Raw genomic sequence first — 111995 nt, forward strand, 5'->3', positions numbered from 1 at the left:
TGAATATGAAAATTGGTTTAAGCATAAAACAATATTTATACTAGGAAAATAGTCTTCTGTGGGTTTTTAGCAACACAAAGTTTTTAAAAACTGGTATGGGATGAGGAAGAGTTGTATTACACTCAATAGTGAGAAAATCAACTTGGATAATATGTGAGGGAGACATATTTTTAGAAAACGAAGGAATAGTACACTTCAACTGCAGATCTATCCTGGGGTTCTGAGAGTTTTGCTCTCACGTATATGCTGAGACCAGGGCTTGGCTCCTTGAGATCCATTCCTAATACAGATTTTATCTGTTCATAGCAAGGGCAATTCAGAAATATATCATCAGGTCATTTATTCAAATGACCTGGTGAAACATTAACATTTAAAACATTATTTATGAATCTCAGAACCAGAAAAAATGAGTCGTTTTTTTGCACTTCAAAATTTCTAGACCAGTTCCCTTGCTGGAGTGCAGTGCTTCTCCCTGGGATTAATCTTCCCAAAGGAAAGCTAATATTATGGGAAACACTGATTCCAGATGTACTTAATGTAGGTGATTACAAATTCATATTTATATCTTTTCTCTTCTTGGACCAAAAAAAAAATATTTTACAAATGTATCCAAGGTCATAATACTTTGCCTGGTTAAATATGCCAAAGGATTTTTGGCTTAAAAGATATTTTGGATCTAGGATTTAGATTTAGATTTTAGATTTTAGGATGATGATAAGTAATAATTGTAATGTAAATCTAACTTATAATTGTAGCACTGGTAATGAAGTTTCTCAAACCTAAGAAACTATCATGGTACCAATTGAATCAAATTGTGATAGTTCTGTAAACCTAGGAGTGGGGTAAAATTTTGAGCTGGAAGATTAAAACAATGTGTTATCTATTGGGCACAGCTAAAATAATACTACTTCTCTGTGTTCCGATGGTGCTATTATACTGTCCATAGTGCTATTAAAAATAACAGTAATTTGTTCCTCACAACGTACTCATGAAGAACAATGGTTTGTTATTATCAGTGTCCTGCTTTTTCTAGATTGGATAATCTGAGACACGGAAAGGATATGTTATATAAAAAGACTGAATAACACACTGGGCCTCCAACCCTGACCTCTGTCTCCCACTAAGTTTCTTCCATGAGCTATATAACCAGTTATGGAATTTGTCTTAGAATTCAAAAATTTGTATGTGATGACATCATTAGATGGTAACGTGAATATGTATACAGGATGACGTAATGAATTATCCTGAATGCTCATGGGTTATATGCCATTTATGCTTTCTTTTCTAGAATAAAGATGGCAGAGCTTACTGAGACAGAAGGACCAGTAGATTGGAAAGAACGATGTGTGGCTCTGGAGTCCCAGCTCATGAAATTTAGAGTTCAAGCAAGCAAGATAAGAGAGCTTTTAGCTGAGAAGGTATGGTTTTCTCTCTAACCTTTGTTACTAAACATCACCTGTTTGGGGCATATTTCATTTACATTAAATAATTGCAGTACTTTTGGGGGGTAAACATTTTTAAAATAAAGAACATATTTAATTTTTTGTCAGGGCTTTAAAGCTATTTTTGAAATATTCTTTTGCCAATTTTTAGAGGGAATGGAACATTAAGCCAAAAAACATTTCTTTGCAGAACTAGTGGAATATGTAAGAGTTGTGTTTATTTGATGAATGTGGAGTTCATTCAGTCCATATAGAAAAGCTATAATTTATTTGATTTTACTAGAGGAGTGTGACAGCATTTTAATTTACTAAATGTTTAAGAAAATCATGTTTAAAGTGGTTATAGAAGAATGTTCCCTATGAATAGTAACACATGTTTATAGTGTATTTGAAAGTATGCACCCATTTAAGAATTTGTATTGACTTAACCCTATATTGCTAAACTATTGCCTGGGCTGGAATTGAGTTTAATATAATTACATGCTTCTCTTAATAGTTCTAGTCATGTAATTAAAATTTCATCTATGTCACAGGAATTTTTTTTGCATATATGTATATAAAACCATGGATTAATTCATTCATTTGTTCGTTCATTCAACAAATATTCACTGAGGGCTCATTTTGTGCCAGGCAGTCTTCTGAATGCTAAAATTACATCTGTGAACAAGAAAACTCATATTCCTGTTTGCAGGGAATCTGGATTCTACACCTGTAGTGTCCAATATAGCAACCACTAGCCATAAATAACCACTGAGCACTTGAAATGAGGCTAGGACAAATTGAGGTGTGTTGGAAATGTAAAATACACCTGGATTTCAAAGATTTAGTATGAAAAAAAGAATGTGAAATGTCTTAGCAATAATTTTTATATTGGTTACATGCTGAAATAACATTTTGTATATTAGATTAAATAGAAAATATTAAAATTAATGACATCTATTTCTTTTTACTTTTATATTTATTTCTTTTTTTAAGAATTATTTACATTTTGGGGTGCCTGGGTGGCTCACTCGGTTAAGCATTCAGCTTTGGCTCAGGTCATGATCTCGTGGTTTGTGAGTTCGAGCGCCTCGTCAGGCTCTGTGCTGACGGCTCAGAGCCGGGACCTGCTTCGGATTCTGTGTCTCCCTCTCTCTCTGTCCCTCCCCTGCTCACACTCTGTCTCTCTCTGTCTCAAAAATAAATAAACACTAAAAAAATTTTTAAAAAGAATTGTTTATTTATTTGTAACATATACAAAAATTTAATTCCAGTGCAGTTGAATAATTTCTAGTGTACAATATAGTAATCCAACGGTTCCATACCTTACTCAGTGCCCACCGAGACAAGTACACTCCTAATCCTCTTCACCTATTTTATTCACTCCCCCACCCACTTCCTCTCTGTTTGTTCTCTATAGTTAGGAGTCTGTGTGTGTGTGTGTGTGTGTGTGTGTGTCTTTTTTTCTTTGTTCATTTGTTTTGCTTTTTAAATTCCATATATGAGTGAAATCATATGGTATTTGTTTTTCTCTGACTGGCTAATTTCACTTAGCATAATATTTTCCAGATCCATCCATGTTGTTGCAAATGGCAAGATTTCAATCCTTTTTATGGCTGAATAATATTTCATTGTATATGCATACGACGTCTTTTATATCCATTCATCTATTGATGGACACTTGGGCTGCTTCCATAGTTTGGCTTTTGTAAATAATGCTGCAATAAACATAGGGATGCATATATCATTTTGAATTCGTGTTTTCATATTCTGTAAGGTAAATACCCAGTAGTGAGATTATTGGGACATAGGATAGTCCTATTTTTAATTTTTTGAGGACTCTCCATACTGTTTTCCACAGTGGCTGCACCAGTTTGCATTTCCATCAACAGTGCACAAGGATTCCTTTTTCTCCACATCCTTGCCAATGCTTGTTGTTTCATATGGTTTTGGTTTTAGCCATTCTGATATGATGACTCACATTATATTTCTATTTGACAGTGCTGTCTAGATGGTTAGATAAATGATATCACTGGTCATCCATAACTAATCAGAAGAACTTACAGGTGGTTTCTTAAACACTTGTCTGCATTATCCTTCGAGACTGGTAAATGCATCACATCTTCAAAAAAGATCTTGAGGCACCTGGATAGATCAGTTGGTTAAGTGGTTAAGATCAGCCTTGATTTCGGCTCAGGTCATGATCTCACCTTTGTGAGATAGAGCCCCAAGTCAGGCTCCAGGCTGGGCATGGAGCCTGCTTAAGATTCTCTCGCTTGCTTGCCCTCTGCCCCTCCCCTACTCATGCATACTCTCACCCTCTCTCAAAGAAACACAAAAAAAACCAAAACCAAAACAAACAAACAAAAACCTTAAAAAAAGATGTTAAATCTTCCTTCCATCGCTGGCTGAGAATCTCTCTCTCTTTTTTTTTTAAAGATTTTATTTTTATAAGTAATCCCTGAGCCCAATGTGGAGCTTGAACTCACGACTCCGAGATCAAGAGTTGCATGCTCCACCATCTGAGCCAGCCAGGCGCCCACTGAGAATCTCTTAGCACAGAAGTTTTTTGGTATTTTGTTTTTGGCACAGAAGTATTCTAATAAAATTCAGGAAAACATCATTCAGTTTAAACTTTCATATATATATCATCTTAAATTTTTGTGCTTCAACATCTTTTAGGTGGAAAGATTAAAATTATTCTATTCACTTTGGGTCAAAGGACGACCCAGTAATGCTTTGTGGAGTAAATCTCCAGTATCAATTTGCTTTATTTACCACTATTAGAATAAAAATTATAATCTGATAAAAAATTCCAGTTTGAATATCTCCCAAGTTAGGGAAGCTTATTCTAACTCAAAGTTAGTGACTCATGCTTAGTCTTTTGTTCCTCTCTCTATGAAAATCATTTCCAAGACTGTGCTGATTTATTTTGTATTTTCAGCAATCCCAGCCACTCCATACGGTGATTTTGTTAAGATCACCAATTATATCCTTGCTGCTAAACCTCATGGACACTTTCCAGGTGTTGTCTTATTGGCCTGTTAGCAATTAGCACACTGTTGACCACAGCCTCCTTCAAGTTTTCTTGATTCCCTTGACTTCTGTATTCTCTGGGTTTCTTTGTAAACTAAACAGGAGTTATGTTTATTTGGGTTTTAATGAATTGACCTTTAAGTTCTAATTTTATGGCAACATTTGTCCTTTAGAAGGCATGTTGCAACAAATTTCTTTATGAGTGCCGTTTTTCAAATTTTAAAAGTGTCATGTTTTCTGTAAGTACATTTACATATAGACTTTTGGTTGTTAGTTTATGTTATTAGGGTTTATTTTTTCTTTGTCAGTGAATGAATATTGAGAGGAATATTATTTCAAAATTGCTCTTGTAGTCATGGTTTCTTTCTCTCCTCTTCTTCCTTCTTCGTCTCCTGTATTTTTTATCTGTGACTTAGATCCCATGACAGATCTAGGAGATGGAATTATTCAGATGTGTTTTATACAGTGGAAAGTGGACAAGTATGCCAAGTTACTCATGGTTTCCCAGTAAATATATTCAACACTAAAATGGGAATGTTTTTCACGATATTTTCGGTTCTATTCCATTACAAAATATTTTTCTCTGGATTAAAAATTATTTTTGGTACCCCACCTATGTTCTAATAAAAATACCAAATATTTATTGATGTATTATGTGCTAAGCACTTTATAAGTATAATTTATTTAATTCTTATAACAAGCTGTGAAGTAAGACATTTTATTGTTCCCATTTTACAGATTGGGAAACTGGTGCTTACCATGTCCTAGGCAATCTTTATACACACATTGTTAGTGCCATATATATATATATATATATATACACACATACATATATATATGTAGTTAATATATACATCTATTTATATGTTATAAATTATATATATAGATATATATTAGATATTTATGTAATATATAAGGTGCTTTATATATATTAACTTTTTTAATTCTTATAACAATCCTATGAGGTAAGTACTAATATTATCCTTTTTTTATCCAAGAGGAAACTTAGGTGCATAGAAGTTACTTAACTTGCCCGAGTTTGTGCTGAAAAGTGAGTGATGGAGACAACTGACACTGAGTATTCTGCAATTAGTGGCTGAATGTTTAGCCACTGCCCTATATGGCCTCTCTAATCTGGCTTTATCACCATTCTGATATACTTAGCCACTCATCTATTCTGTCTTCTCCTCAACCATGCAACATTTAAATCCACCTCTGCTTGAGAGCAGGTATCTGTGTGTGTTAGGATGTGTGTATGTGTGTAGTAATAACAATTTACATAGCACTACATATTTTTAAAGCAAACCCTATTGCATTGCTTCCACATGCCAACTTGAGTCAAATGTTGCATTCCAGAGGCCAGTCTGGTCCCATCCATAACCTTTGGTTTTGTGTTTGGACCAGTCTGCCCCAAGGCTTCTCCCGAATAGTTCTCCAGACCTTCCCCTCAAATGGATGCAGGCCCAAGACTGAAGATTCTTGAGAGAATACTAATTTGATTCTTCAGCTTTTTGCCAGGAATTCTGGCCAACTTTTCTTTCCTGCAATAGTTCTGGTTCTTAGCTATACGCAGCTTATGCTAGGTGCCAACTATGGTTCTTAAGGTTTCACCACAACCATTAGCTAGTTTAAACCCCACGGTAACTTTTGGCACCTGGGTGGCTCAGTTGGCTAAGTGTCCAACTCTCGATTTCAGCTCCAGTCATGATCTCACAGCTCGTGAGTTCGAGCCCCACATCAGGCTTTGCACTGACAATGTGTAGCCTGCTTGGGATTCTCTGTCTCCCTCTCTGTCTCTCTCCTGCTCCCTCCCTCTCTCAAAACTAAATAAGTAAACATTTAAAAAAACAAAACCCACACTAACCCTATAAGGTAACTATTATTATCCCCAATCTCAAGATGTTAACATTAAGAATTTTTGAGGTGTGCCTGGGTGGCTCAGTCAGTTAAGCATCCGACTCTTGATTTCAGCTCAGGTCATGATCTCATGGTTCGTGGGACTGAGCCCTGGGTTGGGCTCTGTGCTGACAGCGTGGAGCCTGCTTGAGATTCTCTCTCTCCTCCTGACTCTCCCCCACTCATGTGCACTCTCTTATTCTCTCTCTCAAAATAAATAAATAAAAATTTTAAAAAAAGATTGAGAATATTTGAGTAATATGCCCAATATTGTAGAGCTGACAAATAGCAGAGTGGGCATTAAACTTTAGATCTTACATACTTTTTGTGATGCAGCTTGTAGAGTGACTGGAACATAGAAGTAACTCATTATTTTCCTATATCTTTTTTTTTTAATGTTTATTTATTTTTGAGAGGGAGAGAGAGCACAAGTGGGAGAAGGGCAGAGAGAGAAGGATACACAGAATGTGAAACAGGCTCCAGGGTCTGAGCTGTCAGTACGGACCCTGACGTGGGGTTCGAACTCATGAACCGTGAGATCACTACCTGAGCCGAAGTCGGATGCCCAACTGACTGAACCACCCAGGTGCCCCATTTTCCTACAACTTTCTTTAATTTTTTTTTAATGTTTATTTATTTTTGAAGGAGAGAGAGACAGAGTGTGAGTGGGGGAGGGGCAGAGACAGAGGAAGTCACAGAATCCAAAGGAGGTTCCAGGCTCTGAGCTGTCAGCACAGAGCCCAACACGGGGCTTGAACTCATGGACTGTGAGATCATGACCTGAGCCGAATTTGGATGCTTAACCGACTGAGCCACCCAGGCGCCCCTCCTACATCTTTCTTAAGGGACACACTGGCTAAGTGTACAAGGAGGTGACTTAATAAATGTAATTACTGATTAATAGGAGACATCTCTGTCAATTTTTTTAAGGAAAATTTATGAGATGATCTCAAAGTGTTTTTATAGTTAAAGATGGATTTCAATTATATATACTTCATGTTTTTTGGAGATGGAGTAGAAGAATACATGAGATTTTTTTTTTAAAAGAACTATTTTTGCACCATTTTTTTTTTCCATCACAATTTCCAAGTAACTTTGAATATTGAAGCTTGTAAAGAAAAAGGCCTTATTGAAGTCTTGGGCAAATACTGCTATAAGTGGGAGAGGTCTTTAGAGGAATTTGAGGAATGGTGTTGGAAATATCTCTAGTATGCCAAATATAAACTCTTCAGGGAAGCTGAGATTTAAGTAGGTTTCCTACTTTACAAGTATTACTGGTTAGTGTTCTGAGTTACGGAGGGAAAAGAGAAAGTTTCTTTTTACGTTGAAGTGAATGCTGTTTCCAATGGGTTAGGTTTTCAGTAAAAAAAAAAAAAAAAAAAAAGGATGAAAATATGAAGAATTTTCCCTTTAGGCATCTTAGGCATCAGCATGGCCCACATAAACTAGTGCTGCTGTTACCTGATAGAGCATCACTGTCTGGGATTCCCTGCCATGACTGCCACTTGACCTTCCTTTTGTGTATATGATTCCTATGAGGTGGGCTATGATTCTCTCAAAGGACTGAGGAATCCCTGGACAGCATAGTATTTGCCTTCATATAATGGCCCAGTACAACATCATGACCATCCTATTTAAATTACACATCCCCTCAGTCACTCTGTTGCCTCACCTAATATTTCTCACTACCTGACAGGAATTATACATATACTAACAATGAGATTTGCAGGCTAATTTAAATGTCATTTTGGGGGGGGAGGGGGGGAAACTGACCAAAGATATTATTTATTATAAGAAAATAAAGAAAAATGGTGATAGAGTCTTTCTAACAGTGATGGGTTCTGTTGGGGAAAATCGGGAAGAGATACTTGGTCAGGAATTGCTGTCCACATCGGTGAATGTGAAGGTCCTAAAATATTCTGCCTAAAGTGACCAATCTATTAAACAAGTGTATTTGTATACGGTGCTTAGAACACTGAGTATTAAGTGTGGTGGTGTTAGGATCCAACATCAGTGACATACTGTCTTTTGCCACTTGCTGCTAGGTTTACTCTGGCTACAGAGGGCACTTCTCTGGTATTAAGTCCAAATACTAGGTTTAGAATTTGCTACTGCATTTATTATTAAATAAGTAGCCTGTTTGTAAAAACTCCTATTTTTGTCCAAAGCCTGATATAGGGCAGCAGATTATTTCGTTTCTTTTCACTAAAAGTGGTGTGGATTGGTTGTGGAATGGACCCAAGGCTTACCTTATACTCTACGTTGTGAAAGTAAAAACTTACTTGAATATTTCCCGCATTGCTTTTGTTTTTTGTATTTTGCTAAGTTATTTTCCAGCCTGAATGATTATAAAAACAGTCACCCCAAATCAAAGTATTGCCTTTCCTACTACCCTTATGTTTGAACTCATTTTAAAGTGTTGTAAACGTTGTTGGATGTACTTAATGTATATTTACTCTATGCAGTGTGAAGTGCTCAGTATTTATGATCTGTTATATAGACTGTGGAAACAGAGGGTTTTTTCCTTTTGTCAAAGCTTATCTTTGGTTGTAAATAATTTTTTTGGACAGAGTTGACACTTTCATCTGTTCATTCATTTGCTCAACATACATTTATTGAATTTCTGTTACATGGTATTCATTACTCCGGCCTTAATCATTGCTATGTAAGTAAAGAATACACACAAAATCGGGGGGGGGGGGAGACTTCTTGGCTTACTTACTATCTAGTGGTAGAATTATGTGAGAATCTCAAATTCCAAATTTAGCCTCTCTTGGCTATACCTCTGTCTCTGTGCTTCGTTCTGTGGTATATTCCTTGAGAACATGCAACTTAAAATTGTTTCTGCTATGAATGTTAGTGTGACTTTAAGTTACCAATAAAAGATGCCTAGGTTAAAAGAATAACATACAGAGGTGGGGGCTGCCTGGGAGGCTCAGTTGGTTGAGCGTTCAACTCTTGGTTTCCGCTCAGGTCATGATCCCAGGGTCATGGGATCGAGCTCCACATTGGGCTCTGTGCTGACCATGGAGCCTGCTTAGGATTCTGTCTTTCTTTCCCTTTGTCCCTTTCCCCCATTTGTGCTCTTGCTCTCTCTCTAAAAATAAATTAAAAAAAAAAAAGCATGGCATAAAGGGGATAGAAATAAAGACAAATGCTTTCCAACTAAGAATTCTGTGGTTTTATGTATTGGGGACTTATTTTCATATGGTTCTGTATAAGGATATGCTGTGTGGAATTTCTAAATACCAAAGAAGCTGTGGTTCAACTCAAAGAGCACTAGGGAATCAGAACATGAAGGAAGACTCAAATCCCAACCATGTCACTGGCTGGGAGCATAGGCTAATACAAGGCATAGTCATTCTGAACATCAACGTCCTAATCTTCAGGATGAGCATAGCAATTTCTGTCTTATGGTGTGGCTGTGAAATGATGTAGTGGGAAGTTTCTGGTTCCTAAGCACTAACTAAAAAATTTTTTAAAGTTCTCTTCTATTCCCCAAATTATTTCTCTTTCCTCTGAGATTATTTCCCACTTTTATGTTTGTTATTTTTTTTCAGGTTGTAAACTTTTCTCAAATTTCTGATGGTTTTTGGTGATCCATTCATATTTAAAAATGGGACATCTGAAAAGTTGACCAGGAATTGTGTGTAAATAGTCAGTGCTGGTCAACTGTCAACCTTTGTTTTAGAGTGAGGGGGTGGGAGACTGCCTATTACACCCTGAACCCATAAATGCCACAGTTGTTGGATTGGTGCCCTCCAAACAATTTTTTCAGTTTTGTAAGAGAAGAACAATTCCCATTTTCAATAGGAAGTAAATGCTTAGCTGCTGGACATTTGGCACATGGGGATAAGTGAGAAGATTCCAAGGAGTTAGTTGACTCTAAGGTTACATAGTTTCATTAATACCCCCTATTTTTACCCCATCCCCATCACTCCTGATCTAGGTCTTTGCTGGATTCTGTGGGGAAATTAGCTCCCCGGGGAAACCCAGGACCCTCCAGTCCTAATTCTAGACTATGGTTTCTGCTTCATCAAAAAACAAGGGGATTAAATGAACATATGCACATTTAATGGTGAGCTTGTCCTTGCACTCCCAACCTTCCTGTCTTCCGTAATTCCTAAAATGCCGGCACAAACATTTATCCTATGCGGGGAGATTAAAAGCCTCTGGAAATCTTATCAGCCCAGGAGGAAAGAGGAAATAATGCTGACAATCAGTGGTTCCCCAACAGAAAGCCCAGCCAGATCATCTAATGTTAAAGTTCATAGTCAATAAGCCCCATATATGTGCTAAAACATCAAGGCAGCTTTTTAGTCCCTTAACCTAAAATGTAAGCAGGCAGCTCATGAATGACCAGACATCTAAGGAAAGCCTCTAACATGAAAGAGAACAATCAGAAAACAGAACAAAACACATTGTTTATGCAGGGAAAAGGAAATAAAACAGAACAAACAAAATCCTATCACTTAATATTCCCAAAGAGAAAAGATACTGCACCCCTGAAACAAGGAATATTCAAGGAATAAATAAGAACTCTTGCAAATTAAAAACATGGTAGAAGAAACAGTAAACTTAATAGGTAGGTTGGAATATAAACTTAAGGTAAATACCTGGGAAGTAGAGCAAAAAATGTTAAAAAGATGGAAAACAAGAGAGAAAAGATTAGAAATTTAGAGAACTAGTGCAGCATGTCCAAGACCTGAATGATAGGAAGTCTCTGGAGTGGACAAAATCAATGAAATGAGGCATGAAAATTTTCCAGAATTGAAGGACACAAGATCTTAGATTGAAAGGTCTACCAAGTACCTAGCACAACAGATAAAAATAGTTTCTCCCAAAGACACATCATCATGAGAGTTTACTAGAGACCAAAGAAAAGATTCTGCAAGCTTCCAGGTGGGGGGAAAACAGGTTATATGTGAACAATCAGGAATTAGAATGGGATTTTTAAGACATGCAAGTTCTCACATAACCTTCTTGAAGAATCACCAGAAGGATGTGCTCCATTAAAAGGAGAAAGCAAACCAAGAGAAGAAGCCATAGAATTCAGGAAACAGGAGCCCCAGTGTGGGGAAAAGTGGAGGGACCTTCCAAAGAAGACAGCTGTGTCTTGGCAAGAGGGGTATCAGTCCAGATGAGTGCAGGTCAGAGACTCTGGAAGCAGCTTAAAGAAGATGAAATTGGTAGAAAATCAGGCATGAATGAACATCTTGAGAGATGATTTAATTTGGGATTTAGTTCAATAATTAAATTTAATAATTAAATTAAATGATTAAGTTCATAGAAAGCTAGATAAATAAAAGAACAAGACACTTAACTCTAGGGGGAAAAGTTATATAGCATAGGAAAAAGTAACTATGGTTTATTACGTGGTTCATCTCTGGGTATCATCCACAGTCACAGTAACACTAATACTGAATAGTGAATTAACCAAAGGTAAGATGTAAATGTATTGGAAGAATGGGAGTGTATCTGTGTTGATGGTGAGGAGATCAACGAGCCAAATCCTCATTCTCCTTAAGGGAGTAAGTAGAAAATCACTAAACTAAAAAAAGTCAGCAAAAAAGAAGCTTGTTGTTTAGATCATGAAAGTAAATATAAAGAGAATTGCCAAAAGAGTGTAATTATTTTTATTAGCAAATCTTATGGAACTAGTCGGTACTTTGTGTGTATTTATGGCTTTGATAAACATAGAAACAAAAGAAAAATTAAATCAAATTGTGAAGTAAATGGACTTGTACAGTCTTTTGAGGGGAAATCTTCGTAATAGAATGTTTCCATGAAATCACTATCTAAACAAAATAATTTATTTTGAGTTTTCAGGGTATATCAAAAAGAATCAAACTTTCTGGGTTATATATTTTGAGGTTAGATTCATTCAGGATCAGGATTATTACATGTCCTTGATGAATTATCCCATTTATAATTGTTGACATTTTATTGCTGATACAACTTTTGGCATTAAGATCTCTTGTCTGATTTTGATATTGCTTGTAGGTAATACTTGCTTGAAATATTTTTCTGTTCCTTTACTTTCAACCTTTTAATGTCATTTTTTCAGTATGCCCCTTTATATATTATATAGCTAGATTTATTTCTTTATCCAGATAGTGAGATAATCTCTTTAAATATATCTGAAATAATAATAAATGCATTCTGTTTCTACACATCATGATGCTGAAGTTTTCTTTATCTCCTCCCCTTCCATACCTTTTTTCCCCTTCTGATGCTTTGCACGCTATAGATTGAATTTCTGTAAGCGGTTATCCTTAACTCTTTAAAAAGAAAGGCCAGTACACATACTTTATATTGCAATAATAGAACTCGAAACTGAATGTGGTAAGGGAATAAGGAAACTTTAGGGAGTTGGTGGTAATTACAAAAAAATAATTTCTATATAGGGTAGCATTGTGGTGGGGGGTTTGTTGATTAATAAATTTGGGGAATAGAAGAGAACTTTAAAAAATTTTTTAGTTAGTGCTTAGGAACCAGAAACTTCCCACTACATCATTTCACAGCCACACCATAAGACAGAAATTGCTATGCTCATCCTGAAGATTAGGACGTTGATGTTCAGAATGACTATGCCTTGTATTAGCCTATGCTCCCAGCCAGTGACATGGGAAATGTTGTTGAGAAGGATGGGAAACCCGTAGCTGTGGGAGCGGAGCGTCAAAAATAGCAAGTACGCAACTGTTAGGATGGCCAGCACCGAGTCTTCTTTAGAGAATAGGCTTTAGAAACTGGGCATTTTCTAAAACAGAAACACCTCCTTCAATTTAAACTTTGAATTAAGCGCTTGAAATTTGGGTAATTATTCAGCTTTGACGGATCCTAGGAGTTGCTAAATGTTGTATAAAACCATTAGAAGCCATATAATGGAAAAATGTCAGGCAATCAGAAAGACTTCAATTGTCTCATCTTGTCTTAGAACTAGTAGTGTTTCCATCATTATCACAAAACCACCTCCTTGGAAAGCCTGAGGATGTGTGGGAATGGGCTGCAACAGGGTTTGCTGAATTCACATTTTGAGTAGGATGATTAATAAAACTGAAGGAGATCTTGCACTGTGGAGAATAATTCAGCTCCCAATGACTTAGTCTGCCATGGCTTTGCAACAGCAGCAGGCTTTTTAAAATTCATAATATAGGCATGTTTTCATAAAACAAAAAAATACAGTTTTCAAATCTAGACCCAAAATGGCACTGTGTCATTTCCACTGCATTCTGTGGGTCATGGCAAGTCACAAAGCATCCCAGAGTCCAAAGGAGGGACAATGGACCTCACTTCTCAATAGGGAAAGTGGCATGTGCATATAGGGAGGAAGGAACTGATGGTGGCCATCTTTGGTAGCTATCTAAGCCTGACTAGTTACTTTATTCATTCAGACTCTTGCATTCCTGCTTATGTCCTTGCTCCCTCCCCTACACTGCAGCTGACCTCACAAAGGTCATGAATGACCTAATTAGCATATGTTTGCTTATATTATTTATCTTACAACATATTACTTACATGTATCTTTCAATATGTTACTTATATTTAATTTTTTTTGAGAGAGAAAAAGAGGGAGGGGGGCAAAGGGAGAGGCAGAGAAAGAATGTCAAGCAGGCTCCATGCTCAGCGAGGAGCCCGACATGGGGCTCATCCCATGACCCTAGGATCATGACCTGAGCCAAAATCAAGAGTCAGATGCTCAACCAATCCGCTGAGCCACCCAGATGCCCCTAGTGTTTTTTACTAGAGAAGTTTTCAAACATACAAAATAAGCAGAATATTATAATGAAATCATTACCCAGCTTTAATGATTATTAACTCAATATCAGTCCTGTTTCATCATACCCGGACTCACTTCTCCTTTCTTATTTTATATTGAAGCAAATGCCAAATATATTATTTGGCAAATGCCAAATATAAAATAAAATATATTTTGAATATTTTATATTCAAAAATAGAATGTATGGTATCTATTTATATATACATGGAAATATCCATTTGTACATTTAGATAATTCTGTTTTTGGACATTTGTGGGTTTTATTTTTACCATTCAAATTATAACACTGCAATCACTACCATATGTTTTTAATTGATGAAATACTAACAGATTTTTGACATCACTTTAACCTGTTTTCTTATTTTTATCCTCACAACTTCCTGTAAGGTAAGTAGAGCAGGTTATATTATCCTTATTTTATCAACAAGAATTTTAGAGCACAATGTCAAACTGTTGAATAGTAGAGTGAGAATTAGAACCCAGGGGGTGCCTGGCTGGCTGAATCAATACTGCACATGACTCTGGATCTCAGGGTTGTAAGTTCGAGCCCCACGCTGAGTGTAAAGATTACTTAAAAATAAAATCTTAAAAGAATTAGAACCCAGATCTCTTGAATCTAGTTTGTTCACTTAACTTGCTAACTTATTCATAAAAGTAATACATGTGTATGATAGAAATATACTGCTATATAAATAACCCTTGAACACCCATTAAGTATTAGATACATGCTGGACACTTTCCTGTTAAGTATTGTGAGATAAAGGTTACCGCTTTTACAGATGAGGAATGGAGGCTCAGAGAAGTTGATGACTTACCCATCATTACATAGCTCATGCTTCTAATTTAGGTCTTCTTGCCTCCAACTTCAGTGTTCTTTCCACTTTTCCCTACATTAATATTTCAGGGGCTGCCCTTTTTTTTTCCAAGTTATTTTATTTATTTTTTGAGAGAGAGCAGGGGACGGGCAGAGAGAGAGAGGGAGAGAGAGAATCCCAAGCAGGTTCTGCACTCTCAGCACAGAGCCCAACGTGGAGCTCAAACCCATGAACCGTGAGATTATGACCTGAGCTGAAATCAAGAGTCTGGTGCTTAACTGAATTAAGCAACTTAAGTTGGTGGCTTAACCAAGCCACCCTGTTGCTCCAAGGGCTACCTTATTTATTTATTTATTTATTTATTTATTTATTTATTGAGAGAGAGAGAGAGAGAGAGAGAGAGAGAGAGAGAGAGAGCATGAATGGGAAGGGGCACAGAGAGACAGAGACACAGAATCTGAAGCAGGCTCCAGTCTCTGAGCTGTCAGCACAGAGCCCAACATGGGGCTTGAACCCACAAGCCTTGAGATCGTGACCTGAGCCAAAGTCAGTCGCTTAACCAACTGAGCTACCCAGGCACCCCAAGGGCTACCTTTTTTTTTTTTAATTAAAAAAACCCCAAAATGACTCTTTGAATAGGTGCTTTTAATTAACTTGTATTCAAAGTCATACACATATAATTTTCATTTCCAGCACATTTAGCCTCTTCATTTATAACCTTACATCCCAAGTCTTGTAAAATAGTGTGTGTGTTGTGTGATGCCTTTTATAGTGGAAAGTATAAAAATCTTTTTTTTTTGGTAAGGTTATTTATTGCTTGCTACTGAGCTTTTAGAGTTTTACTGTATGGCTGGTATGTGCAACATGTTATGGAGGATATAAAGGGTCCTCACACGTGAAGTCTGTCTTTAAGCAACTTTAGTTGGGAAAATAGTACAAGGTAGAGAGTCAATGCCATAGGAGCAGAAGAAAAGCTATTTGGCAGCAGTAACCACACTATCCTTCATATATGCATAGTGCTTTACAGATGTAATTTTATTTAATAATCTATAATATACTGAATACCTACTGTGTATAAAGACCTGTATTAGGGTATGTAACAGTGAGGCAAAGAGAGAAGGCTTCTGCCCTGTTAACACTAGAAACCCAACTTCAGAAAGAGAAATTTGACCAGATATCTCTATAGTCCTTGCCTTAATTTGCTTTGCTATAACAAAATACTACAGACTATATAGCTTATTAACAACAGACATTTATCCTAGTTCTGGAGGCTGGAGATCTGAGGTCAGGGGTATAGCTAGGTCAGGTGAGGGCTCTCTTCCCTCAGAGGTTGCAGACTTCTCATTGTATCCTCACATGGTGGAAATGGCTAGGGAGCATTCTGGGATCTCTCTGATAAGGATAAGGGCACTAATCCCATTCACGAGGGTCCCACCTTTGTGACTTCATCACCTCTCAAAGACCTCACCTCCTAACACCACCACAGTGGGTGTTAGGATTCCAACATGTGAATTCTGGGGGGAGACACAAACATTCAGATCATAGTATTCCATACTTGGCCCCTCAGATTCATGTCCTTCTCTCAAACAAAATACATTCATTCCCTCCCGACAGCCCTAAAAGTCTTAATAGCTCTTCCAGCATCCACTTACAAGTCTATAAAGTGCAAAGTCTCATGTAAATCATGTATGGGTAAGACTCAAGGTATGATTTATTCTGAGGAAATCCCTTCCAGCTGTGAACGTGTGAAACCAAACGAGTTATGTGTTTCTGAAATACAATGGTGGGACAGACATAAGATAGGTATTTTCATTCCAAGAAGAAGAAATAGGAGAGAAAGAAGGGACAGCAGGTTCCAAGCAAGTTTAAAACCCCACAAGGCAACTAACATTAAATCCTAAGGCTTGAGAATAATCTTTAGATGTTCAACCCTCTGGGATGGAGGTCCTAGCTTCTGGATCAGCTGGGGGTGAGGGGTCTCACCTTCTAGACCCTGAGGGGCATTTGCAGCCCAGTGGCTTTGCAGGGCAGCTCTCATGGGTTGCAGTTGCACACTGATGGTTCTACCAGTCTGGGGTCCAAGGGGTGGCCCCACCCCCATGGCCTTGATTGGGAATTGCCCTGGTTGGGGTTCTCTGGTGGCCTTGCCCTTGAAGTGGCCCTGTGCTTGGGTTGTATGCTTGCAGCTCTGGGCAGTTTCATCTTTCCAAATCTAGGTGGAGGTAGCCATGCTCCCAGTGGCTCTGCTCGGCAGGTGTCAGCCCCCCATGGCTTTGGGAAACATCACTTTGGTTTGGTTGGAAGTTGTGTGGCCTGCTGAAACCCAGGAAATGCCCCACTGCAAGTTTGTGAAATTGAAGGGGCGGCTCTGATGATTTCTGAATTGCATTTAGGGTCCTTCCCCCTTGCCTTGAAGAATTGCCCGATGTCATAGCCATAGCTCTAAGATCCCATCCTGTAAAATCCAAGTCCAACAGCGAGCCTCATTCCTTCCTCTTCAGTTCACATGGACTTTTCCTTCTTCAGTCGCTACCTAACTCTTTGGTTCAAACCCATACTGACCCCTTAATCAAAAGGTGGTTTGGTCACACCCTGTCCTCTCTTGAACAGACTTTCCCATTTCTTTCAATATGGAGATGCTGAAAAGTATCCAGATTTTTAGGTTCTATTTCCTCTTTGATCAACTATCTTTAAATCATTTCTCTTGTCGCATTTTACTATAAGCATTCAAGAAGAATTTGGCCACTCCTTCAACAGTTGGCTTAGAAATATTTCCTCAGTCAAATATCCAGTTTCATCACTCACAAGTTCTCTACCTTCCACAAAACCCCAAGACAAGAATCCAATTCAGCAAAGCCCTTTGATGCTTTATAGCAAGGATCACCTTTCCTCTTGTCTCCATTAACATGTTCTTTATTTCCATCTGAGACCTCATCAGAATGGCCTTTACCATCCATCATATTTCTACTAATACTCTGTTCACAACCACTCAGGGATTCTCTAAGAAGACTGAAGCTTTCTCTACAGCTTTCCTTTTTGCCTTCTGAGTTCTCACTGGAATTGCTTTAAATGCATTTTAAATGGTCTGTTCGTGGCAATGTAGGTTTTTGTACCGTGCACCTCAAAATTCTTTCAGCTTCTACCGATTACCCAATTCCAAACTCACTTCCACATTTTTAGTTATTTGTTAACAGCAGCACTCCACTCTCGGGACCAATTTCTGTCTTGGTCTGTTCATGCTGCTGTAACAAAATACGACAGACCGCATAGCTTATGAACAATAGAAATTTATTTCTCACAATTCTGGAGGCTGGAAGTCTGAGATCGGGGTGCCAGCAATGCCAGGTTAGGGCCCTCTTCTGGGTTTTAGACTTCTTGTATTTTCACCTGGCAGAAGAGGCTCGGGAGCTCTGTGGGATCTCCATTATAAAAGTACTAATCCCATTTGCTAGAGTCCCACCCTCACATTGGGCGTTAGGATTCCAAGGTGAATTTGGGGGGAACACAAACATTCAGACCATAGCAATCCTTTTAGGAAAGTATTCAGTCCTTTTTTTTTTTTTTTCTCTCAAGACTTCCATTTTTTTTTTTTTTAATTTTTAATGTTTATTTATTTTTGAGACAGAGAGAGACAGAGCATGAACAGGGGAGGGTCAGAGAGAGAGGGAGACACAGAATCGGAAGCAGGCTCCAGGCTCCGAGCTGTCAGCACAGAGCCCGACGCGGGGCTCGAACCCACGGACCGTGAAATCATGACCTGAGCTGAAGTCGGACGCCCAACTGACTGAGCCACCCAGGCACCCCAAGACTTCCATTTTTTAGAGCAGTTTAGGGTTCACAAAAAATTGGGTGGTGCAGAAATCTCCCATATATTCCCTGCCCCCACACCTGCATAACCTCTCTCATTATCAACATCCCCCACCAGACTGGTACCTTTGTTAAAATTGATGAATCTACATTTACACATTATAATAACCCAAAGTTCGTACATTCCATGGATTTGGACAAATGTCTAATGACATGTATCCATCACTAGGGTATCATACAGAGTATTTTCACTGCCCTGAAAAGCTCTTGTGCCCTGTTTATTCATCCTCCACCTCAGTTGCATCCTTGTCAGATTGGCTTCTTTCGTTGGATAATATGCATTTAAGTTTCCTCCATGTCTGCTCATGGCTTCATAGCTCATTTCCTTTTAGTGTTAAATAATGTCATTGTCTGGGTGTACTGTGGTTTATTTGTCCGTTCACCTACTGAAGGACATCTTGATTGCTTCCAAGTTTTAGCAGTTATGAGTAAAGCTGATGTGAACATCTGTATGCACGTTTTTGTGTTGACATAAGTTTTCAAGTCCTTTGGATAAATACCAAGAAGTGCGATTGCTAGATCATATGGTAAGAGTATGTTTAAGAGTATGGTAAGAGTTTTGTGAGAAACTGCCAAATTGTCTTCCAAAGTGGCTATACCATTTTGCATTCCCGTGAGCAATGAATGAGAGTCCCTGTTTCTCCACATCCTCAGCTCCACATCCACTAGCATTTGGTGTTGTGAGTGTTCTGGATTTTGGCCACTTGAACAGGTATGTCAGTAATCTTTTTTTTTTTTTTTTTCGCTAGCAAAATTTTACAGATCAGCAACTTGTTTGTGGGTTTTCCTGGCAACCTCAGCAATATTCAAAATTGAGCTTAAGTCTCCATGAGTGCAAAATTTTCCTTAAAAATATAACGTAGTTACACTGTAGAGGCGATGATTGTCAGCCCACTGCCAGTAGTGGAAGAATGTAGTGTTGGCGTGTACCTGCCAGTTGGTTTTTTTGTTTGTTTTGGTTTGTTTTGGTTTAAAGAATATCCTAGACTGGAGACAGTGCTTGTCCAGCTGCTTCTATGCAGTGCCATAGTCTATAACAGTAACTCAATAGAATGCTTTTAAAATTTTTTTTTTCAACGTTTTTTATTTATTTTTGGGACAGAGAGAGACAGAGCATGAACGGGGGAGGGGCAGAGAGAGAGGGAGACACAGAATCGGAAACAGGCTCCAGGCTCTGAGCCATCAGTCCAGAGCCTGACGCGGGGCTCGAACTCACGGACCGCGAGATCGTGACCTGAGCTGAAGTCGGACGCTTAACCGACTGCGCCACCCAGGCGCCCCAATAGAATGCTTTTAGACAACAGTACTTGCTTATTAAATGTTTGAAATATTTTCACAAAAATTAAAGATGATATGGGGTCCAGAGAATGCACTTAGGAAATATCTATTTATGTACCCAAATACTTGAAACCTTTTCTAGAAGTTAGATCCCTGCAATAAATGGTCTTTGGAATGCTGCTCTGGGGACAGGCAGTTAAATTAATACATATGGTGACAATGGAATGTTTCACACTTTTGTTATCCAATAGAAATATAATCTGAGACACATATGTAATTTAAAATTCTCTATTGAACAAATTAATAAAATGAAAAAGAATTTTATATTTTATTTAATGCAACATATTAAAATATTATTTCAATGTGAGTCAACATATAAAATTACTGGGATAGCTTATACTTTTTGTACTGGTTTTCAAATATGTGTATTATTGAATTACCATATAAAATTACTGGGATAGCTTATACTTTTTGTATTGTTTTTCAAATAATATGTGTATTATTGAATTAAGTGTGTATTTTACACTTACACATCTCAGTTCACACTTCAAGTGAATCCACATTTTAAGTGCTTTTGGACAGCACAATGCTGTTATTTCCCAGCCGTCAGTCACATTCTGAACCGTTTGGAGGCAAGAAGACCAGTGTGCTGTTGAAATAATGAATGCCCTGAGCCAGTGCATACCGTACATCATCACTATCAGCTTTTTGGGTGTCAGTCCCTTAAAAGTAATAGCCATATCTGAACAGCAGCCTTGTACCACTTCCTGAGGATTATTACACATGGTCTCTTGAATAAGATGTGCATTGGTTTTGTATTAAATACAACTCTTCCTTCAGAATCCTCTGCATTTTCTGCAAGAATTCCAGCTTATTTAAGGCCAGCTGCCAGCTGCATATCTTCAGATAACTCCCAAATGACACTTCAATCTGCACACTTCTCAGACTTACTGAAGAGGCTGTCTTTCAGATTCTATACTTGACAATTTCTCTTTCCACGGTCATGTATTGGAGCTTGCCAAGTTATAGTGTGGCCCAGATAGAAAGGTTGTGATAAAGCCCCGGTACACAGAAAACACGCTGACTTGTCGAAGACAGCAAATGTAGTGGGACGTGTAGGAAAGAACCAGTTGTAGTTGTCGGTGTGATTTTCAAAGACATATCTGTAAGTTGTCCTCATCTGTATCCACAGGTCACTTTTCAAAAGATTTATTTATTTATTTATTTATTTTGAGAAAAAGAGAGAGAGTGTGAGCAGGGGAGGGGCAGAGAGAGAGGGAAAGAGAGAATCTTAAGCACGCTCCGCACCGCCAGCATGAAGCCCAAGGAGGGGGAGAGGGGGACTTGATCCCACAAACCCAGATCACGACCTGGGCTGAAATCAAGAGTCCATCACTTAACCCACCGAGCCACCCAGGCGCCCCTCCACATGTCACTTTTAAAAATATTAAACAACCTAACAATCTATCATTTTTAGGACTGTAGGGCTCTGCTTTGTCAGTGTTTGGCCCAAGTCTCTTTCAATAATGCTCATCTTGGATTGTCCAAGGCTGATAGAGTCAACACGGATACTGTTCTTAATATCCACGCGTTGCACTTCTGAAATATTTAAGAAATCTTTTCTTTTTTGGGGGGCGAAGGTAATGGTGATCAGGGTCTTTACCTCGGTGTTGAATGTTACCTGGCCACATAGTTGTCAAACACAGTAAATGCTCCCAGCAGCATACTGGTTTAAAAACAAACAAAAAAAGACACACCCTTGTAAGGGTTAAATTGTAGTGTAGGGCTAACGCTTAGCTTGAAAAATAACAGCTTTGTGTTGACCCTGAAGGTTAAGAGATAACAGCCTTGCTTTGCTCTTGTAAACTACGCCTCATACTCTTGTAAATTAGGCTTCACTAATTAAGGAAACAAAAGTTCAAAGAAAAGAGCATCAGAGGCAGGGTCAAGGAGATCCACTGGTTGCAACTTTGAGGCAGAAAGTCTAAAATAAACACCTCATTAGGCAACTGTTTCTAACTCATCTGGAAACTGTTTCTTTGTTCTGTTCCCAGGTGATGATAAAACGATGTGATCGGTTATAAAAACTCTGTACCCCGGCTGTTCGAGGCCACACTCTTATCAAGAGTGTTGGTGCCGATCGGTCGGCCTTGCCTCTCATTGTAATAAACTTTGTTGTGACTGTCACTGGTGTCCATAGCATTCTGTTTCAGGAGTCGTATGGATGCAACACCCTGGACCGGGTCCCTGCAGCCCACCCAGTCTGAGGCTAGGGTCTCCCTCCCAGCTGGGACACTCTAGCCATGAGAAGCCGCTTCTCTGTGGTTCTGAGAAGTGGGTGGGGCTGGAGTTAGGCATCAGCTGTTGGGGCAGGACCGGGGTGCTGGGGTTTGAAGTGCGCTGGAAGTTCTGGAACACCAAGCCACAATGAAACTGAGAATGAGCAAATATCGAGGGACAGACAGCTATAATGTTGACCATATTTCAGCACTCAGAAAAAAAGAATTTAAAATTGAGTTTTATGTCACAGTTGTGTATTCACTACCTAGTACCCATTTTTTATGTTACTTTGCACTGGGTCCTTTTTAAGGCTTTTCTTTATTTTACTTATAGTAGTCATTTGAGTAATTTACTTTAAATCTCCAAGCTTCCCCCCCCCCTTTTTTTTTAATTGAAATTTTAGTTAACATACAGTGCATATTGGTTTTGGAGTAGAATTCAGTGATTCATCACTTACCTAGACACCCAGTGCTCATCCCAACAAGTGCCCTAACTATCCACCACCCATTTAGCCTATCTCCCACTCACCTCCCCTCCAGCAACCCTCAGTTTGTTCTCTGTCGTTAAGAGTCTCTTGAAATTTGTTAAATCTCTGAACTTTTTATTTTCTACAGAACTTTAAAAAAAATATGGAGATTTTTTTTTTGATTCTTTGTGCTCTACACTTTGGTGGATGTGCGTGTGTGTGCTAACATGAGTCTCTTCTGTACTCTACAATGTATGAGAGTTAAAACTAGCTAGAGTTTTTTGGGGGTGCCCTAGGTGGCTCAGTCAGTTAAGCATCTGACTCTTGGTTTCAGTTCGGGTCATGATCTCAGCTTCATGAGTTCAAGCTCTGCATCTGGCTTGTGCTGGCAGTGCAGAGCCTGCTTGGGATTATCTCTCTCTCCCTTTCTCTCTGCCTGTCCCCTGCTCGTGCTATCTCTGTCTCTCTCAAAATAAACAAATTAATTTAAAAAAACCCCAAAAAACAGAGTTTCTACTTAAACATGCCACCTACAGAGCTTGTGAGAATATACCACTTTCTGATATCATTGTGACTTTTCGATCAACAAATCAAATATGATATTTGAGGTCTCACTATTCTCTTAGATTTAAATTACTGTTCTTAATATGTGTTGACCAGTAATTCATAAGTCAATGAAGAAAATCCTATGGATGAGCACTCATGTAGTATAGATTGCATTGTACTAAAAGTATGAAACATTTGGTATGTTATTTGGTTAATTTTTAAATTTTTAAATATGCACTGAAAGAGGCCTCAATGTGATAAATTGTATGTCATTCATATCCATTAAACTACTTTAAATATTCTTAAAAGAATTTTATGACATTGCAAGATTTTTTAAGTCCCTTTCAAAAGAGAAATATGAATTTTTAGATTTTCTCTGTTTTTCCTCACTTTACAGATGCAACAGCTTGAGAGACAAGTTATTGATGCTGAGCGTCAGGCAGAAAAAGCTTTCCAACAGGTAGGGTATAATTCTAGTTAAATTTTTTTCTCTCTACCAATATAAACCTTGTTTTGCCCAAAACAGTCCTCAAAATAGTCTTTAACCCTTCTCTACATCTTATCTCTTTGACTGTTCTGTGAGCTGGATCCAGAGAGAAAATGGAGAGTCTAACGTTATTTTGCCCCTTAACAGAGTTCCAAAGGATAAAAATGCGTCCATTAGGAAGTCTTCTTTCCCGGAAAAACCAAATATGACTTTCAAGGCAGTCGTAACCATAATGAAGTTTTAAATATAAATATGTTCATAGCAGTTTCTTTGATAGAAATAAAGAGTTGGAAATAATATGAATGCCATATTACAAGAGAATGAATAAGTGAACTGTATTCATTCCATGAAATAGTAAACAACCATTACAAATAATTATTACAGGGGCACCTGTGTGTCTCAGCTGGTTAAGCATCTGACTCTTGATCTCAGCTCAGGTCATGATCTCACAGTTTGTGGGTTCAAGCCCCACATCAGGCTCTGCGCTGATGGCATGAAGCCTGCTTGGGATTCTCTCTCTTCTTCTCTCTGCCCCTCACCTATGTGTGTGTGTGCACACGTGCTCTCCCTCTCAAAATAAATAAATAAACACTAAAAAGTAATTATTACAAAAGACATACTAATATAGAAAAATGCTTAGAGTTATATTAGGAAAATATGAACACAAATTTTTACTTAGTATGTTAATAGGTATTTGGGAGAAAAGTCAAACCTTTGATAAGTCACTTAGTCCTGTCTGGGCCTTGCCAACATTAAAATGAGTGTTTTCAGTGAGCTCACCAAGTGAGCCTTAAAGTTTGTCTAATGAGTCTCAATCCATAGCTTCACATTTTATGAAAAGATCCTTGTCAAGTTCAGGCAAGTCAGGATTTTCAAAATTATTATTTTTTTCTAGGAAGTATATATTTAATTTCTTATACATGTTCTAAATTTGTCATGTTTCTTCCCAAACGTAAGTACTACCAAATCTTGTTTTCACCTAAAAGATTTAATCTTGTATAGTAGATTGATTTAGTGACCTGATAAATTTCTAAATAAACCCAGTCTAACCTAACCCTTGATTTTCTTTAATTAGTTATACTCAGGGGCGCCTGGGTGGTTCAGTCATTTGGCCATCTGACTCTTGATTTTGGCTCAGGTCATGATCTCACAGTTTGTGAGTTCAAGCTCCACATTGGGCTCCGCAGTGTGGAGCCTGCTTGGAATTCTCTCTCTCACTCTCTCCCTGGCCCTTTGTCTCTCTGTCTCTCAAAATAAATTTTTTTTTAACTTTTTTTTTTAACGTTTATTTATTTTTGAGACAGAGAGAGACAGAGCATGAACAGGGGAGCGGCAGAGAGAGAGGGAGACACAGAATCTGAAACAGGCTCCAGGCTCTGAGCTGTCAGCACAGAGCCCGACGCGGGGCTCGAACTCACGGACTGTGAGATCATGACCTGAGCCGAAGTCAGACACTAAACCGACCAAGCCACCCAGGCGCCCCTCTCAAAATAAATTTTTAAAAATACTTACACTGAAAAGAAATTCCTAAAATTTTACTATGACAAATTTCAACTAGTGCAAGAGTAGAGAAAATAGTATAATGAACCCCCATCACCAGCATTAACAATTAGTCAACTCAAGGCTAATCTATACCTCCATCCACTTTATTCTTCTCAACCCCCACACCAAGTTATTTTGAAACAAATTCTAGACATCATATTATTTCACCCATGAGTATATCAGCAACTAATCTAAAAATAAAGACTTAAAATCACAAGTATAGTACCATCATCACACCAGTAATTATTTAAAACCTCAAATTTAGGTATTGGTAGAAGTATGAGTAGTAATGGTAAGGATTGATGCTGTGCTTGGTTTTTTATATTGTTTAGCTGGTAAGACCGAATGGTAATATCTCCACTTATAACTATAAAAATCCAATAGTTACCAGTAAACTCATAAAAGGTCACTTACATTCTATGTTTATGTCACTGTCTGTCATTCTGTACTAAATGTCTTCGTCTTTTTCTATTGGAGGCTCTGTATGTATATGTACCTGTTTAGCCCGACACCCTACAGCACACATTTGGCAGTTTGTCTTCTTCTCTCTCTTGTCTTTCTCTTTACCTCCGTTTCTGACTTTGGCCTTTCTTGGTGACATCTCTCTTTACCTGTATATCCATGCTTGTCTTTCTGTCTGTTCTTCCCTATCTTTCCCTTCCCTTTCTTTCCTTTAACACCTCATAGTATAGGAAAAATAGAAGGAAACCGAGGACGGTTTTGTCTTGCCTTTTCTTAAATTAAAATTCTTAATTCATATGTGCAGCATAATTGTTTAGCTCTGAAAATTTAAGTATTTTTATTTGTGATTTTTGGGGTTTTCTTCTATGATTCACTAGATCTTAAGAGCAAAAAAAAAAAAAAAAAAAAAAAAAAAAGAATCCCCATTCCCAATTTAAGAGAAGCAAGCCATGGCTGTTTGTAACCATTAGGGCCCAATCACTGATCTTCATAAACTAACAGGAAGAATTTCTTATTTGAAGTTGTCCTTTGAGGATATCACGTATAAAGTTATTTAATTCTGTGTGCTATATTTTACAGCAAAAAGACACTGTGATTGGCTAAATGGCCTTAAATCAAACCTCTCCTCCCGTAAAGAGTGAGAATTGCAAATCTCCCAAAATTTCTATGTAATTTAGCAAAATCTGTAGGTATCTGTATACTTATATTACACTATATATTATTGTATATTATACATATTATACATTGTATGTTATACATTATATAAATTACATATTATACATTCTGTACATCACACATTATACATCATATTACATACATAATGATTCTAAAAGTTTATAGGAAATACAAACAGAGAGCAAATAAATCTCATGCACTGATTATATTACCTTTCTTTCTCAAGGCTAAGTAAATGTTATTAATGTAGAGTAACTGAATCCTTTGCTATCTTTAACAGTTTCCATAGGACTGTGCCCTATCTGCTGTTTACGTTGCTTAAATTCAGCTTGTCCTTTGTCATTTAGTGAGATCCTAAGACTTAAACTGTATTTATGTTAACCAAAAAGGAACATTTCACTGCTAAAAGCAGTAGTTGGCTAAACCAGCTCAACTCTGCACCTTAGTGGTGTTCATTTTCCCTCTTGTTTTTAATGACTGGCATTACTTTACCTGTGCAACCCTTAAATAAGTTGGCTATAGAAAAGAAATCATACATTTTTCCAAGAGAAATCTTGGCAATCTTTATTCTTAATACTGTAGCACCTTTTCATTGTAGTTGTTTAAAGTTTTGAAAGCAGAATGTGTAAATCTTATTGTACTTGTATTTCTGGGAGATGGATAAACAGCAAATTGCACATGTGGGAGACACTGATACAGAGGATTCATTCTCAAGTATATGATTAGGTGTATATTCCAATCTATTACACCAGTTTATGCTAACCAGTAAGGGGCACATAATTTCCCCCATAGAAATTTGTGTTGTCATTCTGTCCTTCTGGTCTCAGTTCCTTCCCTGTGTTTGATGCAGACCTGGTAGGACCTGGATTTTAAATTCCCTCTTGGGGCTCCTGGGTGGCTCATTCAGTTAAGCATCTGACTTTAACTCAGGTCACGATCTCATGGTTTGTGAGTTCGAGTTCTACATCAGGCTGTCAGCTCAGAGCACACTTTGGATCCTCTGGCACCTTCTCTCTCTGCCCTTCCCCTGCTCATACACGCTCTCTCTCTTTCTCTCAAAGATAAACATAAAAACATTTTTTAAAAATTCCCTCTGGCCATTCTAATATGCAGGCTAATATGCCTTTCTGTAAAGTTGGTTCTTAATAAATGATTACTACTCATTCACGCTAATCTATGGGACCTTATAATGATTTGCTTCATTACATGGAAACATACTTTATCCAGTGCTATTCCTTTTCACCTTCCATGAGAATGGTTCTGGCCTCACTGCATAAATTCTAGGGCACTATCTCCAAAATAATTGTGTTTAAAATGTGATTGGGGGGCACCTGGGTGACCCAATCGGCTGAATGTCCGACTTTGGTTCATAATCTCATGGTTCGCTGCTGTCAGGTTGTCCGCGCAGAGCCTGCTTCGGATCCTCTGTCCCCCTCTCTCTTCTTCTCTCCCACTTGTGCTCCCCCCTCCAAAAAGATATGATTAGAATAATTGTTTAATTTGCAGTAAATTTTGAATAACTGGTAAACAGTCTGAGATTCAAAATGCCCTTATAATTCCTTTCTTCATTCTATGTTGGAATGATCAGGTATTTTTGTCATGCCATTGCAACATATATATAGAAAGAGAAACTTTCAACCTCCACTCAAAAATACAGTCACATCTTAATTATCTGTAGTGGGGTAGGGAGGGATGAGGTTAGAACAGGGAAGAAGGAAAGAGTAGCGTAGGTAATTACAGCAGGAACAGTATTTGCAGCTCCTGCTTTCTTCAGGGTGGGCAGGAAAATGAAAAACAGCATTAGGAGTCGTGTCAGTGTACCCAATACTACCCTCAAGGTTTGACGATTCACCAGAAGGACTCACAGAACCCAGAAAAGTCGTTATACTCATGGTTATGATTTATTACAGTGAAAGGATATAGAGTAAAATCAGCAAAGGAAAAATACACATAGAGCAGAGTCCAGGAGAAACCAGGTATGAGTTTCCAGTTGTCCTCTCCCAGTGGAGTTACACAGGGGTGCACTTGATTCCCGTCAATGATATGTGACAACGGACAAAACATTGCCAACCAGGGAAGCTCACCTGAGCCTTGGTATCCAGAATTTTTATTGCCCTGGCAGTGGGGATGGGGTGGTAGTGGTGGTGTCAGTCTTGTAGACATGGAATGCATGCAAGACTGACCTTAGCTACTCAGAATCCATCGCTGCACAGGTCAAACTGATACAATGTAGCCCAGGACCCTGGGTGAGTGGGGGAAAAAAAAAAAAAAAAAAAAGGTATTCACCTTAAATCACATTGTTGACATAAAATATCTGGTGTGGTCCAATATCTCAAGTATGTAGAGTCTTATCAGGCAGGATATTACCAGGTCTCAGAGGTTATTTTTTCCAGGAGCTAATCAAGGACCAGTTCTTTTTTGGGAATGTGCAAGGTTTGAATACCCCAAGTCTGCTGAGTTAACCCTTTACTGCAAAATAGCTCAGGGACCTCAGAAGAAATAAAGGCTTTGGGATAATGGCTGAGGAATGTGCTGAGATGTGTGGATGCAACCAGAGGCTCTCCTGGAAGAAAAGGAGAAAGGTAGCCTAAAGTGCAAAGCATTCTTCACCAGAGGATATCCACATATAAGTAATTGCAAGAGTTTCTTTAGCGAACAATTTGAATTTGCAGATGTTTGTTATTGGCCAGTCTCTGAGTAGTTAAAATTCTTACACGGTTCAGGTTAAATGAATGGAAAAAGAACTGGGCTATTTTCTGTGTACTTGTAGTGAGTTATTTTTAAAGGCTGCGTGGGGGGCGCCTGGGTGGCTCAGTCGGTTAAGTGTCAACTTCGGCTCAGGTCGTGATCTCGAGGTCCGTGAGTTCAAGCCCCGAGTCAGGCTTTGTGCTGACTGCTCAGAGCCTGGAGCCTGTTTCGGATTCTGTGTCTCCCTCTCTCTCTGACCCTCCCCCATTCATGCTCTGTCTCAAAAATAAATAAACGTTAAAAAAAAAATTAAAAAAAAAATAAAGGCTGCTTGGTTTTTCTGTAGGCCTCTTATCTTTTCGGAAGACCTATTATTCATACTAATTACCAAGGAAGGTTAGTAAATCCTGAAGAACTTGATCCTAACAAGACCACTTGGCAAGTCGGTTGCCTGTAACTACTTTGTGATCCTTCTCCCTAAGAGGTTTTGCCATTTTTGTCAGTATTTTTCTTGCTTAGAGAAGTTTTGTTTATCTAAAAGTAATGGTTGAATTAAACAGTTGCACATGGCAAAGATTCATCTAAGGAGCTCTAACTGTAGCATTCATTCATAAAATGAGAACACTTTTCAAACTGGACATATTTTTCAGGGGATAAGAGCACTCCCAAATCAGTTTTCTAGGACTGTAGACCTTTCCTAAGCAATATTAGGACAATTCTATTTTTATTTATTAATTTTTTTTCAATGTTTGTTTATTTTTTTAAAGGAATTTTTTTTTTTTTAATTTATTTTTGGGACAGAGAGAGACAGAGCATGAACGGGGGAGGGGCAGAGAGAGAGGGAGACACAGAATCGGAAACAGGCTCCAGGCTCCGAGCCATCAGCCCAGAGCCCGACGCGGGGCTCGAACTCACGGACCGCGAGATCGTGACCTGGCTGAAGTCGGACGCTTAACCGACTGCGCCACCCAGGCGCCCCAATGTTTGTTTATTTTTAAGAGACAGAGAGAGACAGAGCATGAGTTGGAGAGGGGCAGAGAGAGAGGGAGACAGAATCCAGAATCCAAAGCAGGCTCCAGGCTCTGAACTGTCAGCACAGAGCCCGATGTGGGGCTTGAACTCAGGAACTGCAAGATCTTGACCTGAGCTGAAATCGGACACCTAACCAACTGAGCCACACAGGCACGTCTTATTTTTATTCTTTTAAGTTTATTTTTATTTATTTTGAGAGAGACTGAGACAGAGCGAGTGGGGGAGGGTCAGAGAGAGAAGAAACAGAGAATCCCAAGCACGTTCCCTGCTGCCAGCACAGAACCCAATGTGGGGCTTGAACTCACGAAACTTCAAGATCATGACCTGAACCAAAGCCAAGAGCCGGTTGCTCAACCGACTGAGCCACCCAGGCACCCCAATATTAGGGCAATTTTATGTGGCAGTCCAATGTTTGTAGGGTAGCTTGCTCCAACTTAATAAAAGGAGACTATAGGTATAGATCTGGTGATAGTTATTTATATTCTTGTTCAGAGTCTTCAGCTTTTCTTGAGGTTTGTAGGAGCAGAACAATTCCTTCCCTTCTAGTTTCTTTGCCTTGTCTAATAATTAAATTGACATAAGACAGATTAACAGGAGTAAAACAAGTTTAATTTCATACATATGGGAGCTCCCTAAAAATATGAGACTCCAAAGAAGTGACCAAAGCAGGCAACTTTTATACCTTTTAGACAGGAAGGCAATCCATTTATGAAGAATTGACAAGACAAGGGGGTTTGGGCTTAGAGTAGTAAATTAGTGAAGAAGTAACAAGGTCTGTTTATACAGCCTTCTCAGGCCTTAAATTCCCTATCTCTGGTGATAAGGATGCCTTCTTCCCTCCTGGTAGAGGAGGGGGACATTTCCTGCTTTCAGGGGGACAAAGGAGTGTCAGAGTGTTTTTACACCAGCTGTTTCTCGGGTAACTTTAATTCAAAATAATCCAGATGCCAAAGCAGCACATTTTGGCGAGCCAATTCTGCCCCCTGTCAGGTTTATCATCTATTCCTCTGTCCCTGAACTACCATTTGGACTTGGTCTCTGCTCTTCTCTGCTTCGACAGCTGTCGAGCTCCCTGTGTGGAACTGGCTGTGCCATCTTAAGAATGTTTCTTCGTATTTGCTATCCAGCCCATGTCCTCCTCTGGCTTTTTCATGATAACATCTCTGATGTAGACCTTTGTCCTTGACCTTTTGGTCTGCTCTTCCTGCAGAAAGCCTGCTATATTACGTTAAAAATATAAATCTTAAGGTAACTTAAAATTATCACTTGGATAGTGGAATACAGGTTTTGTCTCCTATTTTGTGTTTTTATTTTTTTAATGTTTATTTCTTTATTTTGAGGGTAAGAGGGAGCATGCAAGCAGGGGAAGGGCAGAGAGAAAGAATCCCAAGCCGACTCCACGCTGTCTGTGCAGAGCCCGACTTGGGGCTCGAACTCAATGACTGTGAGATCATGACCTGGGCCAAAATCAACAGTCGGATGCTTAACTGACTGAGCTACCCAGGTGCCCCTCTTTTATTTTTTAAATCTACTTTTATTTTTATAGTTTTCAGATATCTGGGTGGTATTTAAGTAGGACACATTTGGCATTACAGTTGAATTTACAATTCTGCAGTGAACCCACAGATGAAACCTTGTATTCATGGTTAAAAACAAAACTAATCTTAACACCCTCCTTCTAGAAGCCCTCATCAGTCAAGTATTTTTTTTTTTTTTAAAGTTTTTTTCAACGTTTTTTATTTATTTTTGGGACAGAGAGAGACAGAGCATGAACGGGGGAGGGGCAGAGAGAGAGGGAGATGCAGAATCGGAAACAGGCTCCAGGCTCCGAGCCATCAGCCCAGAGCCTGACGCAGGGCTCGAACTCACGGACCGCGAGATCGTGACCTGGCTGAAGTCGGACGCTTAACCGACTGCGCCACCCAGGCACCCCCAGTCAAGTATTTTTGAACGTTAAGTGGATTCATCATGATCTTTCAGATGTGTTTTTAATAGTTTAAGATTTTTTCATCTAAATTATCATTGTTAATTTCTCAAATGCTTTTGCATATTTTTCTTCTTTGCCTCCTGCAATCTAAACAAAAATTATAAAAATTACATTCTTACCTATTCTTAGCACATGGAATAAAAGTCTTAATCTACAGTGCTCGGTACTTTATTTTCTTTCTTACTATCATTAATGTCTCACACATTCCTTCTAAGATTTCATATGCCCAGATGTGTTTTGCAACAGATCCAAGCAGAAATCAGTGCATCTTAGATATTAAAATTAAGGCTTAACTCAACCCTGGGTCACACACCAGTCTCTTTGTCTTGCTGTATTTTTTCCCATTGCCTTTATCACCTTGTATAACGTACTGTATGATTTTTACATTTTATTATATTTGTGATCTGTCTTATTCACTAGAATGTAATTTCTATGCAGAGATTTTATTCACTGATATCTTCCCAGGGCCCGGCACTTGGCTGCTATCCACTGAATGTTTGTTAAGTGAATGAATCAATAAACCCTTACTGAATGCACTCTCCTACCTGTATCTTGATTCTCATAGTTTTTTAAATTTTTTGTGATTCCATCATTTGAAGCTTTCAAGTTCTTTTATTTTCCTTTTCCTTTCCATCATGTATGTGTTTCTTTTTCACCTAAGTTCAATTTGTTTCCCCCAAATGTGCTATTATACAAGGTCATCCAATCTGATCGTCTCTCACTACTCACCTTCTTTATATTCCTGCTTCACTTAAAATTTGAAAAATTGAAGGCTGCAAACTTTCTGATTCTATACTCACATGAAATGCCTTGAATATTATCATTGTCCTAGTAAACATGTACATTACTTTAGACGATAGCAATATTCTGAGACTCTCTTATGTGCCCTTGTGTACCTCAAAGGTAACACCACTTGGTAAAATGGTCTTCAGACTTTATAATTATTAAATACGTTAAATCGTGCTGTTCAATATTTTGTTTTATGATGATACCTTTTAGGAATCTATTTAATGTTAACATAAAAATTTCATGCATAATACCCTATGACCCAACAATTGCACTACTAGGCATTTATCCACGGGATACAGGTGTGCTGTTTCGAAGGGACACATGCACCCCCATATTTATAGCAGCACTATCAACAATAGCCAAAGTATGGAAAGAGCCCAAATGTCCATCGATGGATGAATGGATAAAGGAGATGTGGTATATATAGACAATGGAGTATTACTCAGCAATCAAAAAGAATAAAATCTTGCCATTTGCAACTACATGGATGGAACTAGAGGGTATTATGCTAAGTGAGATGAGTCAGTCAGAGAAAGACAAAAATCATATGACTTCACTCATATGAGGACTTTAAGACACAGAACAGATGAACATAAGGGAAGGGAAGCAAAAATAATATAAAAACAGGGAGGGGGACAAAACAGAAGAGACTCATAAATATGGAGAACAAACTCCATATGGAGTGGAGGGGCTGTGGGGGGGGGATGGGCTAAATGGGCAGTGGCACTAAGGAATCTACTCCTGAAATCATTGTTTCGCTATATGCTAATTTGGATGTAAATTTTAAAAAATAAAAAATAAAATTAAAAAATATATATCTAAAAAATTAAATGCATAACATTAATTTTCTATCCTCTAAATTTAGGTACAAGTTATGGAAGAGAAATTAAAAGCAGCTAATATTCAAACCAGTGAATCAGAGACAAGGTTGTATAAAAAGTGTCAAGATCTGGAGACCCTAATACAGGAAAAAGATGACATTATTCAAAACTTGGAATTGCAACTTGAGGAACAGGTTGGGAAGAATTTGATCATTACAGTCTAAATACATGCATTTTAAATGCATTCTTACAGAGGTTAAAGAGAGAGAGAGAGCCCATACTTCTGAATTTGGGTCAGAAATCTCATTTATTTGGTCAACTCATGGAGTCTAATCACATTTGTTGGTGAAAGGTACAAGTAAAATGGCATTCTCTTTAAGTCTGGGTGATTCTAAGGCCATATCTAACACTTTTTGGATGTGACTGTGCTCCTTAACATTCAAACTTTAGACTTTTAACTTGAAAACACTTGGTTAGCAGCAGGTATTTCTGTCTGTGAAATGTTTGAAATAGATGTTTGCCTTAACATTTTTAGGGTGTTGGAAATATTTATGGAACATTGTATTTTAAATGTATGTTTGATGCTAATCCTTCTGTTTAAAAATGTGCATACTGTTTTAAATTTTTTTTTTAACGTTTTATTTATTTTTGAGACAGAGAGAGACAGAGCATGAACGGGGGAGGGGCAGAGAGAGAGGGAGACACAGAATCGGAAGCAGGCTCCAGGCTCTGAGCCATCAGCCCAGAGCCCGACGCCTGGCTCAAACTCACAGACCACGAGATCGTGACCTGAGCTGAAGTCGGCCGCTTAACCGACTGAGCCACCCAGGCGCCCCATGTGCATACTGTTTTAAACCACTTTATTGAGATTAAGTATAGTTTCTAGTTTATTTTAAACTTTTATTAAGAAAAAAAATTGCATTGAGATAATTTGTTTAGGGGCACCTGGGTGGCTCAGTTGGTTAAGCGCCCGACTCTTGATTTTGGCTCAGGTCATGATCCCAGGGTCATGGGATCAAGCCCCATGACAGGCTCCTCAGTGAGCATGGAGCCTGCTTCAGATTCTCTCTCTCCCCCTGCTTCTCCCCACCCCCTCTAAAAGATAAAAAATAAAAGGTTATTTGCTTACATCATCATTTAGCATCATTTAAATATGACCACTATGAAATTATTAAGTACTTTAAATTGTTTTTTATCTTAACCATTTATTTTCATTTCTCTGGGGATCAGTACTTGTTTAGCTCAGTGGTTTTTAACTTTTCACCACGTCCCACCTCCCACCCACTGTGATTTATATGACAGTCATATTCTTGTAATTTTATGACCATAACCAGATTTTAAGGTTGGTAAATGTGAGCTAGAGTTTTTTTCTTTCATTTTTTTTCTGGGTCTTTTAAAACTGTATTAAAAAAAAAACAAAAAACAAATAAAAACTTGCATTTGAGGGGAAAAGAAACCATGCTCCAGGGGAGAGTCTAATTTTCCTCTCCCTAGCCTGGATGATTGCTATCCCACTGTTATAAACCCTAGACCATTTACAGAAATCGTTTACTTTATTGATAAATTCAGTGGATGGATTTCAATATATGATCTTTCAGAGAAAGCAGTTGTTAAAACTAATAATATTTGCATATGCCTTTGTGTTTGTTATTATATCTGCTGGACAATTGTTTTATTTTTTACTCTATTTGAAGTATTTTATTGTATATTGAAGGTCAGTGTGTTAACTTGGTAACAGGTTTTAAGTGAATTTGTCTATCATATTTATGATGTAAAATTTCCAGATCACTGAGCCTATGTTTGAACTAAACTGCTAATGTTATTTCAGAAACAAATAAGGATACAAGAAGCTAAAATAATAGAAGAGAAAGCAGCTAAGATCAAAGAATGGGTAACACTTAAATTAAATGAGGTATTTATTGCTATATCTTGCCTTTTCTTTACCTTTTACTTTTTTTGAATAGATAAGTCATCAGAATATCTGATCATTCTGAATGAAACAAAATTCTGATCAGTTGGTGGTGCTGCTGTCTTTTGGTAAACATGAGACAGGTAGCTTTTATTTTCATGTCCAATGTATTTCTAAAATTAAAAATATTGCTAGGCTCGTAGTAAACAGTTTAAGTAGCCCCATTCTAACTAGTTGATTTTAGTTCTAATTAGTTAATTTTAAATAGTTATAGAACATATGTGTGTATATCATAAAATTAATGTGTTCAGTATCATCTTGAGAAGAACGCATTAGTTTATATGGCACATTAAATGCTGAAATAATTTGATTTAAAATAATTTTACAGTGGGAAAGGCATGGGGGTGAAAATATTTGAAACTCTCAGCTTTAGGGGCACCTGGGTGGCTCAGTCAGTTGAGCATCTGTCTCTTGATTTTGGCTCAGGTCATGATCTCAGGGTCGTGGGATTGAGCCCCTTGTTGGACTGCTGATCACGGAGCCTGCTTGAGATTTTCTGCCCCTGTCTCCTGCTTGTGCTCTCTAAAAAAAAAAAAAAAAAGTCATAGTTCTGGAAAAAATAAATATTAAAGCCATGATTATCTAGGTTGATAACTATGCTGATAAACTCATCTGATATTTTCTCATCATTTCTTTCGTATTTTGCTTACATGTAATTAGGTAGTAACATTTAAAAAAATCATAATTTATTAGTACATTTTAGAAATGTTATTCCTGTATAAAAGAATACAATTATGTCCTTTCAGCTGGAAGTAGAGAATCAGAATCTTCGTTTGATCAACCAAAATCAAACTGAAGAGATAAGAATAATACAGTCAAAACTACAAGGTATGAGTATTTTGACTAAGATAGCTTAGTTTGGGTTTATTAGGCTATATGGAATTTTACTGTTGAGCACTTAAAATAGGACTAGCACAACCAAATAATTGAATTTTACGTTTTATTTAATTTGAGTGGATTTTAATTTAAATAGCCAACATGTCCATATCAGCACAGCTAGCCAATTGGAGATAACCCAACAGGGATAATATTAATTTGAATGTTTAATTTCAGGTGTGTTTGCTTAAAAAACATCAGGTATTTTATTTTCTGTTTTCACTTGCATTGCAGTGATATTCAATAGTGATTGAAATTCTTATAGCCTGAATATTTTGAGCAACATTTTATAATAAGAATAATAAACTCTTTGCATTTTTTAATGCTTTGGGTTACTTTCTTCCTTTTCGACTCAAAAGCCTAAAGATGGGTGGTAGAGTTACAGATAGAGATTTATTTAATATGCTATTTTGGTGATCACCACTCAAGTGCACATTGAGCTGAAGACAAGATGAATCCACAGGGTTATTAGACCCTGGGCTAGTCTAGTGGTTTTCAAACTTATTTAGTAACAGAACCCTTTTCAAAACAGTATTTTTTTTATCAAGATATAAAACAGTGAAAGCAGTGTTAGGTGATGGGTCCATTTGCAGACTCACTTTACTCATGCCTCACCTTTTTTTTTTTTTTAATTTTTGTTTAATTTATTTTTTTAATTTACATTCAAGTTAGTTAGCATATAGTGCAATAATGATTTCAGGAGTAGATTCTTTAATGCCCCTTACCCCTTCCCTTCCCCCTCCCACAACCCCTCCAGTAACCCTCTGTTTGTTCTCCATATTTAAGACTCTCTTATATATTTGTCCCCATGCTTGTTTTTATATTATTTTTGCTTCCCTTCCCTTATGTTCATCTGTTTTGTATCCTAAAGTCCTCATATGAGTGAAGTCATATAATATTTGTCTTTCTCTGACTAATTTCGCTTAGCATAACACCTTCTAGTTCCAGCACGTAGTTGCAAATGGCAAGATTTCAATCTTTTTGATTGCTGAGTAATACTCCATTGTGTATCTATACCACATCTTCTTTATCCATTCATCCATCGATGGACATTTGGGCTCTTTCCATACTTTGGCTATTGTTGACAGTGCTGCTATAAACATTGGGGTGCATGTGCCCCTTCAAAACAGCACACCTGTTTCCCTTGGATAAATACCTAGTAGTGCAATTGCTGGGTCATACGGTAGTTCTATTTTTAATTTTTTGAGGAAGCTCCATCCTGTTTTCCAGAGTGGCTGCACCAGTTTGTATTCCCACCAGCAGTGCAAAAGGGATCCTCTTTCTCCGCATCCTCGCCAACATCTGTTGTTGCCTGAGTTGTTAATGTTAGCCATTCTGACAGGTGTGAGGTGGCATCTCATTGTGGTTTTCATTTGTATTTCCCTGATGATGAGGGATGTTGAGCATTTTATCATGTGTTGATTGGCCATCTGGATGTCATCTTTGGAGAAGTGTCTATTCATGTCTTTTGCCCATTTCTTATTTGTTTTTTGGGTGTGGAGTTTGAGAAGTTCTTTATAGATTTGGGATACTAACCCTTTATCTGATATGTCATTTGCAAATATCTTCTTCCATTCTGTCAGTTGCCTTTTAGTTCTGCTGATTGTTTCCTTCACTGTGCAGAAGCTTTTATTTTGATGAAGTCTCAGTAGTTTATTTTTGCTTTTGTTTCCTTACCTCTGGAGACGGAGACGTGTAGAGTAAGAAGTTTCTGAGGCCAAGATCAAAGAGGTTTTTGCCTGCTTTCTCCTCGAGGATTTTGATGGCTTCTTGTCTTACATTTAGGTCTTTCATCCATTTTGAGTTTATTTTTGTGTATGGTTTAAGAAAGTGGTCTAGGTTCATTTTTCTGCATGTCGCTGTCCAGTTTTCCCAGCAGCACTTGCTGAGGAGACTGTCTTTTTTCCATTGGATACTCTTTCCTGCTTTGTCAAAGATTAGTTGGCCATACGTTTGTGGATCCATTTCTGGGTTCTCTATTCTGTTCCATTGATTTGAGTTTCTGTTTTTGTGCCAGTACCATACTGTCTTGATGATTACAGCTTTCTAATACAGCTTGAAGTCCGTACTCATGCCTCTTCTTTCACCCACTATGACATTTCCTCAAAGCCCTGGGGTTTCACAGAATTCATTGGAAAAATACTGGCATTGTAGAGGTGCATGGGCTTTGAAGTCAGCTTTAATGCCCTACAATTTCATAACTGTGTTACATTTCTGCATTTTTTTTTTTACATCAGTAAAATGGTAATGGTAATAGTGCCTTCCTGGTTCCACGAGAGGTTGTCGATTTTAAGACCTATGAAATTGTTTTGTCTAATGCATGTTAATACTTATGGCTCTCATTTTGTAAGGGAAAAAGCTCCTGTTTTCCTTTTCCCTCAATGCATCTGGCACCAGATGTGTGCAAGTTTTTCCCACACAAAGCAATTCTCCGGTTCCCAGAAGACACAAACTGGGTGTCCTACAAATTTAACTCAATTCTGATATTATCTACTTAAAATTAGCATCAGATCTTACAGCTTAAAAGCTTGTTCCCACAAAACTACCCCCCACCACATCAGATACCACTTCAAACACAGTTGTAAGTATCAGTTTTCAGCCCCACTTCTGCCAAACTGGGTCTAAATCAAAGGTTCCCACGACCCTCCTCAGGTTTGATAATTTTCTAGAGCAGCTCACAGAACTCAAACAAACACTTTACTCACCAGATTACTGGTTTATTACAAAAGATATAACTTAGGAACCGCCAGATGGAAGAGATGTAGAGGGCGAGGCTTGGAGAAGGGGCATAGAGCTTCCATGCTCTCTCTGTGCACACCACCCTCCCAGCACCTTCACTTGTTCATCATCCTAGAAGCCCATCCTTTTGGGTTTTTATGGCAGCTTCATTATGTCAGCTTGACTGACTGAATCATTGGCCATTGGTGATTAAGTCAGTTTTCAATCCTCCGCTCCCCTGAGGTCAGAGGTAGAGTGGGTGGAGGATGAGGCTCAATGTTCTAACCTTCTAATCCTGTGGTTGGTTCCCCAGGCAACCAGCCCCCATCCTGAGGCTATTTAGGGGCTTTCCAAAAATCACCTCATCAACACAAACTCTGATGTCATTGAAAGAGCTTGTTCTGAAAACAAGACACTTTTATTGCTCTTACCACTTAGAAAATCCCAAGGGTTTTAGGAGCTGAAAGCCGGGAGCCATGGATGTAGACCAAGATATGTATTTCTTCTATCACAATTTCTCCACCTGTATGATGAGAAGTCAGTGTCCACATAGTTGATTTGGAATTCCATATTTACATATGGAATCATTGACACAGATTGAATATAATAAGCCTACTCTGAAAAGGCTGATATTTTACCCGATATTCTTAGCTTGTAATTCTAGTCTTCAGTGGCAGTCTCTACAGTCTTGTAGACTAAAGGGTATTAATACTTGGGGCCTAGGCTTGGACTGGAGAAGAGTAGATACAATCATGTAGATATAGTATAGTACTTTAAAAATGTATATGCAAATATATGATTATTAAAATACTGTGGATTAGTTCTGTGAGAGATAATCAACATGAGAATAATAAAAGTACACCCAAAAGAATACTATAGATAAGATATTTTTCTTATGCTCCACTCAGTTATCAGCTGCTATTTAATTTAACCCTTTGGTGCTCTCCCAGAGGTAAGAATTTAATTTTTTTGGAAACTTTTCTTACTATCACTGGGATCTCCGTGCTTTTAATCTTGTAAACAGGGGTGTTAGAAGATGGATTAAATCTGTAATTAATCACTGCATGAGCTATCTAAATTCTGTGTCTAGAAACTGCCCCTTCTCCTTTTTTTTCCTCTAACACAGCGATGAAGGCTCGCCATATTGTGGTCATGTTACATCAAGCCCCTCTTTCTGCTCTCTTGGAAGAAGCAAACCGAAAACTAAGATAGCAAAAGTTATTACAGTGATCATGTGATATTTGCCCCAGTGATGATCTGAATTTCCTTTAGTTGTCTTGGCAACCGGATCACATTCCTTTTTTCCTCACCATTAGTAGCATTACTACCAAATCAAATTTTACCAGTTCTTGACTGCTATTTACCAGTACGTGACTTTGCAAGAAGCAACAACCTCTACTTGTTTACAATCTGTTTTTTATTTGTTTGTGTTTTTGTTTGAGAACTTTTTTTTTTTGAAGTTTTCTTATGTTTATTTTTGAGAGAGAGAGAGAGACAGAGCATGAGCTGGGAAGGGGCAGAGAGAGGGAGACACAGAATCTGAAGCAGGCTCCCGGCTCCGAGCTGTCAGCACAGAGCCCAGTGCGGGGCTCGAACGCACAAACTGTGAGTTCATGACCCGAGCCGAAGTCGGCTGCTCAACCGACTGAGCCACCCAGGCGCCCCTATTTGAGAACTACTTTTAAAGGGATTCAATATTTTTCTCTCTGTAGTTAAAAAATATTTAGAACATTCAAAGTATATAAACAGATTTAAACATTAGCATGTGATGCCAGACATTGACGTTTCCATGTTACTGTACATAAATTAAGATGAACTGCAGGCTTTTTTCTGGTATAAAGAGTAAGTTGTCCAGATCTTATATGCTTTGGTTCTGTGTTTAATAAACTATTGTAAAAAAATTCCAATCTTGATTTTGATTAATGATCTTGCAGAAGTTCAGGGGAAGAAGTCATCCGTTGTCTCTACACCAAAGCTCTCGGAAGGCCAGCGCCTAAGCAGTTTGACCTTTGGGTGCTTTTTATCCCGAGCAAGGAGTCCTCCTCAAGTAGTAAAATCTGTGGAAATGAGCAAGATATCATCTAAAGAACCTGACTTCACTGAGGGAAAAGACATAGAAGGTATTTATGGATTAGAAGAATCTACTTTGACATTTTTTAAAATTTGTTTTAATGTTTATTTATTTTTGAGAGAGAGACAGAGTGTGAGTGGGAAAGGGGCAAAGAGAGGGAGACACAGAATCCAAAGCAGGCTCCAGGCTCTGAGCTGTCAGCACAGAGCCCGACGCGGGGCCTGAACTCACGAACCGTGAGATCATGACCTGAGCCGAAGTTGGACGCTCAACAAACTGAGCCACCCAAGTGCCCCTACTTTGACATTTTTTAAAAAGAAAAAATAGTTTGTTAAGATTCATCCAAATATAGATTGATTTTCCTTGTTTTTTTTTTTCTTGACAAGTTGATGTTTTATGAAAATGTTTTTAAAGAGCAGTCCAGCCTTTAATCTGTATAGCTAGTTATCTTGTGTGTTGTTTTGAAAGTTTTTGCCAAGAATGCATAGGAGAGACTGATTTTCCTCTCTTGGTACATTTTCCTGAAGTAGGTAGCAGTGATATTTAATTTTTTTTAAGGTTTTATTTATTTATTTTTGAGAGACAGAGACAATGTGAGCAGGGGAGGGGAAGAGAGAGACAGAGAGAGAGAGAGAGAGAGAGAGAGAGAGAGAGAGAGCAGGAATCCCAAGTACGCTCCCCACTGCCAGCACAGAGCCTGATGCGGACCTTGAACCCACAAAACCATGAGATCATGACCTGAGCCGAAACCAAGAGTCGGACGCTTAACCTACTGAGCCACCCAGGTGCCCCAGTAGCAGTGATATTTAAAATTAAAAAGTTCACCTTCACACCTATAAGGTACTTGTTTTCGCTGAGTTTCACATTAGAACAATGAACTTACTATTATTTACTTAAAACATTTTAAAATTACTTGATGTTAAATATAAAGTCAAATATGGCATAGTAAACTTATAAAGAAAAAGAACACCAGGGGACAATTCAGTGAGTGCTTTGATTTTCCCTTTCCCGTTTTGCTTCAAAGAGGAGAATACTTGCTTTGATTTTCCCTTTTCCGTTTTGCTTCAAAGAGGAAAATATTTGCATAGATGTTTTAAGTCCTGGACCTGTGTGCAGATTTCTACCCTTCTTTTGTTTGTAAAGCCCCTTTAAATTTTGCTCTGTTGTCAGCTGCTGGCTTTGCCACCTGTAGTGTGACTTTGCCCAAATATTTTAAAGGCTTGAATTTGCATCTGCTCACTTTTCAGTTCCTGCTTCCTTCCTCCAAAGGAGAAAAACTACAGCCCCAAAAGCTGTCTCTGTGCTTGGTTTTAAAATCCTGAAAACTACATAATGTTTTTCCAGTCGGAGTTCTCCTTTGCTACTTGCTTTTCTGATGTTAGTTGCAATTTTCTTCTCTTTTTTGAGAAGTCATTTTAATTTCCCTTCTACTTTCTAATGGTCAGTTAAGCATAGCTCAGAACAGTGGGGGTTGCCTGTCCTGAAGCTCTTGTTCACATGCAAATTTAACAAATTGCCTGATGCCAAATCACAGAGTTTATTTGTTCAGCCTCTATTTCCTTGTTATTAAGGTCATATCTATGTTTAAAAGTTTCTCTTATACTCTTTTTTTTAATGTTTATTTATTTTTGAGAGAGCGCGAGAGAGGACGAGCACGCACAAGCAGGGGAAGGGCAAAAAGCGAGAGAGACAGGATCCGAATCGGGCTCTGTGCTGACAGCAGACAGCCCGATGTGGGGCTCCAACTCACGAACTGCAAGATCGTGACCTGTGCCAAAGTCAGTCGCTTAACCCACTGAACCGCTGAGGCACCTCCTCTTACACTCTTGAACCTAAATTTTTAGCTCGCTGTTTATGAAGCCCCTGGTTCATTTCATTAATTATATGATAAACAAAAATAAGCCGTGTGGAAAGACATTGTTAAAAAACATCGTTTTTGTTGTAAAAACACATTTGTATATATGAATAAACCAAAAGTAGAGTGAGGAGGGCTTTTCTGTGTTTTTTCTTCATGGCTTTGCATATTTCATGTATGGAAGCCTGGGAACAAAGTTTGTTTGTTTTTTAAACTATAGCTTTGTATTTATTATGTTTAAATTTACTTATGATTTTGAAAATTTAGTTGAAAGAAGGCTGTCATTTGCTTTAAAACAGAATCAGTGGTATTCTTTGGTGGCTGCTTTTTTTTGATAGTCAGAGTTGCCCTGTTTCACATTTTGCTTCTTTCATTTTAAACCATTGTCGGTTTCCTTTTACCCAACGTGTTTCTTTGTAAAAAGGGGTTTAATTTTCATACTATTCTATTGAAGTGTTAAGACTCGTATTCTATATAGAGCTTACAGTTTTCAAAGTTGGGCTTCAACAAGACATACAACTAAAGGATAATGTAAATTAACCTTATTCATACGAAAATTCCACTTTTTATAGTGTAGGTACAGAGAGTTGACATTATTAAAGGCAACATGCCAATATGATGTATGCTTTTCTAGAAATGGAAATTCCAGAAAAGTCAGGCGAGAACCAAATCCAGGAAAACAACCGGGGTCCGAGAACATTGCATCAAACCACTTGTGTCTCAGAACAGAATCGGAAAACAAGAACAAGCTTTGCAACAGATGGTGGCACGTCCCAGAATTCTGGGGCTCCAGGGAGTGACTGGAGTTCGGACGAGGAAGGTGGGAGCAAAGGAAGATCCAAGAGCAGGTACACGTCCACCCTTTCCAGTCACACGTCAGAGGAAGGCGTCCAGGGTAGCAGAATGGGCAGCGAGGCGTATCTGACAGCATCTGATGACAGCAGTTCCATATTTGAAGAAGAGACTTTTGGCATAAAGAGACTGGAGCATAAGAAGCTGTATTCTTGGCAACAGGAGGCACAGTGGAAAGCTCAGAATTGTCCCCTTGGAAAGGGAAATTCTGAATCAGATAAAAAGGAGCACGATAGTTCATCGGATGAACTGAATAAAAAATTTCAGTCTCAGAGACTGGATTATTCATCTTCGTCCAGCGAGGCCAATACACCAAGCCCTATTTTGACCCCGGCTTTGACTCCAAAGCATCCTAACTCACTTTCTGGAAAAGGAACACAATTAGTGCCTTCATCAAACCTGCCACCCCCGAAGTTAAGGATTCCTAATGTTTTCAGTATAAGTGTGGCACTAGCCAAAAGGCACTTAAGCCAGCCACAGTTAAGTTCTGATAGGATGTTTGGTACAAACAGAAATGCCATCAGCATGATCCGGCCGCTCAGACCTCAGGAAACAGATCTTGATCTAGTTGATGACGACGGTACAGAAATTTTAGAGAATATGGACACTAGTTGTGATGACGGATTGTTTTCCTATGACTCCCTGGAGTCCCCTTGCTCTGACGACCAGGAAAGCTGTGACTCAGCCAAGAAGCCGGCCTGCAGCAAACCACCAACTCCGCCCCTGCACCGGTTTCCCTCTTGGGTAAATGACATTGCCGTGTGCAACGCGTGCATGCTGGCTTTTTCCTAGACCGGCATTTACGTTTTACTTTCTTCTCCTATTTCTTTTCAGGTCCAGATTGTTCTGAAAAGTCTCGGTGTTCAGAGTACCATTTCCCTTTCTCTTTCCCTACTGAGTTCTGAGTCAATTGAGAAATAAGGGAAGGTGAAGACAGGCAGGAGATCAAAACATTACCTTTCTTACTGATAAAACTGATTTTAGAGAGTTGGTCGGCAAATGAGCTTTCCGATACTGAACTCAGAATTCGCTAGATTTATTCATCCAGTCCCAGGTAACCCTAGACCGCTAGACGTCTGTTCCTCTTGGGTAGCTTAAAGCCCAGAGAAAGAACAAAAGGTGTTTCTTGCATGCCTTTACTTCTCAAGAGAAAGGAGCAAGGAGGGTGCTCGGCTCTGCCTGTCCAGTTTCTCCTTCTAAGCTTGCCAGTCGCATTAAGCCATCCCTCCTCCTTGGGAGGAAGAAATGAATGGTTGGAGAGGGACCCAGAGTGTTCAGTTACTAGAGTTCCCTGCACATGGAAGGAAACATCAGGGGTGGGGAAGAAGTGTTCCTCCTACCCGTGTGATACCTTGGACAAATTCGCAACCAGGACACCTAACTCTTATTGGTCATCAGTTTTTGTGCTTAATCATTTACTTGATTGGCTTTAAGAGAAATTTAATGTTACTCTTCACGAGCTTATAAATCCATTGCTTTAATCAAAAGCATCTTCCTATGTATCTGGAGTAGATTGAAATTCCTTCCATTGAAACACTGACCATTAATACAATAGTTAGCCCATCAACTGTATGATTCTTTATAGGAATATCTACACATCGCTCAATTAAAAAAATACTCTTATATTTGAAACAAACTGAAATTATCTGTTTTGTGGATTTAACATTTTCCTCCCATATTGCCATAGTCTGGCCTCCAGAGAAGCGTCTGGGCTGCAGGATTTTTTTGGTTTGGGGGTCATCTTCTGTGATATTATTTTTTATTTAGAGATCCATGTGATTTTAAGCAAATGAAGGCAGCCATGTTTTCCTACTATAAATCCAGACCTTGAGATGTATCTGCTTTTACTTTCAAAAGAACATTTCATTGTGGTGTCCACATGAAACTGTCTGCAGTTCATTATTAAATTCTGGATAGCGCAAAAAAGTGGACGTTATTGGCATGTGAATCTCTGGAATTCCAATTATGTTATCCTTCAGGCAGTGAAGATTTGAAATTTTTGCTTCTTTTATTATGTTGAGATTTTCGGAGATTTAGGTTAGGCTTTTCAAGTTCGTTTTTTTTGGCAAACCATTTTCCTACTCTTTTGCCTTTCTCTCTTCAATTTGTTCAATCCTGAAAAAGTAGTATTGCTTTTCAAAAGCCTTCTGGCAGGCTGGCCAAGTTTGAGATTTTATTTCAGCGTTTGTTAGGTATTTTCAGGTTTCAAGGAAAAGAGATGTATTCCAGTTGCCTCAATTTATGAGAGTGTATTTTAAGGATTTTTAAGAGTTTATTTGAAGGCATAGCCCATCCTTACCAAACTGGAATATCATTCAAAATACAGTAGTCACTCTAGTGGGAAAACATGTGATGTCGGCAGCACCTCTAATAGCCAACTCCTTAGAAACAGGTGACAGACACCCACTGCCCCTGGTCCAGTGTCTCAGCTTGTCCTGTCCCATCTGCGTGACTCTCCTTGTCCTCTACTGCTAACTCCTCTCCTCCACACTGTCATGCTTCCAGCTGCATCTCGTCTCCTGCTTATTGCCCTGTGTTTACATATCTTTCTGTTCCGCCAACTCTGCTGTTCTTCGCTGTGTGTATATCTCATTCTCAAGGAAACCACATCTGTTTCGTTCACTCAGCCACTCTCCAGACTAAAGTGTCTCAGACAGTTAGGGATCTCATGCCTGTTACCTAGCAGGCCGCTGGCCAGTCCAGTCCCAAAGAGCACAGCCTTACTACCTGCCCTGCCTTGGTTCAGGCAACTGTCCAGGTTAGATGTGGTGCACAATTCAGGACACGGTGATTATTCATGAAGAACAACTTGGAATCCCTTTTCTCACAGAGTGCAGGGTGAATAACCTCTCCAGTACCCATTTCAGAGATTTCTCTCAAAGAAGAGAAAGCAAAATAATAACCTGCTTTTGGAATAAGATAATATGATAAATTCCATTGCCATTCTCAAATTCATTTATTATTTGGCCTCAGGTATTTTTTTTTTTTTATTTTTTTAATTTTTATTTATTTTGAGAGGGAGACAGAGTGTGAGCAAGGGAGGAGCTGAGGGGAGGGAGACAAGGAATCTGAAGCAGGCTCCAGGCCCTGAGCTGTCAGCACAGAGCCTGATGCGGGGCTCGAACTCACAAACTGTGAGGTGATGACCTCAGCCAAAGTCGGACGCCTGACCGACTGAGCCGCCCAGGCACCCCGAGCCTCACGTATTTCTTGTACTTGATTGAAACGGACATTGAAATAAGAAGATGAAAACACTTAAAGCTACTCTGTGATTTCTGACTTGAAGATTTTTCTCTTTTCTTTCAGCATACTCTAGAATAGTAGAATATTAAAGGTAATATTCACGTACAGTCAATGATTATGAATGCTTTCTAACCTCATGTTGCAGCCGTTCAAGGTTTTCTGCGTTTTTTTCTTTAACCGTGTTTAGAATGGTAGAATACTAAACGTGGTGTTTATGTGCAACCAGTGACTATGAATAAGTTTTCTCTTACTTTTTTTCCTATCTCTTGAAAAGAATTCAAAATACCAAGCAAAAACTAGGGAACAAAGATAAATAATGGAATGACTAATGGATGGAAAACGTCTGCAGTGCTGTTCACGGTGGCATATTTGTGTTGGCACCGATGACAGTTTTATAATAATGCTCTGCTCTGGTGAATATTAAATGAAGAACAAATGAAAAACATGTGTATTGAAAGTAATCATTTCTTTGCTTTAAATATCCAGTTTAAATCTCTCTTTTACATTAGGAGAGCAGAATTTATGCTGTAGCCAAATCAGGTATTCGAATGTCTGAGGCCTTCAATATGGAGAATGTTAATAAAAGTAAGTGATTTTGCATGTTGCAATGTGGATGAACCTTGAGCACATAATGCTAAAGGAAATAAGCGAGTCATGAAAAGATAAATACTGTGTGATTCCACTTCTATGAGATCTCTGAAGTGGTCAAATTCATAGAAACAGGAAGTGGAGGGGTGGTGACCCCAGGCTGGGTGGTGGTGGGGGGGTGGGGAATAGTTGCTTAATTGGCATAGACTTTCAGATTTGCAAGATACAAAAGTTCTGGAGACTTGCTTCATAACAATGTGACTATAATTAACACTAGCCGAACCATACACTTAAAAACAGTTAAAGTGGTCAATTTTATGTTGTGTTTTTTACTGGAATAAAACATGTTTAAACAAATAAGTGATTTTATATTGCCATTTCACTAACCAAGAATTGCCTAAATGTTTGAAGCCATTGGAGCAGATAGAATTATGTATTTCAGGAAATGATTTCTAAGGTTGCTGATTTACATTTTAAATTGCAATTTATTGTTACCCAATATAGGGGCACATATATGTTCAATTCTGATGCAGAAAGTACCTCTTTTTGCTTTTTATTTAAAAGAGGGTAAAGCAAAGAAACTGTGAGTTTCAGCTGTTTAAAATTATAAAAATATCAGTCTCTATGTCCTTTTTTCCAGAGTTTAAAACTCACTCTCCCGTTGCTTTCCTTTCCTTTCCTTTCCTTTCCTTTCCTTTCCTTTCCTTTCCCATCCCTTCCCATCCCTTCCCCTTTTCTTTCTTTCTTTCTTTCTTTCTTTCTTTCTTTCTTTCTTTCTTTTTCTTTCTTTCCTTTCTTCAAAAAATTTTTAAAGAAGCAATGTATTCCCAGTATGAAAAGTAAAACCGAACAACAGAAAACTGTATGGAATAAAAAGAGAAGTTTTCCTGTGGTTCTTTCCACTAGCTCCCTCCCTTTCCTACTACTGATCCATATCTTAGAGGCAACCATTGATGTTCTATTTCTTCTCAGCAATGTTCTGTTCTTACCATTCAGGAAATTATATTCCTAAACTTTCAACATGAGGTTCACCTGATAAAAGCTTAAGCATGATGATGTTTTAACACCATGTCAGTAACAGGGCTATGAATAATTGGAGAATATCTTCATAGGGTACTGCTCACTGAATCAGCAGATGTTTGTCCTATTTCTGCCCAGCCTGACCTGCATAGAAATGCCTGCTGAAGAAATAAAAGCTATGATCCCTACTCTCAAAGAGTATGCAGTCTAGTTGGGGAAGTAACATACATGAGGAAATAATGAACCATGCAAGAGAGTATATCCTTACAGCAGACTATATGAGAACAGTCATGTGTGTTAATCCAGCTTCTCTTTAATTGGAACTTTTGCTAGCTCACATTCATAAGAAATAGACCTAAGTGCTAGAGAGAAGTTTCTTGTTTTTTGTTTTTTAAATCACTTTGTCTTATCTTTCAGATTCTGCCCCTCTGCTCTCCTATACCACATCAGGACTCTATACCTCTCTGATATACAAGAATATGACAACCCCAGTGTACACAACTTTGAAGGGGGTAAGTCATTATTGTTACTACTAAACATGTGGTTCTCTTCATGGTGGATCGAGAAAACTGTTTATTTAAGCTCCAGATTCCATTCTTGACATTTTACACAGACTCTCCCTTTATAGGGAGTTTTAGACACTCACTCTAATATATCATAAAAAGAGAAGAAATGGAAAGATCCAGAGGAGATATTTATGCTTCTCAGAGTATTAGAGGTCTGGGCTCATTTTTGTTACACCCCATGTGATTTTCCACCTCCTCCACGGTGGTTAATTGTTTAAAGGAAATACCACTATTAATGATGTAGGGAAAATTCCTAATTTGGCAAGATTTTTTTGTCACTGCCAGGGTTCCCTCCTCCTTGCTTGAAGTACCTAATTAAAATAAGTATTTTCAACTATTAACAGCCTATGTTTCCAGGAATCTTTTATATTTGACGAACGCCTTGCTAATTAGAATTTGGGATTTAACCACATGACTTTGATAATACCAAAAGATATTCTTGTATTCCCTTAAAAAATCTTATTTTGTGACTTCTGGTGAAACATTTTATATCTAAAAAGAGAGGGACACAGATAGGCCGCTGTGCTTTTCTTTAGAAGGCAACCCAAATAAGCAGCAGCCCCTTCCTGGATGACTCCTCTGGGTCAGAGGAAGAAGATAGTTCCAGATCCAGTTCCCGGACTTCGGAGTCAGACACGCGCAATCGAAGCGGGCCAGGCAGCCCCAGAGCAATGAAACGAGGTGAGGGAAAATCTCAGGCACACAAGACAACTCCAAATAAATCAGGGTATTTAATTCAGGATATTCTGGAATTTCACCCACCTAATAGGACTTTTTAAAAAAGCCAAAGTACTTGCTTGAAACCAAAGTGAAAAGAGAATTAGCCAAGACTGAGATGTTTATATTCTTATCCTAGTTCTCTTCTTATTTTTTTTTTGTGATTCCATATAAGCCACATGATCTTTTTTTTTTAACCTTATCCTATCTGTAAGAGAGAGATCACTTTATTATGGGAATAGAGTGAAATAATTGGCCAGAATGAGGTTTCTCTTTTATAGTTACCGTGTGGCATTTTGCATAATTTATGGGATAGACTTATTTCAGCTAAATTTGTTATGCTGCTAAATGGGAGAAAATACACCTAAAAATTTGGTGGTTAACCTGATATTAAGATGGAAACCAACAAAAACTTTACTTTGGGCATGTCTATGATTTTTAGTGGATTTTGAAGAAACTTTTGGCATAGGTAGAGGTTACAGAAAGAGATAATCACACTGAATGACACCTGAATTTTACAAAAGTAATGCAGCATGCTCTGTTGGTTTTCAGATTATGTTCCACAGAACCCTTAGGTAATCCCCAGCCCCTCAACTTCAACTGGAACTGCTCAGCTTCTATAGGTTTTATTAAGCTTTGGGGCTGTCATTGGTGTCTTTACTCCTCCTATCTTAGCTCCCAACAGCTGGTATTGGGTTACATCACACTTTTGCTCAAAACACTGCAAAGACCCATAATGGTTATAAGGTGTTACCTGACTCTTTTGTGCCTTTGATCTCATCTCCTTTCTCCTTCCTTACACCCTCTTGCTGTTCCTAGAACAGGCCAGGCATGCTTTTATTTCAGGACCTTCACACTGATTGTTTCCTTTACCTGCTTTTCTTCCCCCCAGATGTCTATAGGGCTAACTTGGGCGCATCCTACGGTGCTTTGCTCCAACGCTGCCTTCTCAGTGAGATCTACCCTGAGCACAGCATTCGATTTGCAGTCCTTTGCTCTTCTCCATCTACTAACTCTTTCTATTCCCTCTAGTCTGCTCTATGTTTTATTTTTTCATAGCACTTACTGCCTGTTTTTTTTCTGTCTCTACCAACTAGAATCTATGTTCCATGAGGGCAGAGATTTTTCTGTTTTATTGTCTGTTCTCTCCCTAACACCTGGGGTAGTGCCTAGCACACTGGCCCTGGGGTCGGGCACCCCAGATTAGCACTCCAGCATTGCTCCTGCCCAGCTGTTTGACTTGGGATAAATGTTTTAGTTTAATCTCTGGACCTTAGTCTCCTTACAGAACGAGGGCACCAATCAGGATGATCTCTGAGGTCCCTTATAAGTCTAAGTTTCTGTTATTCTATGAAATATAAAAGTATTGCTACTATAACAACTATTACTTGTCTTTGTCAAATAGACAAGAATATTGATATGGTGACATTGTCCTAACAAGTCCCTTAAATGTTAATAAACACTTTGAAAAATTGCTAGATATTGCAATGAATAATGATGCAAATCTTTGATTTTATTTATTATATTCAAAATTTCCAATTGTATTGACCCTCCAGATGTGGCTTGCAACTTGCTAGTCATTTTCTGAAAAAGGCAAGTGAATTATTGTGACAATGTTCCCTTGAATTTTACTTTGTAGCTGCTGCCAAATGAAATAGTCTGTTTATATCGTTAAGCCTTATTGCTTCTTTTTTATAAAAGATTTTTAAAATTTATAAGCTAATAGTATTGGACTTTCATGAAAAACACTACTGAAATTGTGAAGTTCTTTTTAATGTGAATTACTTTAGAAGTGATTGCTGGGTGGCTCAGTCAGTTAAGCGTCCAACTCTTGATCTCGGCTCAAGTCATAGTCTCACAATTTGTGGGTTTGAGCCCTGTGTCAGGCTCAGCACTGACAGCATGGAGCCTGCTTGGAATTCTGTGTCTCCCTCTCTCTCTGCCCCTCCCCCACTGTTGCACATGCACACACCCTCTCTTTCTCAAAATAACATTAAAAAGTAAAATAAATTAAAAGTGATTTCAACAACTAAGTGGTTTAAAATGTGATTGTACAACTCTTGATAAACTGAAATCAAACATCTGCTTGCCTTATATAAGTCAATACGAAAATACACATGTTTTTAATCTTTAATAAAAGACATATTAGTATCTTTGCGTGTATTTTATTATGTATATATATTGCACATAGTTTATGTATGTAAAATTAGCTGTGCTTGTGATCATACAAGAATATCATTTATATTCCTATTTATATATAAATATATAATTTGTATGTTTATATTTATATTCCTATTATTTATATTCCTTGGAGGTTTGCATGATAATCCTTACCCTCTAGTTCTGTTTTTTTGCTTTAAAAGTTCTTTATGGCAGAAGGTATGAGAATAAATATAGTTTAGGAGGGCTGATGATTTTGTGGAATACCTGTATTCCTTAGGAGAACTCACAGCTGGCATTTGGACCACCTGATTATTAAATATCGACCTAATTAATTTCTTTATTCATCTAGGTGTGTCTCTTTCTTCTGTGGCTTCTGAAAGTGACTATGCCATTCCCCCAGATGCTTACCCCACAGACACAGAATACTCACAGCCAGAGCAGAAGCTTCCTAAAACTTGCTCATCTTCCAGTGATAACGGGAAAAATGTAAACACTGATTCAGGTTTAAAAAAAAAAAAATCAATGAATGTTCTTAGTTTGAGCCTCTAAAATGAAATTTAAATTTTTAAAATTTCTTTTTAATTAGGAACCCCTGGAAAAATCTGGCTATTTATTAAAAATGAGTGGTAAAGTCAAGACTTGGAAGAGGAGGTGGTTCGTTCTCAAAGGTGGTGAATTACTTTACTATAAATCTCCGGTGAGTGGAAAGCACTTACCCTTTAGAACTGAATTCCTCAAACTGTAAATCAAGCTCCTGATATTCTTTCCTGTAATGCAATTAATTATACAAAGCATTTCTTACTATTACTATTACAGGCAGTCCCTTTACGTTTCGTTTTCTTCCTTTCCTACAGAGTGACGTAATTAGAAAACCCCAGGGCCATATTGAACTTAGCGCAACCTGCAGTATTTTAAGAGGAGGTAACAAACAAACAGTTCAGGTACTTTTTTTTTTTTTTTTTTTTTTTTTTTGCTTTTTCTTTTTTGTATCATGTAAAATTCAATTCTTGGTTATCCAAGCTAATAGGAGATTGGATGATTCAATGTTTCTTTTCTTTTTTTTTTTTTTAGTGTTTATTTATTTTTGAGACAGAGAGAGACAGAGCATGAACGGGGGAGGGTCAGAGAGAGAGGGAGACACAGAATCCAAAGCAGGCTCCAGGCTCTGAGCTGTCAGCACAGAGCCCAACGCAGGGCTCGAACTCACGGACCGTGAGATCATGACCTGAGCCAAAGTCGGATGCTTAACCGACTGAGCCACCCAGGCGCCCCAATTCAATGTTTCTTTATTCACTTTGTGTTAAGTGTGATTCCTCAAAAATGTGTGAAACCCCAGGCCTTCTCAGTTCAAACTACATTATAAACTAGGTTTGTGTTAAGTAACCGTCCACTACCCTTCCTTTGCCCTTGTGCCTTACATTCTTCTTCCCCTATACTTCATCTTCCAGCTATTCTCAGCTCTTAACCTGTCTGGCTATTTTAGGGAAGGCTTATCTGAGAAATGAATTACCAATAAGATGTTATTAGTTTGATGTACTACTAAATTCAGGAGGGTTTGCATTTTGATAAAGAACCGGAAAATGCCATTTCTTCTATGAACTCCAGCTGTTATAACACCTAAGTCGGAAAGATACTGGTGAGAAGAAGGCTGTCCTACCTCCTACCGAATCACACCCTAGACATAGCTGCTGGCCATTCACCCACACATAAAACCAGTCTTGCTAGAAATCTGTTAAATTTAAAACACAGGCTGTTGACATAGTTTGGCATATGTGATTTAAATTCAGACCCTTTAGGGTGCCTGAGTGGCTCAGTCCGTTAAGTGTTCAACTTCAGCTCAGGTCATGATCTCCCAGTCTGTGAGTTTGAGCCCTGCATTGGGCTCCGTGCTGACAGCTCAGAGCCTGGAGCCTGCTTCGGATTCTGTGTCTCCCTCTCTGTCTGCCCCTCCCCTGCTTGTTCTCTCTCTCTCTCTCTCTCTCTCTCTCAAAAATGAATAAACATTAAAAGAAAATTAAATAAATAAATTCAGATACTTTATCTGAAATACCTTCAATAATTAATATTTTCTTGGGGCTCATGGGTGGTTCAATCAGTTAAGCATCCACCCTCTGATTTTAGTTCAGGTCATGATCTCATGGTTTGTGGGTTCAGGCCCTGTGTTGGGCTCTGTGCCAACAGTGCTAAGCCTGCTTGGGATTCTTTCTCTCCCTCTCCCTTTCTGCCCCTTCCCAACTTTCTCTCTCTTAAAATAGATAAATTTAAAAATATTTTTAAAATAATAATTATTATTATTTTCTTATCTTGCTCCTTCAGAGGGTATAATGAACATTTATCAGAAAGGCTCATTGTCTATGTTTTCAGGAGATAATTAATACCTGAGAACTGCCCAAAAAAGTAGAAGGGAGAAAAGTAGAAGGAGAGCTTTGTCTGGAAGCATGGCAGATAAGAATAATCTACAAAGTTCTGAAATATTTGGAAATTTCAAAATGTGGTTCATTTGAGACTGAAACATTGCTAATTCATAATATCTGATCACATGTTAGTTGTAAGAATTTCTCTTCTTTATAAGCAAGGACTTCTTATTTTATTTATAATTAATTTTCATTTCTATAACAAATAATTCCTCTTTATTTGCAAAAAATATATTATTTTATTACAGTCTCCAGTCATGCTACTGCTCACTTCAACAGCTAGGAGACTGTAGCACATTTAAAGGAGAAAAAGAAAATGTAACAAATAAGCAAGATAAAAAAATGATGACACAAAAGTTTAACACTCTGAAAAACTTTAAACTAAAGTGAAAACAATGATTTCAACACAAAGTTAATTATTGTAATTCTCACAATCTGGTTAAACTATTCTAAATTATCTGTGGAGTCATTTATTTAGCACCTAGGATTCAAGGTATGGCATGTTTGTTTCTATGTTAATTAATGTTTTTAGGAGAGACAGGGAAATGCTAATAATCCTAAATCTTCAGAGTTTCCTTTCCTATCTCTTTCTCATCCCGTTCTAGCTGACCACTGAAAAACACACCTACTATCTGACTGCAGATTCTCCCAATATATTGGAAGAATGGATTAAAGTATTGCAGAATGTTCTCCGAGTACAAGCTGCTGACCCACATTTTCTGCAGCCTGAGGGCAAACCCACGGTGAAGGGATTGCTCACCAAGGTAGGAACTTTAGTACAGTGCAGTGTCCTGGGTAGCTGGGGAGTCAGCCCCACTGATCGTAAGTGGGTGTCAGAGAGTATGTGTATTGAATATTTATATTATCTTGGGGTGGGAAGTGTCTTTTGCTTATGATGCCAAGTGTTCTAACCATCAAAAATTCCCTAAGCAGAATTTTGAAAAGACAGTTGAAAAGCTTGGGAAAGCATTTAAAATGTGTAAAAACCAAGCTTTTCTAATCAATAAGTAAAGGATAAATACCAACGTGGGGGGAAAGGAACGAAGGACACAATGGGAAAGAAGTAGAGCTGCTAGACGGAAAAAATACAAAAGATATTTTAAAAACTCTGGGAGCGCCAGGGTGGCTTGGTTGGTCAAGCGTCTGACTCTTGGTTTTGGCTCAGGTCATGATCTCACAATCTGTGAGTTTTAACCCCATATTGGGCTCTGCGCTGACAGGGAGGAGCCTGCTCGGAATTCTCTCTCTCCCTCTTCCTCTTCCTGCTTGCGCACTCTCTCTCAAAATAAATAAATAAACTTAAAAAAAATCCGGTCAAAGGGTGGATATTTTTTAAAATTATGAAACATAGTATTGACACAAAATGAGTGAGCTTATTACTTTAGAAGGCAATTTGGAAAAAAAAAAAAGGAATTTGGCAGTGTCTTGATCCAAGTGTTAATTCAGTGAATGCTTTTGAATGAACAAATGAATGAATATTAAATGTTTAAAAACATTTATACAGACCTTTTCATTCAGCAATCTCAGTCCAAGAAATTTATACTTAGGAAATGGTTTTAATTTGCCAAATATTTAAGTATAAGAATGTCCATCACAGCATGGTTTGTTTTTTTCCTATTTTTAAAAAATGAGAGGGGCACCTGGGTGGCTCAGCCGGTTGAGCGGCCGACTTCGGCTCAGGTCACGATCTCGCAGTCCGTGAGTTCCAGCCCCGCGTCGGACTCTGTGCTGACCGCTCAGAGCCTGGAGCCTGTTTCAGATTCTGTGTCTCCCTCTCTCTCTGTCCCTCCCCTGTTCATGTTCTGTCTCTCTCTGTCTCAAAAATAAATAAACGTTGAAAAAAAAATAATAATAAATAAATAAATAAAAAATGAGATATAATTAGCATACACTAAAATGCAGATCTTAAATGTAGAGTTTGATGAGTTTTGACAAATATTTACAGTCACTCTGTCAAGATACAGAATGTTTCCATTGCCCCAGAAAGATTACATGCATGGCATGGTTTATAACAAAGACAAATTGGGATCAACTTAAATGTAGAGTAGGGGATAGTTTAAATAAGTACATATAATCAGATAATGCTTTACTAGGCAGCCATTTTATTTATTTTTTATTTTTTAAAGTTTATTTATTTTGAGAGAAAGAGAGCACACATGAGTGAGGGAGGGCAGAGAGAGAGAGAATCCCAAGCAGGCCTTGTGCTGTCAGCTCAGAGCCTACTGCAGGGCTCGAACTCATGAACCGTGAGATCATGACCTGAGCAGAAATCAAGAGTCAGGCACTTAACCAACTGAGCCACCCAGGCACTCCTACTATGCAGCCATTTTAAATTGTAAAAGAATATTTAGTGCTATAGGAATATGTTATGACACACTGTTAGGTGATAAAATAAATAGAATGCAGTATTATATTATTATCCCACTTTATTATATGCATCTATAGAAAAAGGTCTGAATATGAAATATACCAAGACATATTGGTTAGCGCTATGTGATTTTATTCTTGCTTAATTCTGTTTTCTAACTTTTTTTAGAAAGAGTAAGAATCCTAAGATAAATATTATTTTTAAACTTAAAAATTGATCACTCTTAGAAAAATATAATAAAATATTTACACATAAAGTATTACACACAAAAATAACCTCTGAGTAACCACTCATCCTTCATGTGCTTTGTTTACATAAGTTAAAAATTTAGATTTAGAAGAGCTATGTCACCATAGCTAGCATTAATGTGGGTGCTATTCAGTAATATTTACAAAGATTGACCAGCTACACCAAAAGTAGGAGAAAAAATTCACCGAGTTGTGCTCTGTTTTTTCCAAAATGTTACAGTACCATGAAAATATTTTTTCAGTTACTGATGACTTAGAAACTTCTTGGTATTATACAAATATATACTTTCCAGTGAACACAGTGCTGCTTTAAATCATATTCTTACTATAATTCATAATAACTAGCTGTCTTCCTGTTTCAAGGACCATGTGTATCAAACCCTTAGACTTTAATATGATCCTGTGGCTAAGGGTTGGTTACTTGTTCCACTGTGTGTTTGTTTGATTGTTTTTACTTTATCCACATGGCATTGTCAGTTTCTGCATGTTACATTTCTGCTATTCCCTGCCTCCCATCTCATACTTGCGTTTTAAATGAGTATAAGTAGATGTGATTATCAGATGACTAAACCATTTGGGTTTATAGACAGGATGCTTATTAGGTTTCCTTCCTACCATTTTCATGTCCACCCCCATATTGTCGCCCTCAGAGCCTTATAAGAGAAACTCTTGCCTCAGTTATTCTGAGTGACTTGTTCTGAGCTCACACTCAGGCTACAATTTAAGCTACTGCAGAACAGCACTTGAATACTTTGCAGGGGAGGACGTTTTCTCAGGCTGTCACGTTGTTATTAAGTACAGAAATATGTAGGTAGATATTAAGAACTTGACTAATTTGATTCTGGATATTCACTCTTGCAACTTTTAATACTTAGGAAGAACATTTTCTCTATAAAAAGTCATTTATTTAAAAAACCAAAAATTATTGAGTAGTTACCACATGCCAGCCAATGGGCTGGAGGATATCAACATGAAGAGGCCATTGGCCCCTCCCCACCCCCCCATTCCTCAAAGAGCCACATAATCTATTGGGAAAGAAAGGGACTTAGCATATTATAATATGTACCAAGTGCAATTATGAGAGGCATGGTAAGGTCACAGAGAAATCTAATTTAGGCTGTGGGATCAGGAACAACTTCTCAGAGAAGATTTATTTGTGTTGAGTCTTCAGGGAAGAGAAGGAATCGTTACACCAAATGGAAATGGGCAGGGAAGGTATCCCAGGCTAGGAGACAGTGGGAACAAAGACAGTATCTCAAAGCGGTGCCATATACGCTGAAAACATGTCCTTTGGAGAACAAGGTGGAGGGGCCTGGTCATGGAGGGACTTTTTGTCTTGTTAAAGACTTTATTCTTCACCCTGGATGTGATGTGGAACCCTTCAGGTTTGTAACAGAGGCAGGGGCATGTTCATGTTGCTAATAGATCACTCTGCTGAGAGGAAGGTGGATTTGCAGGGGGCAAGGTGGAAAGAAGTTCTAAAAACAGTTAGCAGAAGTTGTTCTTGTGAAGGGCATGAGATGCTGAGCTGGTCATAGGGAAAGAGAGGAGAAGGTGAATTTAAATAATGAGAGGAAGTAAAGTCTTCAGTTAGATTGGTTGAATTCAGGGTTAGGAAGTGCAAATGGTTGGCTGGGTGAAAGATGGTGCCACATAAGACAGCTCAGGGGGGAGGAACAGTTTTAGGATAATTCAAAGGTTATTTTGGACCATGCCAATTTTTAGAGCTTTGAGGACACCTGAGTTAAGAATTAAGAAGTCTGGCAAGCAGTGCCAATGAGCCTACATCAGAGGAGGAGGCTGGGTTGGAGAGAAGAATTTGGGGAATTCTCAGCATGAATGTAGTGGTTGAATTCATGACGATGACAGAAGTCTCCCAGGGACACGTCTGTGGTGGAAGAGTGGGGGCCTCCTGCTGGAACACTGGGTTTTACAAAAGCTGAGAGCATACAAAGGAGATATGTGAAGAGACCCTGGAAAGTAGGTAATGGGATCGTGGAAGTGGAGTGTGTGACCGGGTGGGAGGGGTCTGCAGGCAGTGGAGTGCTCGCAAGCAAGGCACATTGCAGTGTGTTGAAGATAAAGGGTAGATGAGTAAGTGCAGTGTTTGAGTTCAGAGTACTGTCCACCTGGTCCAGCACATTAGAGGGAATGAAGCTGAAGGGAACATGGTGTCAGGAGAGGCATTTTTAGGACAGGAAAGGCATACCTTGAGTTTGCAAACTGAGAGGAAGAAGCCAGGATGGGGAGAAGTGGGAAATGAAGCTCAAAAGAAGTAGGTGGGCGAGCATGGTTGGTCGGCATGGTAGGTGGGCATGGTGGGCGAGCACGGTGGAAGGACATGGTGGAAAGACATAGTGGGCAGTCATGGCAGGCGGGCATGGTAGGTGGGCATGTGGAAGGACATGGTGGAAGGACATGGTGGGCAAGCATTGTGGGTGACCATGGTGGGCATGCATGATAGGTCGCATGGTGGGCGGGCATGGTGGAAGGACATGGTAGGCAGGCATGGTGGGTGAGCATGGTGGGCAGGAATGGTGGAAGGGCATAGTGGGCAAGCATGTTGGGCGATCATGGCAGGCAGCCATGGTGGGTGGGCATGGTAGGCAGGCATGGTGGAAGGACATGGTGGAAGGCCATGGTGGAAGGGCATGGCGGAAGGACATGGTGGAAGGCCATAGTGGGCAAGTGTGGTGGTAGGCAAAGTGGGGAGTCATGGTGAGTGGGCATGGTGGGTAGGGTGGAAGGGCTGGACTGGCAGAAAGGCGAGGAAGGATGAATATCTAAGTTTGTCGGGCATTGAATGAGATCACGCCTGATATCATCAATTTTCTTGATGAAGATTACTCCATAAGACAAAATCATGTAGTGAGAATGAGGGAAAGGATTGAGAATAATCAAGGACATAGGGATATACTCAAGGGCAAATAGAAAGATTGCTAAGTGTTACTCAGGACCCACCTGACTTTAGTGATTGGAATTTGTTATTTTTCTCTTACATCTTCAGATGCCCAGAAATAGGAGCAGAGAATTTACATTGTAGCAATGTGAGGATAGTCCTTTTTTTCTAAAATTTTATTATGTAAATTTTCAATAATGCAGAAAAGTTGGAAGACTGTTTTACAGTGAAAACGCATATTCCCACCACCTAGATTCTGTAATTAACTTTACTTGCTTTATACATGCCTATCAAGGTGATGATTTGAAATTAATGTTTCATTCTGGGCATTTTCAAATGTGTGGAAGTAGAAGGAATAATAACACGAACCTCATATATTTATTACCCAATTTTAAGTTGTTAACTATGGCTAATGTTATGGCAGAAAGCCCCCCATAACCTTCCCTCTCTCTTCCCACACTCTTCACTGGATTACCTAAAAGCAAATGGAGATGAAATTGTATTGAGTGTATATGTTCGAAGCAGAGAATGCGACACAATCCCAGCCCTTGGAGCAAGAGGTGTTTTGTGACCAAACCAGGACCCAAGATTGGGAGGAAGGGAAGAGAGGCCAGGAGAGAACTGATAAACTGGAATAAAATGGAAGAATCAGGGGACTTACTGTTTGGAAAGAGGTCAAAGAACAGGAGTGGTGTGAATAAGGAGAGAAGGAAGGAGGGGAAGAAGGTTGAGATCAGAGAATAAAATGTCAGTTTCCAAAGTGGAGCAGTTTCCAGTGAAGAAAAAAAGTCGAGGGTGCGGTGGAGGGGATGGAGGGACACCAAAAGTTAGTGGAAATGAAGAGAGCATGAAACTGTGAGTTAAGGATGTAGAGAGGCAGTGAGGGAAAGAGGCTAGGGCAAGAGCATGGGCGCAAGTCCTGGCTTTGCCACTTGCCCTTGTGTGACCTTGAATAGGTTGCTTGCAGGCTCTTTGCCTTACTGTCTTCATCTGTAAAGCGGAAGGATAATCATAGTGACAACCTCACAGGGTGTTGGGAGGATTGAAATTTGTTTTTATTTTTTAATGTTTATTTTTAAGAGAGAGAGAGCGCGCGCATGTGTGTGTGTGTGTGTGTGTGTGTGTGTGTGTGTGTGTGTGCGTGCGCGCGCGTGTGCCTGCAGGGGAGGGGCAGAGAGAGGGAGACACAGAATCTGAAGCAGCTTCCAGGCTCTGAGCTGTCAGCACAGAGCCTGACGTGGGACTTGAACCCACGAGCTGCAAGATCATGACCTGAGCCGAAGTCGGATGCTTAACCAATTGAACCACCGAGGCACCCCGAGGATGAAATGAATTATTTAAGCTTATAAACTGCTTTAGAACAGTGTCTGGCACATCATAAACACTCCCAAAATGCGAGCCATTATTATCACAAGACTTTCACCTCGATTTGGAAGTCAGCAACACTGGTGACAGGATTTATGGTGGAGAATGCTAGAGGCATGAATGTTTAGGAGAGGAGAGACGACTGTGGCAGTTTATATTTTGTGTGATGACAGAGGCTAATCAGGGTATGATATACCGTGTCTTTAAAGTTTCAGACAGAACTGATAGGAAGGCCCTTTGTTATAGATTCAAGGTAAAAAAATGACTCTTTCAGTTACTTTGTTTGCCGAAGCCCTAGGGTTGGAGGTTGCCTTTAAATTTTTATGAGGATTCTTCTATCATAATTTGCTTTACTATGAGTTTTTCAGAATAAGTTAGAGTTTTAAGAAGTTGTAATACAATCAGACGTACACATAAAGATAGACTGTGTTTTTAAAACACAGTTTTTACAGTGAATTGGCAATGGTCTTTGTTAACTTGTAGTTCTTCAAAGGTATACGTTGTGCTACTCGAAAGATAAATCATTTCAAAAGTATGCTCTCTACAGCCAGATGCATTGTACTCCAGTTTTGATGAGAGGCCCTTCTGGGTTTTGTTTAAAAGAAGAAGAAAAAAGAAAGAAAGAAAGAAAGAAAGAAAGAAAGAAAGAAAGAAAGAAAGAAAGAAAGAAAGAAAGAAAAAGAAAGAAACAACTGGGTGATACAAACTGTTTAAAACTTACAGGATATTTATCTGTAAATATCTGTTTCTAACTTTAATTAAACTGAAATATGTCTTGCCAAATGAAACCTTTTTTGTTTTTGCTCGAGCGAATTCTAAATCCATCAAACTGTTGGATGGTGGTGTTTGCTTAAGACCACAGCCCAAAGTCTGGCTATGTGTGTGGGTTTAAATAACATGTGGTTTTACTGCGCCTTATTCATAGTGAGGAAGGAAGCATTTATTGAGTAACTACTATTATCCTTTATTTACTTTTCTCCCTTGGTCATCACATCAGCCCAATAAGGTATACAATAATCCCACATTATGGACCAGAAGGCTGAAAGGTTAAGTCAGTTGCCTGAGGACATGCATCTGCATGACGCAGAACTGCAGTTGAAGCTTTGGTCCATTTGACCTCAAAAAACAGGCCTTTTCTACTCGGGTGACTTGCCTCCTGTAAACTCTATTATGGAAGTTATTTCTTTTCTTCTCAGTGTATTCCTGTCAGAACAGTCCATTTCAGTGTAAGTCATTACAAGGGCCCTGTAAGACATGCATGCCTCCCACCCCCACCCTTCATGTCCCTTCCACGGCGACCTCTCGCCTCACTTGCTCAGTCTCAGACACACCATCTCCCGGCCATACCATATCCCTTTGTCCAGTGTTCTTCCCTCAGATGACTGCATGGCTCATCCACCTCCTTCAGAGCCTTGACTCAATGTCAGCAAGGCCTTCCTGAGTCCCTTCGCTTAAATCATAAAATGCACAGACCCTAGAGCAATCTCTAACTATTCAAAGTCAAGAGGTAGAATCAAATTCTGTCCCACTCACTTGACATATTTCCTGACACATAGGCAGTACTCAGTATACAATTATAGATTTTAATATTTTGCATGAATCCTTCTGGAGAAGGCATCAGATGTTTTGAAGAGTGAATCTTTAATATTTGGGAAAGCACTAGAATTTTTTTAGGTTTTAATCTTCTCATTTCTAACATTATTAGGGGGTTAACCCAGAGAGCCACAAGATTACTGAAAATCTGTGAAACACAGAAATTACGACATAAACTTACTTGTGAGATGGGCATCTTGTTTTGTTCGTCTTTGACTTCTTAGCCTTAGAGGCATCGTACTTGACATACAGCAAAAATTTGTTAAGTGTTGAATGGTGAGCACTAAAGCCAAACAGGTAAATCTTAAACTGCATTTGGAAAATCTAGTTGGAATATCACTTATACCTTGAGCAAACTGGATACGAGTACAGTTTCAGGTGGAGTGTATATGCTACACTTCACGGTGTCAGAGTTCTGAGCTACATTTGTAATTCTTTGAAATATGATTTCAGGTAAAGCATGGCTACTCCAAGAGAGTCTGGTGTACACTTATAGGAAAAACATTGTATTATTTTCGTAGTCAAGAAGATAAGGTATGTATGTCTTTTTAATAAGCTGATTAGAGGCATTTCTTTGTTGTGGCTTAAATTTTCTCTTTCACTCTTCCGTTGCTAACAAAAACTTCAGAGTGTTTGATAAGGTTGAAATCTTGCAAAAATTTATTACTGGGGTAACCACACACCCACAAGGGTCTTGACTCTTAATTATAACCCTTGGCAACTTTTAATTAATGTATCTTTGTCTTAGAAGAGAAAAATCTTCCCCATTCTAAGCTGTCAATTTCTTATATTTGCCCAGGTTCTGAATGAAGGGAACAGCAAGATAGGAAAGAAAATCTGGGGAGGGAAAAGATTCCAGTCCTGTCCCAGGCTCTCAAATCCCTAGATACCACTTATCTATCCATCCTCTACCTGTTTATATCCTTGTATTCATTTTTAAACTCATCTCATCCCCAAAAGAACTTGAGTTATCTCCAGTCATGAGTACACTTTCAGAGTACAAAGATGGGAGGGGTGCCTGGGTGGCTCAGTTGGTTAAGCATCCAACTCTTGGTTTCAGTTCAGGTCATGATCTCATGGTTCGTGGGATCAAGGCCCACATCAGACTCTTTGCTCACAGCGTGGAGCCTGCTTGGGATTCTCTTCTCTCTCTCTCCCTCCCTCTCTCTCTCTCTCTCTCTCTCTTTCCCCCTGTCCCTCCCTTGCTCTCTCTCTCTCTCTCAAAAATACATAAATAAAAAAAAGAAAAAGATGGGATAGCTTTCACAGGTGAAGTGTATGCCTGGCTATCATTGTGGGTACTCCTCATCACCTTTGGATTACTGAAACTAAAAATTGGATCAACATGTGCCGAAAGTACTTGCATAAAATACTGATGCGAGCCCCACAGAATGGCAGCCTGTGACTAATTTCTGCATCAATGAGACCAGGCTTCTTGATCCAGTGACCACGTCACGTAGGTCAGTTAGTTACTTCTCCGCTGCATTTTCAGACTGCACTCTCAGTTCCAACCAGCTATATTTAAAACGCATGCCTTTATTCTCGGTGTTGCTCATGGGATGGGAATTAACAGAGCTATTAAAAATTATACCTCCGAAGTAATGTAGGAAATGCTTACATAAGAATATAAAATAAGCACAATATAAAATTCTACATTCAGTGTAATCCTGACCCAAAGCACAGAGGCAGTTCGTCCTCAACAGCTTAGGAGAAAGCTCTGTGACTCTCACATCAGCCCACACATCTGACTGCAAGTGTCTCAAGAGAGTAACAACTTCTCCTTCCCCTTACGCTCCACACCTTGTGTAGATTATCTCAGAGGCAGGCTCTAGCTGAGAACCCTGGAGGGAAGGGGATTCTGACAGATGTAGTTCCCAACTTCTCTTCTGCAGTTACAGGGAGATTTTAGGAGTGGATGGTTGGGATGCTGAGTTTATAATTCTCAAGCCGGCACATCTATGTAAAAATATGCATAGCAGAAGATGGGAAAGAACTGTACCAAAATATTGAGTAATTATCTGTGATGGTAGAATTTATGGATGATTTTTTACATTCTCTTTTCCTATATCTTTCTATACTTCCTATAATAAGCATTTGTTTTAAACATAGAAATTTATTTAAATTTTGCTAAAAGAGAACTTATTCTCACTAATAATTAGTAATAATGTAATAAAAGTGGATAAGGTTGGTCACAGAAGAAACGAGTCAGAAGAAGTAGATGGATGAGTAGAAATCCATTGTAATCACTAGAAAAGTATTGAGAATGCATGTGAATCCATATAGACCTACTTCTTTTTGTGCGAGAGATGTTTCAGAAACAATGTATTTTTAATCTGGATTAACGTCTTCTTTTATTCAGTCAAAATAGTTAAAAGCACTAGGTCTGTTTACTGTTTATGGAGGCTTGGTGAATCCTTTGGTTAAAATGAATAATGGTCTTTAAATATTCGGATGGATGAAACCTCGATTTTCATAGGGTGGGGTATATCTAAAGCACACAATTAGGATAGGATTGTCATATATTATCACAGTAGAATTAGTTTTCTTTTTCCCATTTTTAAAAGCTTGCTACTTATTATTATAAATCTTCTGCTATAAATGTATAATAAATATATTTAATAAATAAAATTGTACTTATTCAGTAAATTAAAAATAGTATTTATTATTTATTTATTTATTTATTTGGCTTTTCTTTTACTGCTTGTCTTTTTCTGAAAGTGTAGGTAAGTTAATTTTGCGTTTTTCCTTCAAAAGCAAATTTTCTTCGTTCAGTGCCCAGAGTGCTTTGCACAGAGTGACTACTGAGAAAATACTTATTAATTTAATGAGAAGTCATGGCTTTCATGAAAGAGAACAAGTTTAATTAAATGAATTAAATCATTTTTTACTATTAATCAGCTATTAGGCAGATAATATTTCGGTTAAGATAAGATATACAGGTAAGACCTCACTGAGAAGCTAATGTTTTAATTAGGCTCTGAAGGAAGTAAAAGAGTAGCCATGTGGATATTTCAGGCAATAACATGCTAGGCAGAGGGAATAGCAAGTGTAAAGGCCCTGAGGCGGGAGCATGCCTCATGTATTTGAGGAGTAGTGAGACGGTCAGTGTTGATGTCAAGGTTTGGGACCTAAATAGCTGGAAAGATAATGTTGCCAACAACTTAGAGGAGACTGAGCAGAGTAGGTTGTTTGAGATGCTGTTAGACAGCTAAGTAGAGATAGTGAGTCTGTAGTTATAAGCATGAGGACAGCTAATTATGCTGCCACAAAAACCATGAGCTTGGATGAGATCACCTGGAAAGTGAGTGCAGGTGGGAAGAGAGCCCCACACTGAGCCCTGGGCCTGAGCATGAAAATGGATATTGGTAAATATCCCTAGGTTAGAACAAACATTTTCAGACTGCAATTGCAAACCTGATAAAATATTTTAGAAGCTGTAAATCTGAAGCAGACCGTTTGTTTTCCTGGAATAAATTGTACTTAATTAAAACAAAAGTTTTAAAACAAATGTGCTAAATATTCAACACAGCAGATAGGATGGCTTTTGTCAATAAAAGTAGGTAAAATTTAATGTAAATCAGTTTTAGGAAGTTTTTCTCACTCTTAAAGTAAAATGGAAGAAATCATGGCATTGCTTCGTGATAGATTCCATATGTTAATAAATATCCTTGAAACACATTGGGTTGAAGATGGTAGTTAATCACACTTCTTCGTATCAGCTGCCTAACCTTGTCACTTTTTCTATGAATAGCATTGAGACTTGGTCTACGCTTGTCCTTTTGATCCAATACCTTAATCATCACATCAGTTCTGTGGGGAGAAAGTCAAATGAATATTTTGACTGAGTTACATAATTGTTTGAGTAGGTAATGGGTCATTTCAGTGTAATGAATAATCCAAACCACCGTGCAGAACCAGCTTCTTGTCTGCTATTCAAACTGTTCTTTTATATTATAATTGAGTATTTTACTTGTGACCACTACTTTTGTAACAATGTGGATAACCCAATTGTCTTTGGGCATTCATTGAAAAAAAAAAAGTATGCTTTATATAGGTAAGAATGAAAAGGACTATGAAAAATTTTAGTAGGAAAAGATCTAGAAAGTGCCTTCCTCAAAATTACTAACATTTACTTTAGTTTCCTTTAGGTCAGATCAAACTCTGGGAAGCTAAAGTTGAAGAGGTTGACAGATCCTGTGATTCAGATGAAGATTATGAAGCCAGTGGGCGAAGTCTATTATCCACACATTACACCATCGTGATCCATCCCAAAGACCAAGGTCCGACTTACCTCCTAATTGGATCCAAGCATGAAAAGGTACCTAGGGACTTACTGGCTGAATTTGAATGAAGTACACTGATGTCATTAAGATCTGGTAATGATTTTCAAATCAGTTTTATGGACACAAAGAAGAGACCTTGTCAGACTTTCAGCCCTATTTGCAGAGCTTCTTCATGTCCCTGGAAATGAGCCTTGTTCAAAGTGTCATTTCTCTATTCTCTCATTAAAAGTAATCTCAATCAGGCTCTGTGCTGACAGCTTGGAGCCTGGAGCCTGCTTCAGGTTCTGTGTCTCCCTCTCAATCTGCCCCTCCCCTGCTCATGTTCTGTCTGTCTCTCTCTCAAAAATAAATAAACATTAAAAAAAAAAGTAAAAACAAAGTAATCTCAAGGCTGAAATTAGTACGTTTGCTTTAGTTAGATCAAAATGTGGATGTCTTAGACTGGGTACTTCAGGGTGACTCTAAAACCTCTCCCTTATATTTTTGACTCGTTTTCAACAAAATTTTGGTTTAGATACAATTAAAAATGAGTTATTGTATGTATTATATGTATATGTAGTAAGTAAACAGTATAAAAGTTAATATAACATAAAACAAGGGACACCTCCATGGCTCAATAGGTTGAGCGTCTGACTCTTGGTTTCGGCTCAGGTCATGATCCCAGGGTCGTGGGATAGAGCCTCGTGTCTGGCTCTTTGCTAAGCATGCAGCCTGCTTGAGATTCTCTCTCTCTCTCTCTCTCTCTCTCTCTCTCTCTCTCCCTCCCTCTGCTCCCTCCCCTGTTCATATAGTTAATGTTAATATAAGCATTAATATATAAAAGAGTTAATATAATAGTAAAATATTAATATATTATAGTTAATATAATATAAAATTAAAATATAAAAATTAAAAGATAAAAGAGGCATCACAGATTAGTAGGGAGGTAATGGATCATTCAGTACATTATATGGTATGCTCATTATATATTGAGGAGATTGGCTCTTTAGAAAAACGTGAGTTTAGTTTTTCATCTCATACGTATAGCAAGATAGTTTCCAAATGAATTTAAAGAGATAAATGAAATTATTACTATTTTTTTTTATTTTTTTTTTAATGTTTATTTTTGAGTAAGAGAGAGAGAGAGCATGAGAGGCGGAGGGGCAGAGAGAGAAGGAGACACAGAATCCAAAGCAGGCTCCAGGCTCTGAGCTGTCAGCACAGAGTCCGACGCGGGGCCCGAACCCACAAACTGCAAGATCATGACCTGAGCCAAAGTCAGAGGTTTAACTGACTGAGCCACCCAGGCGCCCCTGAAATTATTTTTTTAAAGGGCCTTTATCTGATATCTGAATAGAAAGTACTTTCTGAAAAAAAACACCGTAAGAAATCACAATAGAAATGGTTGACTACAAAAAATTGAAATACTTGTCTATATCAAATAAAATTACAAACATAACCAAAAGGGTAATACAAAAAAAAACTTTTCATGGATGGCTACAATATCTTTAACATATAAACAGCTTTTATAAATTACTCCTTTTTTTTGTTTACATTTTTTTTTTTTTACATTTATTTGTTTTTGAGAGACAGAGAGACAGAGCACAAGTGGGGGAGGGGCAGAGAGAGAAGGAGACACAGAATCCGAAGCAGGCTCCAAGCTCCCAGCTGTCAGCACAGAGTCCAACACGGGGCTCAAAGTTACAAACCACAAGATCATGACCTGAGCCAAAGTCGGACGCCCAACCGACTGAGCCATCCAGGCACCCCTTTTAATGGACATTTAGGTTGCTTCCATGTCTTGGCTATTGTGAATAATACCACAAAAAAACATGTGAGTACAGATACCTCTTTGTGCTCCTGATTTCAATTTGTTTGGATATGTACCCAGAAGTAGAAATGCTGGATCATATGGTAATTCTATTTTCAGTTTTATTTTTTATTATTTTCCCTAGTGGCTGTACCAATTTACATTCCCACTAGAAGTGGATAAATGTTTTCTCCATATTCTCACCAGCATTTGTTATCTTTTTTTAAAATTATTTTTATAAAAGCCATTCTGATGAGTGCAGGGTGATATCTTATTATGATTTGATTTGTATTTCCTCAATGATTAGTGATGTTGAACATTTTTTCGTGTTGTCTGTTGGCCATTTGTAGGTCTTCTTTGGAGAAATGTCTATTCAGTTCCTTTGCCCATTTTTTAATTGGGTTTTTTTCTTACTATTGAGTTATAGGATTTCCTTATATATTTTAGATATTAACCTTTTATCAGATAAATGGTTTGCAAATAATTTTCTCCCATTTCATAGGTTGTCTTTTCATTTTGGTGATTGTGTCCTTTACTGTGAAGAAGCTTTTTAGTGTAGTATAATCATACTTGTCTATTTTTGCTTTTGTTGCCTGTACCATAGATACCATATGTAAGCAATCATCACCAAGGCCAGTGCCCAGAAACTTTGTCCGTATGTTTTCTTCTAGGACTTTTGTGGTTTTGGGTCTTATGTTTAAGTCTTTATTCCATGTTGAGTTGAGTTTTGTGTTTCGTGTAGGATAAGGGACCAATTTCGCTCTGTTGCAGGTGGATATCCAGTTTTTCCAACACCATTTATTGAAGAGACTGTCCTTTCCCCCATTGAGTATTCTTGGCACTCTTGCCCGAGGTCAGTTGACCATGTATGCTTGGGTTTATTTCCAGACTCTCTGTGCTGTTCCATTGGCCTATATGTGTATTTTTATGCCAGTTCCATTCTGTTTTGATCACTGTAGCTTTGTAATAAATTTTGAATCAGGAAGTGTGATACCTCCAGCTTTGTTCTTCTTACTCAAAATTACTTTGGCTATTCAGGGTCTTTTGTGGCTCCTTAGGACTGGTTTTTCTATTTCTGTAAAAAATTCCATTGGGGTTTTCATAGGAATTATACTGAATCTGGAGGTTAGGTAGTATGGACATGTTAAAAATATTAATTCTTCCAGTCCATGAATACTGGATGTCTTTCCATTTATTTATGTCTGCTTTAATTTCTTTCATCAATGTTTTATAGTTTTTGGTGTACAAGTCTTTCACCTAGTTGGTTAAGTTTATTCCTAACTATTTTATTCTTTTTGATGTCATTGCAAATGAGATTTTTCCGTGATTGTTAGTGTATAGAAGTGCAACTGACTTATGTGTGTTGATTTTGTATCCTGCAACTTTCCTGAATTCATTCATTAGTTCTAACAATGTTTTTGTGGACTCTTTAGGGTTTTCTATGTGTCAGATCCTATCATCTACAAACAGATAATTTTACTTCTTCCTTCCCAATTTGGATGCCTTTTATTTCTTTTTCTTGCCCTATTGCTCTGGCTGGGACTTCCAGTGCTATATTGAATAAAAGTAGCAAGAGTGGGCAGATCTGCTTTGTTCCAGATCTTAGAGGAAAAGCTTTCAGTTTTTCGCCATTGAGTGTGGTATTAGATGTGGGTTTTTCTTGTGTGGCCTTTATTGTGTTGAGGTAATTTCCTTCTGGATACTATTTTCTTCTTTAAATTTTCTGGATGTCCCAAGTATTTTTTATGTGTTATTCATATGTATTGAGAGTCAGATTTTAAATTTGATAGACTTTTTTGTGTTTCTTAAAAGAATATGAACTGGTTGTATTTACTCTAGTCTCTTAGCATCATATTAACTTACTTAATTTTATCATGCTTTTTGTGAGAAACATCCATAGAAAATAATAAAGTTGTAAACAATGGAAAAAGGTCCTATGTACATAATTCAAGAGAGCCTGCTTCAGAACTGTTCGACTAAGTGGCTTTTGGCTATTATTTAAAAATTAAAAAATTATTCAGTGTCAAAGTTTTCTACTGTTTATGCAAGTTGTTTTTTTTTCTTTAGGTCATCAAAAATTATATCTTAGTTAACATCTCTATTAATGTGTTTTGATTTTAAGGACACTTGGCTTTATCATTTGACTGTTGCAGCAGGAAGTAACAATGTAAATGTTGGATCTGAATTTGAACAGCTGGTTTGCAAACTGCTCAATATCGAAGGAGAACCTTGTAAGTTCACAACATATAAGGCTCTATAATTTATGAAATGGACTCCTTAGCCTAATGGAGTTTTCACTTTGTGAGTTCCTGTTTCCCTGCAATCTATCCATCTTTTCATTGGCTTTGTTTGTCCTGGGCCAAGATTCTCACTGTGGTTCTTAGGCTCCAGGGACACCATCTTTCCCAATATGCCATGTCCTATAACCTTTCTACCTTTGCTCACATTATTCCTTCTGCCTGAAACTCTCCCCTTCCTTCACATTTCTCACTAACCTGATAAAATCCTACCTACCTTAGGAATTCCCCTTGTCAGCAAGCCCACTCCACGTCAGCATCTGGCTCATAAAAGGTACTGAATAAATGTTAAAATTATGTCCCAATGCACTTTGCATTTAACTCTTTTATAGCATTTGTTGCTTTGCATTGAAATTAATTTTTTATGGCTCAGGTGTCTTCATTGAGAGTCTAGATTCGATGCTGTGCTTTATGTAATACAGAGATCATATTTTACTTGCAGTATCTAGTATAGGAATTTAATAAATGTTGGTTTTAGGAATGTCTTTAAGTTTCTCTTTATCTTTCTGTCTCCTTCTACTGTGGCTTCTCCTCTCTGTCTCTCTCCAGCTCCTTCTCAGAATCATTTCCCTACCTAGGTCACTGATCTTCAGCAAATTTCAGCTATGTCATAGTGCCCTGGTAGACTTGTTTCACATAGAATGTTAAGACCAAATTCTTCTAGATTTACTTTATTCACAGAAACATGAAAATCCCAATGACCTGGAAACTAAAATAAAATAATGTTACCAAAGGTTTTTCACGAACTGTAAGACTTAAAGCTGTGAGCCAGGCCTGAGTAAGCTAATTTCTAAAGGGCTAATTAATGGGAGGCCAAAATAAGTGATTCTTGTGTTTTCTGTTTACATTTTATCATGTATGTAGCCTCTCAGATATGGAGACACCCTACTTTGTGTCACAGCAAAGAAGGAATCATTTCCCCACTGACAACACTACCCTCTGAAGCTCTACAGACAGAAGCTATTAAATTATTTAAGGTAAAACTTTATATGGACTTCTATGTTGCTAAAATTTTAATTGGAAAAAATAAAAATAAATAATTTTGGTTGTAAGGTTTCACTCTAAAAAATTTGGGGCGCCTGGGTGGCTCAGTCGGTTGGGCGTCCGACTTCAGCTCGGGTCACGATCTCGCGGTCCGTGAGTTTGAGCCACGCGTCGGGCTCTGGGCTGACGGCTCAGAGCCTGGAGCCTGCTTCCAATTCTGTGTCTCCCTCTCTCTCTGCCCCTCCCCCATTCATGCTCTGTCTCTCTCTGTCTCAAAAATAAATAAACTTAATAAATAAATAAATAAATAAATAATTTCAAAAAGTGATCATCATCATCTCATTAAGAAAATCTTCTGAAATAAAATTAGGTGAATTGAACATGCTTTCTGAACGAGGATTTGAGACTTACTGAAATAAACTGTAAATGGTTTGGGCAGTGTGAAACAATGTCAGAAGAATCGTTTCCCCTTTAGCATCTCAAAAGGAGATATTTCTCACATCACACCTACCTCAGTGTTGGGACAGAGGAGTCAACATCCTTCTTCTCCAGTGCTATTCTCAAATTCTTATTACTCAACTTATTTTAGAAATCCCTGATCATTTGAGGGGATGCCTGGGTGGCTCAATCGGTTGAGTATCTGACTCTTGATTTTGGCTCAGGTCATGATCCCAGGGTCATGGGATTGAACCTCACGTCCAGCTCCTCACTAAACGTGGAGCCTGCTTAAGATTCTTTCTCTCTCTCTCTCTCTCTCTCTCTCCCCTTCTTCCTTGCTCACTCGCTCTCTCAAAAAATAAATAAATAAACAAGCAAACAAACAAATAAATAAAGTGTTTTAAAAAAAGAAATCCCTGATCACTTGAAATTTGCCATTCAACTGTATCACGCTTTATCCCCTCGTCTCTCACTCACTTTCTGGTAACTCTTCAGATTTCATTAGGATGTCGAATGACTTCGTTATCACTTCACTCACCAATGCCATGTTCTTAAGATCCTGACCTTCTTAATGCCAAGCTTCACCTGTAGTCACCTTCATCTTCCCATTCTCCAACCCCACCATTCCTTACAAGTACACTACTTCTAAAAGCTTCAATTCTAGCATCTCTTTCTAGAACCATAATCTCTTAGCCTATGAGCTCTCTTATTTTCTTATTCTTCAATTTTTTTTCTAAGACCTTTGTTTTGAGCCATTTATTTTCTTTGAGATCAAAAGAGAGCATGGTAACCATCACTTGGCTTTTCTTCTTTCTTTATCCAGTCTGGATGACTTTCATTAATACTCATAGTTCTTTGGGACCCATAATTCCATGCATTCTTCAGCCAAACCCCAACATAGGTCATTGCTGGTGTCCCGTCCACTTCCACATTGATCATGAGCACATGGCTAGAAAAACATCAGGCAACCAGGTGTGGGCTAGAGCCAATATACATCCATGGTCTTCACCCTCAGGGCTGACTCCCTCTCCTTTTGCTTATCTTTTGTCACACACAAACCCTCCAATGCCCTACTCAATAATGTTCTTCACAACAAACTTCTATTTTATTGAGAAGATTACAGGGCATCAGACATTATTCCTCCAAGCTCTCTCCCTGACAGACATTTAAAAAAAAATTAATGTTTATTTTTTAGGGAGAGAGAGAGACAGAGCGTGAGCAGGAGAGGGGCAGAGAGACAGGGAAACACAGAATCCCAAGTAGGCTCCAGGCTCTGAGCTGTCAGCACAGAGCCCGATGCAGGGGTCACATTCCCAGACCGTGAGATCATGACCTGAGCCGAAGTTGGATGCTTAACCGATTGAGCCATGCAGGTGCCCTCCTGACAAACATTCTTTAATTTATTTTCTCCTCCTTTCCTCCAATCTTAGAATCGCATGCACCTTCGTGGATTCCGGTCTTGATTCCATATCAGGACCTTGGTATTTCATTTTGCCCTAGTTTCTTAAGGTCTCAATTTTTGTCTTTCTTTTTTGGCTTCTTCTTGCCTACATTCCTCCCATCTCAAAAAAAAATATTAATTTGGGGGGTATGATATGATATGGTGGTTATGGGAAAGAAACCTTTATCAACTGGAGATCCATACTGAAGTATTTTTTTTTAAGTTTATTTATTTATTTTGAGAGAGAGAGAGAGAGAATGAGCAGGGGAGGGGCAGAAGAGACTGAGAGAGAGAGAATCTCAAGCAGGCTCTGTGCTGCCAGCCCAGAACCTGACATGGGGCTTGAACTCACAAACCCATGCTGCTGTAAACATTGGGGTGCATGTGCCCCTTTGAAACAGCATATCTGTATCTCTTGGATAAATACCTAGTAGTGCACTTGCTGGGTCATACAGTAGTTCTATTTTTAATTTTATGAGGAACGTCCATACTGTTTTCCAGAGTGGCTGCACCAGTTTGCATTCCCACCAGCATTGCAAAAGGGATCCTCTTTCTCTGCATCCTTGCCAATATCTGTTGTTGCCTGAGTTGTTAATGTTAGCCATTCTGACAGGTGTGAGGTGGTATCTCATTGTGGTTTTGATTTGTATCTCCCTGATGATGAGTGATGTTGAGCATTTTTGCATGTGTCGTTGGCCATCTGGATGTCTTCTTTTGAAAAGTGTCTATTCGTGTCCTTTGCCCATTTCTTCACTGGATTATTTGCTTTTTGGGTGTGGAGTTTGAGAAGTTCTTTATAGATTTTGGATACTAACCCTTTATCTGATATGTTGTTTGCAAATATCTTCTCCCATTCTGTCGGTTGCCTTTTAGTTTTGCTGATTGTTTCCTTCACTGTGCAGAAGCTTTTTATTTTGATGAGGTCCTAGTAGTTCATTTTTGCTTTTGTTTCCCTTGCCTGTAAAGATGTGTTGAGTAAGAAGTGTCTGCGGCCAAGATCAAATAGGCTTTTGCCTGCTTTCTCTTCGAGGATTTTGATGGCTTCCTGTCTTACATTTAGGTCTTTCATCCATTTTGAGTTTATTTTTGTGTATGGTGTAAGAAAGTGGTCCAGGTTCAGTCTTCTGTGTGTTGCTGTTATTCAACAAAGTATTGGAAGTCTTCGCCTCTGCAATCAGACAACAGAAAGAAATAAAAGGCATCCAAATCAGCCAGGAGGAGGTCAAACTTTCACTCTTTGCAGATGACATGATACTCTATATGGAAAACCCTAAAGATTCCACCAAAAAACTGCTAGAACTGATTCATGAATTCAGCAAAGTTGCAGGATATAAAATTAATGCACAGATCGGTTGCATTCCTATACACCAACAATGAAGCAACAGAAAGAGAAATCAAGGAATCGATCCCATTTACAGTTGCACCAAAAACCATAAAATACCTAGGAATAAATCTAACCAAAGAGGTGAAAAATCTATACACTGAAAACTATAGAAAGCTTATGAAAGAAATTGAAGGCACAAAAAAAATGGAAAAAGATTCCATGCTCCTGTATAGGAAGAAGAAATATTGTTAAAATGTCAATACTACCTAAAGCAATCTACATATTCAATGCAATCCCTATCAAAATAACACCAACATGCTTCACAGAACTAGAACAAATAATCCTAAAATGTGTATGGAACCAGAAAAGACCCCGAATAGCCAAAGCAATCTGGAAAAAGAAAACCAAAGCAGGAAGCATCACAGTCTCGGACTTCAAGCTGTATTAGAAAGCTGTAATCATCAAGACAGTATGGTTACTGGCACAAGAACAGACACTCAGACTAATGGAACAGAACAGAGAACCCAGAAGTGGACCCACAAATGTATGGCCAACTAATCTTTGACAAAGCAAGGAAGAATATCCAATGGAATAAAGACAGTCTCTTCAGCACGTGGTGCTGGGAAAACTGGACAGCAGCATGTTCTGTACACTTTTTAAATGAATGCATATTCTGCTCTTGGGTGGAATTTTCTATACATGTCAATTAGGTCAAGTTGGTTAATAGTGTTGTTCAAGTTTTCTAAATCTTTAATGATTTTCTGTCCACTTGTTCTCTCAATTATTAAGAAAGGGATATTGAAATCTCCAGCTCTAATTGTGGATTCGCCCGTTTCCCTTTGCAATCCTATCAGGTTTTCCTCCATAAATGTGGAAGCTGTGTTATTAAGTATGTAAATGTTCAGGACTGTTATGTCCTCTAGCAGAACTGACCCCATTATCATTATAAAATGACCCTCTTTATCTCTGGCAGAATTCCTTGCTCTGAATTCTACTTTGTCCGATTTGTTTTTGTTTTTTGTTTGTTTTTTGCTTTTTTTTTTTACATTGATATTAATATAGCCACTCCAGATTTCTTTGGTTAGTGTTATCATAATATATCTTATTCCATTCTTTTAAAGAAAAACTGTTGCTATGAAGAGAATTGATATAATTCATGCAGAATAAATCTAATCATTTCTCACCTTGAATATGTCTTTTTTTTGTTTGTTTAATTCAGACATGCCAACTCTTTATAAATGCAGCAGTTGACTCCCCTGCGATTGATTACCATATATCTCTAGCCCAGAGTGCTTTGCAAATCTGTCTGACACATCCTGAGCTACAGAATGAAATTTGCTGTCAGCTCATTAAACAGACAAGACGGAGACAGCCACAGAATCAACCAGGACCGCTGCAGGTATATATTGATACATATACATGCAATTTAAGACGATGTTGTTTTCCTCACTGTAAGAATGATACATATTCAATATAGACATTTCAAAAATACAAAAAGTATGAAAAGGAAAAGTAGCTATTAATATTTTGATATGTATTCTTTCAGGTTACTTATGTATTTATATGTTCCTATATAAATAAAGCTGTATGTGAGTATATTTATGCACACTCAGTTTTTCACATTACTAAAGTTGCAGTGTGCATACTACTTTTGTAAAACTGTAGACTGTAATCATTTCCCCTATATCCTTCAATATTCTTCAAAAACATTAATTGTGTATTGATATCAATTGCTACACATCTACGTTTTTCCGGTCATTTTTCTTATAACAAATTCCCCTACAGTAGACAACTTTGAACCTAAACCCTGTGTACAAGTCCACCAAATTTCTTTGAATCCATTTCTAGAATTTCCATATATCTTGAACAATGTTCAGTGTAATACTCCTTTAAATTCTTCCCAGGTAAAGAGTGGTATTTCATTATTGATTTAGGATACGTTTCTTTAACTATTAGTGCAGCTGAGTATATTTTCAGGTGGCTTTTGGTCACTGAAGTTTGCTCTCCCATGAATGCCTGTTTTAATCTTTGCTCATTAACCCCCTATTAACTGCAGGATGAAACAAATTTCTTACCCTCACAAATAGTACTCTCAGGGGATCTAGGTTTAATGGGACTTGAAGCTTATCCAGTTTAAGCTTATACTATTACTAATGTGTTATTTTTTTTTAATGTTACTTTCACACATTTTAAAAGAACATAGGATCATGTAAACACACTCCATAGGGCCTTTCCCAGGCGTTGGAGGGCCCACGCACGAGGGAGGTTGGAAGTTTAAGCTTCATTTGCATTGAGGGCCCTTCATAATCTAGCTCCTCTTTCTCCACTTCACTTTGTCATCCTGCAACCAGCATACACTGAAAGGATAAACGCACCCCATTCTTCAGACACACTGTGCCTTTATGTATCCTTCACCTTGAACCTGCCATTTTTACTGTTACCTGCTTCCCCCTTCTCTCTTCCCACCCTGTAGACTTTACAGTCAGCCCAGGCAACATCTCTTCTGTGAATTCTTCCCTGACTCCCACAGTAGATAGTCATTCCCTCCACTGGTTATACTTTAAAAAATTATGACATGGTATTAACCATGTTACATTGTAAATTATTGTAAAATATATAACTCTTCTCCTAGACTGTAGGTAACTCAAGAGGACAGTACCTTTTTCCCCTTCTTTTTCATATAACATTCATAAAATGATTGAAAATATACTTAATCAAAAATAATAAAGGAGAAAAGAGAGTACAGGACAGAACAAAAGAAAAAACTAAATACAATCCTATTATAAAAAGATAATCTCTGCTAATATTTTATACTTGCCGCATATATATATATGTATATATATATATATATACATATATATATATACACACACATACACACACACACACACACACACACGTATATATATATAAATATATATGCATGTATGTGTGAGTAGATTGGTTGTGGTTTGGGGTATATGATTTTTTACTGTTTTTCAATCTGTCTTTCCTCATAGCCAGTACTGTATTTCAATGAATGAGTAAATACATAAATGAACAAAAAAGGAACGATGTCCCTAATCTTTGAGTATGATGTCAAAAAAGGCTACCCTATCTACGTGGCCTTTGGTACCTTAGTTGTGGACAATAGCATATACGACTTAGATGGATTATGGAATGTGGAGGAGGTTTTATGTTTTTATATATTATAAATGCTCTAAGCAGATAATGTTGATGTGGAAGAAGCAAAAACATTTGGGGGCCAAGAAAGACTATCATCATCCCTTCCCTCATAATCTGTCGGTTACACTGATTCTCACGTGGATCTCTGACTGCCAGATGGTGTCTAACCTATGGTGCTTCTCTTTGCCCAGGGCTGGCAGCTCTTGGCTCTCTGTGTTGGGCTCTTCCTTCCCCATCATCCTTTCCTGTGGCTCCTCAGGCTCCACCTAAAGAGGAATGCAGATTCCAGGTGTGCAGAAAACTAGCCAGCTGAACCGTTTGTGTTGTCTCTGAAAGTCTACAATAAGTCATAAGTATTTAGTAACCTGTCAGGTATATTTGTGGAAGAAATGTGTGAAACAAAAGTGGGTACAGGAAGCCCTTGGTTACTGTTTATATGAGGCTTGGAAAATATGTCCTTTGTTATGTTAAATCTCTTACAGGAGATTGCAATAAGAGCTTGAAAAACTGACAAAGAATTTTTTTTTTAATTTTATTTTTTAAATTTACATCCACATCAGCATATAGTGCAAAAATGATTTCAGGAGTATGACAAAGAATATTTTTAAGTGAAAAGTCTATGTACTTTTCAGGGATGAATGACTTAGCATTCATGGGTGCTCATTAAAAGCAAGTGTTTTGTTTCCGTCATTTTCCCTGTGGCTACTTTTCTCTACATTGAATTCTTTTTTTTTTTTTTTTCTTAAATGCTTATTTACTTTTGAGAGAGAGACAGAATGCAAGTTGGGGAGGGGTAGAGAGCCGGGGAGACAGAATCTGAAGCAGGCTGTAGGCTCTTAACTGTCAGCACAGAGCCTGATGTGGGGCTCAAACTCATGAACTGTGAGATCATGACCTGAGCTGAAATCGGACACTGAAGCCACTGAGCCACCCAGGCACCCCATCTCTACTTGAATTCTTTTATGTAGGAAAACTTCCCTGATAGTTTTCCCTCCTCTTATGCTTGTGTGTATTTGAATTACTTCAGAATTTTTACTCCCTTAGAAAAGACATCTAAAATCCAACTGTCAGAATAGCTTTCTTACAGTGAGACCCAGGGCACCCAGCCAAGGCTTATCAGGATCATTTTGTGCAACAAGTTCACCTTAGGTTGCTTAAATAGACTCTGGATCTAAAACAGACCAACACAATGAGACAAAACAACTTGGAAATAGTGGGAAAGTATTCCCCAATTCAGATTATATTTTGGAGACTGTGATCAAAGTTGTGTGACTTTATTTATTTGTTTGTTTGTTTGTTTATTTATTTTCATTTATTGACTTTGTTTTTAAGTAATCTCTACACCCAACATGGGGCTTGAACTCAAGACCCCAAGATGCAGAGTCCCATTCTCTCCCAGTTGAGCTAGGCAGGCGCCCCAACATCATGTGATTTTAGTTGAAGTCACTGAAGAGCCCCTAGACAAAGGGTGACATTTTAAAGATTTTATTTTTACGTAATCTCTATGCCAAACCTGGGGCTCAAAGTCACACCTCTGAGATCGAGAGACACACACTCTACCAACTGAGCCAGCCAAGTGCCCCTAAAGGGTGACATTTTAAAGTCTGCCTAGAAGGAATTTCACAACACAAATATATTTGGAGGTATTATCAATCTGCTTTCATAAAAATTGTATGTAACAAATGAGGGCAAATAAGATCTCTATCCAGCTTTTGTATTTATTTACTCCAGAGGTTTTGTTTAATGCTTAAAAATTTTTAAGCATGTTTAAAGTGCATGTTTTATAGGGTAAAGAAAGAAAATACATCTATTTGCTTTTTTGGAGATATTTTTCCTACCTTGTTTAGCAGTCAAGCACTAACCTCAAAGGAGAACTCTGCTACATCATGTTTTTCCTGAGTTATCCTATACTATTTTTATACAATTATTTCCTTTGTGTTTGTTAATGTAATTACTGTATTTTTACTGTATAATGACTGGTAACTTTAAATTCATTTTGTGATGATAATAATACAATAAAGAGGGAAAATGCTTTGTGGGGAAGTTCGATTCAGTCCGTTGCAAAAGTGAAGAAACTAGAATTTGCGAAAAGTTGTAACACTTCAACAACTCAACTTTAACAACTTTTATCAAAAAGAAAAATTATTGTCAAAATTAGCATAATACATTGTAATGTACACGTACCTAATGTATTAGGGTGTCTTAAATTTATTCCTAGGCTTTATCTTAAGTTGTATATTATAGGACAGAATTTGGAAAATATGCCATTTACTGCCAACGGTGCGTAGAAAGAACACAACAAAATGGAGACAGAGAAGCAAGACCCTCAAGGATGGAAATCCTTTCAACCCTTCTTCGAAACCCTTATCATCATTCTTTGCCCTTCAGTATCCCCGTGCACTTCATGAATGGGATCTATCAGGTGGGTTACACTTTCTGGCTGATGAAAGCATGCTTGCTTAACCTTGAATCGTGCGTGTGTCCTCTGTGGAACAGAGGAGTGAGACTGCCTACCTACCTTTGTCAGCAGCTGGCAGTGACCGTAAATGTGCAAATATGTTATGTCTTCTATCAGAACAGCTGAGTTTTGAAACCATTGTGCGAAGAAGGATTCAAACTGCAATCCACATTGAGCCAAATAAGGGAGGAATTTTACTGCCCTTACAACTCTCATGGAAAAAATAAAAAATACTTTGGTTGATGCCTTTCCCAACCAGTGTACTTGCTAGATAAGAAAATAATTACTGACAGTGGGTGTGTACAAGTTTAGTCTTTTTGAAGTCTCCAGATCTCAGGAATTATGTGGGAAAACTCCTCCGAGCCCTTCCAGCTCTCAGATATAGATGTTCGCTTATTACCTGAAGCAAACATGTTCCAAAGCTGGCGATTAGTCTTAGTAGCCAGAGTTTTTTTTTATCACAGAATTCAGATAAATAACTGCATATTAAAGGAACAGACATTATTTATTTTTCTGTATTTATTCATTTTTAATTGAAGTGCACTTTACACACAATGTTAATTACTTTCAGGTGTACAATATGGTGATTCGACATTTATATACATTACTAAATGATCACAAAGATAATTCTAGTTACCATCTGTCAGCATACAAAGTTATTACAAGGATATTGACTATATTCCCTATGCTCTACTTACATCCCTGTGACTGTTTAAGCGCATTTCTTATGCAATTTTTTTCATTTGCTTAAATATTTCATATTGTACTGTAGTTCTTGGTTTCCTTTTAATGGGTAGGCATGATATCTCTGCAAGATGTTTATAGCTGTCAAATGATCTTTGTATTTTGAATTCATGTCTGTTGGCTGAAGCCAAGATTTCTGAATTCTTACAGCAAGCTAGCAATTAAGATGACATTAATTTTCTCCAGCGGAGCTGTGGTGTGGGGGGGAGTTTAAGCATCTAGATAAATATACGTTATCATAAATCATGCATCAAATATAGCCTGTTTCTCCCTTAAATCCTTTTTGAAAGTTAAGTTTGAAATGTACATAGTTGCTTTTATTAAGAGAACAGTGTTGTTATTTCTGCTTAGGTAGTTGGATTTGATGCGTCCACCACAGTGGAAGAGTTTTTGAATACTTTGAACCAGGATACAGGCATGAGAAAGCCAACACAGTCTGGCTTTGCATTATTCACAGACGATCCTTCTGGCAGGGATTTAGAGCATTGTCTTCAAGGAAACGTTAAGGTAAAGCCAACTCCTTTTAAGAAGGCAGACCCCACAAACAGCAAAGAAGCTACTTTTTGCTATTTGCAAAAGGCTTATTAGTTCAAGAGGTTTCAAAAATTCTAAGTAATCTAATCTTCCCAATAAAAAAGGGTTGCGGGACTTTGTTGAAGTAGTAGAATTCTTGACACAATCTGCACACACACATATTCCATGTTAAGATAGGGGAAGGATTAGTGATAGCAACATTGCCCCAACTAGTATGGTAATAAGAGTGGACGTATGGAAGCTCTAATAAAATAGCATTTTATTGTACTCATTCACAAGACAATACTTCTTTCTGCTGTTGGAGGAGCTGGGCTAGTCCCTGTTCACAGTGAACTTATGATTTGCTTCAGGAGGAGCAGCCTTATACACTGATAACCTTAAACTAGAATTGAAAGTGATAAATGTTTTAAGAGTGCTGTGAATATTCCACAGATGGAGAGATTAAGTTCAGCACGAGAAAATAAGGAAGAGTTGAACTGGACTTTGAAGGATGGGTAGAAAATGGACCTGTGGAGATAAAGAAGGAATTCCAAACATAAGGAAAATCACGAACGAAGATGGAAAATTGGAAGACTTAAAAACTCTTTCCTAGGTCATAGTAAAATGACACTAACAAAGTTTCCAGGTAGCAATGGCAACAGTTAGAAATAGAGAATATGGAACCATAAGGAACCTGATCGGAATTAGCCCACTTATTTTGCAAACAAGGAAGCTGAACCCCAAGAGCAAAAAATGATTTACCCCAAATCACACAGCTAGAACTGGGTCTGGACCCTTTCCCTACTTGATACGGTCCTTGATTGCTCTCGGGAGTAAGTGCCTTGTTACGGGGCGAAGGTGTCCCTATGATTCAAAGATGAAAGAATTGGGGCAGAATAGGAGAAGAAATAGACTCATAAGCAATAGCTGCCATAAGTTTAGAGGACATGAAATGTGAGTTCTTTCGTCAAACTATCAAAGCCCAGCTTCACTTGCAGGTCAACCTGTTGGGGCTTGAAGGGGTTCCACCGAATACTGTTGAAGTTCATACTTAGTTCATTAGGAATGTTGGTTGGTAGGTGTGCTACCATCCCCCCACCCCTACACCCCTGCCTATGTGGCTACGTATTGAGAAATCTAGATAAGTGAATGTCTTTTTCTCCTCAGCTCCAGCTATGTCCTATTTAGTTCAGCAAATTCAAATGTAAATTTTGAGACACACATTCCTAGAGCACTGTTGTTAATAATTAGTCAAGAAGATAAACTAGCATTTTTGGTTGACTTGAGCTGAGTAAACGTTAGGGGCTTTGCTGAATAACTGCTTATCACATGGTTGTGAAAACTTTTATTTATAATTCTCTCAATGACCTGTTGAAAAACAAGCAAGCGTTTATTTGGTTCCTGAAGAATTTTTATTCTTTCCCAATCAAAGAATCTTAAGACTATATTGCAAGTGTCTTTGAGATAACTTCAGTTATTCCAGTCTTCATAAACTCAGAAGGTGGAAAAGTTGCTTCTTCTGTGACTAAATTATGAAGTAATTCCTGGAATCTTCTTGTTTCTCATGTAGTCTTTCATTAAGATTCCTTTTTGGTTAAGAAATTCATGGCTACAGTCCAGAGTTAATGGGTGTCCAAAAGGATAAGTGGACCAAAGAGCAATTTATAATTAAATCTAAAACCAAGGGTACACCGGAGCTTAAAACAAATGGCTTCAGTCCATTTGGTTTGATCATATTAATTGGAAATTTTTCAGTTTGCAGACATGCTTGTCTTCCAAAAGTGCTGATTTAAAAATTACTATAAATCCCCAATTTCCACTTCCCTTCTAGATTTGTGACATTATTTCTAAGTGGGAACAGGCTTCCAAAGAACAGCAGCCTGGGAAATGGGAAGGTACGAGAACTGTTCGTCTGACTTATAAAAACAGGTGTGTAAATGCTGTGTCCAAACACCAAAGTATGTGTGTACCGTTATGCTCACATCATGCGCCTATGGCTTTCTATTGAATAGCCTTGCAAGTTACAGTATTTGTTTGTGTGTTCGTTTTTCTGTAAAAGGAAACTCTACTTCTCTAAGAAGAAACTGTCACATAAGATTTTGTTTCTAGCTCTAGTCTCTTCATGTCATGGATGGCTGTATTTTATAAAAATATGCATGTGGACAAAGATTAGAAAAAAACTATAAGAAAGAATAGCTTCTCTCTTAGGGTGGTCGGTACAAGGGTGAATTTTTTTCACTTTCAACAATTTCTTTAACATCACAATCTTTTCATAAAGACTAAATACTCAAATACCCTACTGAAGATCTGTAGTAAGAAGAAATATTTCTGGGACGCTTGGCTGGCTCAGTTAGAAGAGCATGTGAGTCTTGATCTCAAGGTCATGAGTTCAGGTCTCATGTAGGGTATAGAGATTATTTAAATAATAAAACTTAAAAGAATTTTTTTAAAAGAAGAAATGCTTCTGTTCACTCAAATCTTTTAAGAAGTCACATACTCATATTCTCATTCTTTCAGATTCCCTCTTTTTCTCTCTATAATCTTTGAGCTTCACCTGTAAGCCAGGCACTCAGCTAGATGCTCTGAATAAAGTGGTAACAGAAGCAGACATAAACACAGTCCCTGATCTTTTGAATTTATAGTTAGTTAATCATACAATAACTCTAATGAACACATAATTACACACTAAGTTCTCTGAAAGAAAAGAATGTGGTCCTGTAAGAGCACACAGAAAGAGGCCTGACCTAGACTGGTGGCATCGGGAGACTTCTTTGAGGAAATGATGTTTATGCCAGGGTCGGAAGGGGGCTGGAAGTGGCAGCATGGAAATGAGTAGAAAAGGATGTTCCAAAGCCTGTAGAAGGAAAGCTGCTTGGAGGGTTTCAGGAACTGGGGAAAAGCCAGTGGGCCTGGAGCACATATCTTCCCAACAGATACAGTTTTTTTGTAAGTTTATTTATTTGTTTTGAGACAGAGCTAGCAGGGGAGGAGCAGAGACAGAGGGAGAGAGAATCCCAAGTAGGCTCTGCACTGTCAGCACAGAGCCCGACGTGGGGCTTAAACTCACAAACCTGAGATGAGCTGAGATCAAGAGTTGGGCACTTAACCGACTGAGCCACCCAGGGGCCCCCAACAGATACAATTTTAATATACTTTGGCATATGATCAGAAACTAAATTTTCTTTGTTTCTTTTTTAAAAATATCTTCTTTTCTTCCATGTGTCAGCAGAAGGTAGTACTTAGTAAACAGTGTTCATTGACCAGGTGACAATTAACTGTACAAAAAAAATGAAAAGGTATTTTGATGATTTTATTTGGCTCTTATAGTCTCTAAAATAAGGAATCTAAAATATAAGAATGAAAGAATTACTGGTGGAATTACTGGTGAAGTAGTTACTTCTTTCAGAGGCTTTTGAAAGATGGTCATAGGCCTAAAACTGGAATGTAAGAAGTAAAGACACTATATACGTAAAGAATGTGATAGCCTTTGATCCAATTTAGGATTTCTTTTTCTAATGATTGGTCCCACAGATATATCCATATGCATGAATGAGGGTATTCCCCATATACCCCGGTCTCTTCCTTGCCATGGATATTATAACAGTGAAAAATAAGTGTTGGAAGGGACTTACATGTTTATTACTAGGGGAACGGTTAAATAAATGTGGTGCATTCCTATTGTAGACTTCTTTCCTATAGTCAGCCACTAAAGGCCACCCAGTATTTGAATGGATTCCTTTGATCTGAATAAATGGTGGTCATGAGCCATTGGAGCTTCTCTGTTTAGGTGCTCATGAACTATGGCAATTTGCAAGAGTTCTGAGTAACAAGAAGGTGACTGTTAAGCTTTGATATCTAAGGTTTTAAAATCCTACTTCCTGGAGATAAGCAGGATTACTTAGCTAATGGAAATCTAATAGGCTCTCCTGGAAGAACCCATTTCCACTGATGGTAGCCTTTATCTGTGGTCCTTTGGTGACTAGCAAGGATAGCAGGCTGGAAGACTTGGACTTTCCAGATGATTTTGGTTTAGTCCTATGGTTGCTGGAGTCCTAGACCAGCAACGTCAGGATCCCATGGAAACACATTAGAAACGCAAATTATTGAGGCGCCTAGGTGGCTCAGTGGTTAAGTGTCTGACTCTTGATTTGGCTCAGGTCATGATCTCAACAGTTTGTAGGTTTGACCCCCGTGTCAGGCTCCCTGCTGATGGTATGGTGTCTGCTTGGGATTCTCTCTCTCTCTCTCTCTCTCTCTCTCTCCCTCTCTCTCTCAAAATAAATAAATAAACTTAAAAAAAAAAAGAAATGCAAATTATTAGGCACCATTACAGACCTACTGAGTCCAGCAGAATCTCTGGACATTAAAGAGTCTGTGTTTTAGCAATTCTCCAGGTGATTCTTACACATACTGACTTTCGAGAAGCATTGATCTGGAGATCCCCATTGCTGCCCTGTCTCTTAATGTTACCTTTTGTTGAAGACAGCCAGCTCCTGGACTTGACCTGCCATATATCTTTATGGAGAGAGGTTCAGGAATTCTCATTTGGTTTTATTGGAACTAAATGGAATTATTTCCATGTCTAAGACTATTCCTAATAATGTGTACCTTGTGAATGCTTAATACATACTAATTCTGTCTGTGATAGCTATGGTTAGAACCCAAATTAAATTTGGATGAAATGCAGAAAGGTAGTTCGAAACAGAGATAAGAGTAATAATCCAAGTCTAGCAAATGGCACTAGAAGGGACAAAGAGAGTTGTGAATAATACATAATAAAGATTGCCTTGTAAAAACAAAAAGTCCCATGACAATATCTTTGACATCAGAAAAAAAAGCAACTCAACCAAAAGGTTTAATTTTTAACAGAGGTCTGAAATGGCTGGCTAGCCACAGCTATGAGAAAGTACTGTGCTTCTAAATATGGTTGCACTTTGCATATGTGTATAAATAGCTTAGACAATGAGCCCTAATTTCCAGTGACACAGTTAGAAGGGGGACTGGCTGTGACCTATCCTGCAGCCAAGGACTCGATGCTTCATCTGTCAAGCAGCCCTGTAATAAGCGAAACTACACACCAGCTCTCGATCATGGAATTTGTATTTATATTTAGTAAGTTATGGAATTTTAATTATTTAGATGCAGAGGTTAAAGATCTAATTAATAGCATTTGAACCTATTCTTATAGACAGTCCTTTGGAAACTAACATTTAAATTCTATTTATGCTTAAGCTGCTTGTTTAATTTGCTTTCTTACTGTGTATTTGAAACTGCAAAAGTCAAGACATGTTTTTAACAAACTGGAATCGGCAAGGGTCCTTCCCTGAAGAAAACAACTCTTCCTACCCCCATTTATGAAATAAAAGATTATTTTCAGGGGCGTTTGGGTGGCTCAGTCGGTGAAGCGTCCGACTCTTGACTTCTGCTCAGGTCATGAACTCATGGTTCATGGGATGGAGCCCCACATCAGGCTCTGCACTGGCAGCATGGAGCCTGCTTGGGGTTCTCTCTTTCCCTCTCTCTCTCTGCCCCTCCCCCACTCATGCTAGCTCTCTCTCTCTCTCTCTCTCTCTCTCTCAAAATAAATAAATAAACATTTTTTAAGAAGATTATTTTCAGGGGCACCTGGGTGGCTCAGTTGGTTGAACGTCCAACTTCGGCTCGGGTCATGATCTCATGGTTCTTGAGTTCAAGCCCCACATCGAGCTCGCTGCTGTCAGCGCAGAGCCTGCTTCAGATCCTCTATCCCCCTCTCTCCGCCCCTCTCCCGCTTGTGCTCCCTCAAAAATAAATTAAAAATTAAAAAAAAAAAGAAGATTATTTTCAGTACTGCTTTTTAATTCTTACTTTTTGGAGCATAGGTGAACATTCCCATCTCTGCCGCTTTAGCACCTGTATCCATTGGCTACTAAGCCAGGAAACATCTTGGCAGGTCATCTAGTTTATCTGATTTCTTCCAGCCATGTTTACACTAAAAAAATTTCCAGAATCGCTTTTTTGGGGGACAGAGACAGAGTAGGTCTTTGAAACTTCCCCGGGTGCCAGAGCTGTCGTGCCCATGTCCTGTCCTCTTCCACTTCCTGTTGCAAACAGTAAAGGCTGTTGTACCGTAAAACAAAACAAAGCAAAACAGGAGCGCCTGGGTGGCTCAGTCAGTTAAGCATCTGACTTCGGCTCAGGTCATGCTCTCTCGGTCTGTGGGTTCGAGCCCTGCATCAAACTCTGTGCTGACAGCTCGGAGCCTGGAGCCTGCTTTGGATTCTGTGCCTCCCTCTCTCTCTGTTCCTCTCCCATTCGCACTCTGTCTGTCTCTCTCTCAAAAATAAAGATAAAAAAAATGTTTTAAATAAAACAAAAAAATTCCAGAATGAAGGGACTTTTGTGATTCTGAAGACCTCTAGACAAGAACCCTAGTGATACAAGTAGTAATAATAATAATAATAACCAACATTTACTGACCACTTACCACACACCAGGCCTGGTGCTGAGCTCCTTGTACGCATCTTCTCATATAATCCTCACGACTCCCCTATGAGACCGGTATCACTATTATCTCCATCTTACAGGTGAGGAAACTACCCAAGATTACAGAAGGGGATTTTTCAGGCTGTTTTGGCAAATAATTCCCATGACTGGCAATTCTTACTACCACTCATTTACCCATTCATTCAGGAAACATCTGTTCAGCGTGTTCCAGTGCCAGACCTTGTGGAAGCCCTGGGGGTTCAAAGGTGAACAGAGGGTTCAGAGGTGTAAGCTTCTACCCTTTAGAAGCTTACAGTTTATAGGGAGAAACAGACATGAAATCTTAGCAATGTCATTAATGCTGTAACAGAAACAGTAGAGCAGAGTAGTGAAGAATAGGGCCTCTGGAGAGAAACTGCCTGGGTTAGAATCCTGGCTCTCCCACTCACTGTGTGGCCTTGAGTAAGTCACTTACCATCTCTGTGCCTCGGATACCCTCTATGTGAAATGGAAATGGTGCCTACTTCTAGGGTTGTCTGAAGGACTGTATGTTGGCAAATGTACAGCACTTGGATCTAGCCGCACAGTAAACGTCCACCAATATTGGCTCTTACCATGAATATAACATGCGTATATACAAGACATTGTGGGACCATAGAGGAAGCCTTTGCAGAGTGGTGCTTTCTGAGCAGGTGACTTGAGATGGTAGCCATAGAGGCAGCGGCAGGCAAGGGGTGGGGGGTGGGGGGGTCACGACTGCAGTTCAGTGGTGTTATCCGTAGACCATGGTGGATGGAGGAGTGACGGGAAGGTAACTGGAAGGTGAAGGCAAGCTGCCCCTTCAGTAAGTTAACAAGGGGAGGAGAAGGACGACAGTAGGATGTAAATGCTCCTAGGAACGAAATACGGAGCCAGTTGGAGGCAAACAAAGGGTTCCCCAGCAGCGCTCAGAGCCCTACCACGTTCAGAAGCAGCATCCAGGGGTCAGAACTGGTCCTGAACATTTCCATCCCACAGTATTCCGCTTCCTGGTATCAAGTGAGGAGGTGCACATTTGCAGATACCCTGCTGTCTAACCCAGGCCCTGCCTGCAGAAGAGAAGCCCACTTCCTCTGCTGCAGGCCTCTTTGGGACTAGGGAGTGCCTAGAAGCTGGTCATTTTGGGGACACTCACATCACATTCCCCTGGCACCTCGTCTGTCCAAGACTGTGGATTTGAGTTTCTGACTCTTGATCATTTTTGTGACTTTTTGGTTCCTTTCCACATTCTCTCCAAGTCCTTGTACAGTCGTTGGAGTGCAAACTGTTTCTTTAGGGGCTTCAGTCAACGATTGTACGTATTGTCTTCCTATATACTTGCCCTGGATTGCTTTTCCCTTTTTGATCATAGTGCTTCATTTCCCCTCCCAGGTCTGTCTTTCCAGCATGCCAATAAGAATAGAAAATGCACTTTAGGTCTTCTTGCCCGCACCTGTTTGCATATCTGGTCCTTTTTTCCCCTCTACCTTTATTATCAATTCAAACTTTTATTAAGAACCTTACTTAAACCAGAGTAAGACATAGCTCTTAACTTCAAGTGGAGGAAATAAGCTATGCCGAAAAGAGAGGGCTTTCTTCTTAAACTTTATTCTCTTTGTTTTATATCACTTTGCTGATAGCATTCTCTCTTTTTTTTTAAGTTTATTTATTTATTTTGAGAGAGACAGAGAGTGCACAAGCAGGGGAGGAGCAGAGAGAAGGAGAGACAGAATCCCAAGCAGGCTCCACACCATCAGTGCAGAACCCAATGTGGAGCTCGAACTCATGAACTGTGAGATCATGAACTGAGCCATGATCAAGAGTCAGATACTTAACCGACTGGGCCACCCAGGCACCCTAGTAGCATTTTGAATTTAAACTCTGTTTCTATTGCCCAGCCATAGTCTTCTGTGAGTTAGCAGTTTATCATCATGCAGTCACAGATGAGTAGGGCTTAGGATTTGTTTTTTCCAGAGACCACTCTGAATGATTGCATGGGTTGGCGATTCCTAAGTGTGGTGGGTGGGAAGAATTATCAAAGTCATGGGAGGGAAGAGCTTTTCAGAGTCCACCCACCATGCTTCCCTGGGATTCCCTGCCAACAGAGATAATTAGCGTGAAAGATACTGTAACTGATGCCAGTGTGTCCTCTCCTGGAAGGGTGTGGGGAGGAAAAGGCTGAAAATCCACTTAGAGCTAATTGGGCACATTCCTAACACATGCTGAATCTAAATCTCTCTTTTCCTGCCACTCTGTTGTCCTGCCAACATTCAAGTATAGCAGTGTATTGCTTACCCACCCCATCGTCGTAACATCTACAGCATTTATAGCACCCTGTGCCTGGTCTGCAGCCTGAAGTCAGAGCCCCCAGAGGTCTCCCGAATAGTGGAGTGGCATAGTGAATAAATAAAGAAGATCACTGAAATGCTGAAGTCCTCCTAGGCAAACAGAAGATATCTCCTATTTCAACAAGTAATAATAACCACATGTAAACTATGTTTGAGCTCCTAAAGATGCTTACCTGGATGTGGGGGGAAAAAAAGTTAAAATGTACAAATAATATCTTTTAGACCCTCCAGAGAAAACTGCCACCCCCAATTTGATGTTGATTTTTTAAATTTTTTTAATGTTTATTTATTTTTGAGAGAAAGAGAGTGTGTGTGTGTGTGTGTGTGTGTGTGTGTGTGAGTGGGGGAAGGGGCAGAGAAAGAGGGAGACACAGAATCCGAAGCAGGCTCCAGGCTCTGAGCTGTCAGCACGGAGCCTGATGTGGGGCTCAAACCCATGAACCGCAAGATCATGACCTAAGCCAAAGTCGGGTGCTTAACTGACTGAGCCACCCAGGCGCCCCTGATGTTGAGTTTGAATTCAGATCTTCATTTCTCTCTTCCGTGATATTTCCAAGGTATTTAGGAAAGATCATGAGTGTTTTGACAATTGCTTTTATACAGCCCATTGAATTGAAGGGTTACATCAGCATTCCTTACAAGAAAGGGCATATTTAATTTCGTTCAGTACCTTAGGTCCTTCCTCAGTAAAGGATTGGGTATTTTAGGGCATAAAAAAATAGCATAGAAGCATTCCTTAACCTCAAAGCAGCTTTTCCTCTGTTTGCTAGAAATACTAATATGAAACAGAAACAGAGATGGACTGAGAGTCATGCTCTAAGTTTGTATCACGTAGAGAACTACCTTAGAATAACCCTGTATCAGTCCCCTGGATTTGTCTTTCCTTTCTTTCTTTGTAAGAATACCATGTAACGAAAGATTTCCTCTTCTTTTAAGACTGTATTTCTCAATGCAAGCTCGCGGAGAGACTGATAGAGAAAAGTTGCTGTTAATGTATCAGACAAATGATCAAATAATAAACGGACTTTTTCCTCTGAACAAGGACCTGGCATTAGAAATGGCAGCTCTTTTAGCTCAGGTAACTTCCATGTTATATAAAGTAATATTTTGTTAAAGGTAAGATCCTAATTTCTACATTGATTGAAGTATAGCAAAACAATATACCTTGTAATTTTTAAATTCACGTTGCTGTGATTAACACCTTAAAACTTACAGGCATATAATTACAGTTTGACTCTGAATTGCTGACAACCACGGCGGTGATGTTGACTGAGACAGTATTCCTCGTGGAACCTGGTTTCTTAGTTATCTTAACAGTATCCCACTAGGCTCTGCATTTAGTAAAGGAATTTCAGTGTAGAGCTGCAGGGCTGAAGATGCCGTGCTGAAATCATTCAGTAATCTAATAGGAATGGGTCTCTTCGGGGCACCTGGGTGGCTCAATCGGTTGAGCGTCCGACTTCGGCTCAGGTCACGATCTCGTGGTTCGTGAGTTCGAGCCCTGCATCAGGCTCGCTGCTGTCAGCCTGTCAGTGCAGAGCCCGCTTCGATCCTCTGTCCCGTTCTCTCTGCACCTCCTCTGCTTGCGCCCTCCCCAAACTAAATAAATATTTAAAAAAAAAAAAAAAAAAGGAATGGGTCTTTTAAAAGACTAGAGCACTTTCTTTTATTTACCTATTGTACCAATAGGATTAAGTTCAGACGTTTATAAACACACACAGAAATCAATAGTGACTTAATCCAAATAGAAAGGTATTTGTCTCTCACGTAGAGAGACAGGCAATCTGGCACCTCTGCAGAGTCGCCAGAGGCATGGGCTTTATCTTGCTCTCCATTCTTCTTTCCCTAACATGTCCTTTTCATGGTCCTGGAGATCTACCAGAGCTCCAGCTATTACATCAGTGTCCCAGGCATCAGGATGGAGGAAGGGCTGAAGCAGGGCATGCCTTTCCTCCTTTGAGAAACTTTCCAGAAGTTACCCAGAGAACACTTCCATTTATGTCTCCCTGGTCAGAACTTGGTCGTATGGCCTTGCCAGCCTACAAGGGAGACTAGTAAATATGGTCTTAGCTGGCTGGCAAGGAGCACAGCTCCTAAGTAAGTCCAAGGTTTTTATTACTCGGAAAGGAGAGAAGAGTCGTAAGAGGCAGCTCACAGTCTCCACCACAAATGAGTCTGTGCACAGCTTAATTAAGGAACAATGTTAAGGCAGCTCTGTGATACGTCATTGGGACAAAGGCTTAGATCTCCCGAAGTCTGTGGTCCTTGCACAGTGCACACTGTCCCAGGACATCTCTTTATTTACCACCTGTGCCGGGGGTTCCCAAATCTCTCTCCAGTTCGCTTCTCTCATGCACTCCTTAAATTCGGCCCAGCAGGAACCGAACTGTCTTCTCTCCTTTTCCTTCACCTTCTGTATCTTCACTGTGCTGCTGTCTCCTCATGCAAGCTTCGAGTCCAGGAATCATCACCGACTGCCCTCTTTTCACTCGGTCCCACCAGTCACCACATCCTGCCCATTGTAACTCTAAGATACATTCTCCTCTTCACTCGTCTGCATTTTGGTCACCATTGCTGGGTGTCGGACCACCATCGCGTCCAGCCTGCTCTCCAGCAGGCTTCTAGCTCATGAGCCTTTCTCTGGTCTGATCCCCTACAAATCTGTGCTCCACCCAGATGCTAGAGAGATTGTTCTAGTTAGCTATTGCTACATAAAGAAATGACTGCAGGACTCAGCCACTTAACATAATAGTTTGGGCAGGGATGAGTAAGGACAGCAGGACTCAGCCACTTAACATAATAGTTTGGGCAGGGATGAGTAAGGACAGCTGGTCTCTGCTGCATATGGCAGCAGCTGGCCTTGCTCCAAGGCTGGCTGTGACTCTGCCGCTACAGAGTTCACTCACATATCTGGCGTCTGGCGCTGGCTGTTAGTTGGGACTTGAGCTGGGGCCATCAGTGGGAACACCTACCCGTGGCTTCTTCATGTGGCTGCGTGTGCTTCCGCACAGAATGGCGGTTGGGTGGCAAGAGCAACGTCCGCAAAGAGGGACAGGAAGTGGGGGCCGCCATTTTCTTAAGACCCGGCTGGGAGGCTGAGCCGTGGTGCTTTGTTTAGAAGCTCTGGAATTGGGGATCTGGAATTGGAGATCTAGCGGACAGGTGGATCTCGCTGTTGTTCCCTTATTTACACAGGGCATTTGTGAGCTGCACTCTGCCTGCCTCTCCAGCGTCATCTGTTAATATTCCCTGCTTTGAACTTTATGCTCCAGCAAAATGGAAACTTTGGTTCCCTGCACAATTACCTGACTTGCATATGGCTCACTTTTTCTTACCTCTTTTGTGTACTTATTTGTCCGCTCAGCCTGGAACATCTCAACCCCCATTCCTTCACCTGTTACTTTCAATGTATCCTTTTTTAAAAAATTTGTTTATTGATTGATTGATTGATTGATTGATTTTGAGAGAGAGCAATTGGTGGAGGGGCAGAGGGAGAGAATCCCAAGGAGGCTCCTTGCTGTCAGCACAGAGCCTGACGTGGGGCTCGAACCCATAACTGCGAGATTATGACCCGAGCGAAACCAAGAGTCGGATGCTTAACTGACTGAGCCACCCAGGTGCTCCTCAATTTATCCTTCAATTTTCATCTGAGGTGTCACTTATTCCAGGAAGCCTTCCTGAATTCTGCCTGCATGGGTTAAGTGTCCCTCTTGGGGTTTTTGTCATGTCCTGCACGGTACTGCCTTTACCTCAAAGGTTTATTATTATTCATTTGTTTCTGCTTCGCACCACTGGCTGTAGCCTCCCCGAGGGAAAGGGCTGTCCCTATTCATCTTTGTACCTAGCCTTACACATAGTCCATTCTCCATCGGATGAATGAATAGTTAATAATTGAGTTTACTTTTTATAACAATTTTATGGTCCTCCAAACTTTAAAGCATCCCTGCTGCACTGAGGGTTCTCATTTTGCAAGCAATGAAAAGCTAAGGAAAACACAAATAGGTCACAAACTTTCTTGGTGATGCGATTAGGTATGATTTCCTAACCTAACCATTCTAGGTTCTAGTCCTCTAAAGGCATCTCTTTAAAATCACTCTCATTTTCACTAAAATTTAAGTTAGTCTTCCTCTTTCAATTTTTAATTTTATCAGAAAGTTTTTCTGAGAAAAATTATAATGTCTTTGAGAGAGATACACTTCTAACATGTTTTAGATGAATTTGAGGAAAGAGTAGGGAGGTAAGACTATGCGTACACCTAGAAAATTCTGAACATGTTACTGACTGAAAAGTATAATTTCTCCATCTATGAAAGGAAAATTAAATATCTCCGAACTCTTTTCCTCAGAGTAGTCTTTGTGAAGACAAATTAAATATACTAATCTGAGATCTGTAGAAGAAAAGTTCTTTCTGTTGAAGATTTGACTATCTCTAGGCCATTGTTGATACTCTCTTTCTTAGGAAATTCTTGGAGCTGATCGTTAATTATTGTGCATAGTGTCTGGTAGGGCATCGTGTTGATGTGAGTCATATTGGGAACTCTCTGAGTTGATTTTCAGTTAGCCTGCAAACATTTATGTGCTCCTTCTGACACTGACCTTGGAGATTCCACTGTAGGGTTCCCTAAGAGAAAAGGTTGCCTTGAATGGCCTATTTTTGTGACTGTTGGTTGTCCAACTGCCATCTCCTTGGGGGATAAAGCTTGCTCTTAGGTTTCACAGATAGCTGTGCTGAGTATGGTCTGGTGATAGGTGAGGACAATAAAAAGCTTGCTCTGGGGGAAGGATTTCAGTATGTTTGAAGAACAGATGGACAGCCTGTGTTTAGTGTGGGGAAATTAGGGAAGGAGGTAGGAAATGAGGATGAGAGTTGAATAGCAGGGCCAAGCCAAGAAACCAACAACTAAGAAACTGGTCAGAGAACCTGGAAAGGTAGAATGCACTGTAAGTGTAAGGTTCAGCTAAGGAATTTAGATGGCAATGGATCAGACTAAGAGCTAGAAAATAGAAGCCACAGGGGTCAGAATCTCAGAGGCTGGTTGTGCTAACAGCTTACCTGGAGGCAGAACATCCCCTTGAGATGGAGACCCAGGCTAGTCTGGATGGAACCCTCCATCTGTTTACTGGGGAGTGTTGTAGGTAAGGATGTGAATGATCAGTAGTACATTCATCTGAATGTCCCCACTCCGTTTCCCACCTTGAACCCTCTTTGGTACCCTCTATAAGGCACTTGACACGGGTCATTACAAGTATAAACAACTTGTTTATACTCAACTTGTTTATACTTCAGCCTCCTCTGTTAGACAATAAACTCTTTGAGGGTAGGAACTGTGCTCAGCTGTTTGTTTTTTTTTTTCCTCACTTCACTTAATATATGCCTGATGTATAATGGAGACTCCATATAGGTTTGGACGAATGAATGGGTGGATGAGTGGTTAGAGAGATGGGTGGGTGGGTAGAGAATGGCATCTGTGTAGCCTGTTCATAGAGATAAGGATTGAACATTCTTTCATTCAAGATGAAAGGGAAATATAGGACTCTATTCCCAGAATAATAGGGCAAGTGGATGGATACAGAACCATTTACGCAGAAAATCTAGGAAGACAGTAATGAGAATGTCATTCTTACTCCCATCATATTCAGTGGAGACCCTTAAGTATAAATAATACTTTTCTGAGATTTCTCGTAGCTTTATAACTCTTTTGTCTTTTATTATTAGCTCCCATTTTGCTTTATTATTAGCAACTAAAATAGTACCCTAAAAACAAAAAATTATCCTATGCTCTTATAGCTAATAGTATTAGTGGCCCTTAGCAAATACTACTAGATGGCAACATTAACCAAGAGTGGTTGATATAGAAATGGAATTGAAATGTTTGAATTACAGATTTTTTTCTAAATTAGAATTCAAATGGAATTTAGATTTTATTAATACTTATGTATGGTTATAAATTCCATAATCACACAATCATGACAAATAGATTTATATATTATAAAGAATGTTCAGAAACAATGAAACTAATTTAAAAAAAAAACTCTTCAATACCCTTTATTTTCTTTTTGGATTTGCAATTAGGTGGAGATTGGAGATTTTGAAAGACCCTTTTCAACTCCAGCAGGGCATGTTCCTAATCAGTGCAAAGCAAATCAAACTCTAAAACAAGTCATAGAAAAATTTTATCCTAAAAGGTATAGAGATGACTCCTCTGAAGAACAGTTAAGGTAAGGAAGTACTTGTGACTCTTTAAGGGTAGAGTCACACTGGTCTCTTGGTGATATTTTTCTGTTCAAATTTTAAAGATGAAAATCATTATACGTGATCATTTTCTTAAGATTTTTTTAATACTGTTGACTACCAAGAGGTTATCGATCTTCTCATTTAAGATGGGCCTAGAAACTTGAGAATCCGTATTTAAAGTTTTAAAGAAAAGATGTTTACCTTAAGTTAGAAGATCTACTTTTCATTTGATCTTATTCATTCTTGTCCAAATTAACCCTACTAATAAAAAGAAAAAAAAAAAAATGGCCAGTACCGTGTCTAGTGTTATGAAGTGTTTACCAACAAGTTGTATCTCTTGGGGTATTCTATTATAAACAGATTAGAATAAAAACAAACTATCTGCCTACACAAGATTTTTTTACTATAAATTTTTGATTGAATTCAACTAATTTGGAATTTTGGTTTTAGAGACTATATGAAGAAAGGGTAATTCAATTTAAAAATAGAGGCAAATCCAATTCAATGAGTTTTCCAAAATAGAAACATTTAAGATCAGGCTCTTGTCTCTGTAGAAGTAAGCAGTTGCCATTGTGATTTTATTTAAGGCATCTCCCCTGCAGCTGACATCTCTCTAAGCCAGGGGTGGTGGTACCTAAAATTCCCCCATTAGGGATTCATTCTTTGGTTTCAATGTCTTGTACTTCTCTTTAAAAATGAAAACCATCCCAATGAGAAATTGCCTTTTTAGACTAATTTACACTAAGGTTTGATGTTAGCTTATCAGACTTTTTTTAACTTTGCCCAATGGGGGTGGGAGATGGGGAACTTGGGTCATGCTGAAAGCACTAATAGTATGAGAATTTAGTGAGAGGAATGTGCCAAAAGGAGGAGGGGTGGACAGTGGTGAGATGGGAGTCACCAGATCACAGCTCCTCCTGGGTGACACCTCAGTACCCCAATTGTCCTAGGATTGGCTCAAGGAGAGCTTTGCCTTGGGAGGAGGATACACGGTTTATGTTTTTGCTTTTGCGTTTTCGTTTCTGTTCTTTTCTTAGGCAGCTCTGCCAGCGACTGTCAACCAGATGGATGGCCCTCCGGGGACACAGTGCTGCTGATTGTGTGCGCATTTATTTGACAGTAGCCAGGAAGTGGCCATTCTTTGGTGCCAAGTTATTTCTTGCAAAAGTAAGAAAGGATGGGAGGGAGATGCGGAATAGAAACGTTCACCTGTATAGTTGCCCCTGTGCAGTTCACTGAAGTAAAACAGTGACCACGGTGACCCCAAGTTTAGTATGTCCGGCTTTTAAAAAGAAAATAAGGTGGGATGCCTGGGCTGCTCGGTCTGTTGAGCATCTGACTCTTGATTTCAGCTCAGGTCATGATCTCAGGGTTGTGGGATCAAGCCCTGCATTGGGCTCCAAGTTGAGCGTGGAGCCTGGTTAAGATTTTCTGTCTCTCTCCCTCTGCCCCTCTCCCCCGCTCACACCCTCCCTCTCTAAAATAAATGTAAAAAGAAAAGAAAAGAAAACCATGAAGGGACACTAAGGAAAGGGCAGGAGTGTCACCAGCTTCTCCCTCTTGCCGCCAACCTTAAGTCACCTGCATTCTGCGGGCTCATCACTAGACTGAAGGCAGCAGCTGAACTCCACTTTCTTGTCCGCATCCATGCATCCTCTCACCCATTTATCATTTACTCTCTCACTCGTTTACTTGTTTATTTAATGTCTAGTGACTTCTGTTTGCCAAACATTATGTATCTAGAGATACATAAGCCCATGGTTTCAGATGGGTTGTACCCAAACTTCCGGGACCCCACAATCCAGTGTTGCAACAGGCCCGCAAACAAGCATTGTAGAGTGAACACGGTTAAGAGTGACAGGGACAGGGCACTGTGGGAATACTGAGGAAGGAGAGGTGAGTCCTGCCAGCAGGTGGCCAGCCCAATCCCCAAGAGAAGAACTGTACTTTTTGAACTCTTCTTTCTGTGGAACCATGTCACTTTATAGTCTCTCGGGCTCCTAAAATACTCCTTGTTTTGTGGTATATGTGTGTATGTGTTTGGTCTGTCCTCATTAATAAGTTGTAGGCATCTTGAGGGTGTAGACTCACTGATCCTGAAATCCTCATCTTGTGCACACCGTTATTCTTTGCATATAAATACCACGTAATACATTTTTGCTGAATAGCTGTGCCACTTTGGGCAAGTCAGTTAGCCTCTCTGAACCTCATTTTTATCATCTGTAAGTGACAACTCAGACTAGAAAAGTAAAATCTAGGGTATCTTCTCATTCTAATTCCATGAGTGACAGTATCATTGGGAGGTAAGAAATGATACTGCTCCTGGTACTGAAAGCTGTATACTAATGAGTAAGTGGGTGCTGTCATTATGCTTAAACATCTGTGAAATGAATATATTTGCAAGGAGTTGAACATGTTTTTTACAAATGTAAGGACTAGATTTGAACCGTAGAGTAGGATTTTACACTGAATTTTAACTCTGATTTGAGCATTGGAAGGAATACTGAATATTCTTCTTTGATTATATGCTCTGTGCTTCTTTAGCACAGAAATATTATTAAATAATGATGTAGCATTTGCTTGTTGCATGACTAGCATCTTTTCTTTACTCTTCTTTCTTTATTCTATGCAGACACCTCCTTTGCTTAATAGCATCCATCGGGGGCTGTAAGTACATATACTATCAATTACACCGTTTTAACTCTTTTCCCTATTTTAGCTGTTTTTAAGTGTACGTTTCTGTGGCATTAAGCACATTCACATTATCATGCTCCCCTCACCACCATCCATCTCCACAACTTTTTCATCTTCCCAGATTAAACTTCCATACTCCTTATTCTCCCTTCTCCCGGGGCCCTGATATCCGCCGTTCTGCTTCCTGTTCTGTGTATTTGACTGCTCTAGAAACCTCATGTAAGAGGAATCATACAATATTTGTCCTTTTGTGATTGGCTTCTCTTTCTTTTTTTCTTTTTTTAAATTATTATTATTTTTTGATTTAAATCCAAGTTAGTTAACATATAGTGAATAATAATTTCAGGAATAGAATTTAGTGATTCATCACTTACATATGATACTCAGTGCTCATCCCAACAAGTGCCCTCCCTAATGCCCCTTGCTGATTTAGCCCATCCCCCCACCCACAACCCCTCCAGAAACCCTCAGTTTGTTCTCTGTATTTAAGATTATCTTACGGTTTGTCTCCCTCTCTGTTTTTTATATTATTTTTGCTTCCCTTCCCTATGTTCATCTGTTTTCATCTTAAATTCCACATATGAGTGAAATCATATGATATTTGTCTTTCTCTGACCGACTGATTTCGCTTAGCATAATACCCTCTAGTTCCATCCATGTTGTTGCAAATGGCAAGATTTCATTCTTTTTAATCGCTGAGTAGTATTCCATTTTATATGCATACCACATCTTCTTTATCCATTCATCAGTCGATGGACATTTGGGCTCTTTCCATAATTTGGCTATTGTCAACAGTGCTGCTATAAACATTGGGGTGCAAGTGTCCCTCCGAATCAGCATTTTTGTATCCTTTGGATAAATACCTACTAGTGCAGTTGCTGGGTTGTAGTGTAGTTCTATTTTTAACTTTTTGAGGAACCTCCACACTGTCTTCCAGAGTGGCTGCACCAGTTTACATTCCCCCCAACAGGGCAGAAGGGTTCCTCTTTCTCTACATCCTCGTGATTGGCTTATTTTTCTATGCAGAATGTCTTCAAGGTTCATCCAGTGTTGTAACGTGTGTCCAAATTTCCTTCTTTTTAAAAGCTGAATAATATTCCATTGCATGTATATGCCATATTTTGTTTGACCAAAGGACAATAAAAACAACATTTTGTTTGTCAAAGGACTGGGGGGTTCAATGGCTTAGGTTAAATGGCATCTTTTATATATATATATATACATATATATATATGTATATGTATATATGTGTGTGTGTGTGTGTGTTTGTGTGTGTATATATATATATACACACATACATATATATTTTTAAATTGTTTAAAAAGAGAGAGAGAGAGAACATGAGCACGGGGAGGGGCAGAGGGAAAGAGAGAGAATGCCAAGCAGGCTCACACAGCCTGGAGCCCGATGCAGGGCTCAATCCCTGGGATCATGACCTGAGCTGAAATCAAGAGTTGGACACTTCACTGACTGAGCCCCCCAGGCACCCCAGTATCCTTTTAATGCTTGCCTATCCTTAGCAAACAGACTCTCAGTAGATAGCAACCCAGGGGTTTTTATACATGAGATTCTGATAACTTTTACCTTATACAAATATAGTATATGTATAAATACTACAGATTCATCCCAGTTGCTTATCTATGGCCTCAGCATACTTTCATAAGGTTTAGGAGAAGTAGTTAAGTTTTTGTTAGAATTTTAGTCATTGTTAAATTCACTTATTGTTGAGCAATCATTGTGGAATGCTCAAAAACATTCATGGGTTTTAATTGGGGTTTAGTGGTGAGAGATTCTTTTTATTAATATAATTTCATTGTTTTTTACAATAAGGAATTTAGTGGAAAATTTGGTATTTCTCATTACCATTCATCACACAGTTTCATCTTTTCTTTTTATTCTATCATTATGAGTCATTTGAGTGTCAGATTTAATAAACTTTCAGAAAAAGTATGTATTTACACACCTTAGAAACACACATGTATTTTGTTTCATTAGGATTTTGGTCCTAATAGAAACCCTACAAGCTTATTAACTCTTAGTCTCTTAACACAGAAGAAAAATAAGATGTAAACACTGTTGTTCCATGTTAAAGATGAGGAAATTGAGCCTCAGAGATTCAGTAGTGTGTCCAATTGTACAGCTAATAAATGGCAGATTGAGAACGCAGACCCAGGTCCCCTGCTGTCAGATTCACTGCTCTTTCCATTACATGCCACCGCCTCTGCCCCAGGAGAGATTTTTTCCCCCTGTAGTTTTCGTGTTCTCTTTTTTCTCCTTCAGGAGATATTTTTAATAAAAATAAGTTGCTGTTGTTGTTGTTGTTGCAAATGTTGCACTGCATTGTGACTAAAAACTATTTCTGTGATTTGGTTAGCGTTTATTATGTTTTCATCTCTTCACAGCCCATAACTCCATCACCACTCGGAAGTACTGTCATGTGGCTGGCTATCCACGAGGATGGCTTAAGCGTCTTAGAATACAGTTCCATGGTAAGATTAAGTTGCATGTTGAGTCAAATGTTTGCATTGCTCAATGTACATACACAGAAGGTAATGATCTCTTCATATGCTTTTTCTTATACACAGATAACATCCTTCCTTTCTAAAAAAATTTTTTTATACGTTTATTTTTTTCAGAGACAGAGAGGGACAAAGTATGAATGGGGGTAGGGGCAGAGAGAGGGAGACACAGAATCCAGAGCAGGCGCCAGGCTGTGAGGTGTCAGCACAGGGCTCAAACCCACAAACCGTTAGATCAATACCTGAGCCACAGTCTGATGCTTAAACAACTGAGCCACCCAAGTGCCCCCATAACATTCTTCCTAATACTATCATGAATAGTCATTTTTACAAATACAACTGTGATTGTTATTTAATCTTTTAAAACAAGATTGGACGGGTTTTGAATTGCATATGAGGAAAATACTAAATACCATGACTAAATTGCAACCATGGTTGTATTCATAAAACAACTATTCATTTATAGTGTTAGGAAGATTGTTTCCTGTGTAAATGAGAATCTTTAAGATAACATCAATGTAGGGGCACCTGGGTGGCTCAGTCGGTTAAGTGCCCAACTCTTGGTTTCGCCCCAGGTCATGATCTCATGGTTCATGAGATCGAGCCTGCGGTTGGGCTCTGCACTGACAGCATGGAGCCTGCTTGGGATTCTCTCTCCTCCTCCTCCTCCTCCTCCTCCTCCTCCTCCTCCTCCTCTCTTTCTGCCCCTCCCCTGCTCTCTCTCTTTCTTCAAAAAAATAAAAAATAAATAAAAGAATGGTGATATCTAGTGTTAGCAAGACTACAGTGCTGGGAATATAACTGGATGTAACTTTTCCCGAGGAGAATTTGGAAATATTCTCAAAATTGTTCTTACTTTTTTGAAGTAGCAATTCCTCTAATTGAGATTTACAACTAAAGAAATAATTAGATATGTGTATTATTAAACATGTCGGAATATATGCATTGAAGTATTGTCCAAGGTAGTAACAAATAAAAAATGATTTAAATTTCCTGCAATAAGAGATTGGTTAAATAAAGGATTATCTATCAAATCATTTCTTTTTTTTTTTTTTTAATTTTTTTTTTTAACGTTTATTTATTTTTGAGACAGAGAGAGACAGAGCATGAACAGGGGAGGGGCAGAGAGAGAGGGAGACACAGAATCCGAAACAGGCTCCAGGCTCTGAGCTGTCAGCACGGAGCCCGACGCGAGGCTCGAACTCACGGACCACAAGATCGTGACCTGAGCCGAAGTCGGACGCTTAACCGACCGAGCCACCCAGGCGCCCCTCTATCAAATCATTTCAAATAATGTTATACAAGTATATTTGTTGTCATGGGAAGATATTTATAATTTGTTAAATTTAAAAAGAAGCAGAATCCTGAACAATATGCACCATACTATTTCTGTTTATATATATCAAAATCTATATATCAGGGTGAACCGTATAGTTTTGCCGATATTTGACCGACCATTTTTTACCTTAGAAAGTATCAGTTTCAAAAAAAAAAAGTATCCGTTTCACATGGTTCAACCTAATATGTATAGAGAGAGATCTTGAAGGACATTTACAAAGGTATTAACCCTGTTCTTCTACTGGATGCTGGAATATAGGTGCTTTTGATTTTCTTTTTGTATTTTCTGTTTTGTCTGCAGTGAGTTATTAGCTTCAGAATCAAACTATATTTTAATTATAAACGTAAATGATGCCTCCATAAAATTAGTATATTACTATTTTAAATCATAACAGATTTTCTTTTAGAAAATAATTTTTTGTATTATATGTAATTAATACCAGCATTTTTCTTTTTTAGGGAAGTATAATTAACATATAATGTTAAGTTAGTTTCATTGATATCAGCATTTTAATGGAAATATATGCTATTAATCATTTCTCATCTTTCTTTGAAAGTAAAGAGTATATAAGATATTAACTTTTTCTTCTCTTTGAAGAGGTTAATAATCAGCTATGTGTACAAGAGTCTAATGACCTTTGGAGGTCATCAAGATGATTTTATGATAGTCATTAACAATACACATTCAAAGGACAAACCAACAGAGAAATTACTTTTTGCCATGGCAAAACCCAAGGTGAGTAGAAGCCTTTCTACCAGCTTTTTTTATACTAGTTTTTTCATGCTAACACATTTATTGTGCAAAAAGTAGGTTGCAGATGGGAAAACAGACTTACTTACAATCAGACAATCCTAGGTCTAAATTCTGGCTTACCTCATCTTGCTAAGCTTTGGTTTCCTCCTCTAAAAAATTATAGGAGGCTACCTACTTTTTTTGGCTTAAGAATTAAATGATGGAATTGTTACAATGCCTTAGCCCAATGCCTGGTATACAGAAGGTTCAAAATAAGTGGTCTTGATGTAAGTTGTTGTCAGGTACCTTTTACACATTATCTTATTTACTTGGGGTAATTCAAGTTACGGACTCATTAGTGGGAAGAGCGAGGTTTTATAATTAAGACTTTACTTGTCCTTTGTAGTTTTAACGTCGATAAGTAAAAACAATGAACACAAGGGCTACATTTTAGTATGTAATTCCAGTTTTGGTAAAAAGAATGAAGCATCGAGTTCCCTAAAACTTTAAAATTGTCTTAAAATTATCAACCAAAAGAGACTCCTTTTTTAGAATCTGACACCTTTTTTTCAATAGCAGACACTGAAGCAAAGGCCAGTAAGTGCAGAAGACTGAGACATACTCAGGGCTTCATCTAGTCTCAATAAAAAGTTGATATTATGCACTGAGGTTCTTAATTCACATACACACACATAACTGGCAGCCTGTGCTACTGTCACATTTTTTACCGTCACAAAACATTGCCGCTACATTTGATTGTTAAGATCCACTCTTCCACCGGTTTCAGCAGCAGGAGAAAATGTCAGTGCCTTGATGGTGCTGAACATGTAAGTACTTCACGGATCTGGAGAGGAGGGGATTCTGCTAGCCTGGGCACTTGCACATGGAGACCACCAGCCCTTTCCTCTTTTGAAAGTGATGAGAACTTCTCCGGAGCATTAACGAGTCTACTTTTCTTGCTTTAGATTCTTGAAATCACTCTTTTGATCGCCAGTTACATAAACAACTTCCATCAGCAAAAGGCAGCCTTTCACCACCTCTCTGCTCCGGCTCTGCTCTCAGCCCAGACCCAGGGGCCGGAAGCCAGGGCAGCGGGAGGCCAGCCCCTGCTGTCAAGCAGCAGACCGACCAAAGGCCCCACTCTGCTCTGAAAGCTCGGGAGCCTGAACCCTCACTCCCGTCCTCCAGCCAATGGCTGCATCAGCTGCAGATAAGTGCGTTGACACACGGGCAGTGTTGCGCCCACACTGGTTTTCCAAACTTCAAAAACGTGGGCGTTTCTCTCTTTCATTTGATCCTTGAATATTCAAATGAACACGACTAATGAACCATAAGCACAAAATTTGCCCACATGCTGATATGCTCATAGATTAAATGGGTTAGAATTCATCATTTTTTCCACCTCCTTCGTCCCTTGCCATCAGACACATCATGCAGTGTGGCATGGTTTTGTCTCTTGAAAAAAATACTCTGGCAAAGGAAGCTACCGAACTCCCATTTGGCAAACCAGTTAACTATTTGGAAGCGCTCACTGCCAAAAAATTAAGTGCTGTGATTGAGTGTGCTTTTAATGAATGGTATGGTGTTCGGAAGGACGTGTACAGTGTCAGCAACAGCTGCAGGGTGCTGTTTAGTGGCACAGTTTTAGAGCCGGCACAGTGCTTGTGGCACAAGGAATCCCCGCGAGAAAACAAGAGTTAGGTAACCAGAGCCTCCTGTGTGCTACTAGAAAGTGCAGCCCGTCACCTTTTCGGATCACTGGAGTGTAAAGTTTGAAACGAGACAGTGACTCCTCACATTCCTTGGCTGTTACCGGATGGCCCGAGTTCACTGGAATATTGCCCACATGTCCTTGCATTTGGTGCTGGGTCATCTTGACCTCATTTTGTTAAATAACATCTTTGAAAACAAACAGACGCTTGAAACTTTGCCCTCGTATGGTCATTTTTAATTACGGTTTGAGTATAAATGTCCCCAAAGTATATTTTAAAAGAAAAGAGAAAGAATTCTTCTGTCAAAGGAGGTAAACTTTTAGTTGAGAGAGTCTAGAAATGTGTTACTTTGCTGGAATACATGAGTGGTCAGTTCGTTCCAGTAGGTGCCAAAACAAAGTAGTATTCATGATAAAAATGAAACTGTGATAAGACATGAAAATTATATTATAAAACTGTTTAATTGCAATAGTAATCATGAGTATACTTAATTTTATTTATGTGGAGAATATTTGTATTTATTTTTTGGACATGTATTTATCACTTTGTGTGTGATATTTGTTTTTTTTTAACCAATTTGAAAAAAAAAATGTTAGCTGCTGATTTAATTTGTTGGCAGAGCCTTCATAGTTTCCTCGTTGCTGCTTTCTCCCTATGGCAATATACTGTTGTCACACTAAGACTTTTAAAAATATTCCATCTCGTATTAGCGTCCTTCGAAAGGGCAGAGCCAAGAAATACACTGCTCAGCTAAGATTTTTGCTTTATTGGGAATGACAAAAAGAAGGTCAAAAAACCCCATGGAAATAGATTCCCATTTACTATTTCCCCAGATCTTTTGAGCCACAGCCACTCTCTGCATAAGCAAGTTGATTTTTGAGAATAAACGAGTTACCAATTTGCGATGAGTCTCAGGAGTCTTTTGGCTGGCATCCAATAGAGTTTCTTAGTTCCCAGGAAACTGTTCAGTAATCACTAGTTGGTAAGCCAGAGGCTTGGCAGAGCTTACATCTGTGTGAGGACTTTATTCCCAGGCAATAGCTACTTCACCATCGGGTAAGCACACCCCACTCCAAATGTTCTCATTTGAACAAGTAGTGAAGGCTTAGCTTAAATGGTGGCATTTATTTTTGATAGAACAGAGATAAAATATTTTGATGGAAAGAAATCAATTTTCTGTAACTGATGATGTGAAAATTTTATTTTCTGGGAAATTACTTATATAGCCATTTAAAAAATTCAAAGTATGTTATTATGATTGGTTACAAGAGAATAACGTTACATGTTTAATTGTCATATTTGTCTCCTATCATTTTCTTCCCTTTCAATCATAATAAATGATTTACAAAACCCATTTTGAGCATTATCTTTTGAATACTCTTCGAGAAATACCTAATGTTTTCATTGTCAAAGCTGAGGTGAACTACTAGTGAAAATGGTAGTTATTACCTCCTTCTCTTGCATTCATGCTTTGTCTTCAGTGTTGCTTTGTTTTATCCATATAAAAGGAAGCTGTTTTGGCAAATTGTAACTTTAAGATGTATGTATGCATATTGACACATATACAATATGTATAAATCGTGGGGTTCTCCTGTGATTTCATAATAAGCTCCATAAGTAGCTTATTTCAAGCTAATTGATGGGCTGTGTTTTAAACATTTATTGTAAATGTTCTGGGTTTGTTTGTTTGTTTGTTTGTTTGTTTTTATGTGTGTGTGTCCTTAAAGTCAAATAGTGTCATAGCTTGGAAATGAATTTAACTTTCAGTTTACAGGAAAAGTTAGTCACAACTTATAAAGAGTCTTTCTTCTGAAAATGTGTTTATAAGTTGACTATCTGAAAATTTTTTCCAAAGGGAAAAATACATGGTGGCCAGGATCCTAGAACAATACACTTAAACCATAATTGTACTGTAGTATAATCCTGAAGAATTAGCCACATGGATAATCCTATTTCTCTAGACAAGGACTTTAAGTGTTCCTGGGTTGCCAAGAACATATTTCACCTGTCCACCTACCCCGTAGCTGCCATGGAATTTGGACTTCCCCAGTGCGGAATCTCTGGCCTGATTCTTGGGGATCAAAGGCTCTAGAGATGTGGGGACTGAGGGAAGGGAAGTGAGAAGCAGGAATAACAGCGTGGAGAAGCTTCTCTGCTAACCAGTTCCTGTAGAAATGGTATCTCCTTTTACATTTTTCCCCTATTTTCTTTTTCCTGGAAGAAGAAAGGGATTTTATTGCAATAGGAATCACTTTAAACTCCAAATCAAGGTAAAATCCACACACAGATATTTAATGTGAGGTGAGATTCATCCATATTCCAGTGAACCAAGACTTGGGCTTCTCTTGGGTACTTACGTGGGAAGGTGGGTCCTACAATGAAGAGCTGCATGGACCTGGACAGAGTGTGGGGGGAGGAGATGAGATCCACACTTGCTCTATACCATAATTTTACCTGTTGAACTTAATTTTACCCATATCATACATAGTCACAGTGATTCTGGAGGCATATTTATAATCAACATCCATCCAAAATCTTCATTGTATGCTCTATAAGCATTTTTAGGCCCAATGATAGTCAAGAAACAAAAATGTACTTATAGGGCAACATCTATGAGCAAATAAATCCAAAACAAGACACAAGTGTTCACCGTAGCACTTGGATACAGGGTACCCTTCCTTCCAGTGCTTTGTTAACATAATCTAATGGTGGGTGGCATCCCTTTCTGAAGGTGTTGGTAGGGTTATATTGGTGGCTTTATTAAAATCAGACAACTCGTCTAAAGGAAAGACAACAATATAAAAAATAGACAACAAGTTTGGGACAACTCCAAACTTTAAAACTCTTGAACATCAAAAGAAACAGCAGAGTGAAAAGGAAAACTGTAGAATGGGAGAACATAATTGTAAGTCATATATATGATAAAAGGGTTAATATCCAGAATATGTAAGGAACTAATCAATAAAATAGCTTCTTCATTCAGCAGAAAATATGCTAATTTTCTCCAGAGTGGGGCATGGCTTGATTTTCCCAATTCTAGTTTGAAAACTCCCAGAGAAAGACTCTACATGGCCCGACTCATGTTAGGTGTTTACTCTGACTCACTTCAAATGCTCATTATGAGGAGAATGCTTAAGTGACAAGAAATCCATATAGCAGGATATAATGCAGCCACCAAAGCTATGTTTATGATGGGTTTTTAAAAATGTATATGGGGAGGAGTGCCTGGGTGGCTCAATTGGTTAAGTGTCTGACTTCGGCTCAGGTCATGATCTCTCTGCTCATAGGTTTGAACCCCACATCAGGCTCTGTGCTGACAGCTCAGAGCCTGGAGCCTGCTTCAGATTCTGTGTCTCGCTCTCTCTCTGCCCCTCCCCGACTCATGCCCTCTCTCTCTCAAAAATAAACATTTAAAAAAGTTTTAAAAATTGGTATAGGGAAATACATGTTAAAATCAGGATGTTAGCTTTACAGTAAAATCTTAACTGTAAGAGGAAAGATTAGAATGAAATTAAACACTAGAGTGTTTAATAGTTATTACTTCTGCGTTGTGCTTATTTTAGCCTATTCATTTTCTCTGTATGCTATTTTTTTCTACAAGAAGTTTATATAATTTTGAAAACAAGGGAAAAAATGTAAAAACTCTGTCACTGTCTGGGCTATTGTTAATAGCCTCCATATGGACCTACAGACACAAAACATCCTTCACACAGCTGGAAAAAATTATCTCACTGAAACTCAGGTCCAGTCATGGAACACCCTGATTTTAAAATCGTATTCCGGGGGCGCCTGGGTGGCTTAGTCGGTTAAGCGGCTGACTTCGGCTCAGGTCATGATCTCACGGTCCGTGAGTTTGAGCCCCGCGTCGGGCTCTGGGCTGACAGCTCAGAGCCTGGAGCCTGTTTCAGATTCTGTGTCTCCCTCTCTCTGACCTTCCCCCATTCATGCTCTGTCTCTCTCTCTGTCTCAAAAATAAATAAACGTTAAAAAAAAAATTTAAAAAAAAATCGTATTCCGTTTCTCGTAACCAACCCAGTGAAATCCAGACTGCAAGATACTTCAATGTAGCCCAATCTCCCTGCCCTGTTTGCTCTTCCACCTTAGCCACTTTATGTGCTTTGCACCTCGACTATTCACAATGCCACCAAACACACTCTGCACACATCTTCATTCTTCTGCACTGTTGTTTATTGCATTCAGCAAGCATCACAATACTGTCTTCTCCTCTATCACCACCATTGAAACCCTGGAGTCTTTTAGGAGTGATCCAGTAGGGGAGCTCAAATTTTTATATAGTCCTGCCTTCAGAACAATTTTCAGGGCTCCTGGATGGCTCAGTCAGTTGAGTGTCCGACTGTCGATTTCGGCTCAGGTCACGATCCCAGGGTCATGGGGTCAAGCCCCAAGTCAGGATCTGCACTGAGTGTGGAACCTGCTTCAGATTCTCTTTTTCTCTCTTCCCCTCTCTCCTACTCATGCTCTCTCTCGCTCTCAAATAAAATTAAAAATAAAGAACAATTTTCATCTAACCAGGAAGGTCACTTACTTTGTCCAAATATGAAGCCTCAGGAGGCATATGGGTAAAAAAGGGAATTCATCTGCTCAATGAGATCAGTGGAATCCACTGAATCACCTTTGAACTAATGCTGGTGATTAAGGCCCAGCCAGACAAACTTTACCTTCCTTGTTATAATGCTCCTTTCTTCAACCTTCAATCCCAGTTATGCAAACAATTATACTTTTAAGATGCTAGTACTGTGTTGGGGTGCCTGGGTGGCTCAATGGGTTAAGCGTCCTACTTGGGCTCAGGTCATGGTCTCGAGGTTCGTGAGTTTGAGCCCCGTGTCAGGCTCTGTACTGATAGCTCAGAACCTGGCTCCTGCTTCAGATTCTTTGTCTCTTTCTCTCTTTACCTCTCTCTGCCTGCCCCCCGCCCCCCGCACTGTGTGTCTCTCTCTCAAAAATAAATAAACATTGGGCCACCTGGGTGGCTCAGTTGGTTGAGTGCCCAACTTCGGCTCAGGTCATGATCTCACAGTTGGTGAGTTCAAGCCCCACGTTGGGCTCTGAGCTGACAGCTTGGAGCCTGGTTGGTGAGTTCAAGCC

The 111995-nt window shown here is 38.8% G+C and overlaps 2 protein-coding genes across 2 annotated transcripts; one reads left to right on the forward strand and one right to left on the reverse strand.

Annotated features, from left to right (window-relative positions):
• Nucleotides 1–1295: 1295 nt before the first annotated feature.
• Nucleotides 1296–108237, forward strand: PLEKHH2 (pleckstrin homology, MyTH4 and FERM domain containing H2). The gene is made up of 29 exons (XM_007097839.3): nt 1296–1418; nt 23782–23844; nt 33912–34061; nt 35696–35779; nt 36583–36664; nt 41365–41550; nt 43991–44952; nt 47961–48036; nt 49477–49571; nt 50162–50306; nt 52855–52991; nt 53092–53202; nt 53360–53446; nt 55525–55683; nt 63846–63926; nt 67531–67710; nt 71587–71695; nt 72626–72738; nt 77168–77347; nt 79305–79402; nt 81358–81535; nt 82667–82822; nt 84660–84757; nt 92596–92737; nt 97732–97877; nt 98931–99060; nt 102990–103076; nt 105043–105180; nt 106143–108237. The coding sequence occupies exons 1-29, from the start codon at nt 1296–1298 to the stop codon at nt 106326–106328; spliced, it is 4482 nt and encodes a 1493-aa protein (XP_007097901.2). The 3' UTR covers nt 106329–108237.
• Nucleotides 20699–21783, reverse strand: C1GALT1C1L (C1GALT1 specific chaperone 1 like). The gene is given in 9 exon segments (XM_015544568.1): nt 20699–20757; nt 20760–20900; nt 20903–21064; nt 21067–21116; nt 21118–21306; nt 21554–21592; nt 21594–21623; nt 21625–21719; nt 21721–21783. Coding segments are annotated over 9 exon segments (828 nt in total).
• Nucleotides 108238–111995: the final 3758 nt, after the last annotated feature.

The sequence above is a fragment of the Panthera tigris genome, chromosome A3 (genome assembly GCF_018350195.1).
Source record: "Panthera tigris isolate Pti1 chromosome A3, P.tigris_Pti1_mat1.1, whole genome shotgun sequence".
NCBI classification, from domain to species: Eukaryota; Metazoa; Chordata; class Mammalia; order Carnivora; family Felidae; genus Panthera; species Panthera tigris.

What these genes read in the sequence shown, in the direction of transcription:
- PLEKHH2 (XM_007097839.3), top strand. Translation starts at nt 1,296, where the DNA reads ATGGCAGAGCTTACTGAGACAGAAGGACCAGTAGATTGGAAAGAACGA. An exon ending in TGAGGGAAAAGACATAGAAG is followed by an intron (nt 41,551 to 43,990) that starts GTATTTATGGAT and finishes ATGCTTTTCTAG; the next exon opens with AAATGGAAATTCCAGAAAAG. An exon ending in GTCTTCAAGGAAACGTTAAG is followed by an intron (nt 82,823 to 84,659) that starts GTAAAGCCAACT and finishes CTTCCCTTCTAG; the next exon opens with ATTTGTGACATTATTTCTAA.